The following is a 144,179-nucleotide window of genomic DNA, read 5'->3' as shown; positions in this document are numbered from 1 at the left end:
ATGTAGTGATATATTTTCTTCAGAGTGTATAGCTTCTATCAATTATATGTCCACGTCTTTTATTTACTAATGAGTCTCATATTAAAAGTGAATATATTTAGGTAACTGGTAATTATTGTAACATTTTAATATATGATATTTTAAAGACCTATGAAATCCTATACTGTCTTGTAACATTCTTATTTTGTTTTATGAATTGCTTAATAAGAACCAATATATTTGTACAATGCTACATATACTCTATAATTAAAGAAAAAGCATTGTTTTATATTTGATTTTATAGGTAGCTACATCAAGCTGGGAGGCAGGCAGATCCAAAGGATATCATGAAGTTTCCAGGGCCTTTGGAGAACCAGAGATTGTCTTTCCTGTTGGAAAAGGCAATCTCTAGGGAAGCCCAGATGTGGAAAGTGAATGTGCCGAAAATGCCTACCAATCAGGTAATGATTTTTCTCTTCACTCTAGATAGATGACTTTTAGAAATAAGTGTACTACTGTCATATAGTGGTATCCTGACACTGCATGGGAGAAATACATACCATTAAAGGATATGTGCTGTTTTTTATTTGAGAAACTTCTTGTTTCATTCTCAAACAAAACAAGAATGAACTTCTAGTTTTTGTTAGCTTGTTTTGTTATCTGAGACAGCTTTAGGAAGATATATTCTTTCTCTTTCATTGTAGTCCAATACTAACACTAATAGGCCTTTTTTAATTTCTAAGTATATAGTTAGCTATGGAAGCTGAAATTATTTTTAGTAAACAAAAAATTGTTCATTTTTTAAATTTTTTCATATTTTTAAATTTTTTTCTTAATGTTTATTTTTTTTATTTTTATTTTTTTTACAAATAGTTTATTGTCAGGTTAGTTTCCATATAACACCCAGTGCTCATACCCACAAGTGCCCTCCTCCATGCCCATCTCCCCCCTCACCCCCCACACCCATGAGTCCTCAGTTTGAATATTCATAAGGAGTTCAAGTAAGCTACCAAGGTAATGCCAGTGTTGGGTGTTTCTAGAGAGATAGCCATCTTACCACTCAAGTACTATTAGCTATGCCTTTCCTTTTAGAAATTTTTATACTTCTATCATATAATCCTATTAATGTTTTTGTTTAGTTTGTTTTTTACAAACAGCTATTCAATTTATGCACTTTCAAAGCCTGTTGTATAAGCTCTTTTTATCTTTGGTATCTTGCACTATGCTTGAGATAAAGAATAGTGGCCAAGAAATTTTTGATCTGTGTAGGTAAATGAATAGCAGATATCAAAGTTCCTCCTTTGTTGGTTTAGGTTAACCTTTGTTCATAGGTGTTTGAAATCTAAATGCATTTTCTAATTCTAACCTATTTCTGTTATTCTTTGTCACAAGCTGAAGAAAAATGTTTTGCATTTATTGTTACTTATTTGACATTTAGCAGATTAAAATTAGTTAACTTGAATGTATTATCATATTTACTATCTCATCCTTTGAAATAGGTAATAGTCCCTTTGCTCAAGACTTTAATAAGTAGTAGAGATAATTTGAACCTGAGGTAGTTCTCGTCCCAGTTGTTTTTCAGTTTTTATTTTTAGGTCCTTGTGTGATTTTTAATTTTCTTACTAAAAGTTTATTTATTTTGAGAGAGAGAGCAAAAGAGTGCAAGCTAGGAAGGGGCAAAGAGAGGGACAGACAGAATCCCAAACAGGCCCTGTGGCATTAGCACAGAGCCCTATGTGGGGCTCAGTCCCCGAAAAATGAGATCATGACCTGAGCTGAGATCAAGAGTCAGACTCTTAACCAACTGAGCCCTAGGTGCCCCATCTTGTGTGATTTTTTTTTAGATTACTTGGGAATTCAGTCATTCAGTAAATGTTCATTACGTATCTGCTACATTCTGAGCACTTCTTTTTTTTTTAATTTTTATTTTTTTATATGTTTTTATTTCTGAGAGAGAGAGAGAGAGAGAGAGAGAGAGAGAGCAGGGGAGGGTCAGAGAGAGGGAGACACAGAATCCAAAGCAGGCTCCAGGCCCTGAGCTAGCTGTCAGCACAGAGCCTGACGCGGGACTCAAACCCACGAACTGTGAGATCATGACTTGAGCCGAAGTCGGATGCTTAACCCACTGAGGCACCCAGGCACCCCTGAGCACTTCTAAGCATTGAAAATACATCAGCGAGAAAACTGAAATTCCTACCCTTATGTTCTGACATTCTGGTAAGCCTCAAAGCTTTAATACAGCTGGCTTTAGAACCATTTCTTCCTCCTTCTGCTGTCTCCTTGAGTCAGTATGGAACCAACAATAACATTCTTTTACAAAATGGTCTTTAAAGGTGATACTCTACTAAGATTATAATATATTGTTATGTTATCACTTAAACTGGCTATTTCTGTAGGTGAGTTAACAAATATTATTGAGGTAATACCAGAGAATAGAACAGTATTAAACTTCTAAGAGGGAACACTTAAGGATTTGCTTTTAGTGACATCAAGTAGAAGCCAAAGTTAATTCTAAAATGTGGGTAGGCTTACTCTGATGGAGATAGGGAATAAGATAGGGATGAGAGTAAAGAGCTGTAAGGGCTTGAGCCACTTTCTATAGTAACCCTCAGGGACACTTCTCTATTCTAGTTCTAATTTTTTTTATGTTATTCTGTCACGCTTCATGGGCTGGCTTTTTTACTTCTCTTTCCACTGTTGCTTCTAATCATGATTTCCCTTCTTGATTTCTTGCAGAAAAGAAACACAGTCTTGTTATTAAGCCATATACATACTTTGTCCAGATTTTCTAATTTTTTTTAAGTGCTGGTAAAAATGGAAAAATAAAATAGTTTACTGCTTTGCTTTGTTCCTTCAGTTTCCTTGTTTCTTTTTCTACCTAAAATTTACCTCTGTATCCCTTTCTTACAGTTCTCTTTTATATTGCAGCCCACATACATACCATATCTTCTTTATCCATTCATCAGTTGATGGACATTTGGGCTCTTTTTTATTTTGGCTGTTGATAATGCTGTTATAAACATTGGGGTGCACGTGCCCCTTCGAATCAGCACTTTTGTTTGGATAAATACCTAGTAGTGCAATTGCTAGGTTATGGGGTAGTTCTGTTTTTAATTTTTTGAGGAACCAAAGTGGCTGCACCAGTTTGTGCAGAGTGGCTGTACCAGTTTGCTTTCCAAACAGGAGTGCAAAAGTGTTCCTCTTTCTCCACATCCTTTCCTACATCTTTTGTTTCCAGAGTTGTTCATTTTAGCCATTCTGACAGGTGTGAGGTGGTATCTCATTGTGGTTTTGATTTGTATTTCCCTGATAATGAGTGATGATGAGTATCTTTTCAGGAGTCTGTTAGAATCTGGAGGTCTTCTTTGAAAAAGTATCTGTTCGTGTCTTCTTCCCATTTCTTCACTAGATTATTTGATTTTGGGTGTTAAATTTGGTTAAGTTCTTTCTGGATTTTGGATACTAACCCTTTATATCATTTGCAAATATCTTCTCCCATTCCATAGGCTGTCTTTTAGTTTTGTTGTTTTCCTTCACTATGCAGAAGTCTTCCTTGTTTTTTAACCATTTTTTGATTAAGATTTCTCTCTTACCACCCCAGGGTTTCTTTTTTGAGATATACTCTTTTTAGTGTGTTTCTTTTCTATTTATTTATTTATTTATTTATTTACTTATTTATTTATTTCTGAGAGAGAGTGGGAGCGTGAGCAGAGGAGGGTCAGAGAGAGAGGAAGACACAGAATCCGCAGCAGGCTCCAGGCTCTGAGCTAGCTGTCAGCACAGAGCCCGATGCGGGGCTCGAACCCACGAACCGTGAGATCATGACCTGAACCCAAGTCGGATGCTTAACTGACTGAGCCACCCAGGCACCCCTTTAGTGTGTTTCTTAAGTTGTGATCTTTTAGTTGTAGTCAGTAATAAGCAATGAAGTGAAAATATTACCTTACTTTATCTTGGTTTGATAATTTCATTAAACCAGCCTAAATTTTGTTTAGTTTTGTTTTGGCAGCAGTGTCATTTTGGCTTATTGAACTTGTTTTTAAAGCCTTTTTTTTTCTTTTAACATTTTTTTTAATGTTTATTTGAGAGAGAGAGAGACACATACACACAGACAGGGTGAACGGGGGTGGGGCAGAAAGAGAGGGAGAGACAGATTTCGAAGCAGGCTCCAGGCTCTGAGCTGTCAGCACAGAGGCCAGTGCGGGGTTCAAACTCATGAGTAGTCAGATCATGACCTGAGCCAAAGACTGACACTTAACCACCTGAGCCACCCAGGCGCCCCAAAGTCGTCTTGTCTGCAGTTTGAAACAAAGTGTCCTTTGTGCTAGATATACTTTTTAGTTTTTGACTTCGATGTGGTGGTATTTATTCTTACTAAATTTTAAATTGTTGATTCTGACCCATTTTTCTAGCTTTAAAAGTATGATTGTTATCTAACATAGGGATTTTCTGTCATATTTATACCATCCTTGGCTTCAGTAGATAAATCTATTTTCCCTGCAGATTAGTTTCTCTTTTTTCTTTTCCTTAAACAGCTTCTTAAAGTATAATATACAGAAAAGTTCACAGATCCTAAGTGTTCAACTGTCAGAGTTTCACTAAATTACACTTATGTAAACACTGCTTTACTGACACTGCAGAAGCCCCCTTCTGTCCTCTAATAGTTACTACCATCTATCTCCCTTGCATTGAGAAAACGCTAACCTAATTATTACAGATTAGTTTTTCTTGGTTTTGAATTTCACGCATATTTATGGAATCAGAGTGTGTACTGACCTCTTGCTCAATATATTTTGTGTAATATTCACCCATGTTACTTCATGTAGTCATAATTAATTTATTCTCCTTGCCATGTATTTTTTGAGTATATTTCTAGGGATGGAATTGCTAGAACTTAGAATATGTGTATTTCAGGTTTAGTAGATAACCACCAATTGTTCCAAAGTAGTTATACCACTATTATGTCACTTTTTTTTTTTTAACCCCTTCTAGCAGAGCATGAAAGTCCCAAGTTGCTCTGTATCCTTGTCAACCCTTGGTGTTGTCTTGTCTTTTTCAGTTTAGTTATTCTGAAAAGTATATTATAGTATCACATTGGGTTTAATTTTCTTTTCTTTAATAATTATTGAAGTTCAGCTTTTCATATGTTTATTGCCTATTAGGTTTACTTTTTTGGTGAGATGTCTATTCAGATCTTTGACCTGGATTTCTATTGAGTTGTCTGTTTTTTGTTGTTTTGTGAGAGTCCTTTCTTTTGCAGACTGTATATTACAGATGTCTTCAGCTCTCTTTGTGTTGACTTTTGATGAATAGAAGTTCTTTATTTTTAAAGACCAAATATCAAAATTTTTTTCCTTTTTGCTTGGTCCTTTTAAAGAAATGTTTGTGTTAGCCAATGTAATGAAGATGTTCTCTTGCATTTTTTTTGCAGACTTTATTGTTTTACCCTTTACATTTAGATCTGTATTCCAATTGAGATTCTTTTTGTTGTTGTTGTTTTTATTTTTGGTATGGTGTGAAGTAAGGAGTCAGTCATTTTTCTCCATAGAGAGAGGCGGGACCTTATTAAAAAGACAGTTTTTGAGGTACCTGGGTGGCTCAGTCGGTTAAGTGTCTGACTTCAGCTCAGGTCACCATCTCAAGGTTCATGAGTTTGGGCCCTGTATGAGCTCTGCAGTGTGCAGAGCCTGCGTCACATCCTCTGTTTCTCTCTCTCTCTCTCAAATAATAAATGTTAAGAAAAAAACACTTTTCTCCACTCCTCTCAGTGCACTTTTGTTATAAATCAAGTGACTCTACGTGTGAATATGTTTGTGCTTCTGTTTCTTGCCTTTTTTCTCATCATTGGCTCATTTGCCTCTCTTTATTTTTTTTACTGTTTATTTTTGAGAAAGAGAGTGCAGAGGAGAGCAGGGGAGGATCAGAGAGAGAGGGGAACAGAAGGTCCAAAGCCGGCTCTGTNGAATATTGTATCAGTCAGCTTGGGGAGAATTCTTTATAATGTGAATCTTCTATTTCATGAACATAGACTATTTTTCCATGTTCTTTAAAGTTAGTCCTCAGTTTATTTTAATAATATTTGGTAGTTGAGGTTTATTTCTAGATATTTGAGTCTTGATGAGGCTATTACAAATGGTATTTTAGATTTTTCCTTTTTTAATATGCTGTTTCTGTACACTGGTATATGGAAATAAAATAGGTTTTTATATATTGATTATATTGAATTAGCTTACAGGCTCATTTGTATTTTTTTTGTTCAAAAAAAGTTTTTAATGTTTATTTATTTTTGAGAGAGACAGAAATAGAACATGAGCTGGGGAGGGGCAGAGAGAGAGGGAGACACAGAATCCAAAGCAGGGTCTAGGCTCTGAACTGCCAGCACAGAGGCCAAGATGGGGTTCATACTCCTAAACCGCAAGATAATGACCTGAGCTGAAGTCAGACGGTTAACCAGCTGAGCCACCCAGGCACCCCAGACTCAATTTGTATTTTTGTATTTTATACATAGACATGTTTACTGTGAATAATCATGATTTTATTTCTTCCTATCCAGTTCTTAATACTTTTTATTTATTTTTCTTGTTTTTTGGAATTAGCTAGGGCCCCAGAATATAAATGATGGTACCAAGTATCTTTGTCTCAGTTTTAGTTTGAGGGGAAAGTTTTGAGTATTTAAGTACAGTATTTGTTATAGGGGCGCTTGGGTGGCTTAGTCGGTTAAGCGTCCGACTTTCGCTTGGGTCATGATCTCGCGGTTCGTGGGTTCGAGCCCCGCGTCGGGCTCTTTGCTGACTGCCAGCTCAGAGCCTGGAGCCTGTTTCAGAGTCTGTGACTCCCTCTCTCTCTGACCCTCCCCTGCTCACACTGTCTCTCTCTCTCTCCTAGAAATAAATAAAAAACATTTAAAAAAATTAAAAAAAAAAGTATAGTATTTGTTATATATTCCTTAGGTCATCTTGATCAGATTAAGAAGGTTATCTGCCTTAGTTTGTCAAGAGACTTTTTATAAATAGGTGTTAAGGTTTTTTACATCATTGGATTTTGTTAACAGTTTGCTTAGGAATTTTGCATTTTATGTTCTTGGGTGAGATTGGTTTGTAATGCCTTTTGTCAGGTTTTCATAGTAAAGTATGTTGGCTTTGTGAAATGAACTGGGAAATGTTCCTGCTTTTTTTTTTTTTTTAAATGCTCTCTCTCAATTTGTCTAGGTTGGTGTTATTTCTTTCTTAAATGTTGGTGGGTTCTACTGGGGGCCTAGAGATTTATTTGTGGGAAAGTATTAAATCATTCAATTTCTTTGGTAAATGTGAGACTAATCAGGCCTCCGTTTAAGTCTTATTTCAGTTTTGCTAAATTGTGGTTTTCAAGGAATTTATTTCATCTAAATTGTCAAATTATTTGTGTAAAGTTGTTTAATATCATTTTTCTTTTCTTTCTTTTTTTAGAGGGAGAGAGCGAGCATGCATGAGCAGGGGAGGGGCAGNCACGAACCGCGAGATCATGACCTAAGCGAAAGTCGGACGCTCAACCGACTAAGCCACCCAGGCGCCCACCCCTATAATATCTTTTTAACATTGAAAAAGTTCATACTGATGTTCCTTTTTCATTTACTTAGTGATTTGTACTTTTTCTTTCTTGATTAGTGTTTTTAGANGTTTGCTTTTTTTTTTTTTTTAAGTAGGTTTCTCACCCAGCACAGAGCCCAATATGGGGATTGAACTCATAACTATGAGATCAAGACCTGAGCTGAGATCAAGAGTTGGATGCCTGAGCCACCCAGGCACTCCATACATTTGTTTTCTTTTTAAGTTTTCCTCTTATTTTCATTACTTGCTTCTGTTATCTTTGTGTAATTTGCTGTTCTTTATGTTGAAGTAGATGCTTAAAATTTGATTTTCCATTTGTTCTTCTATTTTAATATACACAATTTAAAATTAAGGTTTCCTCAAAGTGTAGTTTTTCAACCATGTCTCATTTGCCACATATGGGGTTCTTAATTTCAGTTACTATATTTTTTTGAATTTCCTTTTTCTAGTGAGATTCTTCATTTTTTCATCTATTTTCATACTTTTCCTCTATTTTCTTAAGTCCTTTTTTCTTTTTAATGTTTTTTTGAGAGAGCATAAGCAGGGGAGGGGCAGAGAGAGACTCCCAAGCAGGCTCTGCCTATCAATGTACTATCAGTGCAGTGCCTGATGTGGGACTCAGTTCCACGAACCACAGGATCATGCTCTGAACCAAAACAAAGAGCTCTGAACAACAAAGATGTTCAGCTACCTGAGTCACCCACATGTCCCTTAACTCCTTTTCTGATAATTCAAAGATCTAGGTCTTTTTGTTGCTGTCCCTTTTTTCTCTTGGTTTTTGGTCACTTCCTTCTTTTACCATGCCTGCTTAATTTTTCTTAAGTTTTTAATTTTAATTGCAGTATAGTTAACATATAGTGTTACATTAGATTTCAGGTGTATAATATAGTGACTTAACAATTCTATTCCTTACTCAGTGCTCATCAGGATTAGTGTATTCTTAATCCCTTTCACCTATTTCACCTATACTCCCACCATTCTCCCCTCTGGTAACCATCAACTTGTTCTCTGTAGTTAAGAGTCTGTTTCTTGATTTATGTGTCTCTCTCTTTTTCTCCCCTTTTGTTCATTTGTTTTATTTCTTAAATTCCACATATGAGTGAAATCATATGGTATTTGACTTTGCTTACTTAGCATTATATAGCATACCCAATAATTTTTAATTAGATGCTGAACATTATGAAAAATTGTAAAGGTTCTAGGTGTTTTCTTGTTGCAGAAGGGTTCAGTCTTTCTTTGGTAGGCAAACTGAGTAGGAGATGAATCACTTTAACCCAGTGAGAGATGGTGCTGATTGAAGTCTGGGCTGCAGTTGGGTATGTCTNCCCCAGTATAGCCAAGGATTCCACCTGAGAACTTGGGAGGCACCGAAGGGCGTTGACCTCATTCTTGCTTTTCAGAGGTAGCTTCTTACATCTCTATCCTTCCTAACTTCACAATTTCATTCAGAAAATTTAATTCAAGGGACACCTGGGTTGCTCAGTTAAGCGTCCTGTTTTTGATTTCTGCTCAGGTAATGATCTCACAGTTCATGAGTTCAGATCCATGTCAGGCTTTGCACATGGAGAGGCTGTAGGAGCACAGGAAAGTACTTTGGGATTCTTTCTCCCTCTCTTTGCCCATCCCCGTGTGCTCTCTTACCTCTCAAAATAAATAAAATAAACTTTAAAACAAGAAAGAAAATTTTATGCCAAAATTAAGGGGGCAGTCAGCTGAGTGTCATATTCAGTTCTCTGACCCTCCCTGCCCCACTAGGTTCTTGGCCCCTGAAGTCTCCGTGTTTTGTCTCTAGGCCTATAGAAGTCTCAAAAGCTCTGTAGGTTTCCTTGCCCATCCTCAGTCTCTTGGCATACTCACAGGAGAGACAAATGCCCTGAATGAAAAGCTACTGCCGGATGTTGATTTCTCTCCTTAAAGGTTTCCCCATTTATGTGGAAACTAATTTGACAATAAACTATTTGTAAAAATAAATAAATAAATAAATAAAATAAAATAATGACTACTCATAAAAAAAAAAAAAAATTTTCCCCAGTATGTGAAAGTGAATAGAGTACTCCTGTGAAAACTTTCTTAAGCTGAAATGGTGTAATGCTAAGAAGCAATTACCGTTAATTTATAAGGAAAAGTTATTGAGTGTTCTTACACCATCTCTTTGGCTTTTCTGATACCTTAGGACACATCTTGCTAACAGATGAGCAAAATAAGTCAAGATAAAGTGCTTATGCTCATAGACACAGTTCAAAGCCATGCTGGCTTGATGCTGCGGTACTGAGTGGAGTTCTGGGGGCAGGAGATTGGCAGTACCAATCTGCTGCTCTGGGTGTGCCACTGCTGACTCTCTAATGGCTTGTTGCAAAACAAATGCTGAACGCTATTTTTACTTTTTGCCTTTTTTCATAGAGGTGAAAATTCTCTTTGGATTTCTTCGTGTACTAATGTAGACTTTCTGTAAAAGTTAAGTGACATAACATGGACTTTTGAAATTGAGGGATACCTGTACCTCCTCTCCAGAATCTTGTTCTACAGAGCTTGGTGGTCCTAGCAGTTCTGATAACTTCAAAACAGTGGTGGTGTTGGTGGTTGTTAATAGCTTTTCTAGTTCTCAGCTGGACTGTAGGTTGCTACCTACTCTGTCGTAGCGAAAAGCAGAAATGTAATTTTTTAAATGTTGAACTTTAGTGTGACAGGAGAGGCTGTGGGAGCACAGGAAAGTACTTTGCCCAACATGAGTTACTAGGAAAAGTGTAGTGAAGAGTGACCATTGAAATAGCTCTTCAAAGATAAATAATATGGCAGGTAAAAGAGAAGGGGTGTGTTCCAACCAGAGGGAACAGTATGAACAGAGGAGCAGTGATATAATAAAATAGCATGGCAGGAGCAAGGAAGGACTATAAATATACAAGTGCTATCCTTACAGTATGAATTTTTAGGCAGAAAGTGATGGAAGATGAGTGAGGCTGGAGAGGGAGATCATACGGATTTGTATGCCATGCCTGGAGATAGTACTTAATCTTTTAGATAATGGTGAGCATTTTAGAGTTTAAAGCTGAGGAGGATTTGTATTTTTATGATCAGAATAGTAGCATGTGAAATACAAAGCTCTGTGTTTTGCCAGGTTGAATCAATGCATTATAAATTCTCTTGAGGATTGGTTGTTGACCAATTTAGTGAACTCTCTTAACCCTATTTGAGGAATCCATGGAAAAAGAAAACAGATCCCTTGATCAAGAAGTACTATCTGGGGTGGGCAGGCAGTTCTTTCTTCCATCTGTCCTTCCTTCTGAATGGGATTACTTAGACACAGAACTTAAAGCTGTCCTAATAATATTTCTGTTTCGTAAGTACATGTTTGAATCGATTTGAAAAAGTGATATTAGTATGACTTTCCTAAGAGTGAGTCTTAAACTGTTACCTTTTGTCAGTTTCTTTTGTTGTTATTTTTATTAATTTTAACTAGTGATAATAATACTGGCCATACAGGAATGATTTCTTGGCCCTCTTCCCAAATTTTAATATAAGATGTAAAGTCTAAAGATACTGTTATGATCTCTTTTATAACTAGTTTCAAGGTTTAAAAATGATATGTAATATTTTGTAAATTTTTTCTGACATCATTAGAGTGTTAAGTATTTTTAGAAGTGGAAAGGACAAAACTAGTATTGAAGTGCCTTTTGCATTCTGTGTTTGTACTTTATATAAAGATGTATCATTTAGTTTTATAGCTATGGTACGGAAATCTATATAACCATGTTCCCTATGTTATATACTCTTATAGCAGATTATGTCTATCTTTTGTGGCACTTCTTACAAATATGTTTATGTTAATTTGTTTAATGTCAAAAATACCAAATAAACACACTAATACATTTTGTCAGTTAGGGATCTTTTTCTCCTCTATCCCCATTGTATAGATATCTGAGCTGAAGGTGGAATTAATGGTCTTTGTTCTTTCATTGCTACTCTAGGTCATTGTTCTTTCACCTCTGTAAAGCCTCCCCAGTTCCATCAGATTCTGTCACCATCTGTTTCCCTTTGCGTGAATGTATTTCCATGTCATTTGATTTGTTTGGATGGCTTACTTAACATTACTTTTCTCTTTGTTTTGGCATTTTAAATAAAATCTCATCTTGGTAGGAATTTAATTTCTCTTGAATGCTTAAGTCTGTCCATCTACAAGTATTGTGACTGCCTTCATTTGGCTCCCAGGGAACCCCTATTCCAGAACTAGATCTTAAAGTAGCACCTGAGGGCTCAGTGGAAAATGATACATTATCGAACCAATGACTGACTCTGCTAACAGTTCTTTGACTCCAGGCCTACCTGTCAGTCTGTGTCTGCTTCCTCTTACTTTTTTCAAGAAGCTATAGCTCCCGACGATAAAAGTTTTGTTACCATTTTGAGACTCTTTTTGCTAGAGAATTCAGCTCCTGGTTCTAATAGCCTAACTCCAGTTTCCTCTGTCATGTTAGACAGTAGTCTGTGCAAGACGTAAATTCCCTTGCTAGTCTATGCATCCAGAACCTGTCAAGCCCATAGCTTCAGTTTCACGAATTGCCTTATGTTTCTTTTTGATGAGTGGAATTATGCCACTGATTCTCAGAGTATCTGTTTCAAGCAGTCCTTTTCACCCACCTTGATTTTATTTGTAAGTCAGAAGAGCTTAACAACAGGTTATTTCCTCCAGGTTAACGTCATTCCTATGCTTCAGAGTAAGGTTCACAGGCTTATAAAAACAGCTCTTTTGCATGCCTTTAAAATGATCACATTCTTTCCTCACTTTTTAACTTTTAAGATACAGATGCGTTGTTGTTTCCTATATGAAGCTTTCATCCTACTTCCACACAGGACCAAGTTACCCTTCCAGTATGTTGCCTTAGCACCTTGTGCATACCTCTCTTTTACACTAATCTTAGCTGATGGACATTTTCTTATGTTTGCCTCACCATGAGACTTTTAAGTTTTGAAGTTTTAACAGGAAGTTTTTTTATTCATCATTGTATTCCCACGACCTATCATGATAGACACTAAATGTTTATTACTATGAACTGAATTAAATGTTTTGATTGTCAGATGTTTTCTGATTATTGTTCATAGTCTTAATACCAGTTTGGTGGTGAGGTGTTAACGTGAGAGGTTGTAAACCATTTTTATCTCCTTTTCTTGTCAGTATTTCTTGTATAATATTCTAGGGTCATTCTTTATTGACAAAAGGAATTGACCAGAAGGTGGATATGGCAGTTAACCTTCTAAAATACCAGTTAAAACTCAGGTTAGAGTTAGATGTAAAAATGATATAAGTATAGTTAATTGGTTTGACCAACACTAAGAAACATTTTACATTGTTGTGCCAAAGTGAAAAGTGACAGACGAGTTGGAAAGAAAATGAGAAATTAGCTAGCCAGTACAGTGGCAGAGATTGTAATGAGCACCAAGCTGTGTATTTCTCACAACAGTAAAGAAAGCCAAGATGGGGGAGAGAAGAAATTCCAACTTAAATATCTGTTGGAGGAGATAATGTTAAGATATACAGCCTTAACATCCTTTAATAGCTCTTAATGTATTTCTCTGTGATATTAGAATTAATTTCATAAAATTGACCCAGAGTAATCAGGAAAAAGGTTTAATCTATGACCTCTCTACTTTCTAAGGAATTAGATAAATAATGTATTTTAAAAAGTTTCCATCTAAAATGGTTACGATTATAAAGACTGCAGTGCTTTATAATTTGGGTTAAGGATTAAACCTTTACTTGTCTGGAACCCTCACTTACTAAAAATACTTTTTTCCACTAATCACAGTCATTTCTGTACTTTGTTGTGTTTACCTGGCAGAAGTAGTACTTACAGATGTTTCATTTATTATAAGTGATTATTATTACGTTTTATTTTTTTAATGGGGCCTGCAAAACTCAAGGGTAAAGTTATCTAAATCATAATTACTTTAAAGTGTATAGCATCTAAAAATTAAGCCTATAAAGCAGTTTAAAATAATCTATAGGAAGCAGTAATGTTAAATGTATAGTAATATCTCCATTGGTAAATTGATTCAGGTGAATTTCTCCTTCAGTATTCCTCTGTGATCTTTAAATTTATAATTCATCTGCTGTGCCTGGTATCTTTCATTTATTCATGTTGACTTTAGTTTTGTTTTTAATGGGTTATTATTCTATTACCTTACTCCATTTATATTTCCTAACATGGTTTTTGTGGCTATTTGCTGTCTTAGAAAGAAATTCACTATATTTTCTTATTCTTTATTTAGAATTGGGAAACTTAATTCTAAAACTACTATCAGTTGATAATAGTGATGCCTAAACTTTTAAAGTGTTATATTCCCTGAACACCTTTGTTTAAAGTATAGGTTGTGGTAAAAATGACATAATGAAGATTATTTAAGAAAGAATAAGAGAATGTTGGATATTGATAATATATGCTATGACCAGTACATAACATTTTATTTTCATTCATCTCAAGCTTGATAGATTTTGAGTAAACTTAACAACATTTTTAACATCTAAATGTATTCCATTGCATTTGCTAACCTTTTATAAGAGAGAATTCATTTTTGATGGTAACTTGGAACTTCACTTGTTCTCTTTCTTTTTCTTTCTTTTTTTTTTTTTTTTTTTTTTTTTTTTTTTTTGGTCTCTCTCTTTTAATTGTTCCCTTCTAGAATGTTTCTCCGTCCCAGAGGGATGAAGTGATTCAGTGGCTGGCCAAACTCAAGTACCAATTCAACCTTTACCCAGAAACATTTGCTTTGGCTAGCAGTCTTTTGGACAGGTTTTTAGCTACTGTAAAGGTAAATATTTTAGAATACACTTAAACACAACCTCTTGTTTGAAGGTTTATATGCTAAACCAGCAGCAATTAGTAAACATTCTAGAAAGTGAAAAAGAGTGGAAAACCTTCCTGAACATGATATATATGCCTATTAAGAAGACATGATGTTTTTTGCCATTGCTTTAAATTTTTGGAAATGTTTCTAATTGTATTTTGTAATTTTCTTTTTTCTGCAAGTATTCATAATTAACCTGTGAAATTTTTGATTTCCTGATTTTAAATACAAACCATATATCATCAGCAGAATGTCATCTTTTAACACATTGGTGTACTAGATGTGGACAGTGAACTGGACTAGAAAAGTACGAGGCTATTGGACATTTTTTCTTTATTGAATATCCATATTGTGTAGTGTTTTGAAAATATATAAATATCGTCTAGAGGCATACATTTGGAGTATAACAAGATGAACAACATCAATAATTTTGGTATCTTTTTGTTAAATGATAGCATACAAAAATACATGAAGTTTTATATTGTCCCTGTTGGTGTAATGTATCATTGGTTATATCATGTGAAATTGGGCATAGTAAGGCCCTCAATGGATTTAAATCAGAAATCCAGCATTTATTTGATGGCAAGGCATGAAAAAGTAGAAGAGTAAATCACTTGTCATTTGTATGCCTAGGAATATGTAAGCTGGGGGAACTACGAATTCAGTGCCCAGATGCTGTACATGTTGTTGTTATAAAAATTAGAAGCCAAAGAATCATGGAGTGGAAGAATTTGGATGGCCACTCAGTTACCTTTTTATGTTTCACACTTGTACTCTTAAGAGACTTAAAGTACAGACTTAATTTTTAATTATAATGATACTAATTGCCTGAAATTTAGGTAATCTGAGATGTCTACTTTTATCTCCTTATCAGTCCCCCTTCCCAGTACCCTTACAGTAGCTAACCTCCCTTACACAGAGAAAGATAGTGTCCTTCCTTGATTTTTATGTTCTTCACAAATTATTAATAACCTTATTGTAGCTTCTGTCACAGAAAAGATTCTTACCTTATTATTGAACATTTTAAACAAATTTGGGGAAATTTCTGCATCAGAGAATGTTGCCAAGTATAAACTCAGTATTTTCATGTTTCTTATTTAAGGGATCCTGTCATATTATTAGCATAAGATTCTCTTATGGTTAATCTGTATTGAAATATCTAAAATGTATTCATATTTTAAATAGAAGCAGACCATACAAGGCTGCAGCAATGAATGGAGCCTCAGTCCTAGCTGTGCAGAAGAAAATGCTATGTAGCTCTTGAAAAGTATGGACCCTGATGGGGCACTTAGCTGACTCAGTCAGAGAGTGTGCAGCTCTTGATCTTGGGGTCATGAGTTTGAAGCCCTACTTTGGGTGTAGAGATTACTTAAATAAATTTAAATTCTTTAAACAAGTATGGACCCTGAGCCCTATTTAGCTTCTGAATCTGGGTCTCTAGTTGGTGAGATCTGGATGTTTGTATTTAAAGAAACAGATGATTCTGATGTACATCTAGGAGTGAGAACTGTTTAAAAAAAAAAAAATTACCCTTGCTTTTGGGATTCTTCTTATTATAAAATTTATTGGTGCCCTTGATTTAGGGGTTGCATTACCTAACCTAAACTTGTTAGCTGTTGGGCTGTTTGTAGTGAACTCTGATTCCCTCAAGGATTTGATCTGTTGTATACTTGGGGAAATAAGGGAGCCTGGAAAATGGTCTTAGCTAAAAGATCTGCCTTTACTTCCTATAACATTTGTGTGATGTCCCTTAACTTCTGAGACAGACATGACTATATTTTTGGAAGTGCTTTCTAAGTCATAATGTTCTGATTAATATTAATGATTGCCTAAAAATATTGATGGTATTAAATCAGCTGTTATTTTTCATGTAGGCAGAGGATTAGAAGGTTCTAGACAGTATGCCACATACACTAAAGCATGTTTATTAAATAAATTTATCAGTGCTACATCAGGTCACCTGAAGGTTTCCCCAATTTCACAGGAATGTAATATTTAAGTATAAAATAAAAGTCAAAACAGGTTTTCTTTGTGTTATGTAACTTCTGTGTCATTCAGTATAATTGGACTTAATTGTTCCGGTTATTTAAAACTGGATTATTCTGATGCTGGGTTTGGCAAATTCTTATTCTACCAAAAAGGTAAAAGGTAGACCTACCTTATCATAGATCAGGAAAACAGGCAAATTCAAGTCCTCCTGTGTGTATTAAACCCTTTAGAAAGTTTTTCCCCGTACTAATTGATTGTGTATGTATTTAGGAACCTTTCATTCACATGGAACTTGGATATATATGTGGATATATATATATATGTATGTGTATATATATATGTATGTATATATATGTATGTGTGTATATATGTATATGTGTATATATATGTATATGTGTATATATATGTATATGTGTATATATATGTATATGTATATATATATGTATATGTATATATATATGTATATATATATAGACACACACACACTGGTTTTCATGGACACTTAATTAGAAAATTTCTAGTCATCTGCTAACCTATAATTTTTTAAAGCATTTGGAATATGTTTATAGTCTTTTTTTTTATTGTCTTCTTTCTCTTCAATTCTTCTAACATGTAGTATGTTAATATTACTGATACGACAGGTAAAGAGAGTAAAATTAGCTTAAAAAAACCCCACATGTACAACGAGATTGTTGATTTTTGGAATTTTATTAAATAAAAAATTATCTTATAAAATTAAATTCTTCTTTGGTGGATAGAAATTTATCTTTGGCTAATTAGCATTGGTTGAATTTTTAGCAATGCAGTATAATATTTTCATAGAATATAATACGGCTAGGGTTGTGAAGTTAAAAGTTGATCCTGGTCTTAGAAAACAGTGGGTGGGACTCAGATTAATTATTCCTTAGAATTTTGTGCATACTGTCTCACCTGCATATCTATCTAGTTTTTTTTTTTTTTGTAATTCTTACAACTTTTTGAAAAATCACTGAAGTTGCTTTTTTCCCCCCTCTTCAAAATTTTAGGCCCACCCAAAATACTTGAGTTGTATTGCAATCAGCTGTTTTTTCCTAGCTGCCAAGACTGTTGAGGAGGATGAGGTAAATATTTTCCTTTAAAGATTAGTTATGTCTCTTTCTTGAAAATTTCTCTCCATTTATTAGCTTGCTTTCTATTTACCTGAAGAAAAATTGAAAATTAGTTAATTTTTTCTGTCCTCTTCACCCTGCCCTGTTCCCTTTGCCTTGGGTAGAGAATTCCAGTACTGAAGGTGTTGGCAAGAGACAGTTTCTGTGGATGTTCTTCATCTGAAATTCTGAGGATGGAGAGAATTATTCTGGATAAGTTGAATTGGGATCTTCACACAGCTACACCATTGGATTTTCTTCACATTGTAAATATACCTGATTCTCTCAGATTTTTATTTGAATATGTAGTCTTATTTTAGTAACTTAGAAAATAGATTGCTCACTCATTTTTTTGGTTGTGATTTTTTAGGAAAAGAAAAATGACTACAGTTAACCAGGGAAAAATGAGAATTTAGCATATATGTCAAATTACATGAAGCTAAAACTACAAACTTAAGAATTGAGTAATACCTGAGGTTACATCAGTTTCTGTGCATAATTTACCTAAAACTTTAAGTAAAACTAGTATGATATTCTTCTGATTTTTTTCAGTTCCACGCCATTGCAGTGTCAGCTAGGCCTCAGTTACTTTTCAGTTTGCCCAAACTGAGCCCATCTCAACATTTGGCAGTCCTTACCAAGCAACTCCTTCACTGTATGGCCTGCAACCAACTTCTGCAATTCAAAGGATCTATGCTTGCTCTGGCCATGATTAGTTTGGAAATGGAGAAACTCATTCCTGATTGGCTTCCTCTTACAATTGAACTGCTTCAGAAAGCACAGGTAGGTGTCAATCAAATTAAGTGTTCATTTTAAGTTCATCTCTCATTGGGATAGTAGGGTTGCTAGATGACTATAAAACTAAAAGACATTTCTAATCTTATAATGGCAGACTGCTTTAAGAGGAGACAAGAGTAAAGTAATACACACTTTAAACTTACGGGCTGGGTGAACTTTTTTCTCTTGTAAAGGTTAGATAGTATTTTTTTCTTTTTTGCTTCTTTTCAAGAGCTTCTAGGTTACTTAAAATTTTTAAGAATCTTGACAAATTAATAAGATTCTCTGTAACATATTGTCCTTTAGTTTTGTATGAAGAACCTTCCTAGCTACATTTGTAGGTTTCATCATAGTACTTCTGTACTTTGCTTATTTTGTAAAAGATAAAACAAAAACATAAATGGCAAGAAGTTGTTTTTAAGACAAGCAAATAATTGATTATTGGCTAGAAAGTGAAGTATTTGTACTAGACTTTATAGCAACTAGAAGCTAACTTTCTGAAAGAGGTTTTGTCCTGGTACTTCCTATTATTGCCTAAAGATTAGTCCATCACTTCTGTCTGCAAATTGGTATAAAATTTTACAGGCCAGTTAAATTTTTTTGTCAACTATCTATATAAACTGTGAGAGTTCTAATGGAGAAAATTCTCAAATGGATAGTTAGTAATGGTGCTGTATGTTAGCAACCTCTTTGATTAATTTTACCGGTTCTATTCATGTCACCAAATAGAAGGTAAAGTTTAAATCTGCAAACCATACTCCTCTGCCTACTGAGTCCATAAAAGACTTAGGAATTTATTTTCCTTTTATATGCCCTTATTTATTCTTTTTTGGTGGTAATTATTCTGATATATTTTATTGGATTTTATTTAGAGAAAAGACTTAAATTCTGAGCTAAAGTAATTATATTTTATAATTAAAAAAACTAGTTTTAGCAAAGAGCTGCAGTTATTGAACTAATAAAACTTAGAATACTATAAAGGAAAAACAAGAGTAATACACTAATTTGGTGTTTTGTAAGATGCTTGTAATTGATCTCAGATATGAACTGTAAACGTTAGCAGACCTAGAAATACCTCAGTGCTACATTTTAGCTCTGAGAATTTTAGGCCATAGTCTGTGTGCAGAGAAGGATTGAGGATCTTTTCATAAAAGGTTGATGATCAATTCAGTATATTAGCTAGAGGCCCATTCCTCTTCTGTGTGCTTTTTTTCCAGTTCTTAGCATGGCTCAGCTTGTTCAAATCCCTGGGATAGATAGGCATATGATGTTAGTTCTGATATAGGCTGTTTCTCCTTTACTGGAAAGATACGTTGCTTTTTTCTTTCTTTTTTTTTTTTTAATGTTTGTTTATTTTTGAGAGAGACAGAGAGACAGAGCATGAGCAGGAGAGGGGCAGAGAGAGAGGGACACACAGTATCTGAAGCAGGCTCCAGGCTCTGAGCTGTCAGCACAGAGCCCAACATGGGGTTCAAACCATGGACTGTGAGATCATGACCTGAGCTGAAGTTAGATGCTTAACTGATTGAGCCACCCAGGAACTCCAAGATGTTCTTTTAATAGCACATCTTAGATTGTTATAATTGAGAAGTATTTCTTTCCATTGAAATGAATGCTAGAGTGAAAGTAGATTCTAGGAGATAGTTGCTATTTAGTGAGAATTTTTAGAAACTATCACAAACTGCCATAGAAGAGAATAGTGTGGCATGGGAAATTTACTTTGCTTATCTACTGTGTTGGAAAGTGAAGTTGAATGTTAATCATTTACATTAGACTGTGAAAGTGGGTATGGGACATTAATAGAAACCCTCTACATTTCATTTTTTATTTTTATTTTTTATTGGGACAAATGACATCTTTAAATGCTCTGACTTGATCTCTGTGCCAGTTCCCAAAGCTAGTACAGAGAAAAGCTGCTGTATGAAGTGTTACTGTCACAAAGAAAAGACGGATTTTGAAGCTTAAATAATAAGAATGTTAATAAATAGCATGTATATTCTGTCGCTTTGAGAGTTTTTAAAAAACACTGGAGAATATGCTTATTCTCTTAAGTCTTCTGGTGTTTTGTGTTAAGAAAATGTTTACTGGAACTTGTTCCTTTTTAATTGAAGGAGTATTGTAGATTTGGAATTTGAAGGAATCTTCTTAGAAATCATTTCATTCAACTCTTTTATTTTAAATCTGCAGTTCAGGGAACTTGGGACTTTGTCAGAGACTACTTAGTAAAGGACCAATGCTTTTTCCATACAAACCTTAAAGATTTAGTGCAGTGGTTTTAAGAATTTCTTTTAGAACTGGAATCCTTTCCTTGACTCCAGCAAAATCTTATAAACACACTGTCCCAGGATATAAAGTAGGAAAGTATTTCTCTGTAATGTGAATTTGGGGCAGAGACCAATTGGATGCAGAGTCTTAACGTGGCCTCTTCCCTTCTGCATGTGGTTTGGACATAGTTTGAAAACCAGTGTTTAATTCTCTTATATAAATAATTATATTCCACAAACTTTTACTGGAAAATCTGCGATCCAGGCATTGGGAATACAGTGGTTGTAAAAAAAGAAAACAAAACAAAAAAACCAAAAAAAAAACCCCCCAAAAAAAGGTCTCTGTCCCATGGAGTATTCAAATTAATGAAGAAGGTAAAAACAATGTCACAGCATTTGAGACTTTGATGCTTGGTCTTAACAGTTCTCTAAAACCAACTGGGACTCATAGCCAACATACGTGGCCGAAACCTGGTGGATCCGGATTCTTTAAGGCTCAGTGCTGTCTTTTAAGATCACTTCTGTTTAGGTAGGAATATCAGGTCTAATATCTGTGTAATTAGATGTGTGGTAAATATTCCTCCTGGATTCTTGGTTCTAGTACAGGAAATTTTTGTAGTGTAATTGTGAGATCATGCCAGAATTACTTCTGACATGGTTTCCAGTCTCCTGGTTTGAGAGGACTGCCGATTTCCTCATAGATACCTCATGCTGTGAGGGGGTCACTGGCTCTGGCTCTGTTCCATCCGGAGTTCAAAATTTCCCTGGTTTGAAAGGCAAGCTTCCCTCCTAGTTGACCACCCCTGCCTTTTAGCTCCTGTTGGTCACCATTTTGAGATGGCTAAAGCTCTTTCTCTTACCCCTTTTTTCATTGCTCTACTTTTGTAGCTGTACCCCCATCCTTCTCTCTCTGACTGATGTGGCCCACCTTGAGAATCTCAGGATGTTAACTCTGCTGAATGAGTGTGGTTGTCTCCCTAGTCCCTAGCCAAGCAGTAGTCACAGTAAGATGTTCCCTGCTGTGGTGTGGTTTAAAACAATAGTAGGTAGTTACAGGGCACCTGGGTGGTTGGTTGAGTGTCCAGCTTCAGCTTGGGTTATGATTTCATGGTTCATGGGTTTGACCCTGGTGTCAGACTCTGTGCTGACAGCTCAGGGCCTGGAGCCTGCTTCAGATTCTGTGTCTTCCTCTCTCTCTTTCTCTCTCTCAAAAATAAACATTAAAAGATTGTTTTTAAATTAGAGTAGAGAGTTAAAGAAGCAGGCCTTCTCTACCAGGGTCTCCCAGTTCTTCTTGAAAGTGCGTAAGGTCAGACTCTGCAGCAGGTAATTTCAGTTCTTCATGCTGTCCACCAAATATGGATCCATCAGAACCTATAATGTATGTGATGGTATTCGGTGCCCCCTTCCCACCAGTAACCTCTCTGGATGTCTGCCCTATAAACTTTCAGTGCTATTTGGCCCACCTTCCTTGGTGAGCTACATACAGTTGTGTTTGTTTCCCTACCAAGGGATACTTAAAAATAGTTACCATTATTTGAAATCTGGCAACATAGTCACGAAAAATAACAATAAATGTTCCTTTAATATCCTGCAATTAGAATGATTTCACTTTAACACACTTTAAAACAATTTCATTAGAGGACTTGTTGTCTGGTGTCTGAAGTTGTGTAACTCCAGTTTATGTGCTTGTTTTGTTTCCCCTACTGGATCTCAACAAGGGTCATACTTGATTGGTTTACTTAGAACAAATTCAAGTAGATTAGATTAGAAGGAATTTCTTTTGATATGTTATCCTGGAAAAAGGATTTAGTTGGATGGAAATAGAGTTCATATAGATGGTATTGGTTTGAGTAATGTCTTTCTAGCTCTGTCATTTTCTAAAATACAGTTGACTCTCGAACAGCATGGGTTTGAACTGCATGGATCCAGTTATAAATGGATTTTTTTTACAGTATGCTCTTGTAAATGTAGGACTTATGACTTCTTTAACATTTTCTCTTCTCTATCATTATTGTAAGTGTATAATAAATACACAAAATATGCGTTAATCGACTGTGTCATTGCTAAGGCTTTTTTGGTCAATAGTAGGCTGTTAATAAAGTTTTTGGGGAGTTGAAAGTTAGATGCAGATTTTCGACTGTGGGGGTTGGTGCCCCTAACCACGCCATGTTGTTCAAGGGTCAACTGTATAACTTTCTGTTAAATTCTATTACTATTTTCACAGAGAAAGATTTTAGTGGCATAGTCTTCATTTTACTTGGAATACATGTCTTTTTTCAAACCAATGTTATCTATATGTACTCCACTTCTCAGGGTTCTGCTGTGGTATTATGCCACATGACCAAGGCATTAGAATATTTGTGATACTTATAGTTCTGTAGGCCCCTGAGTATTAGTCATGTGCTAAAGAACAGTTTTATTTTAGACTATAGCCCATTTTTCACTTCCCAATTTCTGTCACCTCCTTTTTGTGGGCTTCTTGAAGTATTGACTAGGGTACCTCTCTCTTTAAAGAACTCTTAAAGCCCTGTCCCTTTTCTGTGTTTTTTGTTCCACTGTTCTTAGCGTGACTCAGCTTGTTCTGCATCCCTGAGACATGATAAGCCTTAGCCTACAGTTGTAAGCTTAATAGCTGGGGACTATCTTTAAGGGAAGAAAAGAAATTCTAAGACTAGTTAATAGTATTTTGCCCTTAAGGTGCTATCTAGTGTCTTTTAAACTAAGAAGAAATTTAGTGAACAAAATGGTAGATACTAAAAATGGTCATTTTCGTGTATTATTTCTGACAATTTTAGGCATTTTAACATTTGTATTATGATAATACCTGCTGTTCATTCTTCTTTCCACTGATACTTTCCTGGGTAACAAGTAATGAATATTCTTAGAGGTAAAAATAGTCTTGTGACCAAATATGTTTGTTATTATTGCAGATCATATTATTTTATTTTCTTGTGGTATTTCACATAGTCATGCTGTGTACTGAAGGTTATATAGGTATAAATAAAATGTGGTTAAGAAATGTCTGAAAATACTTGTAAAATACACAAGACTAGAAAGTGACTCCGATAGTCAGTAGTTTAAATAGGCTTCCTGGAGGTGGTGGCAGTTAGCCAGAGCTGGAAGGAATTGGTAATCCAGTTTTAACAGGTAGAAACAGGATGAGCAAGGATAAAGAAAGGACAACATTTACACAGAATAGAGAAAGCAGGCCTGTTTGGTACAAATGGAGAGCCTAAATTGGGATAAGCCAGGAAATAAGGCTGAAAAGGAGGGATGGGGTCAGATTGTAGAGAGCCTTTATACCAAGCTTAAAGAGGTTAGCTTATTTCTGGTAGGCATTGGGGTGCCACTGGAATATTTGAATAGGGGAAGAAATGTATGTTGCCCAGATGAAGATTATTTTAACTAGAGCTATAATTATAGGGGATGTAGGAGAGAGAGACTAATTGGACTCCTTGAAAGCCTCTTATATATAGTACCTGTGCTAGAAAAGAAACTTTGGGAATAAAAATGAATATGCTACAGTGCCTGCCTTTTGGGGGCTTCTAATCTGTAATGGAAAAGGTAAGTGGTTGAGTAGAGTATTTTAATAGAGTGGTTTGAGTATGGTGACAGGTTGAAATAGATATAGACGGCCCTGGGGTCTGGGTGTGTGGTGGCAAGGAGGAGTCAAGGGTAGCTTCAGAAAGGATACCTGGACTATCCTTCAGGATAAGGAGGAGTTAGTCAAACCCCAAATTAAAAATATTTCTTCTTAATGTTGTCAAGCCTGCTAATTTCTACAAAAATATAATGCCAAAAGTTCTCATTTGCTATTGTAAAAACAAAACAAAATACTTGTTCTAAATCCTTAGCCAGATGATCTTCCCCATCCCTTAAAATTTTTTGTGCCTCTGGTTTTTTCCTTAAATTTTTAATGAATTTTGTGTTTATCTGTACTTTGGTCTTCATCAAGAGATTAGAAGTGGCAAAGAGAGTGGAGTGAAGGGCCCTGTAGACAGTAGGAATACACTGAACAAGAGTAGACATTGGATATATACAGTGAACAAAAGCGAGTAGTTTGTTTTCATGAAGATGTTCAGCATATAATTGCAGTTACAGAATTAAAGTTCCAAAGAGACTTCCATTAGAAGTACAGATTTGGAGATAATTCCAAAGAAGATGATGGGTAGACTGGAGGAGTTGCTGGATTTCAGGTAGAAGATGTGGGAAAGAGAGAGCTGGGGAGGACAGAGGGCACAGTGAGTAAAAGTTGCCAACATATTAATTAAATGATCCACCTTTGTTTTTTTCCTTCCTGGCCCAGATGGCTAGCTCCCAGCTGATCCACTGTCGGGAGCTTGTGGCACATCACCTCTCTTCTCTGCAGTCTTCCCTGCCTCTGAATTCCGTTTATGTCTACCGTCCCCTCAAGCACACCCTGGTGACCTGTGACAAAGGAGTGTTCAGATTACATCCCTCCTCTGTCCCAGGCCCAGATTTAGATTTCTCCAAGGACAACAGCAAACCAGAAGTGCCAGTCAGAGGTGCAGCAGCCTTCTACCATCATCTCCCCGCTGCCAGTGGGTGCAAGCATACCTCTGCTAAACGCAAAGTAGAGGAAATGGAAGTGGATGACTTCTATGATGGAATCAAACGGCTCTATAATGAAGATAATGTCTCAGAAAATGTGGGTTCTGTATGTGGCACTGACCTATCAAGGCAAGAGGGACATGCTTCTCCTTGTCCACCTTTGCAGCCAGTTTCTGTCATGTAGCTTCAAGTGTTACCTTCAATTGCAAACCAAGGTAGACGACTCTGGGATAGGAACATGGAAAACCAGGAAAGGTTCTATAAAGGTATATACCTTATCAGGCCAATTTGAAGTGAGCCAGAAAAAAAAACCAGTTTACTTGTGTGGCAGATTAAATGCTTAAATAATGTTGATTATAAAGACCAAAAATTAGAAAATTCAAAAAAGATCAATTTTTTAAGTTAAATTTTTGTAGTGTTTGTCAGTTCCATCCTTTTCTCTGCTAAAATGGAATGGAGATTGACCCCGTGTCAGAAATTCAGTGTTTTAAGTTCCAAAATTCACCGCACACTCTGTCACCAGCATCCTGATTTAATTTTCCTCAGTTTTGCTTGCTTGTTTATTGAATACTTAATGAACTTTATGCATGTTGATCTGTAGCCTGACTTCCACCGGTTAGGAAATCCTCAAAATTATTTTTTAGCAATTTAGTAAGTAAATTATTTCAGTGTGACAGCCATGTTTGATCCATGATTCAAATTAATCCAAAAAGGGTACTTTAAAATTGCCCCATATGAATGAGGTGGTAATAGAAAAAGGACTGACACTACCACATTGATTTTGTGTTTCTCATTTCAATTCCTGCAGTTTGGAAACAAAATTATCATTTTTATTTTTGTTTCTCAAATTGAAGCTTAAAAGTGGCATGTAATTAAGATATGCTTAGATTTGTTGAAAGCATTTTTGACATTTGTATAAAAGAATTTGTGATAAAGTTAATGTACCCAGGTGCTCACCAAAGAAACGTGTAACAACTAAGAGTTTTTTTTTTTTTTGTAACTGATCTGTTTTCATTCATTTGTAATCAGTAGGAGAGACTGTCTAGATGTTGGGGCAGCTCTATGATTTGGGTCTGTAACATGTAATAACTGAATTCAGTACCCTAGATTTATGTTCAGCTATTAGGATTTTCTTGATGAAAGTTATTCACCCTCCCTGTATTTCTCTTAATGTCTTCTGGATTCACAGCTCCCTGTGCAGTCTGAAGAAGGTACTGCGGTCAAAACCATGTGCTGATGATAAAAGCCTCTGGTAGCAATAAAAGTTGTCCTTCACCTTTGTATCTTTAACTTTTTTTTCTGCTTGTGAAGAGGTACAAGTTTCTGATTACTTAGACACTGCCATTTCAACTATAGAAATGATAAAAATCCCAAATATATGCTCACAGGAAATAAAACATGAGGAAAAGGGGATTTAAATGTGACTGAGGAATGTAGGTTTTGACATAATTTTTTCACCCCCTCAACCTTCCAAATAGTAAATTTTTGTTTGATGCAATGGTTTGTTAGAGCAGGTTAGACCCATGTCTAGATGACATCATTTTTAGCCCGCTGGTTTCGTTCCGTTTTTGCAGAGCCAGAATATTCTTAGGTCATTAGTCTTTTTTGAAATTACTGTGCTAAGGTTGACTGCCGACCTACTTACAACCTTACAATCCATTCAAATGGGAAACTTTTACTTCCGTGTAAGTACAGGTAATGGGAGGAAAGATTAAAAGAAGAAATGAACTGTTTATGGGTGAAGATAGCTAGAGATGGGCTTTGTAGATAGATACACATTTTAAAAAACCACACTAACCCTAATTTTCATCTGGTCTGTTTCTTAATTCTCCTGCATTGTGGGAGCTCTAAGAAATTTACAAGTACACATGTTAATCATGGCACTTAATCCCCCCTACCTCCTTTTAACACATGTTCAAGTTAGGGATGAAATTGAGTCTAACATCAGAATACGTATAGTCCAGCCACTACAGATTGAATATAAGAGGACAATAAGATTTTAATTAGTTGACTGAGGTTTTCTAATCTTAGCAAAAACTAAGTTTGGAACACGATCTTGTTTTTTAAAAAATTTTTTTTAAAATTATTTTTGAGAGCAAATGAGCAGGGGAGGAGCAGAGAGAAACACACACAGAATCTCAAGCAGAGTCCAGGCTCTGAGCTGTCAGCACAGAGCCCAATGTGGGGCTTGAACTTGCGAACTGAGAGATCATGACCTTCAGCCTAAGTCAGATGCTTAACTGACTGAGCCACCCAGGTGCCCCAGAACATGGTATTGTTTTTATGGGAAACTGAGTTGGAGTGGTTGGTTTGCTACCTCTTGTGCCTCACAGCTTATTTGACCCATATCAATTAAAGGATGGTACTTAAGGGGACCAGACCTTCCTGAGCACCCTTTCAGTTCACTGTTCAGAGACCTGAGCTACCATGGGTTCTTGGCTCTGAGAACCCTGAACTCATGGATTGAGACAGAAAAAGCACAATATTCTTGAACAGCATGGAACTTTTCATTGAATATGTTCCTGCTCACTAATCTGTCTCAAGTTACTTGTCTTAAATGTTGGCATCACATCACAAATTATTTTCTTTCAATATTTGGAAACTTGAGCTTTATGGCTAATTGGTGTCTCCGGATGGTTAGAAAAACTATCATTCCATGAAGCCTCCACAAAGGCAAGGGAATAAACTTGATGGGTATAAATTGTTATTCAATCTTCCGTTTAACAGAAAAAGGAAAAATGCTCTCCCTCTTGAAGATCAGACTATAGCAAAGAAGCTAAATATCTTTCATTCAATTTGCAAGACTTCTATATAGGTTATCTGTAGAGAATATTTTTCTACAGATGATGGGTTAATGTGGGGGAGGGAGACAGCTGGGAATGGGGAGTGCTCCCAAATGCCAATAAAAAGGTAAAACCAATTTGCCAGGAGTGTTGCTGACACTGTCTTTGGCTTGAAGGAAGCTAGAGCATAGCTCTTCACTCAGTTGAGCTGGTGAAACGGGGCTTAACATTTCCACTGTTGGGGGAATTAAGACATTGGTGTCTGTCCCCCAAGTACGATTTCTTTTCCTATGTCTTAGAAACATGTGTATGTCCTCTGCACTCTACATACCTGGATTTTCAAGCTTCCTAACTTACTCTGGAGTTCTGAAGTAAGAAAGTCAGTCATGGCTGAGCATTACTGCCCGGAGCAACACTGGCCTTTCACTTAACGTGACTGCTGACGCTTGGCCAACACGGTAAGGAGCTTGTCTAAATCCTAAAGGTACATTTTCAACTGGAAAGGGGAGAGACTGCCAAATGGTCTCACAACCATCCAGAAAATTCATACCTCTGTTCTGCATTAGCAAGTTGAGGGCTAGAGAATTATCTAATGCCACAGAGCTAAGAATTTTCAATAAGGCTCAATTTCCAACTCAAACCTTTACCCTTTATATTTCATAACACGAACCTTTATCTAATGTGATGGTTACCTCCAAAATTCTTGAAATTAGTCTTTACATTGTTAGGGGAATGTCTCCTATGCCTGATATTAAATAATGGTTTGAGCTTTGGCCACTAGATGGTGCCTGGAGGAAAATAAAACATCTTTTTAAGTATGTGGGAGAAATTGAGTTCCTTGGGCTTACTGTAGGGGAGTGAGCAGTTGAACTTGTCTCTTGTTGCTAAACATTAGCATCATCTGGAGTTATAAATTCACATCACTTAAGGCACAGGAAACCTATGTATCTGGGACTGAGGGAAAATGAACAAAATCTGCCATGATGTGGAGCAGACTGTGACAAGATAGATCTACCAAAAACAAAACCAGCTTTACAAAACTAACCCTAATTTTTGTGAGTTGTCTAATCCTGCAAAATAACCTAGAAATGTGATTGAGAATAGTTGAAAGTCGCCAACTCTCCAAACCTTGCTGGATTTGAGTCCAGCAAGGCTTGAGTTGATTTGACCAAATTCAGTAAAAGAGAAAAGATGAAGTACAGGCTTAAATAGCATAGATTGTATCAAGGAATTAAAGCTTTCACCTACCATGAGTTTAGTGGTTTCTATGATGTACTAATCTGTCTTAAGACCCAGGTGTAGGACAGAGACCTCTCTCTTGCAAGCCATTTATTATTCAAAAAGTATAATAAAAGGTAACCAAGAATATCTTACCAGAGAAATTTGGGCAGAGCTGACAACTCATTTTTAGTCACCAGGAACTTCTGAGTTAAAGATGAACTGAGAAAAACCTCTCCCTTTGTCTTGACAAAGTACAATCTTCATAGGCTATCAAATGCCAGAATTGGTCTTAGTGTGTTACACAACCGTAAGGTAGTAGAAAAAAAGTACAGGCCCAGTGAACTGGTTTCTCATTTCTCAGAAACAGCGTATTTTGCTAGAAACAAGGATACTCCAGACTGAAGGGCGACCTTAAACAATCACTGAAAAGCAGTTTGGTCAAGGTGGGGGAGAGGGCTTTTGCTGGGGGAGAGGGCTTTTGCTTTTCAGAATACAATGTCTTTAAGCAATTTAGCATTGAAAGGGCTTACCTTTTCTTTTGCTCCAAAAATTTGCTGTGTTCATGAGATAGTACAGAGACAAGTGCAACTCATAGTTCTTGGCTACATCCCCAGCATCTAATGTAGGCCTGGTACAGTATAGAGAATAAAGTGTTTGGAAAGGGAGAGAGGGACAGGGTACAGAAGGTGGATGGATGGAGGTGAACAGAGGGCAGGAATGCTAGAATGGTACCTGTACGGCTCTGAAAGCATTGTTCAAAGAATGCATGGTTAAACCGAACTCTTTGAACAATGTTCTCCTGCACTACCCCATACACACTTTTTTTTTTTTTTTTTTTAATGTGGGACAGGGACCAACCTCGTTATAATAGCCTCCGAATCCTCTAACTAGGTGCTGTAATTTTGAAAAGTTTCTACATGGACCAAAATGCCATTCAACTCACAGCACTGCCAGGTAACTGATTTGAGGCAGATGTTCGATCTTCATCTGTGCTTCACACAATGTTCCACTGACAACCAAAAGATCTCATTTATGTACAGCTACTTGTCAGGTTAGGAAGGTTGGAAAGGGAGGTGAGTGGATATATAGACTCACAATTAGTCTTTCTAAAATCAACACATCAAATCCCTTCAGTAGCCAAGGGGGTTTCAGCTACTTGCTAGGGACTGATCTGAAAGCCAGAAGGTATCAGTCACAAGGACTAAATGCCATGGTCTTAAGAACTCAAATGCAAGGATCTTCAAAGAGATCCACACTGTCTCCAGGGTGGAAAGAAGACAGTCATCTGCAAAGCAAAAGGTTTTGTGTAGAAATAGCATTTAAATACAGTGAAAGTTCCATACTTAGTTTTTCAGATATCCAGAACTGTTTACTTATAAGCTGGGCCAACAGGCAAAAACCCATCAATAACTAAGAAGGAAGTTAAATTTGGTAGATACAGTTGATGGGGGGAAAGGTTTGGCCAAGCATATTGGGAAGATGAGCTCATTTTTTTCTGCTCCAGCTCAGCAAATACTGATTCAGAAGACCTCTTCATTAGACATGTGCCAATCTCAAGCACACGGACTAGACTGCGTTTGTAGCAAGCAGGAAGGCAGTCTGTATCTGCTATCAGGTAACACTTTTTAAAAGACCGAATAAAAAAATGAAAAGCCCATTACCAATGCAAATCTGTTCAGATGGCCGAGTTCTTTTCTTTTCCACAATCTAGCTTGGGATAAGAAAATATTTTTTTTTTAAATGCTTTATTTATTTCTAGGAGAGAGAGAGAGAGAGGGAGACACAGACTCTGAAACAGGCTCCAGGCTCTGAGCTGGCAGTCAGCACAGAGCCCGACGCGGGGCTGGAACCCGTGAACCGCGAGATCATGACCTAAGCGAAAGTCGGACGCTTAACCGACTAAGCCACCCAGGCGCCCCAGAAAATAATTTTTATTATTGATAATTAGCCCTGGGATGGTTTCATATCTCTTCTTTGGTCAGCCAGGAGAACTTGAGAACCTATCAGTTTTATCAACACTTGAAAAAAGGAACTACCTGAAGTAAAACTCCAATAGAGGGGACCACGCACTTGATCAGTGGCATCTGGTCAGCGTTCGCTAGATCACTGAACAGAGGCCAACCTACTTATAATAACTTGTTCCCTCACACTTCCTCTAACCTGGCCAAAATGGGAGAAAAAAGGGAATAGCAACAATAGACTATTAAAAAAAATACTGCCTGGTTTGATTTTTAAATATTGTTCAGAAAATCTCTTTACAACCAGATGCAGAATTTGTTTTTAAAATGATAAAGTTCACATTTAAAATATTAAAAATAAATCCAATCATTGTTCTTAGTACTTAAGTGGTTTCACACAATAGGGTGGTTTGTGTTTAACTTATAAAATGGGTAGGTTACACTCTGGCATCAGTTAAGGAGTTGGTACCTAACCCTTCCACCCCCAAACCACTGGTGACATCACTAGCAGATTTATATGTTTATAGATTATAATGTAATATGGAGGGGATGGCTCTTGACATTTATATTTTGACCATTTAATGGCTCAGATGAATCTGACTTTATTGCATTTAATTACAGTATCTTTCTAAGAAAGCCTCTCTCACCAAGGTGCTCAGCCAATTGCTCTAAATAACCTCCTTCCAAGAAGCAAATGATTCAAATGACTCAGGAAGTAGGGACTGTTGTTTCGTTTCACCTTGCCACAGAAGCATGTGTTACCATTCTTAAATAGAGAACATTCCCAAGTGCAACCCGTGCCACCAACAGTATTTTCATGGTCCTCCTAATAATGGGGCTGAAGTGATGGAAATAAGCAAAGACTAGATAGGCAAGTAAGGAAATTATAAGGTAACTTAAAATGTATGTTCATGCTCTAAAACAGAAATCAATTTGAAAGTTGTCCCTTGATTAGGAAAACTGCCCCTAATACGTGATTGCTAATAAAGTAATCTAGCCCTTGCATCTCTGTAGACCCTCAAAATTGGGTCAGCATTGGAAACCACAGCCTCAATTGGCAGAAGTGTGTGTTTGTACGGTGGGTGTACTTTGAGTGAATTCTAGCCAAGTTTTCCCCATAGATGGTAGAGCAAGCCACCTGGGTAACTGAGAAGACAATGTAGATCAGAACCACTGTAGCAAAGTGATTGTCTGGGACAGCTTTATACTTTGTTGGGGGTTGTTCCCATGGTCTGGGACACAAGAAACTCTGGAAACCAGGAAAAGCAGAGCTCCACAGTACACAAAAAGGGAGGGACGGGCCAGAAAGTTATTTTAAGGTACCTTTAAGTATAATTGAGTCCCAGAGGCAGAAAAGTCCTCTGCCCAATACTGGCACATTAAAAACAAGATTAAGACTTGTAGGTCACAACCCCAGTGACAGCAGAGGGATTTTTTTGGTTGAATCTGAGATGACAGATTCTTAAACAGAATTCTGTGACTTAAACTTCACTTAAATTTCCCCTTGAACTTAAAACTGGCATAATTTTGATACCAAACTATGTTTGAATAACCAATACATAAAACAGACTGGCTAACTGGAATTTTTTTTTTTTTTCCAAAACAGAATCCCAAACCCAAAACAACTCTTATAAGGGATGCAGGTAACAGAAAAAGAGTTAAATAAAACAACAATGGTTCCTGAATTTAAAGGAAGGATGCCCACTTCTCTCTCTCAAGAGGCAGATGGTCAGCTGAAAAATAAAAACATTGCATCAATAGAACACTCTGAATAAAAAAATTGTAGCCATCTCTGTTCATGCAATATCAAAGGTTAAAAAAAAAAAAAACCACCCCAACTCCAAAACAACCCATAAAACTAACAAAAGGAAGCAGAATGTTGCCCGGATCTTATGACCTGATTGATGGTTGAGGGTCCTGATGGGGCAGTTCAGAATGTTGCTCATGGGACAGAGAGGTCTGGAGTTAACATGAGATCAAGTTTGTGGACCCTGGAGGTGGTGACCAGCTAAGGGTAGGGTACAAGCTGTGTCTTCAGTCCGTGAGTTCTCAGATCAGCAGCTTCAAGAATGTGACAGCTAAGCAAGAGGGTCCCAACACATGGCTATCTTGGGTCTTGGCCCAAGTTCTTTTTTTCACTCAATTTCCTCTTAAGTACTATTAAGTATTACTGTTTTGGGTAGTGATGAGTCACTTTAGTAACCACTATGGGCAGTGGTTTGTAAACAGACATTGACAAATACAAACAGCAATGCAATATTTGACCCAGACTTTAAAAGAATAGGAGGCGATGGTGGAAATGAGGTAACTCTTCCCCAACACGTGTGAACAGACAGCTCCTGCTCTTCTAATGCTCTATGTCCATTAGGAGAGAGTAGGGCTTGTCAACAGGATGGTTACATAAAGAAGAAGCTACAGAAGAGAAAAAAGAAAGATTCAGATTCAAATTTGGTTCTTAAAGTTTTAAAAAATAAAAAGGGGCTTTTCTACAACTGCGAAAGAACAGCAGTGTGTCAGTTACAGGGACGACTTCCTGGGGCACAGCTGGAGGCGAGCAGCCCAGCAACGGTGGCACCAGAGGCCAGGGAAGAAGAGGAGACCTCTGCTGGGGCTGGAGGTGGCGGGGTGCCAGGGACACTGATCAGGACAGAAGGGGGTGGGAATGGGGGAGAAAGGGTAGCAGAGACCATATGTGAAATACAGGATACCACATGGCAAGTATCTCGGAGAAGCTGGAGCTTGTGCAGATGGTCGCATCTGAAATCCACCAGACAAGGCAGGAAAGCATGAGACTCTTTCATCCCTACTTCTTTTATCCGACATAATAACCATGTGTCCATATGCATACCAAATACTGACTAAAAAGAACTCACAAAAGGGCACACATTGTTTGGGTAAAAATATATTTTCCCCCACTTTTATGTCTTGGCACTAGTGATATATGCATAGGTTACCTGTCCACCACTCTCCTACCTTAACAGACACCAAATTACTGAGCATGTTTGCTAAGTGATTACTTTCTTACTTGAAAAAATGATATACTTCATATGGATACAATTATTTTAGGTTTTAAAAAAGACGAGTGTCTAACATGCAGCTTACATATATGACAAATCTGCATTAACACTGAAAGTAGATTACACAACACTTTTTTTTTTTAGAAACACATGGGTTATTTTCAAACAGCAAAATGACAATGTTCTACAACTACAGTTTAAGGCATATCAGCATATTTTAAAATTAAGAAATAGACAAAGTTCTAATGCTGTTCACAGCTTTTCAATTTATTTAAAAAATTCCCTTCATACCTACATACAATCTAGATTTTGTAGGTCATAATTTCCGCTAAAGACTGATCACATGTGTGTCCTGTCAATGGAACCAAGACTTCAGGAAGCTGAGACTTGACGATTTCAGACACTTGCAAATGGCAGAGCAAAGGGGTCTGAAAGGAGGGTTTGGAAGGAGCACACGGAGACAGGACGACGCGGGGTGAGAACAGCTGAAACCCAGAGTCAACAGTCTATATGGGACACACGAATGGATAGGGCAAGAGAGTGCAGAAACCCTGTCCGTTCGCTTGGAGCGCACAAGATATGAAGACTAAGTGTTATTGCTGGTGAGATTCCAAAGCAGAGAAGGAAGACAATAAGGAACCTGTGCTCAGTGTGCTGTTAAATGTTCCCCTGGTTGAGATGTCCTTTCTGGACGAAACTTTGACCAGTTATGAAGGAGCCTAGGTTGGGAAAACATAGTCTCTAACTGCTAGTAAATTCCCAAAATGCTTTTCCGTCACATTTTACTGCACGTACAACTATTATGAGTATCTAAAGTCCAGAAGCAGTGGTCATGATGGTTGAACAAAAGATATGGGGAGAGGCCAGCTAGATCTGTCTGGCAAAAACAAAAAAAACAGGTGTGTTCACTGCCAGCAGTTAGCATGGGGGAAGACCATTAAACCAAGATCATCAAAAAATTAAGCAGTCAGAAAAGCAGCTTAGCATAAAAAATATTTTCCTCTTGATTTTCTCCAATGGAAGGTAGTAGTTTCTTATTCTAGCTTTATTTACATAGTCAGAACTAAGGACCATCTAATATCCAGTGATGTCCACATTGCTGTGTAGAACACAGCTGGGAACAATAATTTCTGACTTCTATATCGGTATCAAAAAGCTGAATTTATATTTCTTGTGGAAAAGGTACAAATGTGGTTATTTAAATATATTTAGGGGTTTTTTTTTGTAAGCAAAGGCTACTCAAACCATTACCTCCCTATACCTCCCTCCAAAAAAGGAAAAGAAAAAATCCACCTATCCCATTTGTTTCTCTAATTTTAAAAAGTCAGAAAGATCTCAAAGTTTTCTTACTACTGTACTTACATGCAAAGGCGAAAGCACATCCAATTAGATTTGAGGGTATCATTTATTCCGTGCAGAGCCAAGGACTACTGTGAAAAAAGGCACAGATACAGAAAGAAGAAAAGGGCAGCAATAACAAACCAAACAGGGCCAGGGAGCAGGAGTAGAAGAGAGTTCAGAAGCAACATATTTAAAAAAAAAAAAAAAAAAAGAGCTTCTAGAACTTTCTTTTGACTTTTTATTCCCTGACTCTCCATAGGATTCATTTTGTCATGAAAATTTTCATGGGAGGAAAAAAAAAATCAACAATCTTGGAATCAAAAAGTCAGCTGGATGTCTTTCACAGTTAGGCTCACTGTTGAAAAGGTTTCAGTGATGTATTAAAAATGGTAATTTTAAGATGACCATTTTTGGAATTTACAGGTATATTTTCTGTTACAAGGCACAAAAATGCTCACACAAGCAGCGGTTGGAACAAGCATACAACACAAGTATTCAAGCTGTCAGGTGCACGGCGTATGAGCAAATTTAGCCATGGTTAGAATCAGCATGCCATCTAGTATTTGGCCGCTCCACAACTAGCTTTGGACTAGAATCATGAAAGAAAACAAAACAAAAAACTAAAACTAAAACATTAGTCCAGTAGCCCCTAAATCAGCCTTTATACCACCCTTGTTGATTCAAGTTTGCAGTTTCTAGCCCAGCTTAGTTTGGGCTTCAGTGAAACTGAATTTTTACCTTGCCTACTTAAGCCCAACTCAGTTCATGGAAGACCATAACTTCTTTCCCCTATAAGTATGATTGAGAATGAAGAGAAGGGGAAAAAAAGAAAACTTTTTTGGAATCAACTAGAGACTTACTGAAAAAAAAAAAGAAAAAAGAGTGGTGTGTGTGTGTGTTTAGGGGAGTGCCTTCTATCCTATTTACCTAAAGTCTGACTAGTGAAGGCCGGAAGGAAGCACAGAGCTGGAGCATCAGGTTCGTGAGAAAGAGTACTCTTTCAAGTAAGGAACGGTAGATGAGTTAGAAGTTGGGAAGATCTTGTTAGTGGAGGGGGGGAAACATCAAGAAGATGAAGGGATAAGCCTCATAAAGGAACAGAAACAAATCTGGTATGTGGTCTCTGTTGTGGCCTGTGGGTTGGCCCTGATTCTCGTTGATGGGGTGATGGGCTGGGACACAGAGAGCAGGCGGAGATAGTCATAGTGAGGAAAAGGTGAGGAAACTCCTTCAAGACAACTGGATTGGAAAGACCAGCTGCTCTAGTTCTCCTTCCTGTTATCGCCAAATATGGAAAGGAGACGTTGCACAGAAGCTAGATGTGCAGGTGAATTTCTACCTTCTTCACTCATGGCTTTGTGTCACATTCCTTCCCATTTCTTTTTTTTTTATGTTTATTTTTTCTTTGAGAAAGAAAAGAGAGAGTGTATGTGCGAGCAGAGGGAAGGGCAGAGAGAAAAGGAGACAGAGGATCTGAAGTGGACTCTGTGGTGACAGCCCAATGCAGGGCTCGAACCCATGAACTGTGAGACTGACCTGAGCCAAAGTCGGATGCTTGACCCACTGAGCCTCCCAGGAGTCCCCTTCCCATTTCTACCTTAAACTGATGAGGTCCCTTCATAATTTGTGCTGCAGATGATGCAGTTTATAACAAATTTCCTATCTGAAGTTATTTCTGAAAATTTTCTCCTCATGATTATTGAAAAGTATTATTAGAAGTACAGATATCCTAGAATTGGTCATTGGCCACGGAAAACATGAAAGAGTGCTCATTGTAAGCAGAAGGGAGGTCGTGGGAAGCCCATCATCCTTAGTGGAGGATTCTTCTACCAGGCAACGTTATACGACCTGACCTTGGAGATCACTAACTTCGAGAGGATCAGGTTGTGCTGATAAGAGAGACATCAGCAGTTTTCTCATTAGAGTCCAACTTGTCCAGGATTCGAAAGATAGAGGTTCAGAGATATTTTTAAAGCTGTAAGAGGGGACGGTATGAAGAGACCCACAACATGGGTCAAATAAAATTATAATAATGAATATCCATGCAAACGTAGAAGTCCTAAAATGCTGACCCACCGGTCTGCCTATGTACGAAGCTACCTTGGTTGGGGCATGTGTGGAGAAGAGGCAGAGTGAGTTCAGGGCTTCTGCCATCATGGAGATGAGAAATCAAGAAAACCCAAGTTGTTGCCATGGCTATTCAAGGTTATGATTCAGCGGCTGAGGCGTTGAGAAGTTCTCCTGACAGACGTACATGGCACCATTGACCCTTCGTCCCTCGGTTCAAAGCAACATACAAGCAACATGCTTCCTGCTGCCGCTCTGAACAGGCATAAAAGGCAAATCATTTACTTTCCAAAAACAAAGTCCAGCTGCACATAGCTTTCGGTGTTATTCTCTTGTTCTATCATTTTCCACTACCCAACAATATTCAGCAAAATGAGTTAATAGTTACTGGTGTCTGGGGAAGGGTAAAAAAATAAAATAAAATAAAACAAAAGGACACAGATGGCAGAGATACAATATTACTGCAAAAGCAGGTGAATGCGGGACCATCCTTGGCTTGCCAGGCTTTATGTGAAGCTTGCACTGCAAGTTAAAAAACAAAACAAAAAAGTTAGAAATAATAATAAATAAAAAAAGAAAGGAAAATTAGGAGCGCCAGCACCAGCATTCGGTGATGGTGAATGCTCATGCAATGATTATGGAATCGACAGAAATTAAAACCACAAATTTGAGTAAGCTATTCTACACGACAAGCAAAAGCAAAATTTTAATCTGAATTAACACATGGTTAGTTTCCATTTGCATGTAATTTATGAGTGACTTCTTGAAACCACTACATGTCAGAGTGGAAGGATTTGCTATTTGATTTTCATTTTCTCAAATAACATAAAACATGATCTGGTAGGTTTGGTCATCACATCGGTACTGAACAGGAGCAACACCTTCCCATTTCTGAGCGGCTGGAGTCAGAGAATAAATCTACAGTAATGTCTTCAACTGACGAACTTGGGGGCTGGGATGCAGGGAGTGGAGGGCATGCTATTATTAATCTGCTCGGGAAGGGACAACAGGACAAGCACCGTGCGGCCACAGCTGCAGCAGGTGCCAGGAGCCTTCCCCCGCACTGAGGTGCAACGCCAAACCCGAGATCCGCACGCCTACGTTTAGGCAAGTCCAAAACATGCGACTTCACTCCTTAGCAAGAATTAAAAAAAAAAAAAAAGTGTGTTTTTTTCTTTTCTTTTAAAAGATGAGTGGATGACTGTATAAACCGTGGTTATCAGATGCCAGGTACAGTTTTAAAATGATGGATTTTAAAACTTCCTTTTGGGATGGATGAGATGTCACCACCGATGGCCACTGGCGACTGTGCAAAGTTTTCGGCCAAGAACGCTGTTCACTGAACAACTTACCCTCGGGTACTCACACCACTGCGGCGTAGCCGCAAGCAAGGGAAGTGCCTTGGTGGCCAGAGAGGGCAGGAGGTGGGGTCCGGCTAATGGCAGTGCCAGGGTTAGCGCTACTTTGTCTGTAATCTTAGGAAAGGTTATATGCTCTCAGGCCACTACAGCTCAAGGAGAAGCACAAAGCCTTACCTATGTTAAAAAGGGAGCGTGTCATTAGAATAGAAAAAACAGAACTTAAAACTATTAGAAAAGCTAAGTTAATTTCTGAAGGGGAAGCACAGCAGGTGAATAAATAAGCATCTCTTTCATAAAAATGTTCTCCCTGAAACAAAACCAGCCCCAAAGTGGCACGTATGGTGACTCCAGCTGCATGAGGAGACAAGAGTCTCCCATTTCCAAAGAGCTGCTCTGGTTACCCTGGTCACTGTCTTTCTGTGGTCCTCTCTAACCACACTCTCTCCCCTGGCTGGCAGGGGTGGGGGTGGGGGGGCTTAACTTGTAAACTTCAGGCCTCCAACTTGCAGTTGCTTTCTGTGTTCAAATAGGAAAGTTGTAGAAAAGGTTAAGAACCTACCAAAAAATATGTGCCATCGTCATATACAAAACCTGGTCACTACTGCACACCAAATTAAGTCTAATTCTATTAATGATACGCGAGAATGTATAAATAAGGCTAAAATAGAATCTATACATATTTCATGTAAACTTGAAAAGCATTATACATCGCTAAGGCCCAAGGTTGGGGTGAAAATAACCTAAAATGATCAAAAGGGCAAGGAAAAACCTCCCTACAACTAGGAAGTCTGTTACTGGATAAACTCGTTTTTAATGGAGGCACAGTATGGATCTGCTCGTGGAACGTGTATTGTTTAGAAGCACGTCCGGCATACGTGAAATATCCTTGGACCATTGCTGGTCTTCTATAAACATGTTTAGTTCCGAAACATGTACCTTTATGCACACTAGTGCTTAAGGGTAGGAAAAACTTGACTTTGGGTTTCCTAAGCTGTGAGTCAGCAGCTTTTTGTTTCATCCATGCCTATTGATGTGGGCACTTACACACACACACACACACACACACACACACACACACACACACACACTCTCACACCCTTATTTTTATCTTGGGGTAGTTAGGATCAACAAGCGTATAGTGCTAAATGACTTTCATTTCACCTCTGAATATCTGCATGGGGAATGTCACCATGAGTGACTGATATTCTCTCAAAAAGCACAGCAGAAGGCGCTTTCTTGTACTGGATTATAATCTAGCTAATTGTTACTCTAGAAATTATCCAGCATAACTAAAGTTTCAGCCCTTGGGAGGCCTTGAAAACTTGGGTCAGTACCAACCCCATAGAAATCACACCACATCGACACCAACTACTTTCTCTTGCTTAGAAAACGTGCTTACTTCTTTGCTCTCTTGACACATTTTCTGCTGCCTCAGAGCTTGGAAAGTCAGAGTCTGTAAGGTATAATTTAAAACTCTGTGTGTCACTGTAGTAGTCCACCGTGCTTCTGCCACAGGCAGTGTAATGAGGTTCCTCAGGGGCGAGTCTGCATGGTCACCAAGACTCAGAGGACACCAGCACTGTGCTCGGTCCCCTATGATGGGTCTCAATTACTGTGCAGATTCAATCCCATCTGCTCTATTTGTTACGATTTAATTCCTTGCCTACTCAAGTACCAACATTGTTATCGTTTACTTAATTGTCCTTTTTTCCCCTAGAATCTTGGCATCAAAGGTAAAGAGCAAGAACCCTGAAACACATCCTGAGCTGCCTTATTGCTGCCCTAAGAGCACCGCGTGTTAAACAGACCAAGGAGGGCAGTGTCTGTGGGGTGGCCATCTAGCCGCCACAGAAGTGTTCCTAGAAGGTATCGTAGTGACCACTGTGCTTACTGTCAATCCAGTAGCAATTGTCATAAAAGTACACTCTCTAGTCGTTAAGGTGCTTTGATGTAGAGCTTCAAATCATGACAGCGTTTCAAGGCAGGCCCACGTCTCCCACTGGATTCAGGCAGCCGCTACTGGAGTATTATAGGAAGTGACTACTTTAAGAACAGCATCTGACCCTTTGGCACAATAAATCAAGGCCATATTTTTAAAAAATTTGGGGGGGGGGTCTGGAGATAGGTGTGTTTTGAGGATTAATGAGGGTGTCTGAACTGGAAGGATATTTTGATCCCATTTCCACAATAAAACAATTCACCATCTTATTGAATTTAAGGGAAAACTCGTGGCCACAAGCAGTTTGTCCCAATCTTCCATTTCGGAAACAAGACTTTAAGTGACTGGCTTATCAAGCCTCACGACACAAAATAGAAAAATTTTAACAATCGTCATTTTAGGATGCCCTTTATCAAGAGTCATGAGGATTGTCTCCAGGGAGCAGTGAAGAGAAACAGACTGTCTTCTCAAGAGTCCTAGTGTTGGTGCAGAAGACGCCACCGGAGACAGCAGGCTCCTCCAGCCCTGATTGCTTGGTCATGTGGTCAAGTTTTATAAATTAATATTCGTGTACCCTTTACAAATACTTTAAAAACCTGTGTCATCTTCCCTGCACTGTAGAGAAAAGACTTGCATTTATCTTTCTGGTAACAGACCAGCTTCCAGTCTGTAAATGGGAAAAGTAGAAACATGCAAGAGGAATCAATGGTTAGAGGGCCCCGATGGATGGGGGGGACACCCGCTTACTTTTTCTTATCCTTGTCTTTCTTGGTTTGCTGGGCCCCAGACTGCTGTGCCTGGGACTGCAGGAGCTGAGCCGCTGCCTTCTTCTTCTGGAAATTGTTCACCTCTTCCTCCAGCTCCTTCTTCTTGTCTTCCACTTTCTTCTTCTCTTCTTGGTGTGTCCGCTTCAGGAGGTCAAACTTCTCATGGAGCTGGAGGGGAATAGGGGAGGCCAAGCTTGGTGAGCGGAGTGGCAAGTTACTGAAGAGCTTCTGGATCCGTTCAAGCCCCAAACGTGCCCTGTGCTGCTGCACGTGCTTTAATCCCACGAGGGAGGCACCTTCCCGCGCTCCTGGAGGAGCCAGGCCGAGAGGGGCAAGGTTACCCCTCGGAGTCCTAGGAGACTTTGAGATGTGGTCCCCGTGGCACTCACTAAAGGGAATTCTGTTCATTTTTACTGATAATAAAATACATATTCATTGTAAAAAAACATAAGGAAGAAAATAAAAATTATCCGTGCTCCTAACAGAAATTCACCCAAGTGGTAATAAGGGTAGTTCGTTATTTCTGATCCTCTCTCAAATATATAATATACATTTACTTAGAGGCATACACAGCGACCACAGTTGACATATGCTGTTCAAATAATAAGAATATGTTGGGAGATTTCTGGCAAATTTCTTGACAAATCAAATTTGGAAAATTATCACAAGGCAAGTACAAAAGCAGAGAGGAAGGAATGGAGGGAGGAAGGAAAGAAAGAATGAAGGAAATAACTCTAGATTTCTATCCAAATAACTAGATTTCTATCCAACATCCACTNAGCAACATGTTTAAAAAAAAAAAAAAAAAAAGAGCTTCTAGAACTTTCTTTTGACTTTTTATTCCCTGACTCTCCATAGGATTCATTTTGTCATGAAAATTTTCATGGGAGGAAAAAAAAAATCAACAATCTTGGAATCAAAAAGTCAGCTGGATGTCTTTCACAGTTAGGCTCACTGTTGAAAAGGTTTCAGTGATGTATTAAAAATGGTAATTTTAAGATGACCATTTTTGGAATTTACAGGTATATTTTCTGTTACAAGGCACAAAAATGCTCACACAAGCAGCGGTTGGAACAAGCATACAACACAAGTATTCAAGCTGTCAGGTGCACGGCGTATGAGCAAATTTAGCCATGGTTAGAATCAGCATGCCATCTAGTATTTGGCCGCTCCACAACTAGCTTTGGACTAGAATCATGAAAGAAAACAAAACAAAAAACTAAAACTAAAACATTAGTCCAGTAGCCCCTAAATCAGCCTTTATACCACCCTTGTTGATTCAAGTTTGCAGTTTCTAGCCCAGCTTAGTTTGGGCTTCAGTGAAACTGAATTTTTACCTTGCCTACTTAAGCCCAACTCAGTTCATGGAAGACCATAACTTCTTTCCCCTATAAGTATGATTGAGAATGAAGAGAAGGGGAAAAAAAGAAAACTTTTTTGGAATCAACTAGAGACTTACTGAAAAAAAAAAAGAAAAAAGAGTGGTGTGTGTGTGTGTTTAGGGGAGTGCCTTCTATCCTATTTACCTAAAGTCTGACTAGTGAAGGCCGGAAGGAAGCACAGAGCTGGAGCATCAGGTTCGTGAGAAAGAGTACTCTTTCAAGTAAGGAACGGTAGATGAGTTAGAAGTTGGGAAGATCTTGTTAGTGGAGGGGGGGAAACATCAAGAAGATGAAGGGATAAGCCTCATAAAGGAACAGAAACAAATCTGGTATGTGGTCTCTGTTGTGGCCTGTGGGTTGGCCCTGATTCTCGTTGATGGGGTGATGGGCTGGGACACAGAGAGCAGGCGGAGATAGTCATAGTGAGGAAAAGGTGAGGAAACTCCTTCAAGACAACTGGATTGGAAAGACCAGCTGCTCTAGTTCTCCTTCCTGTTATCGCCAAATATGGAAAGGAGACGTTGCACAGAAGCTAGATGTGCAGGTGAATTTCTACCTTCTTCACTCATGGCTTTGTGTCACATTCCTTCCCATTTCTTTTTTTTTTATGTTTATTTTTTCTTTGAGAAAGAAAAGAGAGAGTGTATGTGCGAGCAGAGGGAAGGGCAGAGAGAAAAGGAGACAGAGGATCTGAAGTGGACTCTGTGGTGACAGCCCAATGCAGGGCTCGAACCCATGAACTGTGAGACTGACCTGAGCCAAAGTCGGATGCTTGACCCACTGAGCCTCCCAGGAGTCCCCTTCCCATTTCTACCTTAAACTGATGAGGTCCCTTCATAATTTGTGCTGCAGATGATGCAGTTTATAACAAATTTCCTATCTGAAGTTATTTCTGAAAATTTTCTCCTCATGATTATTGAAAAGTATTATTAGAAGTACAGATATCCTAGAATTGGTCATTGGCCACGGAAAACATGAAAGAGTGCTCATTGTAAGCAGAAGGGAGGTCGTGGGAAGCCCATCATCCTTAGTGGAGGATTCTTCTACCAGGCAACGTTATACGACCTGACCTTGGAGATCACTAACTTCGAGAGGATCAGGTTGTGCTGATAAGAGAGACATCAGCAGTTTTCTCATTAGAGTCCAACTTGTCCAGGATTCGAAAGATAGAGGTTCAGAGATATTTTTAAAGCTGTAAGAGGGGACGGTATGAAGAGACCCACAACATGGGTCAAATAAAATTATAATAATGAATATCCATGCAAACGTAGAAGTCCTAAAATGCTGACCCACCGGTCTGCCTATGTACGAAGCTACCTTGGTTGGGGCATGTGTGGAGAAGAGGCAGAGTGAGTTCAGGGCTTCTGCCATCATGGAGATGAGAAATCAAGAAAACCCAAGTTGTTGCCATGGCTATTCAAGGTTATGATTCAGCGGCTGAGGCGTTGAGAAGTTCTCCTGACAGACGTACATGGCACCATTGACCCTTCGTCCCTCGGTTCAAAGCAACATACAAGCAACATGCTTCCTGCTGCCGCTCTGAACAGGCATAAAAGGCAAATCATTTACTTTCCAAAAACAAAGTCCAGCTGCACATAGCTTTCGGTGTTATTCTCTTGTTCTATCATTTTCCACTACCCAACAATATTCAGCAAAATGAGTTAATAGTTACTGGTGTCTGGGGAAGGGTAAAAAAATAAAATAAAATAAAACAAAAGGACACAGATGGCAGAGATACAATATTACTGCAAAAGCAGGTGAATGCGGGACCATCCTTGGCTTGCCAGGCTTTATGTGAAGCTTGCACTGCAAGTTAAAAAACAAAACAAAAAAGTTAGAAATAATAATAAATAAAAAAAGAAAGGAAAATTAGGAGCGCCAGCACCAGCATTCGGTGATGGTGAATGCTCATGCAATGATTATGGAATCGACAGAAATTAAAACCACAAATTTGAGTAAGCTATTCTACACGACAAGCAAAAGCAAAATTTTAATCTGAATTAACACATGGTTAGTTTCCATTTGCATGTAATTTATGAGTGACTTCTTGAAACCACTACATGTCAGAGTGGAAGGATTTGCTATTTGATTTTCATTTTCTCAAATAACATAAAACATGATCTGGTAGGTTTGGTCATCACATCGGTACTGAACAGGAGCAACACCTTCCCATTTCTGAGCGGCTGGAGTCAGAGAATAAATCTACAGTAATGTCTTCAACTGACGAACTTGGGGGCTGGGATGCAGGGAGTGGAGGGCATGCTATTATTAATCTGCTCGGGAAGGGACAACAGGACAAGCACCGTGCGGCCACAGCTGCAGCAGGTGCCAGGAGCCTTCCCCCGCACTGAGGTGCAACGCCAAACCCGAGATCCGCACGCCTACGTTTAGGCAAGTCCAAAACATGCGACTTCACTCCTTAGCAAGAATTAAAAAAAAAAAAAAAGTGTGTTTTTTTCTTTTCTTTTAAAAGATGAGTGGATGACTGTATAAACCGTGGTTATCAGATGCCAGGTACAGTTTTAAAATGATGGATTTTAAAACTTCCTTTTGGGATGGATGAGATGTCACCACCGATGGCCACTGGCGACTGTGCAAAGTTTTCGGCCAAGAACGCTGTTCACTGAACAACTTACCCTCGGGTACTCACACCACTGCGGCGTAGCCGCAAGCAAGGGAAGTGCCTTGGTGGCCAGAGAGGGCAGGAGGTGGGGTCCGGCTAATGGCAGTGCCAGGGTTAGCGCTACTTTGTCTGTAATCTTAGGAAAGGTTATATGCTCTCAGGCCACTACAGCTCAAGGAGAAGCACAAAGCCTTACCTATGTTAAAAAGGGAGCGTGTCATTAGAATAGAAAAAACAGAACTTAAAACTATTAGAAAAGCTAAGTTAATTTCTGAAGGGGAAGCACAGCAGGTGAATAAATAAGCATCTCTTTCATAAAAATGTTCTCCCTGAAACAAAACCAGCCCCAAAGTGGCACGTATGGTGACTCCAGCTGCATGAGGAGACAAGAGTCTCCCATTTCCAAAGAGCTGCTCTGGTTACCCTGGTCACTGTCTTTCTGTGGTCCTCTCTAACCACACTCTCTCCCCTGGCTGGCAGGGGTGGGGGTGGGGGGGCTTAACTTGTAAACTTCAGGCCTCCAACTTGCAGTTGCTTTCTGTGTTCAAATAGGAAAGTTGTAGAAAAGGTTAAGAACCTACCAAAAAATATGTGCCATCGTCATATACAAAACCTGGTCACTACTGCACACCAAATTAAGTCTAATTCTATTAATGATACGCGAGAATGTATAAATAAGGCTAAAATAGAATCTATACATATTTCATGTAAACTTGAAAAGCATTATACATCGCTAAGGCCCAAGGTTGGGGTGAAAATAACCTAAAATGATCAAAAGGGCAAGGAAAAACCTCCCTACAACTAGGAAGTCTGTTACTGGATAAACTCGTTTTTAATGGAGGCACAGTATGGATCTGCTCGTGGAACGTGTATTGTTTAGAAGCACGTCCGGCATACGTGAAATATCCTTGGACCATTGCTGGTCTTCTATAAACATGTTTAGTTCCGAAACATGTACCTTTATGCACACTAGTGCTTAAGGGTAGGAAAAACTTGACTTTGGGTTTCCTAAGCTGTGAGTCAGCAGCTTTTTGTTTCATCCATGCCTATTGATGTGGGCACTTACACACACACACACACACACACACACACACACACACACACACACACTCTCACACCCTTATTTTTATCTTGGGGTAGTTAGGATCAACAAGCGTATAGTGCTAAATGACTTTCATTTCACCTCTGAATATCTGCATGGGGAATGTCACCATGAGTGACTGATATTCTCTCAAAAAGCACAGCAGAAGGCGCTTTCTTGTACTGGATTATAATCTAGCTAATTGTTACTCTAGAAATTATCCAGCATAACTAAAGTTTCAGCCCTTGGGAGGCCTTGAAAACTTGGGTCAGTACCAACCCCATAGAAATCACACCACATCGACACCAACTACTTTCTCTTGCTTAGAAAACGTGCTTACTTCTTTGCTCTCTTGACACATTTTCTGCTGCCTCAGAGCTTGGAAAGTCAGAGTCTGTAAGGTATAATTTAAAACTCTGTGTGTCACTGTAGTAGTCCACCGTGCTTCTGCCACAGGCAGTGTAATGAGGTTCCTCAGGGGCGAGTCTGCATGGTCACCAAGACTCAGAGGACACCAGCACTGTGCTCGGTCCCCTATGATGGGTCTCAATTACTGTGCAGATTCAATCCCATCTGCTCTATTTGTTACGATTTAATTCCTTGCCTACTCAAGTACCAACATTGTTATCGTTTACTTAATTGTCCTTTTTTCCCCTAGAATCTTGGCATCAAAGGTAAAGAGCAAGAACCCTGAAACACATCCTGAGCTGCCTTATTGCTGCCCTAAGAGCACCGCGTGTTAAACAGACCAAGGAGGGCAGTGTCTGTGGGGTGGCCATCTAGCCGCCACAGAAGTGTTCCTAGAAGGTATCGTAGTGACCACTGTGCTTACTGTCAATCCAGTAGCAATTGTCATAAAAGTGCACTCTCTAGTCGTTAAGGTGCTTTGATGTAGAGCTTCAAATCATGACAGCGTTTCAAGGCAGGCCCACGTCTCCCACTGGATTCAGGCAGCCGCTACTGGAGTATTATAGGAAGTGACTACTTTAAGAACAGCATCTGACCCTTTGGCACAATAAATCAAGGCCATATTTTTAAAAAATTTGGGGGGGGGGTCTGGAGATAGGTGTGTTTTGAGGATTAATGAGGGTGTCTGAACTGGAAGGATATTTTGATCCCATTTCCACAATAAAACAATTCACCATCTTATTGAATTTAAGGGAAAACTCGTGGCCACAAGCAGTTTGTCCCAATCTTCCATTTCGGAAACAAGACTTTAAGTGACTGGCTTATCAAGCCTCACGACACAAAATAGAAAAATTTTAACAATCGTCATTTTAGGATGCCCTTTATCAAGAGTCATGAGGATTGTCTCCAGGGAGCAGTGAAGAGAAACAGACTGTCTTCTCAAGAGTCCTAGTGTTGGTGCAGAAGACGCCACCGGAGACAGCAGGCTCCTCCAGCCCTGATTGCTTGGTCATGTGGTCAAGTTTTATAAATTAATATTCGTGTACCCTTTACAAATACTTTAAAAACCTGTGTCATCTTCCCTGCACTGTAGAGAAAAGACTTGCATTTATCTTTCTGGTAACAGACCAGCTTCCAGTCTGTAAATGGGAAAAGTAGAAACATGCAAGAGGAATCAATGGTTAGAGGGCCCCGATGGATGGGGGGGACACCCGCTTACTTTTTCTTATCCTTGTCTTTCTTGGTTTGCTGGGCCCCAGACTGCTGTGCCTGGGACTGCAGGAGCTGAGCCGCTGCCTTCTTCTTCTGGAAATTGTTCACCTCTTCCTCCAGCTCCTTCTTCTTGTCTTCCACTTTCTTCTTCTCTTCTTGGTGTGTCCGCTTCAGGAGGTCAAACTTCTCATGGAGCTGGAGGGGAATAGGGGAGGCCAAGCTTGGTGAGCGGAGTGGCAAGTTACTGAAGAGCTTCTGGATCCGTTCAAGCCCCAAACGTGCCCTGTGCTGCTGCACGTGCTTTAATCCCACGAGGGAGGCACCTTCCCGCGCTCCTGGAGGAGCCAGGCCGAGAGGGGCAAGGTTACCCCTCGGAGTCCTAGGAGACTTTGAGATGTGGTCCCCGTGGCACTCACTAAAGGGAATTCTGTTCATTTTTACTGATAATAAAATACATATTCATTGTAAAAAAACATAAGGAAGAAAATAAAAATTATCCGTGCTCCTAACAGAAATTCACCCAAGTGGTAATAAGGGTAGTTCGTTATTTCTGATCCTCTCTCAAATATATAATATACATTTACTTAGAGGCATACACAGCGACCACAGTTGACATATGCTGTTCAAATAATAAGAATATGTTGGGAGATTTCTGGCAAATTTCTTGACAAATCAAATTTGGAAAATTATCACAAGGCAAGTACAAAAGCAGAGAGGAAGGAATGGAGGGAGGAAGGAAAGAAAGAATGAAGGAAATAACTCTAGATTTCTATCCAAATAACTAGATTTCTATCCAACATCCACTTGGTATTTATAACCAACAACAAATAAGACTCAACTTCTCTTTCTCTGCAGCAAAAATATACTGAGTGCTTAGCTATTTAAATAACCTCTAAATTTCAGTGGGCTTTATAAAGATAAATTAAAAGAAAATGAAGAAGTTGTTTTTAGACAATTTGGAAATGAATACAGCTATAGGTTCAGCACTTGAGATACTCTTTCATTATCTACCATCAAGAGACAAACAGATTATTCGCTCCCCCTCGCTCTCTCACCCTCTTTCTCCCCCATAGAATGAGTGTTATGCAGAAATTCATGCTACCTTCTAGGAAGCAGTTAATCTGACCTGGTCATGGGCAATGACATGGAGTCACAGGACAATGGAGCAGGGAGGGCAGGCCCACAAAGGAAGAAGACGTACATGTAGATATGGTGTATGAAGACCACTACCCATCAGGTTGTGCCCAGGGGCCTGTCCACTGTTTAGCTCACTGAGTTGGCTCACAGGCTAACACGATAATAGTAATAATAGTCCCAGAATCCCAAATTTTATGTTGCAAGACTTACAAATTAAGGAGATATTGAGCTACAGAGAATATGAGACCATGCCTGAAGACCTAAGGTCTAATTTTGGTTTCAGCTCTGCTACTTACGAAGTATGTGACTGCATAACCCATTTAACCTTTATGGCTCTCAGTTTTATCATCTGTAAAATGGGAATAATGCGTGACCTGCTGCTCTCACCATTTTAGCTGCTCATGTGATAAAATATACGTAGAAAGTACCTAGGAGAACATGAGGTTCCACACAATGTGAAGTATTAATAACACACCTTACTTATTTTTCTCTCACTTGAAGGAGGACAGATGGCTTACCTCTTTCTCTGCCTCTTTAAGTTCAGCTTCTTTCTCCTTCACTCTCATAACAAACATTTGCCTCATTTCTTCTTCTTTTTTCTGAAGTTCTCCCAGAAATTCATTTCTCTTTGCTTCGTACGTCTCCTGGAGACTATTTAAAAGTCACAAACCAAAAACAGTGTTGTGAAGTTTAATGGGAAACTTCAGCTCATATAATTTCTACTCATTGCTTCCAAAAAATAGGTAAGGCTGCCACTTACCATATCAAAGGACACATAAAATGGCACATCATCTTCTTTTGAGTTATGCAGTGACCAGAAAGACAAGCACATCAAGAACCAGAGATGACTCAATAAGCACAATTTGGCACCACAGGGATGTCTTACTGGCCAAGTGTATCCTATCTCTATTCACACAGGGAAAGCCTGGGTTGGACTGGCTAGTATCTTCCAAATCAGCAAACAAGTAGACACCAAGAAGAGAATTAGAATTTTAGAAGATGAAGGAGAGAATGCAAAGGCACTGGAGCCACACACACCAGGTTTGGATTCTGGCCACAGCAACATACTGACTGATCTTGGGACGGGCACAGATCCTATGCCTCTGTGTTCTCTGAGTAAAATACAGCTACACCAGCACTTACCTTCTAGGGATAGGACTATGGGGATTAAATGGGGACAAAGTGAGTAAAGCATTCGATATACCATCAGTGCTTGGCAAATATTACCCTTCCCTCACTCATCTCCCTACAGTCCCCAATTCAGAAAACAGACTCTGAACCATCCGCAGACAATAGTATATCTAAAGATATTAGAGAAAATTGCTACTTTTCAAGTTATATTACCAATTGAAAGTGGAGCAGGGAGGAGTTTTATTTTTATCTTAAATCCCATCCTACTCCTGACTCTCTACAGAACTTTGAGCCCAATATTTTACATTGAATGCCAGACTCGGCTTTATCTCTATGTCAGAACACATATACTAGCAGAAAAATTGCTTTTGGTAACACAACTTAAGAAAACACACCCCCGTACCTACACCTACACAAAGAGAGACACATATTTGTGTCTGATATTTGATAAGGTGCAATTTCTTGTTCTCCCCTGCAGTTTCCCCAGAACAAGACCTGTTACAGTGACACGAGTCTGCAGATTATCCACCTCTACCCGTGGGTTGAATTCATCCAAAGTGCTGACTCCAAATTGGACAGCACCTGTGGATGACCCCAGGCACTGTGCAGAGCCACCTCCCAGCATCCACATTGGTCCTTTAAGCGGGAGAGAAGGGACATTCAGGTGGTAGGAGCACACATGCGTGTAGTAAAACAATTAGAATGTGTCTTCATCAGAACTGCTTATACTTCTGTAATCCACACTTTTTTTTTTTTGAGTTTCCAGAAGTATATTTACCTTTCACTTATGAAACAAAAACAATTTGGTCCAATGTTGACAGTGGTTAACATTAATAGCAATATTTGGACTTGAGATTTAAGATATATAGCCAGAGATATAGAACTGTATTCACAGAACTAATTCATTAATTTGATTTTGCTTGTTAGCATCTAATAAACTCTTCATTAACAGTGTTTAGATCAGAACTGTTGAAGGCAGAAGATGACTCACTCCCTATTATAAAATTTGGAGGGAATCTCTGTTTTTTATTTTATGATAATGAATAGATCTCCCTTTCAAAGGGAAAGGAGAATGAGTACAGGTACTTCAGTTCAGACTTCATTCTGGTAATTCACACAGCATAATTCTCTCTCTGTTACAATCTTCTGGAACTGCCTAGTGAAGTGTATGCTGGAGAATAACACATGACCAGTGCTATGAAGCAATTTACACACAAGAATTCACTAATCCTTACAGACCCCCAATAAGGTAGGAATACTATCTACCTCCCACTTCATAGATGAAGAAACTTGGATACAAGTGTTTAGTAATCTGTCCAGGTCACACAATAAAGAAGTAACAGAGCTGGATTTGCGCCCAGGCCACGAAGCTCAGACAGGAACTGTACCCACTGCACTGCACAGAGGTCTGCATGTTCCCCCAAACAAATGGGTCTCGTGGACCTGACAACTTTGTGATACTCTTGAGAGAACCGTGGTAATTAAACCCTTTCTGTGACCTGACAGAGTCAGGGAAAGGGGGCACTCTGAGATAAGGAATGGGCAATTTGGACAGGGACTATTGGGGAAAGGGCAAAGGAGCCTCAGGAGAAAAGAATCAGGAACAAGATCAGTCCAGTCCCCATTGTGTCCTACATCCTCTTCCCTCTTCTCCAGATGCCAGCCGGAAAGGGGCTGAGGTCTGAGGGAGGGAGGCCTGGGTCCAGAGAAGGCACGCTGCTCTGGCTGGGCTGAAGACTGCAGGGCAGCAGGTGGGAAGATGGGCACAGGAGAAAGCAAGCTGACACCTGGATAGGTAGGTAGACAGCCAGATACCCAGATTCTGCCACAGGACGACAAAGACACAACTCTAAAGTGAGACAGGTTAAGGACACCACCAAGGACACACTCAGTTAGCTACACTGGCTCCGATGTACTGCCAAGGCTTTCATACAGCCTGTTATTGTGCTCGTCCAGCCCCTGGTTTTATTTCGTGCTGTACGATACATTCAGGTGATGGCTGCCCCTTACTAGCCTTGACTTAGAGATTACTCTGTGCTTTATAAACACAAGAGGAGCTTGGAGGACAAAGAGGGGACACTGGATGCTCAAAGGAAGGATGGACCTCACTGTACACCCACAAAGAAATCCTCTGAGAATATACTTATACTCCTCCCAGCTCACCCAAAATTCATATGGAAAAAAAAAATTTCACAGCATCTGGGACTGATGACTTTCAAGACGAAATTTTGGGAAACCACTCAAATCAGCTGCAGCTTTTGCTTCTCCTTAATTGTGGCATCCTTCATGCAGGGTCCCCTCACTGAACCCCTTCAGTGTGGTCCCAGGCTCCTAGAAGAGCTGGGGGCGCTGGAAATGCCTCAGAGGGAAGGTTTGAGACATCTACATAATGTTGCTACTGCCAACATCAGAGAGACTGCCTGTCTCTTCCAGGAGTTTCATGGTTTCAGGACTCATATTTGGGCCTTTCATCCATTTTGAGTTTATTTTTATGTATGGTATGAAAAAGTGGTCCAGTTTCATTCTTTTGCATGTAGCTGCCTAGTTTTCCCCACACCATTTATTGAAGAGACAGTCTTTTCCCCATTGTATATTCTTGCCTCCTTTGTCATAGATTCTGACCACAGACAGGTGAGTTTATTTCTAGGATCTCTAACTGTTCCACTGATCTATGGCTCTATCATTATGCCAGTACCACACTGTTTCAATTACTAAAGCTTTGTAGTATATCTTGCAATCTGGGATTAGGATACCTCCAGTTTTGTTCTTTCTAGATGTGTTTCCTCAGGCAAGGGAAACAAAAGCAAAAATAAACTATTTGGACTACATCAAAAATAAAAAACTTTTGCATAGCAAAGGAAATCAACAAAATGACAAGGTAACCTACTGAATGGGAGAAAATATGTGCAAATGAAATAGCTGATAAGGAGTTAACATCCAAAATATATGAAGAGCTTATACAACTCAACACCAAAAAAAAAAAAAAAAATCCAATTGAAAAGGGGCAGAGGACCTGTATAGACATTTTCCCAAAGAAGACATACAGATGGCCAACAGACACATGAAAAGATGCTCAACATCACTAATCATCAGGGAAATACTAATCAAAACCACAATGAGATATCACCTTATGCTTTTCAAAATGGCTAGTATCAAAAAGACAAAAAATAACAACCAGTGGTGAGGACGTAGAGAAAAAGGGAACCCTCACACACTTTTGGTGGGGATGTAAATTGGTGCAGCCACTGTGGTGAACAGTATGGAGGCTCCTCAGACAATTAAAAACAGAAATACCATATAATCTAGCAATTCTACCATTGTTTCTCCAATGAAAATAAAAATATTACTTTGAAAAAATTTATGTACCTTATGTTTACTGCATTATTTACAATAGCCAAGATATGGAAGGGACCTAAGTGCCCATCGATAAATGAGTGGGTAAAGAAAATGTGGCATGTATACACAATGGAATATTACTCAGCTATAAAAAAAATAATGAGATTGTTATTTGTAACGACATGGATGGACCCAGAGGATCCATCTTACGTTAAGTGAAATATGTTGAGCAGAGACAAATACCATATGATTTCACTTATATGTGGAATCTAAAAAACAAAATAAATGAACAAAGTAACAAACAAACAAAAATCAGATTCTTAAGTATGAAGAACAGACTGGTGGTTGCCAGAGGGGCAATGGGTCAGAGGAATGGGTGTAAGAGGTAAAGAGGATTCAGAGGTACAAACTCCCAGTTATACAATAAGTCAGTCATGGAGAGGAAAAGTACAGCACAAGGAATATAGTCAATGATATTGTAATAAAGTTGTCTGGTGACAGACAGTGACCAATGAGGAATGTATAGAATTACTGAATCACGGTGTTGTACATTTGAAACTAATATTATACTGTATGTTAATTACACCTCAATAAAAAAATAAATATAGTGAGATGTAAAAACAAAACAAAGGGAAACCTTAAGCCAGAAGAAATGGAACCAAATGGGACATGGAAGATGTATGAATAAAGCATATTCTCTACAAGTCAAAAGGAGGACATCTGCTACCATCCTAAAGTCCCTGAAGTGAGAGAGGCCACGGCAGTAGGCTGGACCCAGCTCGGCCAGGCCTTCAAGAGCCTGCTGGACCCACCCAGCAACACCTCCTCCTGGTGCGCTGTTACCCTGGGCTTGCAGGAGGTATTTTAATTTAAATGCCAAAAACAGGGGTGCCTGGGTGGCTTAGTCGGTTAAGCGTCCGACTTTCGCTTAGGTCATGATCTCGCGGTTCGTGGGTTCGAGCCCCGCGTCGGGCTCTGTGCTGACTGCTAGCTCAGAGCCTGGAGCCTGTTTCAATCTGTGAAATCTGTGACTCCCTCTCTCTCTGACCCTCCCCTGCTCATGCTGTCTCTCTCTCTCTCTCCTAGAAATTAAAAACAAAACAAAACAAAAAAAACATTAAATGCCAAAAACAGAGACAGCAGAGGAGAAAACCGTCTTTGCCCAGGAACTGCAGCCTCTAATTGTGCCCAGACACACCTCACATCACCTCAACTGAAATCTCCATTAAGACCCAGCGTGGGCCCAGTCTGGACAACGCAATCCTCTCCTGGGCCCACAGGTGGCAAATTTGGCCTCGCGGCCCTGCCTTCCGTCACTGCTCTGTGGCCAAGGTACTCAGCCCCTGCCGCCCATCTACCACGCCTAGGTTCTAACAGCAACTGGGCCTTTGCTGGGCCACTAATTCTGCATTAATTCTCCCCTTCACATTTTGCCACTTCATCTCTATCCATTGATGATGTGGAAAAACACAAGAAACTTTCTAAAAGTTACTCCCTTTCTTCCTCATTAGTTGTGAGCATTGTACTGAAACACGGAGAGCTAGTAAGAGCCCTGGGAAGGGAAACCTGGCTGGCAACCATGAACGGAGCAAACTGTACTGAGCAGCCTGGACCACGTTAAATGCCTGGACCAGGTTCTGTGCCTCTGTGAGTGTAATGATTAAGAGCAGGGGTTCAAAACTCACCCCATCACTTCCTACTTGTAGGACTTTGGGTCGGTTGTTTACACTTTCAGTGCCTTAGTTTCCTCATCTGTAAAATGAGGATAATAATGTCATCAACTACATGGCTTAGTTGAGAGAATACCAATAAAGGGGTTATCACAATGCCCGGCAATTATGCTTACTAACGTGTCCCCACCAGGTCACTCCATCACTGCTATCTCAATCCAACAAGCATTTTAGTGATGCACCAGCATACCATTCAAGCCACTGTCTGGGAAACAGCTGATTGCCAGGTGCCTCATACCTGAAGGGCTTGCTGTCAGGGTCTGTGTCCTTGAACCCCATCTCCTCAAGTTTACAGCGCCGATACAATTCATAATGGCGGGTGTGAGTCTGTTCTCGCAAATCTTCCATGTTCACGCGGATCAGCATCTCCCGAAGTTTCACAAAATCACAGTGGTTTTCATTCTCAACTGCAAGACATGGGAAGGTGGGAGCAGCTATCAGCAATGACATCCCTGAAAATCTGAAGGGACACTTTCAAGAAGTTATCACCATTGCTCCTAAAATCTCAAAGCCGTGTGAAGACCCTTCACTGGATTCGCCTTACATTCCCAATGAGGACAAGATTTTCGATAATGCGGACCATAGTAGTGATGACAACAGTGATTACAGAGTGCCTGCTCAGGGCAGGGCATTGCGGGAGGAACTTTATAAATACTGTCTTTATCCTTCAGAACAATTCTCCCAAGTAGACATTGTGACTCTTGCCTTGTAGATGCAGAAGCAAGGCTTTGATAAGGAAGCTGACTTCCTGAGTACGGGGAGCAGAATCTACATTCAAACACAACATCTGGCTGCAAAGCCAGGTCTATTTCCACTACTCCATGCCCCCCGGAAGTGCACAAGGCAGGTTTTACATACCACTTCCTTTTATTTCATTAGCACTATGAACAAAGCTTTAGTAGAGAGAACTAGGTAAGATTCATAAAAATTGTAACTTTCTTAGAGATCTGAAAGGTACAATTTCTTCTCTCTTCTCACAGATTTACTGCCTTTATTCAAAACAAAAGAAAAGGAGGACTGACAGATCTTAAACTACCAAACTTTCTACAGCCATCCTACTTAACCTATACTATTGGACATGCTCCCTCAAAACATACGAAGGCAGGTGATAGGGTCCTCGCCCATCAAAGTGACACGTGGGAAGCTTCTTCAGGCCAGAGACGGAGATCATGTCCCCCAGCACCAAATAGGTCATAATTCTCAGATAGTCATTGAGGTAACACTTAATTGGAAGACAAATTTTCCAGAGATAACAGAGAAACAAGTATCTTCTTGTTTACAAGAAACCTTTTGCAGCTTTCTTATACTTTTCTGATGAAACTGGTATGAAAGTGGTTGAAACTTCTAGGGAAGAGCTCTTTTCTACCAGGAAATTATACTCAATTTGCCACACTAGCCAACATTCTCAAGGGGCTGTCTCACTGGCCGTAGGGCCCTCGGCTACTTCTCCCCACCGTCTACCTACCTGGTCACAGGGTTTTGCTTCCTCACATCACAACTGTCATGTGTTCTACCCTCCCCTTGTCCTAGGGTTGAGGACCTCCCCCAAAACCTCCCCAAACAGAGCAGAAGGAAGAAGCGGGGCCAGTCACCACAGGTGTTAAATGCAGGGAACCCCCTTCCCCCTAGTGTGTACATACCCTGCACCACACCCCAGGGGTACTGCCTGGCCTTGGCCATCTTGTTGCCGATCTTCACTTCTTCAGTGCTGCCAACCACGGCAAATGGGAGATGGACCTGAGGGGCAACACAAGGACAGAGTGGTTACCTTCTCCAGGTCCTGTCCAGCCCGGTTCTGTCCAACCCGCCTAGGCTCCACCCCTTCCGCCAGCCTCACTTAGTTGGGGGAGACAAAGGGGAGGGCAGGTAGAAGAGGGAGGAAATTCTGCAGGCCAATGGGGGTGGGCTTCGTGTACCCCACCCCTCCCGCGACCACATACCAATTATGTGGCATGAGCTAGATTCAAAGGAAACCATAGGTGTCTTTGTAACCACACAGGAAGCTGCAGACACATGTTGTCCAACTGTAGCCACTAATATATGTGGCCACTGAGCACTTGAAATGGGGCTTGTGAGATCAAGAAACTGAATTTTTAGTTTTTACTTACTTGTTTCTTTTTTGTTCAAGTAGAGTTATTATTTTTTTTTTTTTTCTTGAGAGGGAGAGGGAATCCCAAGCAGGCCCTGCACTGACAGCACAGAGCCCAATGTGGGGCTCAAACTCTCAAACCGTGAGATCATGACCTAAGTTGAAATTAAGAGTTGGAGGTTTAACCAACTGAGCTATGCAGATGCCCCAATTTTATTTAATTTTAATTAATTTACATTTAGATTTAAAAATAAAACATAAAATATTTTTCCATTAAATAAAACTGTATTGTTTTTGGACTGTCCTTCATTTTGCTTTAAACTTAAATCTTCTAAGAAAAACCTAGTTTGCTCAATGCAGATGCAAACATTAGAGGAAAATTATCTTTTTGGTACTTACTTCCTATTGAAAATTTTTCAAGTGTTTTAGGACTAATTTGGGTATGCTTCCAAACTGGGATGTGCTTTAGCTGTAAAATATACATTGGATGTCAAAGACTTACGATGAAAATATCTCATTAATTTTTATATTGATTGCATATTGAAATGACATGATTTTAAATATATTCAGTTAAATAAGTTTTTTAATTAATTTCACATTTCTTTTTACCTTTTTTTAATGTGACTACTGGGAAGTATTAAAATTGTTTGTGTGGTTCTTATTATATTTCTATTAAATTGCATTACTTTACAGTTGACCACTGCACAAAATTCAAGTCAGAACTACACTTCAGCCCAAATTATTGGCCCAAACCTTGCAACCCAGACTCTCAAACAGAGGTGGTCTTCAAGACAACTATTTCACATTGGTTTATTTGGTAGCTATGCCTATATTCTGGGAGTGGGGGTGGTAGGGACAGTAATTCCATCTTTTTTCTATGAGGATATAAGAATAAGATCTGAAGTGGTTGTTCTGAGAATTATTATCTCAGTTCCTCAATCCACTGCTCCCCTACTGCAGGTAAGGTGAGAAAGACAAGAATGTTTTATAAGCAAATCCTACAGAGGACATAACCATCACCCCAAGCTGCCCAGGTGGTATTTCATCTGATGCTCAAGATATTTGAATTTTCTGCTTCCTCTCACACTCTGTAGGAAGGAAAGAAAGCATATTCCTTTCACAGACTCCAAGTCTGGAACTGTAATGTGTTCCCTGAAATTGAGGAGCCACAGTACCCATCTGGCCAACCTTCTGCTGTAATGACAAAGGAAAGAGTTTTCTCCACTCCCACTGAGTGACAAAAGCAACTGCCAATGAACTCTGTTTTCCACCTATCATATGGAATTTCATCACCAGGAACTGTCGGCAAGGAAGAGACTTAAGCAGGCTCCAAGCTCCAAGCTGTCAGCAAAGAGCCTGATGTGGGACTCAAACCCATGAACTACAAGATCACGACCTGAGCCAAAGTCAGATGCCTAACTGACTGAGCCACCCAGGCATCCCCATGGGTATTTTCTTTCCAATATATTTAACACAAATTTAGCTGCATGACCACCCAAAATGATTTAAAATGATGGGGAGAGATATAAAGAGAAAATTAGACAATATTCACTCCTGTTATTTTTTGAATCCTACGTTGACACCCCAAACTGCAGTTCTAACAGCAGAATGAAATAGTGCTATCTCAGCCGGGGCTCTGACGACGCTATAGAACAGGCACACTGCTCTGCTGGCACTGGAAGAGTGCCAGCACTCTTTTAGACATGGAAGAGACCTCACATGTTATCCATTTGGATCCTACTTCTACAGTCTCTAATATGGAATCTGTTGTCCACCCCCCTGTGATAGGAACTTGCTCCTTCCACAGGGTGCTTGCTGTGCTGCGGTGGCACTGATGGCCAAACATTTTGCTGGGCCTAAACCCCTCGCTACCCCTCAGTTCTGCCTTTTGAATGAGAACAGTTAACCTCCCTCATGACAACCTTCCTTTCGTACCCCTCATGCCATCTTCCCAGGAAGAATCTGCTCTCCAGTTTCCAGAAATTCCAGAGTCTTCACTATCCTGAACACAGGAGTAAGACAATCAGAGTAGGTCATACATCTCTGAGTGTGAGCTGACTAGAGCAGAGTGGAGACGGATGATTTCTGCTCTAATGGGCTCCTCTATTTTGAATTCATACCAAGAGCCCCAGACAGGGGAGAAGTTACATTTGCTTCCAAAGTCCTAGTCATATTGGGAATTTAAGGAAGAAATTCCTCTATAAATGATAACAGTGCTTTATAGAAAAGTCCATATGCCGAACTGAAGAAACAATTTTGTAAAATATCTCTGTTCTCCTAAATTATGATCGCACACAACGCAAAACTGGGACCAGGGTTGAAATTTCAGTGCTTTGAGCAAGCCATTTAATTCTCTAGATGACCTTCAGTCTGAGTCCCTTAACATGAAATGTCCAGAAAAGGCAAAACTATAGAGACAAGAAAGTAGAGGAGTGGTTGCCTAGGGTTGGAATGGTTAGAGGGTTGACAGCTAAAAGGTACACGATTTCTTTTTCGGGTGATGAAAAGGCTCTAAAATTAATGGTGGCAATGGTTGCACAACTCTGTGAATATACTAAATACCACTGAACTGTATGCTTTAAATGGGTAAATTGTGCAGTTCATCAATTATATCTCAATAAGGCTGTTAAAAAACAAAGAGTATCTTTAGGGCATTTAATAATGACTTCATTAGACACTTTACATGATCAGATCTAAGGAAAGTAGAACACAGCTCAACCTACCACAATTTAAAACTCTAGACTGACTTCTGCTGCCGCCAGCATGCTTCTGAATCAATTTTTAGCATGTATTTGGGGGAAGGCAACTTATTTAATAGCTTCTAATTATATTTCACAGAAGCTAACCTACAATTTTAAGAATTCCAAGTCATCAACCATCTAACATGTGGAAAGGATGCTAGTTTTACACAAGTTACTCATTCCCAAATGAAAAAAAAAAGTGTATAGGAACTGTGATCCAGAGTTGAGCCATGGCTGTGAGGTACACAAAGAGGCAGAGGGAAATATTGGGGTATGAGTAGGCAGCATGGAGGACACGGACATCACACCACAGGGGCACTTAGAATTGCTGAAGCTTTACTCAGTTGTCTCGTGACCATCCCGCCTGTGATGTGGAGAAATTATACCCTCAACTGCCAGTTAACCTAATGATTCAGGAAACAGTACGGGAAACAGAATAGAGGGAAAGGCAGGAACCCATCCCAGAAGCAAAAGTAAGGCGGGTGGAGATATTTCTGCCAACAACGGCAGAAACAAGTAGAGCTCTAGTTCCTTTAAGCTGCTTTGTGTGAGATGGTCCTGGGCTGGCATTCCCCTCCCAAGAGATCTGCTGTAAAAATCCTGCCTGTTGGAGCGGGAAGGAAACTAAACATGGGCTTGTCTAACTTTCCCATTTGATGGATGGAGACACTGAGGAGCGGGGTGGTTAAATGGCTTGCCACGTGGCAGAGCTGGGCACCACTAAAGAATCCAATTCCTGGTCCAGTTCCCAGTCACTCTACAATGTTGCTACCAAGAAAAGCTTTCCGGACAATTTCTGGTAGGTTCTTCCTAATTTTAGGACTTACACTCATTGTTGCATTAATCTCTGCCACTGTTTCTTCATCTGTGGGGAACTGATATATCTGGACTCCATTGCTGACTAGTTCACTCATGATTTTACTCTTGAATTTGTGCAATTCATTTTTGGCAATCGTGTCAGCTTTTGCAATTATTGGAATGATGTTCACCTATAAAACAAACACATCCATTTTATATACAATTCCAATAGAAGAAAAATAAGACAAACGAGGGAAACAACAAATAACAAAAGTTTTAAAACTTCACGTAAAAAATAGATATTGAAAATAAGGCTTTCTGCCCAGAGGCAAAATTAAGAAGATATGGGATAATCTTTTTGCTCCATCTGTGAACACTTTTACTTCCTCCCATCCGGCACTGAGAGCATACTTGTAATTTCCTCTTCTGTGCTACCTCATTTTTTTTTTTTTTTTTAAACAGACTAGAAGGAAGTGTTACTCTATGACAAATAGCGATAACAAAGAAGCCTATTCTTTGAATAACCAACCACTCCTTTGAGACCCCTCCCAGCTACTTTAGAAGCTTGATTTTTGCGTGTTCCTCACAGTGCAATAGCAAAGATTGTGTTAGAACAGTGGAATATTCATCTCTATGCAGGATAATATCCTTTCTTTTTTTTCTAATGACTACTAGGAGTAGAGAACCTATGTATTATCCCAGAACAAAAACAGCTGCACCTACTTTTAAAATTTTCAAAATCACACCCACTAATTCTTTTGACACACCAGCTTCTATCGCATTACTTCATGTCAGAATGGGATCTAGCGTCAAAGGCTCGTTTTCAGAGCACTGGCTACAAAGACCAGGGAGAAGGCAGAGTTTGACAACAGTGGCAGAAAGCCCAGCGTTAGAGCTGAGGACACCCTTAAGCTCAAGCCTCAAACCCCAAAGTGGGTCATTCTCCCAACTTTGGCCAGCACTGCCCACACAGCACATTTTTAAAAAATCATTAACTTTCTTCTACTCCCTGGTAGCCACAGAGCGATTTCAGTAAGACACTACTGACATCCGATACCTGGGGCCATGCTCTCCACCCAGCTCAGGGGAAAGGGGGACAGACTCAGTGAGAAGGCCACACTAGCAAGAGAAGAGGCAGTCTTTAGGGAGGTTTTCTTCATCATGTCTGCACTCCTTTGTTTCTTTTATTCCAAGAGCCAAATCTCTGATACAATGAGAAGACATGTGGATAAAATAACCTATTCTTCACCTATTCCTCCACCCACTCCCACCTCATCATGCTTGGGCTCATCCAGCAAGAGAAACACTAATGGTGGGGATATGTCTGGGTCAGGGCCTGAGGAACAAAACACTTTCCCATTGTTCTTGCTGGTTCTTCTGGACACACTTAGTATTCAGTGAATATTACATGGACAGAATAGCAGAGGTTCATACTTTCTTGGCCAAGTTGTTCAGAGTAGATAGACGCACCAAGCAATTTAGATTTAAAACTTCTTCCTCAGTGGCAGGTGCTTGGAAATCATTTCTGAAATTATCATATGCTTATAATATATATACTTAAGCGCCTTAACTCTTCACTTGTATAAACAACTCTTTGCAAATACCATTTTAAGATGCTATCCAGCAGTATCGGTTCTTTAAAAGCAGTTTAACCTGTTTTCAGGGACTTTTTTTTCCCAGCTGTGTTTATTTGCCTTATTTTCTTTCCCTTTTTTAAAGCAACTCTACTAAGCATAACCCTATTGTTGAATATTTGCAGGCTTGGTCTACAAACGTGGCCTCAGTTAGGACACCACCTCCATCTCTGCCCCACTCCAGCCCTGTTCTAAGGACACGGCAGCACGGGAAGCCCCAGTGCCCGCCCGTGGCTCGCTGTTGCTGAAACAAAGGCAAGGAAAAGGATTCTATTTATTCTCCCGAGAGTCCTCCAGCTGCAATAGTCCCTTCCCACCACTAGACCATTTTTCTGTAAACCAAGGTGTCTGTGCATTCTGGAAGCCCAAGGAACCTGGCTCTGTGTCAGCCACTACAGCCCATTCGGTGGCCAGTTCAGAGAGAGGCCTTGGGGACATCTGGTCATCTGACTGGCCTCCATTATGTTCCTCTGGAGAGAAAGCATCTTTTAAACAGCATTGTTTGGACAAAACATAACACCCAACAAAACCCTCTAAAGAGGATACAACTTTTTATTGAACTCCAAAGGCGGTTAAAAAAATACCACAGCTTCCTTTTCTGGTTGTTTTCCTGGTCATTTGCTTCTTCGTTTCAGAATATACTGCCTTGCATTTATTCCAAAATGAAAAATCAAATTAATTGTAAAGTAGATCACTTAATGTTATCAAATTTATCAGTAGCTTTCCTCAAAAGTTGTAAAAGGGAGAGGGTATTAATGTGAAAAGCCCAGGTGTCAAACTGAAACCAGTTTTTATTTAAAAAATTTTTTTAGTATTTATTTATTTTTGAGAGACAGAGACAGAGCATGTGAGGGGGAGGGGCAGAGAGAGGAGAAGACACAGAATCTGAAGCAGGCTCCAGGCTCTGAGCTGTCAGCAGAGAGCCCGATACGGGGCTCAAACCCACGAGCCATGAGATCATGACCTGAGCTGAAGTCGGATGCTTAACTGACTGAGCCACCCAGACGCCCCTGAAACCACTTTTTAAAAAGATATGGGTGCAATTTAGTTTTAAATCTAAGAAGCTGGACTGTCCTTATGACATAAGGAAAAAAATTAACACCTTTATTTTCCCTCCACTCAAAATGTCATATTAAAGCCAACCCTTTAAAAACCTTTAAAACAAATCTAGAGAAGCTTTTAAGAGAGTAAACAAACTGTGACTTTACATCTCAATCTCCCTAAATTTAACCCTTCCTATGACCATTTAGATGTCTCCACTATATAATTCTCCAACCTTCATGAGAGCATCCGCTGTTGCTAATTTAAGAACTGAAAATACTTGGTAAAGAGCTCCATGGTTTTATTTGTTTGTTTTATTTTGTTTAGCCTAACATCCAGAGGTTTTGAAGCATTTTTCTCACATTGCTAAACCCTATTGTTCTGTAAACCAGAAAAGACAATTATGGGGTTGGAGGAAGGGGGAGGGATGAATAGGCAAGAGCAGAGAGGAGTTTTGGGGCAGGAAAACTGCTCTGTATGCTACCATGATACAGGCCTTTGTAGGGCTGTCTGAGCCCATGGGCTGTACAGCACTAACAGGCAACCCTAGTGTAAATAATGGACTTTGGGTGATTATGATATGTCAACACAGATGCGTTGACTGTAACAACCCATCAATGGGACCCATCAGGTGGGGGTGTTGGTGTCGGGGCAGGAGTATAAAGGAATATCTGTACTTTCCCCTTAATTTTGCTGTGAACCTAAAACTGTAATGATGAACAGTCTTGTAAAACAAAACAACCCTAATTATGTTAAAAGAAGAAAATCAATCAGGGCCTTCATATAAAGGTGATCCGAAAGGCGAGTGGATAGTCACCAGAGTGGCAGGGAGTACCTTGCTGTCCAGCTTTTTCATGGTGACTAGGTCCAGAGACTTCAGGGAGTGACCAGTAGGGGCGATGAAGTAGAGGCAGGCGTGGATCCTGGTGTCGTGGTAGTTGAAGAGAGAACGTTTGATCTTCAATTCCTCTTGCAAGTAGGCCTCAAATTGAGCATCAATATACTCCACTATTGGCTTATAGCTAGAAGGCATAAGAATGTTTTTTTAAAACACATCTTCAAATCCACATATTTCTAGTCTTAACCTCTTGTGCAGTTCCATGCAGGCAGTCAGGTCTTCAGTGGTTCCCTCTCCTAAGACTGAAGTCCCAGTTCCTTAGCTGGGCATCCCCATTATCTGGTCCCTGAATATCTCTCTAGCTCCTCTCTTCCACTCTCTCCCTGGCTCACCGTTTCTGTCCTGGTCACACACAGCTACATGTAGCAGCCTCAGAGATGGAGCTTTCATCTGCCTCCATGTCCCGGTTCATGCTAGCCCCCCTACCCGGAACAGTCTCCTTCCTAGTATTCTCCTGGCTAACCTTCATCCTTTAAAACAGAGATTATAAATATGTGAACCATGCTGTCACTTCCCATGGAAGACATTACTAAGAGACTGTGGCATTCTTTCCTGCTGGGCCAAATTGGGAGTCTCAAAATCTGTCTAAATGATTTTGACAGCTACTACCAAATGACTGGCTTTGGTGCATGAAAGGAAAGTGGTTTTTGATTTCAAGGTATGGCATCACCTAATGGGATCTCTTCCCCGGTCCTCTGTCCCATTCCTCCAGAGATGAGGGACTCTGTGTTCTCATCTAGCCCTGTGCTCCTGGGTCATTACAGCTTCAGGATTATTTCCAACTCTAAACTTTTATGATTTGAAGGTAAACTTTGTAACCCTTTCTTCTCACCAAATCATAATTCAAATTGGTTTTGAATAATTATGTAGGATTCTATTAATGGACCATCATCATTAATAACATATTGGGAATATGCATTCAATAAGCCATATGTTCTCTAAGGACTAAGCAGTACATTAGGTAGGTCGCTGTGGAAAAGCTATAAACTTTCAGGTCTCCAGGGGACTGCTCAGGAGAAGCCAGTGTTAGCAGCAGTGAGACTGGGTTACTAGGAACACAATGGGTTAATTCTCCCCAAGCTTATTATGTGCTGAGGAATGACTTATGCTTTAAGAAAAATAAAAACCTTTCAACACTCTACTCCCCCAACTCCTATGTTAAACTGAAACCCTTAAAGGGAACAAATAAGATGACAGCACATACCCTAAGAGAAAAAAAAAACCACACAAAACAAAAAACACATTTGTAACCAAAAACCAAAAGCACTCAGAAAAAGTTTTTTGATATTTTTCCTTGGTGATTCATCACAATCCACTGATTAAATCTGAGCAGACAAAATCTCTAGTGGTTTAAAGAAAAAGTAGGATACGCCTCAGTAAGTAAAGTTCTAAACAGAACAAAAGAAATGCCAATACATTCCATAGAAAGAATGAACAGTGATCAGTTTCTTCTATGCTTTCCACTTTCAAAACACAGGCAGGTATTATAAATAATAGTAATAATATTATAGGATAGTGGTTAGAAGCATGGATTCAAGAGAGATGGACTCCAACCCCACAACTTACAAGATATGTGACTTTGGGCGAGTTCCTAAACTTCTCTGTCTCAATTTCCTCACAGGTGACTCAAGGATAAAAAAGTACCTGTATCAGAGAGCTATTATGACAGGCACAAAAGTACCTGTATAAGAGAGCATATGTAAAGGACTAGCACATAAAAGTAAGATATAACTATTTCACAGTAACATATTAAAAAAAAAAAAAAAGAACAACAACAACAAACAAGAGAAAAGCAAGCCTGGCTTTTGAGAAAGTTGCAGGGGTGGGGGGTGGGGGTAACCTTACACTCACTGGGTCCCATGGTAACCATCCCGGCATCCTACTGTGCTCATGCCCTGTAGGGAAGTGGACCGGGGCACTTCACCAAGGTCCACCCATGTCACAGCCCAGGGCCTGATCTTCCAGTCTCCTGACACTGAGGCATAAGTTTGGGGAACCAGCCTCTCTCTCCAGCACCCTCTTAGGAAAGGATAGGAAAGGAAAAGCAGCTCACAAGCAATTGTTCCTTCCTGCCTCACTAGTTCCTGAATTTTAGCTTCTCAGCACCTCCTCCCCAGCAGTGGTCCACATAGGTTTCTGCTTTCTATCAATTCCCCTCTTGCCTCTGGTGTTGACGGTGATCCTCCAAGATTATGGAGGCATAACATCTCCATAATGTCTTCTGCCCTGGATTCAATATATCCAAAGAAAACTTTTTTTCTCTTACACCTCAAGCTTCCTTCTGCCTTCCCCTATCAGGGAGTTCTAGACAACCTTCCAATCTCCTTTTTTCCCCTTTATGTGATCTCCCTGGAAAATCCATTTATCCCTGTGTTTTTACTTACCGTCTAAGCGTTGATAAATCACAAATCTCTGCTTGTAGCCCAGATCATCCACCCATGTTTCACAGCCCCATCCATCGAACTGCTTACAAGGTTATCTGCATTGGCTCTTCTAAGTGTGTCCAGGGTGGGACTCTTCATCTTGCCCCCAAACCATCTCCCTGTTTTCCTTTGCTTGGCGAAGGGTACCTCCACCTGTAACACCCAGGGTCTCCTCTTCTACCTTCTCCACACAATCCAGCATGAAATTCCACCAATTTTACCTTCCAACTATTATGAACAAATTAAAGAAATGTATTTCAGAACTACTTACCAAAATCATTATTCCCTGTGTTTAAGTCAGCCAGTGGTTTTGTAATCCCCTTCACAATCCTTTAAACAAATTGCCTACCCCTCTTCTCCTACTCCTTTCTACTTCTTAGCTACAGTCAGTCATAAAGATAAGCAGGTTTAATGCCAATTTCGCTTTTTGCTTTTCCATTCTTATAGAAAGGATACCCATTTGTTTTTTGTTTGGCCAATTCCAACTTCTCTGGGTTGCAGCCATACAAAGTAGGGGAAAGTGAAGGAAGGCAAATCAAATCTAATCCTTACATTCCTCACATTTCCTTTTCAGCCATGGGGATGGCCCTTTTTACCCACAACTCATTTCTTTTCATATACCTCCAGCCACAGAATTCACAACAAAATACAAACGTTGACCCTAAAACTGATGGGAGAAATATTTTATGCTATGTTTTCTATCCACCCAAGTTATCCACTGATCATTCTCCCAAAAGAACCAATGGCATTGTTCAGGGACGGACTCTCCATTTTATATACGGCCAGATACCTACCATGCATATATTTGTCTCTATCTTGCTGTTAGTTAGTTTTCCTTATCTCTCAACTCTCTCCATCAGAAAGCATGGTAAAAAAAGAAATTAAAGACCAAATGGTCCACACTTCACTATCATTTTATGACTCTGATATAAAGATTTGGTGAGTTTGAGGATTTTAATTATTCACGCTTTTCAGGGCTAATTATCATTATAGTTAGCAATATGCCATTGACATTCTAGCTCCCATCTTCCAAATGTGGGATAAATGAATTATTCTACTTCCAGTTCTATGACAAAAGTTGGTTTACCTTCTCCAGACCTCTTTCCTTCTTCACTGAAGAGTACAGACAGCAAAAACAAGGAAGCCCTTAAACCATGAAGAGTTAATCATGCTCCTAAACATAACAGGAAACCTTACCAGATCTCTCTTCCTGCCCCCTTCTAGCCAGCCCAGTCCCAGGCAGATACTCATGCAGGAATGCTAACATGACTGAAGTCCATATAAACAAGCTGGGACATTCTTGAAGTCCTGCATTCACGGCAGAAAAGCTTGCCTCGTCCCCAAAGCAGTAAAAATAATCATGGGTTTAGAGAAACGGTACATTGCTTCCCATATCGTTACATATCAATGCAAAAATGCATACTTTACTTCCAATTCTTTTATGGAAGCAGATTGTCTGAAAAAAGTTTTTTTTTAAACAATAGTCACTTGGGTTTGGAGTCAACAGGGTCAACAATGCCTTCTGGGGCACAGAGTTCTAAATGCCATTTAAAGAGGTTATGCAACAGCTGTCAAGAAATTTCAGAAGAAAAAAAAATTATTTGGTATCTAGGTTAGGTTAATATCACACTTCCTCTCTTCTGAATCTCCTTGGAAACTATTATTTGACCCAAATGAGTCAGATAATTTCTTAAAGGGACCTCCAGCTGCAAATATGATAATTGGTATTGTAGTAGCCACTTGCTGTTCAGTGCTGGCCAGTGAAAATCCTTCACCAGGCTGAAGGAAAATCCTCACACAGGGAACAGGCAATTCAGTGGCAGCACTGAGGCAATGACTCCGAGCCGGAAGAGCACATGGAATCTTAGTGGCAAGATGCTGGAAGACGGTTCTCATTCCTGTAGAAAGGGACCCTGAAAAGGTCCAGTTACTGCCTTCCAACTGGAGTGCACAAACATAACATTCTCTAACCCCAAAGAGAAATCTGTGTGGGTTGGAGAGATGGAAGTATGTCTTGCTCTGAGTACACTCTGACTGCCCGATGACCAGGAACCCCTGGCTCTCTCCCCGGCTCCCACAATGCACCTGTGCTCTTTTTCTTGTTGCCAAGGCTTTCCCTTCATCTATTTCACTTGGCATTACAATCAGCCTTCAGGCAGTAACCTCTCCATCATTCCTTGGCATTGAGATCATAAATGAAGAGCAACAGCCCAGCTGCAGGGTCTGAGCTTAGCTGTCCCCACCCCACACAATGTACAGATAGTTCACTTTGACCAGATGCAAAATAAAATCCTTCTCACTACATCTAACAATTGCTCCTGTTATTACAGACAATGTTTATTGAGGAGCATTTAAATTGCTCTATAGATAAAATGGAGCTCAGTGCTCAGCTAGAGAATGAATTAAATATTTCTTCCTAATTACTATGGTGCTCATATACATCAGGGATAGTTAAAATATCTCTTGGCAAATACACATTCTAGATAAAAAATAGTTCAAGTTCCTCTTTACAAAACACACACATATAATACACACTATTTTGAAGAAAAAAAATTTTTTAAAGAAAGAAAAAATCCCTGGTACTAACAAAATTTCTGAGCCCTAAGCAAACATAACTTATTGATGTGGTGCTTTATTCCCATAATGTTGTCACTGCACAAAAATGTATCTGGAAGCCTCCTTCTAGAATCATCTTTGAGCCTGGGAAAATTTTAACTTTCCCTAACTTCTTTTGAGAATGAATACAGTTGTTTAAAATAGTCCTAAGACATTTGATGTTGAGAATGATGAACAGGATGGATCATCTCAAGGAGCATGAACAATATTTTGGGACTGAGGCTAAAACCTATGGGTTGAGCACCAGGAAGTTTTAAGATTAACAGCTTCCCTCAAATAAAGGCATACAGCAACCCAGAGAGAAGAGCAAAACTTACTTGGCTTTATAAATTGAGTATGTGTTTTTCTGAAAATAAAAATAAAACCTTATTGTATTATATCTTCAAGTTTATGTGAACCAGTTTTAATGAATGAATACATAAGGTAGTAGCCTCTATCTACATACAAACTATTGGAATAAAATTCTTAGGAAATATTTTATTTCTTAAGCAGCTGAAACACATCTTTTCTTTCACATATATGGATTATTGTATATATTACTTTATAAGCTTAACAAGCCCCACTGGATAGAAAGGCAAAGTTTAATCCAGTTGACCTCAATTCCCCATTGGGCTTGACTGAATCCACAATCATTACTCAGATTTGATTTGGCAATTCTGCACCAGGAATGCTGCCCACCCCTTTAGCAGCCTACAGGAAGACCAGACACTTCACAGAAGACTCACAGTGCCTCACACCAAGCACTAACATCAATAGCAAGATCCTGTGCCAGCTGGAAATCAAGATTTTTTCCAACAGATCTTCCATAAAAATACTTTCTTCACTCTGAGGTTTTAGGAGCTGCTACCACTTTGACCAAAGACCTCAAAACACAGGCTGACCCCCCTATTATTACCATACCTCTCTTCCAGGCCTTGCTTTTCACAGTGTCCTTCCTTAGGCCTTGAGGCCTAAGGATAGGACTGTATACAGGATCACACTGGAAGAGACGTCAGATTTCATCTAGTGACATTCCCTTAAAGTGAGATAAATCCCCAAGGTCCCACAGCTTGTCAACGGCAGAATCCAGGCTCTCACCCAGGTCACTAAATCCTGAGCTGTGGCTTCTTTTGCAGAATCTCATCAGCTCTCAGTTTTCATTAAAAATCTGTGAGAATCTGGGGGTTCAGTCAAATATCCCAATGTGCCTCGGGGACTAGGAAAGTCTGGCAGCTGCTCATTCTAAAATCCCTGGACTCTTTAATGACTTCTTATTTTGCAGAGTTGCAAAATACAAACAAACAAAGCAAACACAACACATTGCGCACATCCTTGCAGCTAGTATTCTAGATGTGGTTTAGTTTCTACCATGCGGATGCAGCCATACAAGACCCGGAAGCAGGGAGTGAGCAACACCCAGCAGAGGCCTTGCAAGGGACGGTGAAGACAACGAACGTCGTCCTGTAACACTGTTCCGACTCTGGGACAGAACTGGCGGAGGTTCCAGATGCCTCCCCCCAGCATCACGGGGACCAAATTGTATAAGGTGACCAGCGGCAGGGGTTTCTGCTAACTGTTCTGTTGGGTCATTGGGTGTTTCTCTAGATTGCTTTTGCTACTGGGAAAGGCCCCAAATCTAGTTCCGCGACCCTCCTGGAAAAATGCCATTAAGCTAGGATATCCCTCCTAAGAAATTTCTTTTTTCCTTACACTAGCTGGAATCCACTGTGCTATCTGATTCTGACCTCAGGGAAGAACATTCTAAAATTTCTCAGAGGAAAAGAATGTCTTATCTTGTAGACAACGGAAAACCAGCCCCACAATTAGTGAACGCTTTTAGCCTTTGAATTTACCCAGGACAGATCCTGCTATCTCCTGATCCATTTATATCCCCCACATAATTCCAAGCTGTACCTGTCATCTTTATTTATCTGGTCTCCAAATCCCACAGTGTCAACGATGGTTAACTTCAGCCGTACATTGCTTTCCTGAAGCTCATAACTTCTGGCTTTTAACCGGACACCTGGTTCATTGTGAGTAGCTGGGTCACTTTCAAATTTGGTGTTGAATAAAGTGTCCATTAACGTGGATTTGCCAATGCCGGTCTCACCTACGTGGCCACAAGGGAGACATCAAAGAATGTGCCTGTCAGTGCCTCTCAGACATCAGTTCAATTCATTAGGAATTTCTTATAATTATATTTGTAAAAAAGTTTTTAGAAGTCAGTAATCACCAGAAATCCCACTATGAAAAGATAGTTCTTTACCTGTGTGATCCATCAAATATCTCCCTAGAAAAGCCTTAATGAATTCCAGAAGCCATTTAGCATAAAAGATCTTGTACTTACAGATCAAGATGCTCTTCTGAACCTCTGGATAGAGAAAAAGAACCTGTGGGCTTGTCTGTGGTCAGTTTGTACATTACAAAGACATAAATCTCTTTGTATCTCTTCCACTCCTAAGTGTTGAAGTATGAAGTTATATTACTTTAAAAAATACTGTATTGCTTATTTCTGATATCAGGTTAAAAAGACTGATCTCATTTATATTATCTGATGTCATCAAATTATCTGATACCATCTAATGTTGAAAAGAATTGCATTTTTCAAAACAACACTCTTGACAATTATAGCAATAATAACAAATCCAGCCAAAGTTACTGAGGGCTTACTTTGTGCCAGGCCCTGTAGCAGGAGCTTCCAACGCATTATTGCATTTAAATACTATTACTGCCCTCCATGAAATACCTACTATTGTTTCCTTCATTTTACAGATGGGGCAGTAAGCCCTAGCTAAGGTAAAGGAAGTTGTCTAAAGTCACATGGCTATATGGCAGAGCCAGGGTTCAACCCCAAATTTGTGCAGTTTTAACACCTACACTCAACCAACTCAGCATCCTAACTTTACTATTATAGAAAAACCGACAGCCTGATATTTTCCAATTATAGTTAAGCATCTGTGTGAATCCCCCCTATTATTTCCATTTTTCTCTTTCTATTCAACTAGAATCCAGATGGGAAACACTTATTACATAGTTTTCCCAGTTTCAGGGGGATATCTGTGACAATGAGACTATATGCAGTTGAATATAGTCCAACAACGGCCTTGTTAATTCACATTGATAATTAAATCAGTAAGTGTTTCCTGCAGCTCTAACACGTGCAAAGAAGAGTGGCTGGGGCCAGTACCACTACTCGAATCAAAATGATGAGACCCAAATGTGGAGGGAGCAATGAAGNGGGGGGGAGGGGCAGAGAGGAAAGGAGACAGGATCCGAAGCGGAGTCTGTGCGGACAGCAGAAAGCTGGATGTGGGGCTCAGAGTCCCAAACCACGAGATTATGACCTGAGCCAAAGTCAGATGCTTACCTGACTGAGCCACCCTGTCAAAATTCTCTCTTCATCACAATTATTATGTTGAGTCAAAAACAGCTGGCAATAAGAAAGCACCTACCTTGTCATTGGTGGTAGTGGTGATTGTGTGTGATCGTGGAAAGAGGGAGGTAGAAATCAGGAAACATTATCCATAAGAATGCCTTTGTTTTCCAAATCTGGAAAATTTCCCAATTATACTTCCCATTCAATTTAAACATACCCATATGCTGCAGCTCTTTCAACAAATCCAAATCCCATGATGTTCTTCTCTAAAGGATTACTATAAAGACTTTGAGGATGGTGACAATTCTATGGGAAAAGGAAGAGTTCTGGGATTTGTAGTCTTAAAGTAATAGTCCCACTGTAATGACAAATCCACTTCTTAATGAGAAGTTCTGTAATAATACTCATGGCTTTCAAACACAATGAAAAAGTGAAGATGGAGTCTTTTTATTTTTTTTTATTATTATTTTTTTTAAATGTTTTATTTATTTCTAGGAGAGAGATAGAGACAGCATGAGCAGGGGAGGGTCAGAGAGAGAGGGAATCACAGACTCTGAAACAGGCTCCAGGCTCTGAGCTGGCTGTCAGCACAGAGCCCGACGCGGGGCTCGAACCCACGAACCGCGAGATCATGACCCAAGCGAAAGTCGGACGCTTAACCAACTAAGCCACCCAGGCGCCCCTTGATGGAGTCTTTTTAGATTTGAGTTTTCTCTTAGAAGCTTTATGTTTTACCACTCTAAATAACCATTCACTTATAGGATAAAAACTGTTGAAGTACATCTGCCTTACTCTTTAACCTTTCCCATTGGGCCCTTATACATCTAAGATCAAAGAATGTCCTCCTCCTTCATCAGGCTTCATTTAGCCAGTACTTTTTCCAGTGCCTACTTTGTGCAGAGCTCTGTGCCAAGTTCATGACAATGAACTTGCTTGATACAATGTTCTCCCATTTCTTAGAATCTGACCTGGAACATGACTGAATAGCGGTCAGACTCTAGATTATCATTACAGAATGATATTCTAAATGTCTGCCATAACTACATTCTTCTTATGAGCAAGACCATACCTTGTGATCTCACTAGTAACCACAGGTAGCTGGACCAGGACTAGGCCCCTGACCAAAGGCACCTAGAGCAGCCTGATCATTATGCTCTAAGAAAGTGCTTCATACTGGACAGTGACTTGTCCATCCAATTAGAACTTCTGTCTTCTGGGGTTTGAATGAGAGATACACAATCCACACAGAAAGCCACAACATGGAAAAGAAAAGAAACCTTGAGGCAGAAAAGGCTGTAAGTAAATAGAAGATGTGTTGTTGACAGACAACTAGCTGGGCATACAGCAGAGAGCAGATAGATACAGCAGAGTTTAGTATCCAAAATTCATTCCTCAATGATATTTGAGTACTATGTGACAAGCATAGATGCTAAGAAAGAAACAGGGAATACAACTGACATTGACCAAACTTCTATAATATCCTGAATGTCATATCAGATCTCCATGAAGTCTGGTAACAGTTGAAGACTGTTTCCTGTCTTCCTTACTTTCCTGAATATTCTTACAAAAAAGAATTTATTATAAATTTTATTCTTCAATAAAACTTATCTAAGGGCACCTGTCTGACTCCGGCTCAGGACATGATCTCGCAGCTCATGAGTTCCAGCCCCACATCCGGCTCTGTGCTGACAGCTTGGGGCCTGGAGCCTGCTGCAGATTCTGTGTCTCCCTTTCTCTGCCCCTCTCCTGCTCACACTCTGTCTCTCTCAAAAGTAAATAAACATTAAAAAAAAATTTTTTTTTTAAGTTATCTAAACTAGTTTCTGCTCCCTAATGTGATAGAGCTCAATACACTCAGATCCACGTTTCACGGCTTAACAAAATAACTTTGAGTAAAACAAAGTTACTGTGTGATGGATACAGAAACAAACAGAGCTCTCACTCTTAGATACTTAGAATCTGGTAGGCAAGTTGATACTGAAGGCCCTGGAGTCATTTTAAGTACCTGCCTCATGTGTAACTTTCTCAAGTAGAGCCAACTTCCTTCCAGGATTTACCCCATTTTCAGAACTTGGACAAAGGAACAAGAACAAAACTATCTTATAAAGTCTCTCTAGAAGTTTAAAGTTTCTGTCAGTACAAAGTGACCCATTTAATTTTCATTGCTTTCCCCAAGAACAGCAATCAAGACTTCAATTTACATGGTAAGGATTCTCACTTACTTAGGACTGGAATTACCATACCATTTTACTAGGTTGAGAATTAGTTAAGCACGTGTGAATCAGGAACATTGTGCTTTTTCTTTCTTTCTTTTTCTTAAAGACAAGGTAATTTTAATTATCATGTATATTAAGGTGGAAATTATGAACAATTAGCATTCCAGGCACTACTTATAGCACAGGGTTAATCAATGGGTTGGAAAAACCACGGTTCCTCTAAATTTCAGAGTGCTTTGCTTTCCATTTCTATGTTTCGAGCTTTTAAGGGCAGTAATTAGACGCAACTACTCTAGCAGCAGTGTGATTCACCAAAAGCAGTTGAGAAGGAAATGACAGATTTTGGAATAAAAGGAAGTATAGAACTAGGGGAGTTTTTGAGTGCATTAGCTTGTGGGGCCTCTCTCTATCCTCGGAAAGTAGGGCATCCTCTATAATTCTGAGATACCCAAAAGAGCAAAAAGGCTTCATTCTAATTGAGTCACTGAAAGCCTACTGGGTAAAGGCTTGGATTCAAACCCGACAACCATAACAATATTTTGAGAAAATAAATGACTAACACCAATTTTGAAGCATTTCAGAACTCCCTAGCAGAGTATCTGGCACAGAACAGGCATTTATTAAAAGATAATTGAGGGGGGAAATGATCATAGTGATAATTTATACTGGGATTTGCCATTTTGGTAGATTTTTTTCAGAGTTTGTTGCATATTCTTTTATAAATACATCTGCCTAAACATTCGGTTGTTGCAGCAGAGGCTTGCTCTTAAAGTGCTATCTGTGGCTTCTGTTTTTCTTGCTCTTGCCAATGCTGGTGAACAAGACACCCACATCACAGTGGGAAGACGTGCTACCTTCCATTCTATTCTCAGGCTTCTTTAAACCACAAGCCCTAAGCTGGACACTGAGAGAGACAGAGAGAGAGAGAGAGAGAGAGAGAGAGAGAGAGAGAGAGAGAGAGACCCAGAAGGATTGTATTATTAATTAGAAGGTAATTGTAGATTGATCAAAGAGTTGATCGATGATTCAGCATTTTTACCAATTGCCACATCTGGCAACATGTATAATTATCCAAGTAATTGTGCATGAAGGTCTGCCTGCCTTCTCTAAATATTCCAGATTTTATTCTTGGATTGGGCCAGATAATCAGAGAGCTATGTACCTAAGCTGTGTTGTTTTCACTCCTTTGATGAAACGCTTTGGCTAATACCACCAGCCTGCATGAGGGACTTGAAAGAACAGCGTAGGACACTTGGCATTGCTTGGATTAACTACACGGATCCAGGGAATACTCAGGAACATAGACCTAGCTGTGGTTACACGCACCAGATCTCTGCTGAAAATCCATGGGGAGATTTTTCTAGGTGAAACCATTTCATCTGGAGCAACTACTTAGTTTTTACTTTACAAACACTATAAATCTGTCACTGTTGAACTTGTAACTTGTGTTTGGCACATAATATGTGCTCAGTGAGTATCTTTTGGATGAATGGATTCGCTCCATGCTCTGACCACTGGCTGAGAGACAAATGTATCCCTGAAAGAATTAACTGAAACAGATTAACTTGAGAGCTTTGAGTTCTGACTCTATCCTTGGCTTCATTATATTTTCTGGGATTAATTTTATCTTTATTCATTTATTCATTATTTCACCCTATAAACCATTTCATATCCTTTCCTAGCAAAGCAAAATGGGATAAAAAATGTACACCTGAAACAAAAGTAACATTGTGTCAACTATACCCAAATAAAAAATGTTTAATAAAAACACTTGAGAAAAAAAATTGAGGTGTATAATTCCACAGTTTATGCTGATACTAGTCTTGGCTAAAATGATCTTGAACTTGTGGGTTTTCCATTCCTCTTCTATCATCCTCTCAAAACAACTATGGTTGGATTATGAGAAAGATTTTTATTTTCAAGACATATTATTAATTTACTTTGACCTACTACTGAACCGGTTGCTCTTCAAAAGCATCGATATTATAGTATTTTATCCATCTTTGTATATACACAAAGAACATACTTATGGATTGATGTTGAAGATTCTCATAGATCAAATGCCATTTTTGAAAATGAATAAGATATGCAAATTTAAAATTGTGAAGAAAGGCTGAATAATTTGATTCTCTGGAGAAATACAGCATGGATAAGAAAGAAAAGGCTTTATTTAAATGCAAGTGCAGCATTGGGGGTGATTTCGTGTGTTGTAAGCAAGATGCAGGGCAGGGACAGAGACTATGAACTCCTGGGTGTTCTGTGGCCCAATTTAGCATCAAGAATTTTCCTCTCTGCTAATTGGGATACTACCCTCCTCTTTATTACATTTCTTTCCGGGACTCAACAGAGTGGGTTCTAATACCAGACATTTAATTCATTCCCTCTAAAACTATACTACACTCACAACAAGATTAATTTCTACCCCACTTTGTTTCCTCTCTTTGCAACGTAAAAGCTCTTGCCATGAAATAAAATTAGATTCTAAGACCTTTTTGATAAACATGATCAGTTTCCTTTCTGGGATTGCAATTCTTTTTTTAAAAATTCTCAATCCCCTCCCATATTTATCACGTGAAAACAATGCTATAAATATCACACATGTGCATAATGTGTTAAAATACATAGGGCAGCTGGGTGGCTCAGTCGGTTGAGTAGTTAAACCTCCTACTCCTGATTTCAGCTCAGCTCACAGTTCATGGGTTTGAGCCCCGAGCTCATAGCAGGGCTATAAGGGATTCTGTCTCCCTCTCTCTCTGCCCCTCCCCCATCACATACTCTTTCTCTCTCTCTCTCAACAAATAACTTTAAAAAAAAGGGACATTAGGTGACCAGGTGAAAATAAAGTACCATGGATACACTTAAATTAAATGACACCTACTCCTCTAAGTGGCTGTCAAAATATTTTGATCAACTAGATACTTTTTCAAAGACTCTTATTTTAAAAATGGACGGACCACTAATTGGCAGTGAGAATTGTTTTCACGTGCAGATATTTTGCTGTAAAATATTTGTGGCAAAGGGATTTGATGTGTTCTACCCTCTGTGGATAAGTATGCTTAATACTTAATCCTGACACTCCAGTGTCCCAAACAGCTAATGCTGGCTCCAGCCAAATGGCTCCTAAGAGGCATGGAAGAGAACCTGGATAGCTAGGTACACTGGCATGGACTAACAGCCAGGGTTTACTGTGGAGTGGGGAAAAAAAAAAAAAGAAGGTGGTAAAGAATATGAACAGCATGATCTATTTGTATAAAACCAAAAACTAAAAGTACTTATGTAATTGTGAGAGAGCTGTTTACATCTGTCCATGGCCAACCTCCTTTCTGATCATGTCTTCTCTCTCCCAGGGAACCTCTTGTACTTTGCGGTGGACTAACTCCTGATCCCACCCTGAGTGGGATATGATTCAGGCCTGGTCAATCAGAGACCTCCTGTGACTGTTCAGCGAGACTTGTCAGAACAGCTAGTTCTTTCCTCTGGGGTTGCTAAGCCGGCCAAGACTGCTGGAAGCCATACTATCCCCATGAAGACAAAGCCTGAACATAAAGCCAAGAAGAAGCAAGCAGGATCTAGAACCAGAGACACAGTGTTGAAAACACTCTGCGGATCCCTCGAGCCAGCTGTTGTTAATTACATGATTCAATAGATTACCGTTTTAGCGTGTTTTGGAGTTGCAGAGGACTCTTAACTGAGTTTAAACTAGATTTCTGGAATGCTCTGTGGAAATTTTCCTAATACAAAAACAATCAAAGAGACATGCAACACTGCTGGCTTTGAAGATGGGAGTAAAGGGCCCACAAGCCAAGGGTTCAGGTAGCCTCTAGAAGCTGGCAATGGTAAGAAAATGTATGATCATCCAGAGGGTCTGGAAAAAATACACCCCTAGGGATGCCTTAATTCTAGTCTGGTGAGATACATGTGGGACTTCCAGAGAATGGTAAGATAATAAACTGGTGTAATTTTAAGCCACCAAAAATAATTTTTAAGTATAGAAAATTTCTAGAAGGATTCCACAGTGCTACCTCTACAGAATGGAAGTGAGGATAGGAGGGGAAAGGGGCTGAGGGAGATCTTTTAATTTTTTAAAGAACAAATATATATTATTTTAGTTAGGTTAAAAACTAATTTTAAAAATGTTTAAGAATGAGGGGTGCCTGGGTGGCTCAGTCGGTTAAGCACCTGACTTCAGCTCAGGTCATGATCTTGTGGTCGGTCTGTGGGTTGCTGACAGCATGGAACTTGCTTCAGATTCTGTGTCTCCCTCTCTTTCTGCCCCTCCCCCACACACTCACTCACACACGTTCTTTCCCTCAAAAATAAATAAACATTAAAAAAAATTTTTTTTAAATGTTTAAGAATGAGCCCAGGGCTGCCTGGATGGCTCAGTTGGATGAACATCTGCCTCTTGATCTCTGCTTAGCTTAGGTCACCATCTCACAGTTGTGAGATGGAGGCCCAAGTCAGGCTGGACACGAAGCCTGCTTGGGATCCTCTCTCCCCCTTTGCCCAACCCCTAATTGCACTGTCTCTCTCCCTCTCTCCAAGAAAGAAAGAAAAGAAAGAAAAGGAAGGAAGGAGGGGGGGGGAGAGAGAAAGAAAGAGAGAAAGAAAGAAAGAAAGAAAGGAAGAAAGAAAGAAAGAAAGGAAGGAAGGAAGGAAGGAAGGAAGGAAGGAAGGAAGGAAGGAAGGAAGGAAGAAAGAAAGAAAGAAAGAAAGAAAGAAAGAAAGAAAGAAAGAAAGAAAGAAAGAAAGAAAGAAAGAACACAAAAAGAATAAGCTCAGAGTAAGGATCTAAGAACCATAGGCATGGTCACCCACCCAGGAGAGTCAGAACAGCAGCTGCTTTACAGATCCATCAGAGAAGCAAGGATGTGCCTGTGATGAATTCCAACCAGCATCCTAATTGTGCTATTTAGCATACAGGGTCAGCCAATGAGCCAATACACCCCACTGCACACCACACTGGGTCAGGACAGGTCCTTGCAACAAGGCTTTACCCTACTTGCAGGGGCTGGGACAGAACTCTCACATGTATTCTTGAAGCTGATTTTGGAGACAAGGTGGAGGGAAACGGGGAACAGAAGCCAGAATAGTAATTGGCCTACAATTTAGCACACTTTTCAATAGAAAAATCAACAAATTGCCAACAAATTGCTACGCTAATGAAGAATTGCCCTGCTCTGCAATGAGCATTTATCCTAAGAGAAAAGACAACTCATTTATGCCACTCTGTAGAACTAGCTGCCATTCAGGAGCTCCCCTGCTGAATTTTAAACAGCTTCATGTAGGGAAAAGGGGAATGCATGAGAGCTGGCTGCTTTGGTCATGTTTCTCTCCAGTTATTCTCTTATCCAGCACTTAAGACATAAGGCCAGAGTGCAGGCTCATCTAGTGTGCAATCAGTTGTGGCTCTCTACAAACGAACACCCAGTACAGGGGCTACATTTAATGTGTTCAAGCAGTTCTTTTTTTTCTAAGTTTATTTATTTGGGAGAGAGAGAGAAATCACATGCATGCACAAGGGGGACGGCGGGGGCCGGGGGGTAGAGAGATAAGGAGTGAGATAATCCAAGCAGGCTCCATACTGTCAACACAAAGTAGATCAGGGCTCGATCTCATAAACTGTGAGATCATGATCTGAGCAGAGATCAAGAGTCAGACCCTTAACCAACTGAGCCAGCGAGGTGGCCCCAAGAAGTTTCAGAAAAAGAAAATATCTGCCCCTTCTCCCAACAACCAAGAGATCTAAAAAATAGTGGTTCTTATGTTCAATGCATACCTTTTCTAAATTCACTTCATTTTACTTGGACAAGAGAAATAAGTCTGGTGCCTTCTGACAAGTTTAGGGGAAGGATGGTCCACTGGGCTACATATGTAATTTCTTCCTATCCATCTCAGAGTGAGGTCTCAGTAGTACACACCCGGAAGACAATGGCAACAAAACAATGCAGTCCAAACCACTTTACTGCTGTGTAGCCTGGCCATTCATCGGGAGTGACAGTGAAGGAAAGGCCATTATCTGTTCCAGGGACATTTCTGCTTCAAACCAACAGATTTATATTTCTATTTTCCTCTTTTTTTCCCACCTTCATTTCTAACTTTCCTTCTCTTACTTTAAAAAGGATATTTCTAAGAGAGGAGAAAAATACCAAGGCCAGAGGCCTAGGCTAATGTACAGCATTTATAGGTTATATATCATACTGAGGAGGTGGGGCACCTTGGTGGCTCAGTTGGTTAAGCGTCTGACTCTTGATTTTGGCTCAGGTCATGATCTCACAATGGTTGTGAAACCAAGCCCCACACTGACCCCAGGTCAGGCTCCATGCTGGGAATGGAGCTTGCTTGAGATTCTCTTTCTCCCTCTCAGTCTGCCCCTCCCCCAGTGCCACACACTCTCCCAAAAAAAAAAAAAAAAAAAAATTAAAACAACAATAACAACGTATTGAGGAAGCAGATAAATCAGGTCTCTTGAGTTTTTCTTTTTCCATTTAACTACCAGTAATAAACTAAGATCAATTTTGGATTCCAATTTAAAGACAAAAGTTTAGGGGTACCTGGGTGGCTCAGTCAGTTAAGCGCTCGACTTTGGCTCAGGTCGTGATCTCGCATTTGCAAGTTCGAGCCCTATGTCAGGCTCTGTGCTGAAAGCTCAGAGCCTGGAGCCTGTTTCAGATTCTGGGTCTCCCTCTCTCTCTCTCTCTCTGCCCCTCCCCTGCTTGCACTCTGTCTCTGTCTTTCAAAAAAATAAATAAATAAACATTTAAAAAATTAAAAAAAAAGAATTTGTTAACAACAAAAGTTTAACTTGACAATTTAGGCAGAAAATTTATTTCAAATATAAAATAGAATTTTAAATTCTTTTGCTCTAAAAACAAAAAAATTAAACATTATGTTTATTAAGGTACTTATAAGTAATTTCAGATTTTACTGATGTTAGGTAGTATATCTTTAAAAAGACTTCAATGGTGGTAACTATTACAGTGTAGTCAGAGACCCTAGAAATAAACTCTAAAAATGCTTCTGAATGACCTTACAATGTGTGTACATATCAGATCCTTCTTTCAACTTCCTATAGTCAAGTTATGATCTAAATCATCCCCCCCCACTAAAAAAATAAGTTAAAATACATATTTTAATAATAATATTGAATGACCACTTGATGGTGTGACACAAATAAAAATAACAATTTGAGTAACATCACATAGCTTACAAAACATTTACCAAATACAAGTCTCAATCTCTGTAACTGTGTGACATATATAGAGTGGGTATTATTGTCCTACTTTACTGATTGAAAAAAAGAGTAAAAATATCCTTCCCCTCTTTCCCTGAAATGTGCCACTCTCACAGTCACCTTCCAACACCTAGGGTCAGACTCCTTGATCAGCAGTAAGAGATGAGTCACTTACCAACACACAGGATGTTGAAACAGAATCCTTGAGAAGTAGACTTGTTGACCAGCTGGTCAGGGAGACTGTCAAATCCAACATGGCCAGAAAGGGACAAGTTTCGAAGCTCTTCATTCTAGAATTTCAGAGGGGAAATATTTGAGAATTCTTCAAGTATGCCACCTGGGTATCCCATGATGTGGACTGTACCCTTTCCCTTCCTCTCTTCTTGACAGGCATGGAAGAAGGAGATTCCCTCTGTACCCACACCCTCCTTCGCTCCAACACAGCTGATGGGACCAAAAACTACAAAGCCATGCTCTTCCCACAAAAATCACACTGACTCCCAAAGCAGATTCTATTCCAAGGCATCTCACTTCCTATTCAAAGTATACTGGTCCAAGGAAATAGGAGCTTCCAAAGGCAGTTACTTCAGATATGCATTAAGTGACATAAAAAACAATCATGTTGATGGCTTCAAGAATTCAAGAAAAACTTTCAATTTACTTTCAACCCAGAGTGAAAAATAAGAAACACTCTTCAAGATACAGGAAGGAATTTTGAGACCCTCAGAGTGGAGGATACATACTTGTTACAATTACAAAAATTCTGTAACCACTATAAATGCAACATACTTGAAACTATTCAGCACTTGATCCTGTCTCCACCATCTGCTGTACAGATGTTTGGGGCATCTCTGCTTTCCCCTTCACAGCACCTAGCACAGGCTCTGTACTCACTGGGCCTCCTCAGAATTTACTGAAGAAGACTGGGATAAGGTAGTTATCATACATTTAAAAAGCCAGGTGACTTAAGTTGTTTTATAGTGTGCTGACTGCCTCCATGACTTTGAATGCATTTCATATGTGTTGCAGGTAATCTGTGAAAACTTTCTTTCCAGGAAAAGAGAGGTCAGCTATGGTCCTTCAATTACAACATCATGGTTATGGTTTGGGATTCCAGAAACTAGATACTGAAAGCCTCCTTGAAAACAAGACTCCCGGTATTCTGGCTCTGTTACCAACAATCTTTATATTCAAAATACTAGGGCACCTGGCTTGCTCAGTCAGTAGAGCATACTACTCTTGATCCTGGGGTCATGAGTTCAAGTCCCCCATGTTAGGTGTGGAGATCATTTAAATAAATATAGACAGACAGATAAATTCAAAATACTGAAGTTTGAGAAAATGACCCTCAAAATTCTATTTTTTTAATAAAAAAGAAAAAGCTTTGCGCAAGACCATTTAATCAGTATTTTTAAAAAGATTGGTTTTCATTATTCTTCTGTTTGTTACACAATGATGAGAGTGATTTCTTTTAATAATCAAGGACTGTGACTCCATTTTCACATCACTATGGTCACTATATAGGCAGGGAAATGTGACTCTCTATAGCGATTTTAACGGAATGTTTTAGGAACATTATAATGCCTAGGGTCCTTGCCACTCTAAAATTCTAATTCTGTTAAATAAAACTAAAAACCAGCAGACTGCCTGAATACCATGATGGCAGCTGCAGGTTTGAGGTCAATGGGACAGAGAACAGATGCCTGGTCTATGAATAGAGTCCTTGAAACCTGCCAACAGTGAATATGAGACTCGAGTGTAGGCACTTCTCCTTGAACAGGATGGCATGGTCGACAGCTCTCGAGCAGCTTTGGTAGCGGGCACCCCTGTGCAGCAGGCCCGGGCGCTGGCCAGGCCTCCCAGTACTACTACAGGGTCCCAATTCTACCACCTGCGCCTTCCTCTTCAACACCTCAAAGGTTCAGACATCAGGTATTTTTAGGGTGTTTACCACATCCGCCAAGACTTGGGGGAGGAGGATTTCAAATGAGTCTGGGTTATATTTAGAGCTCTTTCCACCACAGCTGCACAGTGACTGTCGTGCACCAGGCCTGGGAGACACCATCACACCAGCCTTCATTTTAGTTGCATCACTGACCTGAGCAGTCAGTGAAGAATGGCCTAAAAAGAGGCAAAGCAAGGAAGAACCATCATCCCACACTCCCTCCCTTCCCCACCACAACAATTCTTTTCATTTCCGGTGGGGGTGGGGGTGAGGAAAGAGTGGTTTATTACTGTGGATTTTGCATTGTTGGGTTTTTAGATTCAGATAGTTATCCACCCATGAGCCAATCCTGGGAAAGAATCAGAGTTAGTAATTATAGCTCTCATCCCAGAACCCAATGCACAGCATCTCATATTCTCACCATTTCCAAAACACAAGAAACCACCCACACACCCACTGAGTATTTTTATACCCACTGAAAACCACATACAAAATGAAGGGTTATAAAACAGTTTGGTCTTAAAATTTTTTTAAACTTAAACGTATTTCTTCAGAGTCTGTCTTCTAACTTGGTAATATGAAATAAGTAAATACTATATTGTCATTTTAAAATTCCATAATTTGAGCTTAATTCTCTGCCCAGTATTAAAGGATTCTGAGGGCTACTGCCCATCAGTATGTGACTGGGAAAAGGCAAGTAGGAAGCTCCTCCAGTGGTTCACGAGCCAGCTGAAAAACTGGAAGGTGGTGTAGGAAAAGCAAAGAGGCTCTAAGTACCACACAGCAGCTGAATTGAATTCCTGCACTCCAGCATTTTAGTTACCCTGTTTACTGCTTCTTGCCTTAGCTGTCTCTCCCCAAAAAGTATGGGATCTCTTTTGAGTCTATGGATGCTTTCTTAGGGAATTTCATATACACTAAAACCTTGATTTGTAAGCATAATTCATTCTGGAAACATGCTTGTAATCGAAAGCACTTGTACATCAAGTAAATTTCAAGAACCATTGGCTCAGTTGTGATCATGTGACATCTGGCATCACGTATAACTCGCATTACAAGACATGACTTGTTTATCAAGTTAAAGTTTATTAGAAGTGTTTGCTCATCTTGTGGAACACTTGCAGAAAAAGTTACTCGCAATCCAAGGTTTTACTGTATTTTCATATCCTTACCACTGCCACACATCTGGAAAGGACTCTCAGCATTTCCTCTCTAATACTGACTGAACTTTTTGCCTGAGTTCCAGTTCTAACTTTCTGGGATTGTTCTCTTGGGTTGTCCCACCTGTACCTCAAACTGATGTTCATGAAACTGTTATTTCTCTATCCCAAACCCATCCCTACTCCAGAGTTCTCTATTTCTGTTAATGGCACTGACCTATGCTTGAGACCCTCCTCCCCCTTGCATAAATTCCAAAGAGTTACCAAGACCACATCCTCCTCTTTATTCCTACCTACTCAACCGCCTTCCAACTGGTCTCCTTGCCTCCACCCCACTCCCTCTAGTCTTTCCTTTTTGTAGCTGCAAAAGGATCTAGGAATGCAAAGACCCACAATCCAAACTCCTTGGCCTGACATTTCAGGGCCTCCATGGGCTAACCCCCAATCCCTTACCTAATCTCCCACTTTTCCCCACCTAGCACCTTCCACTGCAGCTAACCTGAATTACTTACTGTTCCTCAGACAACACCGTGTTTCTCCTCAACAGAGTTTATTCACACCATTTCCTCTACCTGGAAGGACCTTATAGCCAATGTTTACATATCCAAGTCTTCCAGATACTGCTGAAATTTGATCTCCAGTATTATCCTTATTATTAAATCTCAGAATTTCAGTCAATATTCTCTCATAGCCAAGACAGGAAAATAATGATTAAATAAAGATAGGTCAGGCTATTTGGTATTCCATGATCATCATAACAGCTAATATTTACTGACCACTTCCAATGTTCCAGAAAAGCCTTAATAATGAGTGAACTGGTTAATTTAATAACTCTATAAGGTAGTAACTATTACCCAACCTCAACTTCCAATGAGAAAACAGAGGCACAGAAATTTAGTAACTTGCTCAAGGTCACTCAGATAGTAAGTTGAGGAGCTGAAATCTGAGCCCAGAGTCAGGTTCTAGAATCCAGAGACCTTGCACTTAGTCACCTGCATCACAGGATGATCTGCTAAATTCTCAGGTAGCCCCAGACAATACAATGGTTTCGGCTGCTATCAAAATCTGTTATGTTACAGTAGAAAAAAAAAGTCCCTAAAATTATAATTCTTTTGCAACCAGGAGAGATGGAAGTTGAGAATGAGAATTGGCAAAATAGCTCTAAATATATTTTCACTGGTCCTGGCAATGCCAAGACCAGACTGATTTATGCACCCATGGCACATGAAGCCCATAATATAAGGCTTAGTTCTGACCATTCTTTAAATGAAAGTGCCAACATGGAGCCACTAAGTAAGTAACTATAAGACCTTAATTGACTTAGTCCTCCATTTGCTAATCTATCCATGGAGGGTTTGTGCTTACATGATTTCTTTGCCCACTCCATTTTGAAATGAGTTGTGACTGAATTCTACGGTATAAAGTAATTTAATAGCCTCATTTTTCTCTTTTTAGGTCATTTCCACATGAACACAATTACGTATTTGTTCACTCAAAAATACTCACTGCTCAGGGGCACCTGGGTGGCTTAGTTGGTTAAGCATCTGACTTACTCAGTTCACGATCTCACAGTTCGGGAGTTTGGGCCCCGCATCAGGATCAGAGTCTGTAGCCTGCTTTGGATTCTGTGTCTCCCCCTCTCTCCGCCCTTCCCCTGCTCTCTTTCTCCCTCAAAAATAAATTAACATTAAAAAAAATACTGCTCAAAGCACTAAGAGAGCAGATATTATTTTTGATATTGACTGATAAAACACTCTTCCTGCCCTTAAGAGGTTTACCATGTAGCAGGATATAATTTAATGTGATACTACTAAGGATAAAAGTGATACACACCATGACTTTATGGTTGATATAGGGGGAGAAGTAGCTTTTGGCTAGGAAATTTCAAAACACCTTTTGGAGGCCAGAGCTCCCCAATTCTACAAGGGGAACAGAAGTCCAGATTGCAGAAACCTTCTAGATAAATGCTGTCTTTGCCCAAAGGATCACTTTACTACAAATATATACATACTCTGAAGTTTATAACTGACAAGTTTTTTCAAAGATGGCTGACTTCATTACTGAAATAATTATAAAATAAATGATCTAAGAATGTGTGCAAACACCTACATTCTGAGTGCTACTTTAAAATAAGTTCCACAGCTCCAAATCTTGCTTAACCAGGAGCAGGGTAGCAAAGGGCCTGGAGTCAGCCAACCATGGATTTGAATGCCAGCTTTGCTTCCTACTTTTTTCTCAGTCTGATGGAGCACTTGGCAGGGGGGTTGGGAGTGAAGGAGTCAGCAAGTATGAGAGTGCCTAGCACTTAACAGGTCCTCAGGAAACCTGGGTTTCCTTTCCCTAAATGGGGTGGGAGGAAGAGAGGGCTGTGAGTTTAAAATCAGAAGTGAATGAGCTCAGCTAGCACTGTTGGGCCCGCCAGGAGAAGATGCTGATCAGCAAAACCCTCAGACTCACCGAGAAAGAAAGATCACAAAAGGAAGAACAGAAAGAACAAATAGGAAGTGAAGGAGAGAAAGAGGATTCTAGCAGGAAGGAAATTCACCCTAAATAGGAAAGTCATTTACAAAGCTGGGGGAAAGCCACAGAATCACATTCCTGTTTGGAGGCATCAACATCTTCCACAGCTGGAAACCATTCTGGATTCCAACCGCCTCACTCTTCCCTGTATTTTAATCCAGCCCAGAGCCTCCTGAGATGAACAAACTGGATGTGCCCAGATGGGTTCTATTCACCATATTCAAAGTGAAAGAATATCCCCTTTCTTTACATTTAAAACTGAAGACTTCAGTGGGTGTGGTTAGGTAATCTATGGCTGCAGATCCTTATCAGCCAACAGAAACAAGAGAGCCTGTTAACCAAGGTGACATGTTTTAATGTACAATCCAAACAATTAGACTTAAGTTTTACTTTTAAAAATAGATATTAGAATTTAAGTTCAGAAAGATTTCACCTCTTTAAAATTATACGTATTTTAAAAAATTTAAGCAATAACTTTTATGCATTTAGAAAGCTGAAGACTTTGTTGACAAGAAGTGGAAATTACATTATTCTTAAAGTCTCATTTTATAGATAATAAATTATACTGATCCAAGTCAAACCCCGAGCTTATGTTTCCTCATCTGTAAATGAGAAGGTTTAACCAAAAAGCCTCTAAGTCAAGTCTTTGGTTCTAATGCTAATTCTATGGGTTAAAAAAAACTTTTTTTTTTAATGTTTATTATTTTTGAGAGAGACAGAGTGTAAGAGGGGGAGGGACAGAGAGAATTTGAAGCAGGCTCCAGGCTCTGAGCTGTCAGAACAGAGTCTGATGCAGAGCTCAAACTCATGATCCAGGAGTCCATTACCTGATCATTACCAAAGTCCGAGACTTAACCTACTGAGCCACACAGGCGCCCCCTATGATTTCTTGAGTCTGAAAGTCACAGACACATAAATCCAATAGAAATCTGTGTGTATACCTCTGATTTCCAGCTTAAAAATGCAAAAATGTGAAGTTAACTATAATTATGAGTTAGGTTTTTTTTAAATGTTATAAATCCACTCTTTACAACTGCCCTGCTTAGAAACATTTTTTCCCTTCAGCTGTAACTGCTGACTTCCACAAGTTTTTGAAAAGTGGATTTGTGGCCTCAAAACAAAACAAAAAATAACTCTTCTGTGTAAGTTAATCATCTGTGCTCAAGAAAAAAAGTAAATCTTTATTCATGCTTTTATTCCTTTAACAAATATTTACTGCATGCCACCATGTGCTAGACGCGCAAAATGCTAAAGAGGTGACAGTGAGGAAACAAAGCGTCCTTAACTCATGAACCATATAGTCTAGTGGGGCACATCAAGATTAATCAAGTAGTCACTAATATATAATCATCAACTATCCAAAGTACAGGATGTGGTGCAACCTTATAACTCATGCAATTAGCTAGTCATTCTTGCAGTGAATCCACCTGCCTGGAGTATGTAAAAACAGTGTTAGCCTGCAGCACTGTCAGATATTCATTTAGTAGATAGCCCCTATGTACAGCTGATGTGCAAGTTTCATGTATTCAGATGAAAAGAGAGTCTATTTGACCAGTACTGCCTGATGGGTGGAGGTAGAAGTCATTAAGATTCAAGTCTTAACAAAGCAAATGTCCAATTTTAAGTAAAGCTGAGATGGAATCAGGGGACATACTCCCTTTGCTCTCTGTCTTATCCCCATGAAGATGATGCCCACTAGGAGAAAAGAGGAGGTGCATGTCCCTTCTTCATCTTAGGTAGTGCCTTGTTAAGAGGTCCTGTTTCAATGGTATGGATACCACCCAGATGAAGACGGGCAGAGAAGAAAATGCTAGGCCTTACATGAAACCCTTGACCAAACACCATCCAGCGTTTGGAGAAATCCTGACCTCACAAACTTCCCAGGAAGTAAGTTATACCCAAGTGCCTGATCGATCACTTTCACAAATACACATTCTTATCGAAACTACATTTTAGAGAATATTGAACTGGTTTCACATTCTCTTTTAAAGAAAAGCAAAGTTGGTGGGAAGATGGGAAACGCCCTTAGTTCCCATGCAAAGGGGAAAACACTGGAATGTAAAGTATCTCAAACCACAACTATGAAGTCTGCAGAGGGATGTTTTTAAGGCCAGGCATTGCTGGGGTAATTTCCATAATGTAAAACGTCTGAAGCATCTCATTACCAGTGAGGATCGCGTTCTTTAAGAATGACTTGGAAAACATTCGCTATGCTGCTTGTCATCTATACCATGAAATCCCAAGGTTGGAGCCAAGAAAACCCCCAAGGAAATTGTATCACACAAGCAGTAGAATAGACATTGCCAGGAAGAAGGAACACTCAGGAGGAAAACCATAAGAGGCAAAAACTCCAGTGCAGCCCAGTTGGAAGCAGGAACTAAGGAGCATCCCCAGGGGCCAGCTCCCAACTCTGAAAGCTAGGTAGATCAGCTCTAACCGGCAAACCCAAGGAGCCACCCTTGAAAACACCACCAAATAACCAGAAAAGATTTTGATAAGTATTGAGTAACTGTCCCAATTTCAAATGTCCTTTCTAAGTTAAGTCTCTACAAAAAACTCCCAGAGGAGTTTTCTACTTCAAATTTTTCTTTGCCAGATCCTTGCAAAAATAATGTGGTGTAGGGGTTTTCTTTGGGAATGACAGGACTACAGGGAAATTTTACTTTCTAATTGTGATGTTTCTGTAATATTTGAATTATTACAAATACCTCACACCTTTTAAATGGAAAAGAAATAAAAGATCTTAAACATCAGGAAATGCTAAAATAACAAATAAATCATAAAAATCTTTCTAAAGGAAGTAAGCCTGCAATTTTTTTTTTTTACAAATAGTTTATTGTCAAATTGGTTTCCATATAACACCCAGTGTTCATCCCCACAAGTGCCCTCCTCCATACCCATCTCCCTCCTCCCCCCCACATCCATCAGTCCTCAGTTTGTTTCTCAGCATTCAAGAGTCTCTCATGGTTTGCCTCTCTCCCTTTCCCCCACCATTTCCNGTGAGGTGGTATCTCAGATCTCAGTGTGGTTTTGATTTGTATTTCCCTGATGAGGAGGATGCCCATTTCATGTGTCTGTTGGCCATCTGGATGTCCTCTTTGGAGAAGTGTCTGTTCATATCTTCTGCCCATTTCTTCACTGGGTTGTTTGTTTTTCGGGTGTGGAGTTTGGGGAGTTCCTTATAGATTTTGGATATTAACCCTTTATCTGATATGTCATTTGCAACTATCTTTTCCCATTCCGTCAGTTGCCTATTAGTTTTGTGGGTTGTTTCCTTTGCTGTGCAGAAGCCTGCAATTTTTATTGCAGCTAATTAATGGGTAACGGGATAAAATATGCAAGTATTTTTTTTTCTAAAAAACAGAACCTAGTCCCGTTGAAAGTGATAAAAGTGAGCAGAAAAGTAGAACAGTGCAGTGGAAAGTGCTTGACATGTGAAGTCAGAGGGCTCAAGGGCAACTTTGGTATTATTTAGTTGTGCGACCTATGATAAGTCACTTAACTCTCAGCCTCAATTCTGTCAACTTCAAGATAAAGGACTTCATGGGGCTATTGCAGGAATTAACATAATTCTCTATCCTCACCTCATTTTACACATTTTTCTCAGATGACCTCTTATCCTAGCCCGCCACTTGAGTGACCTTCCGGAGGCTAATGACTGCCTAGGCATAACCCGCAGCCCCTCTCCCTCTTGGGCCTCCCTGGTGCAGGCATCACTAAGCCAATATCTCCCAAATGGAACTCATCCTATCCCCCATTCTCAACTTAAATCGGTCCTTCCTCACCTTTACTTATGTCAAATGGCAACATCTACTTCAAGGTATCAGTGAGTCCCCTAAAATAACATTGATTAGCATGCATATTATTAACCCTGATAAAAATCTGCATAAATTTATAGGCTTCCACCCTCTTGCAGGGAAAAAAAAAGTCCAGTGCATAATCATTTTAAACCCCCTGCTAGCCTCTGAATTCAACAGTGAAGACTTCTCTTTCAAAAAATTTTTTTAATGTTTATTTATTTTTGAGAGACAGAGAGAGTAAGTGGGTGTGTGAGCGGAGGAAGGGCAGAGAGAGAGGGAGACACAGAATCGGAAGCAGGCTCCAGGCTGTCAGCACAGAGCCCCATGCAGGGTTTGAACCTACGAAGTGAGAGATCATGAACTGAGCCAAAGTCGGATGCTTAACCAACTGAGACACCCCGGAGCTCCAACAGTGAAGACTTCTTGAGGACATCCCTACTAAGATGGCTTTTCTCCTCTGTGCCCAGATGTAACAACCACCCACCACACCGTATCTGGCCAAACCTTTCCCAACCAACCCTTCAAGTGACTGAATCCAGTCAATCAGCTGTTTTCATGACTTGGATATTACTCTTTTCCTCACACTAGCCCCATTAGATTTCACCAAAATTTGTATCTGTGTAATGTTTCACACGGTCATATTCTCCACCTCCTCATTTCCTGATAAGTAGGCAAGTACAACCCTCGACTCATTTTCCCTATAAACTGGGCCAGGTGGAGAGACAAGCCCACAGTGAACACCTAGCACCCTGGTGCCTGGTCTGCCCTTCTCTCCATCACACTTGGCCTGGCTCTGAAGGGAAGGATTCACAGTGGCTGCTGAGTGAAGCCTGATCCCAAAGCCCTGGAAACACAGTGCTGGCTTGGTTCTTTGTCACTGGTGCCCCCCAAGCTCCTTTCTGTCTTCTCTACATCCTACCTCACATCACACAGCAATGGCCCACACTTCCTCCAAGACCTGGCTGGCTTGTCTGTGATTAGAGTCCCACCTCTGATCCATCGGAAATTAGATCTCTTGGGGTGGCTGGGTGGTTCAGTCGGTTAAGCATCTGACTTTGGCTCAGGTCATGATCTCAGGGTTCATGGGTTCAAGCCTCGCATTAGGCTCTGTGCTGACAGCCAGCTCAGAGTCTGGAGCCTGTTTCAGATTCTGTGTCTCCCTCTATCTCTGACCCTCCCCTGCTCATGCTGTCTCTCTCTCTCTCAGAAGAAAAAAAAAAATTAAAAAAGTTTAAAAATAAATAAAATAACTTAAAAAAATAAATTAGATCTCTCACATAATTAGGAAAAATGTCATTTAAAACCAGTCCCCAGGGTGCCTGGGTGGTTCAGTCGGTTAAGCGTCTGACTTTGGCTCAGGTCATGGTCTCACAGTTCATGGGTTCGAGCCCCACGTCGGGCTCTGTGCTGACAGCTAGCTCAGAGCCTGGAGCCTGCTTTGGATTCTGTGTCTCCCTCTCTCTCTGACCCTCTCCTGCTCAGGCTGTCTCTCTCTCTCAGAAATAAATGAAAACATTAATAAATAAATAAGTAAGTAAATAAATAAAAGCAGTCCCCAGCAATGGGTATGTGAAGCGAACAGAACCCCAGCTGCCTGGGTTACGACTTTGGATCCTGAGGAAGTGGGGGAGGGGATAAGGGAGGTAGTGTTGAATTATTAGTAAAACAGATTTTCAGAAAATAGCCACTGAGTGTGACGATCCAAAAATTGTAAAAAGTAGGAGCACGTTTTCCTTACAGACAGAATGTGTTTCAAAAAGTCTGTGTAAACTGAGAGAGGTTAAATCTGCGTGTCAAGAATTAACAACAACAAAAAATACATTTTCTTAAGTTTCCTAAGACAGACTTTCTTTCTGACTCAAAGTGACTTATGCCTGTAACAGCCTAACGTTACAAAGTGCTGATCAGCAGAAAGTCTCATGTTTGGGAATGACAAGGCCCACATGTGCATTCCAGAGACTCTTACAAATTTTGCAGTACTTAGAAGAAGACGAGGTGGGAGGGAAGCAATGTGACAAACAGTCAAGAAGTATTTATAAAGGCACGATCCAATTAGAAACAGATGCTACAGCTGTTCTATCGCACAGCTCCATACCACAGAGATGATGAGAAGCCCTTCTCATGGCTAGCCACCTAGGAAAGTTAATGAGAAAACCATGGAGGAGGGCCATAATCATTTTAAAACCCTCTGGCTCTGCAGTGGGATTCCAAATAACTGGATTTCATTTCAAACATATCACCTATCTTGCAGAGGAGAAAACCACCCAAATGTCTCAGAGTTGTTCATGTGGGTCATTTTTGTCCCTCTGCCTGCCTTTATGGTGTGGTATAGCTTCCACGTAAACTTTTTCAAAACAGTGATAAATAGGAGGTCAAAGATGATTAAGGACCCTTATCAGTTGCAAGGTTCTTCCTCAACTTCTCATGTACAGTTTCACTCCTCATATTCACACATCAATTCCTCAGTGCTTCCTTTCTGAGAAATATTGTGGCTCAGTTCATGTATTTCTATTCACTGAATGCATTAATCAGCATTTAATGAAATATGGATGGGACACTTCCTTCCCTATGCCACCAATTCTATCACCGGATATAAATTAGCCACTTCCTTTTTGAAAGATATCATTTATTCCTGTCCCTTTCTGATAATGGAAGGGGATTTCATTTATGGCAATGACCATGTAATGGTAGTCTCTGAAAAGGAGACCAAAAAGAAATCCATACCAGCTGTAAGGCAGTCAGAAACAAAAGCACCAGGGATGTTTTGGTCTCAACCTCACTAATAAAAGTAGCCATATTCAGGGCATATTCAGTTCCTAAAGCAGGCTAGTCTAGAACATCTTGGAGTGCAGCGATACATTTCTAGCACCTGAAAATTGAGGAGCTATACCAAAAATGACCAATGCCGTGGTTAATACACTCTCAAGAAATAAATATACAAGTTAACACTTGATATCACTCTGCAAATATTATTAAACGATCCTGGCCAAAATTCTTAAGCCTTCCTAAGAGTTCTACTGCATCTTAATCTCATTCCTGGATAAAACACTATCAGGGTAGAATGGAGGTCATTTACATACATTTGGGACATGTCTTAATCTCCTATTGCCATGTAACAAATTACCACAAACCTGGGGCTTAAAACAGGCCCATTTATTAGCTCTTGGTTGTAAAGGTCAGAAGTCTGGGTGTGGCATGGCTGGGTTCTCCGCTCAGGATATTACAAGGCTGAAATCAAGGTGGTGGCCAAGCTGAGTTCTGATCTGGAAGCTATGGGGGGAAATTCCACTTCCAAGCTCATTTGAGTTACTATCAGAATTCAACTCCTTTCAGCTGTAGGACTGAGGTCCTCCTCTCCATGCCAGCTATCAACCAGCGACTGACACAAAAGGTCACCTACAGTTACTAGCCCTGTGGCCACCACCTCTTCACAGCCAACAGGAAATCCCTCATGTCCCTCTTCACATTTCAAAGAAGTGTCTTTCAAGAAGAGTCTAGTTCCATTCAAGGGATTGAATGGAAGAAGAGTCTAGTTCCATTTAAGGGGCTGAGTAGCTATTGTCTAGCCAGGATGATCTTCCTATCTTAAAGTCAGCTGTGCCACAACATAACTCAATCATGGGAGTGACTATCCCATCATATTCCCAAATTCTGGGGGTTATACAGGTGTGTTGACCAGGTCACTGGGATTTGGGGGCCATCTTATGATTCTGTTATAATATGCCTATATTCTCCCATGTAACTTTAGGATAGGATAATATTAGCACTTATCTAACTCAAAACAAAACAGCTAAATCTCCAGGAAAAAAAGACAAATTAGTAAAAACATAGTGAATGAGATCTCTCTCAAATTATCAAGGCAAATTACCATTAACTAGAGTGTCACTTTGTCTTTCCTTCCAATAGTGGAAGTAAACTTTGAAATATTTAAGTGCCTCTACACAGTAAGAATTCTAGGAAATGCAAAAGCTTTTAAGGAACTTAAGCCTTATTAGGGGAGAAAGTCACTGAGCTAAAACAGAAGACAAATACAAAATGTCTGGTGATGAAATACAGCACAAAGTTTATCAAGATTAGACAATGGAGATTGACATGGGCCACAGCAAGAAAGTAAGGTTTTCTTAGAGGAAGACGGATCTGACCTAGGTCATAATAAGATTAAATAAGATTCAGAGTGTTGTGGAGAAGGAATGGAGATGGGAGAAGAGAAAGAAGTAGTCCGTCAAGGGAAGCAGCAAGAAAACAAAGAGACCCACAGGGCAAGGAATCAATGAACTGGAAAAACTGAAGAATAATTAAGAATAGAGAATATAAGACTTTAAAACTGGTTCACATTTCAATTTACTGGAAAATATTCCTTAAAGTGAAGTATAATAAAGATACATATAAGCAACATATAACCAAATCCTTGCCCAGGCTGTGTCGCTGAGTGTTCCGGTGTTGAGTGAGGGATGGGAATTAGGAACAATCACTGAGCAGTCATCGTGAAAGATTTTTTGTCTCCTACCAACCAGTGCACTTAGGAACATCTTCTCACCAGAGCAGCAGACCAAGGGATCCTGAGTACAGAACTGCCTTCTAGCCAAGGTTTTAACCCAGATTAGGAGCCTGGGCAACCATCCAAATGGTAAACTATTTCATGCAAACTTCCTTTAGAGCATTAAAAAAAAAAGGGGGGGGGGATGCGTATCTTGCAGAGAACCTAATAAATTGACTTCATTAGTTATGGCTATAATTTCTGCCATTCTAATCAAGCTAAAGTTTTCTTCTTTCTCACTCTGTTCTCCTCAAAAAATAGAACCAATTAACCCCTAAAAAGATAAATACTTCCACCAGCAGAATAGACAGCTCTTAGCCTTAAAGAAGTTAACTTCTTATTACAGAAGCATCCATTCAGCTGTAAAATAAAGTTGGTTTAGGGGTTTTCTCACACATATTGGTGTGCTTCAGAAAGCAGACCCAAGGGACTACATTATAATTTTCCTCTATTCTCAAATGTTTGCTATTGATGGATGGTTTTGGATGCTGGTTTCCTTGTCTTGATCAGCTAATGCAAAACAAACCTTCTTTTCATATGCTGCCACAGAAGAATGTTCCCACAGTCCCCTTCACCCCCTCCATTGTCTCTTAAAGAGGCATTTTCATTATCATTATTATCATGGTATTTCTGAATAATCAAGTAGGACCCAAGGAGGATGGTGGAAACCTCTGCTACACCCAACATTGTTATAAAATCCCATTAGCTCTCAAAAATAGATGATAAAATATGTGCAGCAAATAGCAGAGTTTACAATTTCATGCACGTTGTTCCCACAGAGCACAAAGGGGCTGGGTCAGCAGCCCAGACTTCTCACTGAGATGGGGTCCGGTTCCACCCCAATGCTCCTAGATTAACAGATTAAGAATTAGGGGATATGTGAATGGGAATATGTTTCTGACAGTCTTTGATAGCACGATTACAGGGAGGCATTAAACTGAAATCAAAACTTGAAAAATTACAGCTTGGCAAGAGATCCTTGCTGTAATTCATATATTCTGTACGAAGGAGAAACTGAGAAAGTTAAATGAGAGCCAGTGTGAAACAAAGTCTTAGGCACTGATCCAAGGAGCTGCCTTTAAACTCTTTCAAAGCCTAATGGTTCATTAGAATAATTATTATTCACATAGTGAAAATGAAAGGCAGGCAGGGGGGGAAACATGGTAATTACACTGGCAAAAAGAAGAAAAGCAACTTTGGACATTTAGATTTGAGAAAATTCCAAGCCTCAAATCCCTCCCACATAAAGAGGGTCAGACCATATATCTTACTATAATCATGGCTACACAGAGTTAAACCCCTTTTGCCACAATTGCACCAACTGTGCATAGTGAGGTTGGTTATTACCAGGAGTGGGTTTTGTGCACTGTGGTAGCTGCAACCACCAATGTAGGGAAACTTGGCATCTGGCTCCCCAGGACTCCTGCTCAAGCCAACTTCCTACACACTCTTTAGCCCAGATATTAATAATTCAGAAGACAGTGTGACAGCCACAAGTCATCTGGCTGGCTACTCACATGCACAAAACACTAGGGAATAATCACTAATTACTAGTGAAGCTTTAGTCCTTACAGAGAGTAAAGCACTAATAAATGTACTTTGTACTCTGGGATCAGGGTGGAAAAGTATTGGTACCTTTTAAAGGTATCAGTTCAAAGTTGCCTGGAGTACCTGAACAATGAAAGTTAATATATTCAGAGTAGTGAAAAGAGGGAACAGGCTCTACCACTTTTTTAGCCAGAGAACTAAAAAACAGGGTGGTGGGGGGTGATATTTCCCTTGATCAATCAGCCAAAAAGCAGTAACTGAAGATTTATGTAAAGACTACAAAGCTAAGTGTGGCTTAGCAAAAACAGACAAGATAACAAGATACTCCAAGATGACCATGGGTGGTCTCTTCAAGTATTTCAATATTTCCCTCCTTTCACCACAACTGTCACCTAAATAATGGTTTACTGGATACTTTTTTTTTTTTTTTTGCCACATATACTACCTGGACCTTTATAAAAAATCTTTCTGCTTAATCCTTATAACCCTGTGAAACAGATGTTATTAGCTCCATTTTACAGATGAGGAAACAAACCAAAGCTCAATTAAACGGCAGAACCAGTTTTGCCAGATTCCAAATCCATTACCACCAATACCTTAGACTGTACAGTTAATTGACTCTTTTTGAAGGAACCCATCTCTGCACAGAAAATGCCTCCATCCTAAACTCTACCTGAGAAATCCTACTCATCTTAAAATTCCAGGCAAAATCCCATCTTCTTCATTAAGCTTTCCCTGGTTCCTTGAATTACACACCATTGCTCTCTGTTTTATAAACATTCACTGTATTGGGGTCACTCATCACATCTAGTATCTAGCAATACATTTATTTATTTATTTTTTTTTTTTTTACTTTCATAGACTTCTCTTTTTACTCTGATACTANCCGTTGGTTGCCTATTAATTTTCTGTGTTGTTTCCTTGGCTGTGCAGAAGCTACAATACATTTATTTAGATTTCCACTGGTCAGGCCCTCAGAAGAATGTGGATTTCCTAAGGACAGGAAACCTGTCTTACTCCCCTTCCTCTGTACCTTACCACAAGGTCACCTGTGCCAGTGCTGCAGAGATGCAGTTCTCACAGAGTTAATGGTCTTCCTCTGCCTCCCCCAACAAAAAAGGACTGCCATGCAAGAGTGGCATTCGTTATGGGCTAAAATGCCCAAGGTGTGTTTGATGGAGGAGATGAGATTTAAGAGGGTCATTGGAAAATGGAGATGAGAGATTAATGCTTCAGCATGGTCTCTTCTCAACACTTAAAGGCAAGCAATTGTGCCTAGCGTGAAGTCCAACATCATAGGGGCTCTTGCTCTCAGGAAAGAATCATTCTGCTAAAGTTAAAGTTAACACAAAGCGCTTATGTGCACTCTCTCTATATATTTATATGCATACTCCAGGTACCATCCTGGGTACTTTACATTGATCTCACTTACCTCTTACCATCACTTATGAGGTAGGTACTGTTATTATTCCCATTTTATAGTTGAAGCTCAGAGACTGAGCTGCTCAAGGTTATACAGCAAGTTAAGTGGTGGTTCAAAGCCAGGCAGACTGGCTCCAAAGCGACTGCTACTATGTTAATAAGGCCTGGCCAACCTTTTAAATGCCACAAAGTGATATGTGTTTCTTGGCCATCAGGGCACATCCACAGCTTCACACAAGTGTATTGCACTACCGAGGTCCCTATCCCCAGGGTCAGAAATAAAAGAAGAGTAGCCCTGCCACACCACAGGTCCTAAGCACCATGTGGGAACACATAAGGAAAGTGGAAGCTAAGGAGCATGGGGAAAGCAGGAAGCAAGAGAAGTAAGAATCTGAGAAGAGATGCATTTCCACAACTGCCCAAACTGATTTATTCCACATACAGAAGGAATGAGTCTAAACTAAAGATTGTAGATTAAAGCTGAGCAGCCTACAGCAATCTCTCGCTCATCTAAAAAGCAAAAATTAGCAAGCCTCCTTTCTTATTTCTCTCTGGCAAAGCTATAAACACCAGTCAAAGAAAATCAACCAAAACTCATATAGAAAATGCAAAGAACATGCATCAGAGATAGGGTAAGAAATGCAGTTAGCCACCCTGATTAATAAAAACCTGACTAATGCCTCAAATTCCTCACTTCCACCTTGGCTACTCACAGACCACTGAGGAGCAAAGACAAAGACGGTTATATTTCCCCCTTAAAACTTCCAGGAGTAAGGGCTACAGAAGAAGAAACATTTTCTGTATCCCTGCCTACTGTGTGCAAGGAACTGGCAAGCCATTTTATCAACTTAATTCTCCTTAAAATAGATGCCCCTTTTGGGATGAGAGGACATCTCCAGATTCATTACCTCATCCAGTCTAGAGGAGATTAAAGAGGCTTATCACCTACATATTTAAGACTAAAGAGAAAATAAATATCTGTTGATGTACTGATGGAACATCAATTTCCACTTTTTCTGAGTTTATATTTAAAAAAAAAAAAAAACAACCTTTTGTCCTTCTCTGCCTGACTTTGCACATATAGGAGGATTAGGAGGAACTTAACGGAGGACCATGGGGGAGGAAAAGGGGGGAAAATAGTGGGGGAGAGGGAGGGAGACAAACTATGAGAGACTGTTGAATGCCGAGAACAAACTGAGGGCAGATGGGGGTGAGGGCGAGGGGAAGGGGGGTGATGGGCATGGAGGAGGGCACTTGTAGGGATGAGCACTGGGTGTTATATGGAAACCAACTTGACAATAAACTATTTTAAAAAAAAATCAACCTTTTAGGGATGCCTGCCTGGCTTAGTCGGTAGAGCATGAGATTCTTGATCTCAGGGTTGTAAGTTTGAGCACTATGCAGGGTATACAGATTACTTAAAAATGAAATCTTAAAAAAAAAATAAAAATAAACTTTTTACAACTAGTAATATTTTCACCCTCAGGGTTACTAACATTCATAATTCTAAAGCTCATCCTGATCTAGGCATTAGTTGGTAATTTCTCTTATGTTATTTCACTTAATGTAATATTTACTCAGACTCCCATCTCTGAAGGCATTTTACTTGCAATCACATTCCTTTACATGCACTTCTCTGCAGCTTACAATTTGGAACAAATGTTCAAACTGCCAGTCACTGTGGCACCAACACAAAATACCCATTTTGTTTTGTTTTGTTTAACAATCTGTGAGGTAATTACAAATAGTTTACTCAAGCCCAAGGAAACCATAGTCAGATTTCATCTACTGAGGCAATGATATTTCTGCATGGGCAACAAATGGCAAAATATTCTAAAGTCAAATTTTAATAAATCTAAAGTTACATATTATTGCATACCATGGACTTCCCTTCTAATAAAAACTGGTAGTTGCTTTTTGAGATTTTTCCAATGGTCTAAATTTCTCTCTCACCAAATATGTTTCCTTCGGAATACTCTCCTCCCCACCTCATGCCATATTATATTGTGTAACTGGACAAATCCAACTTAAAGCAAGTAAGTTCACACATATATAAAACTACTTCAGCCATTATGTTCCAAAGCTAAATGCCCTTGAAGGCTTCCAGCCTTATTCCAGGTAGGGTCTACTTTAAATGACACACGCTACCATTTCTCTGGGTCTCAGTTTCATCATCTACCACACAGATGAGAGGAGAGGGGTTGGTGAGCAAGGGCGCATGAATGATGACTACATCTTAAATTATGGGATTCTATCACTCACAGGGGGTAAGAGAAGAAACACTGCCAGAGCCTGCATTAGAGTAGCTATCAGGCTTCAAATCAAATCTTACTACAAGTATTCAGTCATCAAAACGAAAGTATAAAATACTGAGGCCAAATATGAAGAAACAACAGAAGGATGGATCCTAATGCAAGTCAAATAGTCAGTTGCCCTGTCCAAGAAGCACAAGCTTTAGTTCAGTTTTGAAACCACAAAAACAGCCTATTTTCCAGCAGAAAGCAAAACAACTAACTAGCCTTTGCAGGCCTCTCTCAATGAGACACAGAAGGCTTGAAGCAGTGGGAAGCCGTTGTCATTAGACCATTCCAACACCAAGAGAGCTCATGATCCTAGCCCCATATTTCAGTTTGAAAGTCTCTAATTTATTTACTCATACAACAGTGAAGGAATCCTAAGCCTTAGATCTCGTGTTAACCCAAGTACAGGAAGTGAAAAGTGACTCTGATAGATATAATTCATGTATCTAAACAGGTGTGTTTTAAACCTAGAAAGATTCAAGAGATCTATGCCAAAAAAGCAGAAAGGATTGACTGAGGAAAAGAACAGATTCATTGTTTCCCCCAGTACTAGAAACATCCAGCCCAAGTAACTGAACTTACCGAAAGCTTTGATGCCCCAGTAGATTACATGATGGCACCCGTCTCTCATAGCCACCAGTAGATGCAAACTCTATCCTGGACTTGCATAAAATAATTTTCTTGTTTTTCTTTATAGTGCTATCTTATACACCACCTTCAGCATAATCACTAAGAGTCCTAACTTCAAAATAATATAAGTGCCTACTTCCTTCCTCATACAACCTATCAGGAAATCCAGTGCTCTTCCCTGGAGGGGAATGAATGCAGATACAGAGACTAGGAAAGTTACTTTAAAGGAGTAGTTCTCAAAGTGTGGTCCAAAATTCCCTGGGGCCTCTCCAGGAACTTTCTGGGGGTATATAAGTTCTTCCTTTTCTAACCATATTTCTGTGCAGCTAGACCTTTTTCATGTCCTTCAACCACAACAATATGTTGCATTAGAGTAAATGAAAAGCAGATCTGAAGACCAGCTGTCTTCTATTAAGTCAGACATTAAAAAGATTTGCAAAAATATAAAACAATGCATCTCATCAATTTTTTGGTTTGAAAAATTGATTATATTGCATAAAACGGTTACTTATGTTAATATAGAATGTGGTTAATATTTTTAATAAATATTTTTAAAACTTAAAAAAAAACTGGATTGATGTTGCAACAAAAACTTTTGGGAATGGCTATGGGACATACTTTGTTTTGTAAACTATGCCAAATAACCAAAAATGTCCCAAACTGACATTGTCTCGGTACATGCTTTGGGATGGCACAGAGAGTTTCAAATGGTGCTCTGTGTTATCTGTAAGCCATTGGTTACTCTTTAGTCCACAGGCTAGAGCAGCACACAGCAATAGTAGCCCAAGCTGTGTTACATAACACTTTTACAAGGGCTCACATTTTTACAAAGCGTGCTTCACCATAAATGTCCAAGTGCATTGAGGACCTAAGTTAAACTTGATTCATATCATCTACAGTCCAGCTCTGAAACCATTAAGATACTTTGCATCATAAACTAGTGGGTGACCAGTGTCCTAAACATGAAGTAAGAGCCTGGAAGGGGAATTTAGGTTTTCTCCACTGGGCAACTAGAAACCACCAAAGAATCTGCTGACAAACTACCTATCTAGAATGCCTCAGTTCAACTGTCCTTGGATTTGTAGTATAAGCAAAAGTCAGGGGATTTGGCTCCAGTTCTGAGTCTGGGAGCCTAAAGCAGGTCACTTACTCTCCTGGGTCTTGGCTTCCTTCTCTGTCAAATGAAAGAGTTGGATGAGATTATTTCTTTAAAAATCCTCCCTGCTCAAACACTCTGTGAAAGCCCAAGCAACAAAAACCCGAAGGCAAAGGCTAATTTTGCCTCCATGGCATCGAGGACAGGGTGTGGCAGAATATTAGGGATCAACATGGGTTACTGAGCTGTAAACAGTTGACAAGCACCATGGATAAGGGGTAATTTTAAGGAGGAAGATGGCAACAGGAAGAGGAAGTAGGGAGCATCAACAGGGACATCCAGGATGTTTTTTTAAATAAATTTTTTTAATGTTTATTCTTGAGAAAGAGAGATACAGAGACAGAGAGTGAACAGGGGAGGGGCAGAGAGAGAGAGAGGGAGACACAGAATCTGAAGCAGGCTCCAGGCTCTGAGCTGTCAGCACAGACACCGAAGTGGGGCTCGAACTCAAACTGTGAGATCATGACCTGAGCTGAAGTTGGATGCTTAACCAACCGAGCCACCCAGTGGCCCACAGTATGGTTTGATCCAGATTTCAGCTGCTGGGTAAAATGTATGACCACCACTAACACTGAAGGGGAGAGAAGCCAATTCTTTAGGCTTAAACGGGGGGACTATATTTGAGGGATCAAAAGAGCATGGCCATGGTGAAAAAGGAGAGACCCAAAGCCAGAGGAAGTATTCTTGTGACTCAAATAAACCCTACTTCTCTAGAGACCTTAAGAAATGCCTTCATCACAGGCGGGGGTGGGGTGAGGGTAAAAGTGCTACCAATTCACCCAACTGTCAGAGATAAGAATATAAAGATGTCCATGAAGTGTACTGAAATAGTACAAGGACCCCCACTCCAGAAACAGTGGCATATTGCTTTAAATCTATAAAACATGCTAACATTCATATGGTTCTATTTATATCCTAGGCACTAATCCAAGTACTTAATATGCATTAAAGTATGCATCCTCACAACTCTGTAAGATACATACGATTATTGGCATTATACAGATGTGGAAATTAAGTCACAGAGATATAAAGAAACTTGCCCAAGGTCTCAGAGCAAGCAAGTAACAAGGCCAGAATTTTTAACCTGCTCCAACACTATGAAATTATATCAGTGATTCACCTCTGCATTTCTTCCATATAAATTTTAGTTTCTGTCCTGTTTGCTTGACACATGTCACATTGCCACTGAAGCGGAAGGTTAGGTTTAGGGTAGTCTGACAAAATGCATGCTAAGCTGGGGAGCTCCCTGGTGCATGCTGTGTGTGGCTGCCTCACACGCATGCGTGTGTCTCATCAAGACATGCAAACAAGGTCCATCCAACACCCTTGCACTACAGCAACATGGAGTTTTGCCTGTGACCTGAGTGAAGGGTGCTAGAGAGCCAGGTCATAGCTTAGGAGAAACTGGCCCGTTCTTCACCCAGGCAGATGGTAGCAAAGACAAGGTAGAAAAGATGGACCCTCTCAAGGAAAGGGCTTTGGTTTGTTTTTTTTAAAAGTTTCAAGCAATACAGTCCTGCAAAAACTTCTTGCTTCCACTAAGGGCAACGAACTCCAGGTATGCCAAAAGATGCTTGATAGAACTTCTTTTCAAGTAGAACAGGCACAATCATCAACTCCAGGGACTCATTACTTAGTATCTTCACAAATACTTTTTATTTTAAAAAATGTGTACCAATCACATTTGGATGGCACAGAGTTCAGAAAGGAATTGAATTCAAATCCTGATACCACTTACTTACCAGCTGTGTGAACTGGGCAAGTTATCTAACCTCCTAGAGTCTGCTCATCTGTAAAATGGGAAGTTTGACTAAATGAGATGATGCATATAAATTGCTCAGGCATAGTGCCTGCCGCACACAGAGTATCCAGTATTATTACTTATTGTTAGTACTAAGAGATCTTTATAAACCTGGAAATAACTCACTTGGAATATTAAAAGGGGATTTCTCCCCCACCTCCAAACTGCTAACTTAAAGCCGCTATCACTAACCCAAGCTTCCTTGCTTGTTCTCCATCTAGCTCAGTGTGAACTCAGCTGCTAATTACAAGTTAGGTGTTAATTAGCTCATCAGAATCTCTTCAAATCACAGAGTACTGAATGTCTGCATCCCTCTAAAAGGGCTGGATTCTTGAGCTCTGTTACTTTTCACGTCTTGGGTTCTAAGCTCTTTCCTTTCTGTCTCCTCTTTGAGTTGTTTCTAATTTATTATTTCAGGACATCTCTCACTGGATGAATGGACTCTGTTTCTTAACAGTTGCCACATTCTTGTCCCCTCTAAACCACTGAGCAAAAGACAAAACAGTTGTTAACCATAATTAAATGAACTTCAGTAAAGAGTGAACTAGATTTCCAAAACAAGACTCAAAATACAAACCAAAAAGAAGACGGCACATTTAAAGCTTCTGTACAACAAGACACCAAAAACAAAGGTAAAGATACATGGCAGCCTGGGAGAAGATTATTTGCACATATAAAAGGATGAACGTCAGCAAGATAGAAAGAAATAGCCCAGCTGGGGGTTGGGGGCTGGGGGGATATGAATAGGTTATTCACAAGAAATAAATACAAATGGCCCATGACCACATGAAAAGATGTCCAACCTCACTATAATCCTGATAGTTAGATAGCCTAATCACCTAAAGATTGTTGTATCTTGCAGAGCCACTGACCATCTTGACTTAAGAATTACTTAGGAAAGTAATTTACATTCCTAGATTTTAAAAGGCCTATTTTTTTTAAAGGACTATGTAAAGCTGGAGAGAAAAGAGGCGCTGAAACTACCACCTGGTGTTTCATACCCAGATCTTCACTGGCTCATTCTGATATTCTTTTAAAATGAGCAATGTATCACCGAATATCCCCACAGTCATGTCCATGTTAAGGTGGCTCTCTCTCCCACATTTTCCCAAGCAAATACTACCCCTTCTAAGCTCATAAGTCTTGGTAAATTCAAAAGTGTTGTGCTACACTCAGACAAGATTCAATGATCATAATTAAGAAATATTTAGCTAAAATAACCAAGTTCAATATTCTGTTCCAGAATAATGCATAAAATGTTTTAAGTTTTAAAAATAATTTAAGTTTTAAAATTAGAAATAATTTAGGTTCTAAAAATAATATATTTCAGGCAAGTGTGCATGAAGTCTCTGGTGCCATTTTTAGATTTAATATTTATATGTCAATATCTTAAGTGATAGGCTTGAAAAAAAACTCTGAAACTAATATAAAACATAAAGAAGTATGGAACAGTGTTATAAGCATCAGCTGTAAGTCAGTCACGAGTAAAAACCCCAGCTCTACAACTTTTGAGACAGGTTACTTCTAAGTCTCTTTTTCTTTAATTATAAATTAGGGATAGTATCGATGTACGTTTGCTATAGTTTCAACTGACATAATATAAAGCCCCTAGTACAGTCTTGTCCACTTTAAGCAATTGCATAATAGACAATATTTAAAATGTTTTTCCTCTATCAATTTAATGTCAATTTCGCTAGCCATTGAATACATTTATATGATATATACATATAGATATCATACACAAACTTTAAAAAATGTGAAGATTTATTCTTCCTAGGAATCCTGTAACCTCACTTCTACGGGACAATACATCTATAAAAAACCACTTCTCACACTATAATCTCTAGCATTTTCACCAAGCATGTTGACGGTTCTCAGGAAGGTAATAAGTAATAAAAACACTGAAAGCAGCGCACTAATTGCTATGCAGAATAGCTTCAGGGGTTGTTGCCATACATATAATTTCAATAATTAGGAAAAATAAACCCAGGGAAGACCCTGAACGCAGCATCAAAGAGAACTACAAAGAGAACAACCTTTACCATTTCCCGAGGCTGCCTCACCCAGTCACTCCACAATATTTTCTGATGAACTGGAGCAAATTATCTTATGCTCTGTCAACTCCAATTTTTATGGTCTGAGCAACCCCAGGCTGAGAGAGATTGAGCTGAAACAAGCCCTGGGCTGAGAAACTGGGCTGAGACAAGAAAACCAGTGAAATGAAATCTTCAGCCCATTGCATTTGTGTTCATTTCTTAGCCCTCCAAAGCTCCCTCTGTCAACCATTAAATAATGCTGAGAATTCCTGGGGAAATTTAGCAGATCGTTGAATTCTTTGTTCTGTAATCTCCTTCCAGGATGTTATGCCAGTTATTTTTCCTGATTAAGTCCTCTATACAGGCAGAAACCTGGGCCTGTTACTGCACAGTAATTTTTGATGCATTTACTGAGGAATTCCTTTTGCCAGGCCCTATTCTTTGCTGAATGTATGATACAAAAATGAATCGGGCATGAAAACTCTTATGGCACACCATGCCTGCTTATTACAAGAACCTAAGATAAATGGGAATTCAGAAAGCTAGTTTTCCAAACTCTGCCTGAGCAAAGGGAAAACAGAGGGGTCTGGAGAGTCTTGAAGAAGGAGTAGCTATAGAGGGTGGAAGAGGCTAGAAGAAAGGCATTTACATGAGGTGAAAGACAGAGTGAAAAAAGTGTGGTGCCCAGGACCCTGCAAGGAGCTGACTGATGATGATGAAAAGACAGGCATCAAATCATGGAAAGACCAGCAAACCATCCTGGGGAAGTGAGACTTCATCCTGAAGGCAACAGTACGGAAGGGTATATATTTTTTTCTTTGACAGTTTACTGTCAAGTTGGTTTCCACATAACACTCAGTGCTCATCCCAATAAGTGCCCTCCTTCACGCCCATCACCCGCCTTCCCCTCTCCTCCACCCTCAGTTTGTTCTCCGTATTCAAGAGTCTCTCATAATTTGCCTCCCTCCCTCTCCCCAACTGTTTTTCTCCCTCCCCTCCCCCATGGTCCTCTGTTAAGTTTCTCCTGGTCCACTTATAACTGAAAACATATGGTATCTATCCTTCTCTGCCTGATGTATTTCACTTAGCATGACAACCTCCAGCTCCATCCACATTGCTACAAATGACCAGATTTCATTCTTTCTCATTGCCATGTAGTATTCCATTGTATAGATAAGCCACATCTTCTTGTCCATTCATCAGTTGATGGTCATTCAGGCTCTTTCCATGATTTGGCTATTGTTGAAAGTGCTGCTGTGAACATTGGGGTATATGTGCCCCTATGCATCAGCACTCCTGTATTAGGGAAGGGTGTTTTTACAGAAACGATTTAAGAGGAGGGAAAACAAATTCAGCCTGTCCGGAACTTTTTTCCTTCGGAAAACCTTTTTCCCCCCCCCCCCCAAAAAAAACCCTTTAGTTCTAAAGTTTAGTTTCATAGTACTTTTTAAGAACTAGAGTAAAGCACTCAAATTTTAAAGTCATAGGCAAAAGGGGCCTGAAAGGTCAGAAGTGAATTTCTAACTAACTCTCCAGTTCAAAGTAGTACAGAAAATTGCATTTCCAAGTTGCTGTTTGTGATGGCTCCTTAGCTATATTTATTCAGCTGTGGTGCACACTAAGATCTTTACGAACCATGAATTTTGTAGAGTTTGGCTTTCTCCAACTGACTGGACTTGGGTTGGATTTCTGTTTTCTAATTTCTTAAGAAAAATGAGCATATATTTAATATTAATTCCCTTGATGCCTAAAGTCAAAAGATGTATTTCATTTGATTCAGAGGTCATAACATCCTTCAAATAAATTTTTCCCTGTCAGAGTTGAGCACCATGTCTCTTATTTTATGCTTAGTTTTGTAATCCCCAAAATGCTAAAATGCCACATCGTTTACAAAAGTTGTTTTGACAAAGCCAATATTCAGCGGATTCAATTCAGAGAACTAGTAGAAGAAAAGGTCTAAAGTTTATGACATTTCTTTCTGTGAGCCCGTTTGCTTCCCCCACCCCTCCACCAACAAATCACAATTAGGCTTCAATTAGAGTAACAGGGCAATGTTTTCAAGAGTCTCTGATCCCCCAATCAGGGTGTAATATTAATATAACTGCATATCAAAGTATTGCGCTCTTGACCAAGACAAAATGAAAATCACTCCCATTCCAACTAGCTTCTGTTGGCCTGAAAAATCAGAAACAAATCCAGCATCTGACTTTAGCTTGGCCATCTTTTCTTCAAGGCAAGGGAGGCTTTTCAAGCCAAACATAGCACGTGGAAGGAAGACTGTTCCACGTGTGCACATGGAGCTTTCAATTCCACATTTCTCAGTAAAAAACCAAACCAAACCAAACCAAAACAAAACCTCTGGTATAATAGTATAACAATGTTTGAGCAGGATAACACAAGACAGGCTGAATGGTCAATGACAATGTAAAATGTCAACAATGCCTTTAGAAGAATAGGAATCTACCCCAATGTTCATCATCCTCTTGCTCAAGCTACTGTCTTGAAGCATATGAAAGTACCATTTTTGTAGCTGAAACATCTGAAATGAACAATTTCATATGGTTCAACCCACCACTAGGAAACTCTGCAGAAAGGTAATAAATTGCCACATTTTCCTGTTGCATATCTAAGTGGCTTTTTGCTTTCTGAAAATAGTATGGAAGGGTAGGCTTTTGGAAAGAAGCATTCGAAAACTCATATAAAAACGGCACCAGAAATTTTAACAGTAAAAATGTTTTGGGGTGCCTGGGTGGCTCAGGCAGTTAAGCATCTGACTCTTGATTTTGGCTCGGTCATGATCTCACAGTTTGAGAGATCAAGTCCCATGTCTGGCGTCTGTCAGTGCAGAGCCTGCTTGGGATTCTCTCTCTCCCTCTTTCTGCCCCTCAACTCACACACACTCAGTGTTTCTCTCTCTTAAAAAAAAAAAATTATGACAAAGACAAACTAAATCAACTGCCTAGGAAGATCTTTTCTAAATATTCTGTTTCCTAAACAACTGACTTCTTTGTTTTTTGAAAGACCTGTCCAATTGCCACAAATAAATCCTGGAAGACACATTTTCCTTTAGGCAGGAAGAAGAAGAGAAAAAAAAATGAGAGGAGAGGGCTGGGTTCCTACTGGACAGGGAAGTATTAATGAGAACTTTCAGCCTCAGCCCAAGTCCCCAGGCTTCAGTGTCCTCATCTCAAAAGAAGGTCCCGGATTGGGTGACTGCTGAAGTCTGTCCTGGCTCCAGCACTAACAATTTATTAGGATTTGGTAACAGACCCTATTCTACCTATCTCCACTTGCATTTCACATCATCCTACTGCCAAACTCATAAATAATTTCACAGCCTGTAAGGAACAGTCATTAACTGTCATTGGACCTAAACCAAAAAGAAAAAAAATCCAACCCTGTTCACTATATATAGCACATGTTTTTGCAGAGGGATGTTGGCACTGGACACCATACGCTGGAGAGTCCCTCCTGCTCTCTCTGCTGTGGGCCCTAGACACACGGCACAGGTCCAGCTCCTCCCAGTTTGATCTCCTACAGCTCAAACCTGTTAGGAGATACCCTGCTAAGGAAACCATTTTAAAGGTTTGATACTGCCCTCAAACAATCTAGACACTTTCACATCAGAGTTCAGGTAATTGCTTCACTTCGGTTTTAAAAACAAGCACATTTTCTACAAAAAGCACTTTACTTTTCAAATGTGAAAACATTTAAAAAGACATCCCTCCTCCCAAAAGTTAATGGTTTCTTTATTTAAATACAAGAAAATATAAATGAATTATTTTCAATGGAAATCAGATTGCTGACTGGCAGTCTCAACCCACGAACATGTTTATGTGGCCCACACAGTATTTTAAAAATATTTGACTTAACTGCCAACATTTTCAGATGGGGGAACAGCATCTCAAACTCTAAATGTCCATGTTCTCTCGAAAAACTGAAACTGGCACCACTGAGGTCCTCATTTAGCCAGGCAGAGCTACTAGGTGGCACATGCTGGCCCGTTTACAGCATTTACCTGAAGAAATCTGAGAGTTGTCCTTTTTGGTACTTTCTTCCCTCCGATAAATAAGCCAAATAATGAAGCTCCCCCTGGTCAAAGATGGTTTATTTATATCTCTCCCTTACTGTTTTACCATGCCATAAATAATTCAATCCAGAACCAAACTGAGGCCTATCAAAGCTGTGATAAACCACTGATCATTAACTATTTTAAAGAGAATACATAAACTTCTATTTCTTAGTAATGCGATAGCTACATCAAGTTCAGCACTTTTCTAACTGTAATTAAGTGTAAGCATAAATTGAGACCTAGCTTACAAGAATGGATTTTCTTTTTCGAGATATGTTATTGCTGGATTTAAATGTGGGTTTTTTCTAAATCTGTGAGCTTAATATAATAAGAAAAACCTGCTACTCATACTAATATTTCATCCTCTTTGTTGAAAATAGTTGCTATATTTTCCTAATCAGGTCACAGTTATTTTACAATCCTTAGTAGTTTCTTGTCTCTACCTTGCATGAAAAGGACAGTGCATGTGATTTGACAAAACATCTCCCTAAGTCGTGTTCTTAGCCCTAACGTGGATTCAAATATTTCTTGTCAAGTGGAGATAAGAAAGCTCATTTCACTCAAGTATTATTTGCAAAAAATGGCATAAATCCTGAGTCACAGTAACATTAACATGTAAGGTATTAACCAACTATTCACTTTCTCCAAGAGCTGTGCAATAAAAGCAAATTGGACGAAGTTGCAGTGTAGATGATAGATTAGACATAGTTCTTCCCTCTCCCAGGAATGTGGCTAACAGAAGTTCAGGGAACTCTTGGAGAGCTGACCAGGGAAGAGGAATGGCATCCTGTTGCAACAGTAGCTTGCAGTTGTTCAGAATGTTGCTGAAATTTTTAATAGCTCTTACTCTAAAGCATATCGTCTTTTTCCATCAATAAAACAGCTGAGCCAAGGCCTGGGCACATTTCTGATGATACAAGATCCTTTTACCATCACAAATTCTTCCTCTTAAATCCTAAGTTCCAAATTTAGAATATACATATTCTGCACTTTATGATAAGGAAGAAAATCATTATTAGCTCCTAAATTCAACTACAAAAGCACAGTAACAATTCTTGCTTTATGTTGTGAAGGGAAAAAAGCACTTTTAAATATCAATGATGCAAGCATTATTTCCTTCAATGTGTCTACATGATCAAAATGTGCTTGCTACAAGAGTTTCTTTTATAAACAGAAATAACAGAAAATAAACAGGCGTTTTCTATAATAATATTCACCAGTAACAGGCATAAAGTCTCAGCCCACAAGAGAAAATTTTATGTTATTTAAAAAACATTTCTCTCCAAAAAAAGAGTATCTATATTACCTCAAATGGACTTAGAAAAAACATGTCTGCTCTAAAAGAGGTTCTAAGAGTCTGTGTTTTAAAAAGTAGGTAGGAGGGGCACCTGGGTAGCTCAGTCGGTTAAGCGTCCGACTTCGGCTCAGGTCATGACCTCACGGTTCGTGGGTTCGAGCCCCACGTCGGGCTCTGTGCCGACAGCTCAGAGCCAGGAGCCTGTTTTGGATTCTGTGTCTCCCTCTCTCTCCTTCCCTCCCCTGTTCATGCTGTCTCTATCTCTCTCTCAAAAATAAATAAAACATTAAAAGAAATTAAAAAAAAAAAAAGTAGGTGGGAGTGACTTAGTTCTACAGGTTTTAACTCAGCCAGTCAGCTGATCTGGCAAGAGTGGAAGACAAAGTGCTGGGCCACTCAAAGGGAACTCAACACAAGCTACTCTCTAGAAATGAGGAGACTGTGAGATTGGGCGAAAACCATATGATCCTCAGCTTGCTTTCTACCTTTAAAAATCCTATGATTCTATAGCACTGTTGGAATTCAACAAGGTTCAATGATAAATACTACACATGAATGTTTAAATTTTTAAATTATCCATGAACCCAAAGTTGAATAAAAGCACATGTAACCGAGCTTGGGACAGTAACTGTTCCATCTATGGGCTCATGCTTGGCCTTTCATTATAATGATGGTGATGATGAAATATCTCAACCACACAAATATCACTCATCTATATACTCATTACCTATCTTTGTCAAACCATAACTTTCAGCATGAAGATTTTTAGTTTTTTGGTTTTAAATCACAAATTCACTTTGAAGATCCCTGAATACCTCTTCCTAATGCCATGTTCCTCCTGCCTCCAGGTCACCAGCATAGCTCTTAAAACAAAATGAGATCAGGCTGAGCCTGGGATTTACTTCAAAATAACTCAGGCAGGGGGAGACAGGGAGGGTGGCTGACTGGCTAGAGCAGTTGGAAGAGCATGTGACTCCTGACCTCAGAGTTATAAATTTGAGCTCCATGTTAGGTGTAGAGATTACAAAATAATAATAATAATAATTGTTAAAAAAAACAAACTTGGGGTGCCTGGCTGGCTCAGTTGGTAGAGCATGTAACTCTTGATCTCAAGGTTGTTATGTTCAAGTCCCACGTTGGGTGTAGAAATTACTTAAAAAATAAAACCTTAAAAAACAAACAGGGGCGCCTGGGTGGCTCAGTCAGTTAAGCAGACTCTTGATTTTGGCTCAGGTCATGATTTTGCGGTTTGTGAGATCCAGCCTCGCATCAAGCTCTGTGCTGACAGTGTGGAGCCTGCTTGGGATTCTCTGCCTTCCCCTGCTCTCGCTCTCTCTTTCTCTCAAAATAAACTTAAATAATTTGGGGGGTTGGGATGAGGAGAGAGGTAGTTAGAGAGAAGGGGAAAGAGAGGACATAAGATTGGCGTAGGTGATAGAAGGGTTAATTATATCCTCTCTTGTGTAATGTTTGGAATTTTTCTTAATGAAGTTTTCTAAAATATAAGGAAGAAATATCAGATTATAAATACTTCTAGACCATATTCCTTTTTTAAAATTTTATTTTAATTTTTAATTTTTTTAATGTTTGTTTATTTTGGAGAGGGAGAGAGACAGAGACAGAGCACAAGCAGGGGAAGGGCATAGAGAACAGGAGACACAGAATCCGAAGCAGGCTCCAGGCTCTGAGCTGTCACCACATAGCCCAACGTGGGACTCAAATCCATGAACTGCGACATCAGGACCTGAGCCAAAGTCAAACGCTTAACAGACTGAGTCACCCAGATGCCTCTAGACCATACTCCTAAAGCTCACTATTCAATATGGTAACCACTAGTCACATGTGGCTATTTAAATTTAAATGCCAATTAATTATAATTAAACAAGATTAAAAAAATCCAATTCTGTGGTTATACCAGCCCCATTTCAAGTGTCTGATAGTCACATATAGCTATTGACTACATACTGGGCATTTCAGTCATAGAACATTTCCATCATCGCTGTAAGTTCTGAGAGCATTATTCTGCAGACTAGAGTGGTATCCCCATTTGGAAAGAAGAATGTATAACCAACAGTTAGAAGACTTTACCTTATTTATTTTTTTTTATTTTTATTTAAAAAAAATTTTTTTAATGGTTTTTTTTATTTATCTCTAGGAGAGAGAGAGAGAGAGACAGCGTGAGCAGGGGAGGGTCAGAGAGAGAGGGAGTCACAGACTGAAACAGGCTCCAGGGTCTGAGCTGGCAGTCAGGCCAGGGCCCGACGCGGGGCTCAAACCCATGAACCGCGAGATCATGACCTAAGCGAAAGTCAGTCGCTTAACCGACTAAGCCACCCAGACGCCCCGACTTTACCTTACTTATTGTGGCAAGTCTGAGTCCTGATCTGTCAAACAGGAGCTGAAGAGGTTGGGTTCAAGAACAATATCTAATCAAACTACCTCACAAGAAAACTGTGAAGATCAATATTCACTCAATGAAATCTAATTGCCAAGAAAAATGCAAGGAATTGCACAATTTCAATTAGGACACCACTGCAATGAGTTCAATGGCAAAGACAATGTGCAAATTAGCAACAACATTCCAAATGTGTATTTAATGACAAAAAAAAAAAAGAAAGAAACGTGAAAAATAATTCCAGTTTTAGTTTGAGGAATCACACATTTAAGTACCCAATTTAAGTTTTCTCTTCCCACTCTCTTTATTTTGGAATAAAAAACAAAGAAAGGATTGGAAAAGGCTTTGAAAACAAAGAGGTATGTAATAAACAATCAAATCATTCCAAAAGGCAGAGGTACAGACCTATATCGCCCATTCCCAAAAACGTCAAATCAAACCTCAGAGTGAGAGTAAAAGTAAGAAATTTGGGGGAAACTGGAGAATGAATCTGTTTGGTTTCCGATATTTCCAAGGATGTCTCCTACATTATCAGAAACTGCCTATGGGATAGGCTCAAAATGAAGGGATGATTTGAACAACTCTGATAAACTGAAGAACTTTCAGGCAGATATTTAAGTTAATCTGGGCCCTTAAAACTGCTCAACATTAGCTCACTAGAAGTTGCTTCAAAAATTTTTACCTCATTCTTCCTATCTATAGAGTATAAACCACAAAATTTCTTTTTCAAAAACAGTTTTAAGCTTTGACCCAAGTTCACAGTTCATGTATCAAAAACATTTTTTCTCTCATACACTGTTTCTAGATTATAAAATATGCAATTGACTTGAAATGGGTATATTAAAGAAGTTACAGAACAAAGTAGGCACTATACACTTAAAGATAAGCACTCCCACCTTGAAAGAGTGTGGGTTCCACTCCAAGGAGGTAGAAAGGAAAATTATTGAAAAGATTAGATGATGTGTCCAGTTTTCTTCTTTTCTAAGCCTAGCTCTTAACGGTTTGAAGTCTTCCCTCCAATAAGTAGTAAAACCCTGATTAAAGAAAGATCAGTTTGTTCTCAGCATATTTTTTTTAACTCCAGAGTAATCTGTTATGTTACAAAGTAACATTCATGCTCCCTCATTTGCATAAGGTACAAGAACCCCAAACCAGGTAACACGGTGTTTTCGTCAAAATGCAGAGGCCTGAGACTAGGGCTTGCATGCATACAGCTCTTTGGGGAAGTGATCCAAAGGAACAAGAGTGGGGACCCAGAAGGATGAAACAGAGGAGGAGGCCCAGCCATCCTAAATGTATGTATATGGAGCTAATCACCCTGTGGGCTGGGGCCCATGTGGGACCCTCTGAGGAGCCATATTTATTGTGCCTCAGAACTGTCCAAAGTTAATGACAAAAGAGAGAAGTGTTTGCTCACCCATCCCGCATCAGGCAGGTGTTGGCCTATGGGATGGAAACACCCTTGGACATCCAGACGTGTACATAGGTCAAAATAGGTAAGCAGAGCCCAGGTGGCTACAACAGAGAAGCCTGGAGCAGAAAGCTGTAGATATGAGGTTTACACCTTCCTGAAACACACACAGCAACAGCGTGAATTAAATAAAAGGTGGACTGAGAGGAAGCAGGCCGGCACAAATCTTATCCAAAAGGATCAATTTTTGCTCACTCAGTCACATGTTTATTAATGGGGGGTCCACAACGCAGCCTCTCCCCTTACATCTGGCAGTAAGGCTAAGAATACATGAACGTGGTCAAGACTAGCAGAACATATGCTTGTGGTAATGAGAGATTTTTTAATTAAAAAAATGTTTTTTAACATTCATTTATTGAGAGACAAGAGTGCGAATGGGGGGGGGGGGCAAAAAGACAGGAAGCCACAGAATCTGAAGCAGGCTCTAGGCTCTGAGATGACAGCACAGAGCCCCGTGTGGGGCTCGAACCCACCAACCGGGAGATCATGACCTGAGCTGAAGTCAGACGCTCCACCAACTGAGCCACCCAGGTGCCCCTAAGATTCTTTTAAAAAGCATTCACAACTATATTTGATCATTCCTATTTATTTATTTTGATGTTTGTTTATTTTTGAGAGAAAGAGAATGCAACCAGGGAAGAAGCAGAGAGAGAGGGAGACACAGAATCCAAAACAGACTCCAGGCTCTGAGCTGTCAGCACAGAGACAGACGCAGGGCCCAAACCCATGAACCGTGAGATCATGACCTGAGCTGAAGTCAGATGCCCAACTGACCGAGCTACCCAGGCACCTCATTCCTGTTTATTTTAAATAGGATCTTGAAGAAAGGAGGGGTGGGGGTGGTGTGGAGACTCCAGAACACTATAAAGGTGACACACAAGTGTTGCAGATAGTCACTGCTGCAGGAATTCAGACAGAAAAATTACCAAAACTTGGATAGCAGGTCAAGGCTTCAAGGAGACAGCATATCGGGGTCTATGCCTCAGAGGTATGCTCTGATTAGAAAAAGGGAAGACTGCATTTCAGGTGTGTGAGAGGAAGGGGCAAATGGTCACTTCCTGCTGGGGTGGGGTGGGTGGGTTAGCAGTTCTGGCTGGAGCCCAGTCTTTGGTATAAAGTCATTATTTCCATATTCATTTCCTTTTTATTGAGGATGAATGTTTCATGCAGCACTGCAAGCACTTTGTGTGTCTTAACTTATTTAATCCTATAAATCTTTGAGGAAGGTACCATTATTATTTTATAGCTGATGCAGGAGATGTATGCAAGGTAAGTAACTTGCCTAAGGTCACAAAGGTGGTTAAATGGCAGAGCTGATACCCTAGAACCCAAAAAGTCTGGCTGTAGAGCCTACGTTCATAACCCAAATGTGATATAGTACTCCTCCCTCTCAGTGAGAGAAAACAAAGCAAGGAAAAGAAGGGTGCCATCTGATGCATCTGCATTTAGGAACAGATGGGCTGGGAAAGGACAGATTTGGAAACATCCCAAGGGAAATAATTCTGTCAAGCAGCTGGAAGTCCTAATGGCCTCAAAACCATTTCCCAGAGTGTACAGTCCCAGAGTCGGGGCCACCAGAGAACAGCACAGAAGGTCTTTCAGAAGGTCACCACCCATCCCTTACTTAGGATGCTACTCCAAGATCATTGTGAGTGAACAATAGGAATAATCACATCCTCTGCCTTCAATTCATTCTGGCTGCTTAACACACACACAGTTTCTCAGCATTCTACCACGTCCACCTAGAATCAGAACAGGACAAAGAGTGGGAAAACTCATTACAGACTGGGAAAGAATTTTTAAAAATAATGAGGGACCTTGGCTCCATAGTAGATTCCCTCACTAGGACAATATGGTGAACTCCTACCATTCGAAATAATTCCCCACAGGATGGGGAAGTAAATCCTCATCCCATGGCCCTCAAGCTTGGTCAAGTGACTGGCAGAGTCACTCTTTGCAAAAGGATTATCCATCTCCATCTTGCTGAATTTAGGAGTGACGATTTACTTTGGCTAATGAAGTTTGTGTAGAAGTGATCCACGTTAAGAGCTTGATAGTTCAGGGTTCAGCAGATCTTTTTCCTCTGCTACCAGACTAGCAAGGTCCAGAGGACCTGCGTCCTGGAGTCAGTACAGCATGGAGATTTCAGAAACTGAATCAAAGACTATGGGTAAGAAATAAACCTTTGTTGTATGTCACCAAAATTTGGAACCAATGTGTTACCTCAGCATAAGTTAGTCTAACAGACTGACACAATTGGTAGGTCTATATATATATATATTGGTCTAAGAGCCTTGGTTCTAAATCTAGCACTCCCAGTAACTGGCTGTACACATTAGGTAAGTGTTAGTTTCTTTATTCCTCAGTTTCCTTGTCTATGTTACTTCTTGGGAATTTTGTAAGGATAAAGTGAGATAATTATCTTGACAATAATTTAAATAAAATTTAAAAATCAAGATGCTAAGAAGGCTTGCTGTGCAGAGGTTTTTGCTGTTTTTTAACTCAATTATAGTTCATATACAATGCTACATTAGTTTCAGGTGCACGTGATTCAACAACTCCATACATTAAGCTATACTCACCATAAATGCAATTACCATCTGTCACCACACAACACCATTTCAATATTACTGGCTATATTCCCATGTTGAAGGTCTCGTCTCTGTGCCCCATCCACTCCATAACTGGAAGCTTGTATCTCTTCATCTCCTTCATCTATTTTGCCCTTGCCCTGTATCCTCTCCCCTTTGGCAGCCACCAGTTTGTTCTCTGTATTTATGATTCTGTTTGGTTTCTTGTTTGTTCATTCATCTTGCTTTTTTAGATTCCACCTAAGTGAAATCATACAGTATTTGCCTTTCTCTGATTTATTTCACTTAGCAGAATACCCTCTAGATCTATCCATGTTGTCACAAATAGCAAGATCTTTCTTTTCTATGGCTGAGTAATACTCGTGTGTGTGTGTGTGTACATACAGATGCTGAATGGTCAAAGCTGTTACCAGGAGTGGGGTGCTGTACAATTGTAATTGGTGCTTATGTGATGATGCTACATGTACTGTAACACCCCCATCCCTTACTCCTTAAAAACCCTGTATAGGGGCGCCTGGGTGGCTTAGTCGGTTAAGCGTCCGACTTTCGCTTAGGTCATGATCTCGCGGTTCGTGGGTTCGAGCCCCGCGTCGGGCTCTGTGCTGGCTGCCAGCTCAGAGCCTGGAGCCTGTTTCAGAGTCTGTGTCTCCCTCTCTCTCTGACCCTCCCCTGCTCACGCTGTCTCTCTCTCTCTCCTAGAAATAAAAACATTTAAAAAAAAAAAACACAACAACCCTATATATATATATATATACACACACACACACACACACACACACACACACACAGAGCACAACTTCTTTATCCATTTATCAATGGATATACTGTTTCCATATGTTGGCTGCTGCAATTACATAGAGGTGCATATATCTTTTTGAAGTACTGTCTTTATTTTCTTTGGGTAAATACCCAATAGTGGAATTACAGGATCATACAGTATTTCTATTTTTAATTTTTTGAGGAACCTCCATACTGCTTTCCACAGTGTCTGCACCAATTACATTCCCACCAACAGTGCATGAAGGTTCCCTTTTCTCTACATCCTTGCTAACACTTGTTATTTCTTGTTGTTTGACACTGACAGGTGTAAGGTGGTATCTCATTGCGGCTTTGATTTGCATTTTCCTATGATTAGTGATGTTAGGCATATTTTCATATGTCTGTCGGCCATCTATAGGTCTTCTTTGGAAAAATACCTATTCAGGTCCTCTTCTCATTTTGTAATTGATTTCTTCGGCGGGTGGGTGTTGAGTTGTGGAAGTTCTTTATATATTTTGGATATTAACCCCTTATTAACTATTTCATTTGCAAATATCTTCTGCCATTCAGTAGGATGCCTTCTAGTTTTGTTGATGGTTTTCTTTGTTGTGCAAAAGCTTTTAATTTTGGTATAGTCCCAATAGTTTACTTTTGCTTTAGTTTTCTTTGTCTCAAGAGACATATCCAGAAAAATGCTCCTAAGGCCAATGTCCAAGAGATTACTGTTTCCTTTAAAGAGTTTTATGGTTTCAGGTCTCACATTTATGTCCTTAATCCATTTTGAATTTGTTTTTGTGTATGGTATAAGAAAATGGTCCAGTTTCATTCTTTTGCCTATAGCTGTTTGGTTTTCCCAACACCATTTACTGAGGAAACTTTCTTTATCCATTGTATATTCTCGCCTCCTTTGTAATAGATTACTTGGCCACATAAGTGTGGGTTTATTTCTGGGCTCTCTATCCTGTTCCATAGACCTATCTGTCTTTGTGTCAGTACCTTACTATCTTAATTACCATAACTTTGAAGTATATCTTGAAATCTGAGATTGTGATACCTCCAGCTTTGTAGTTTCTCAAGATTGCAATGGCTATTCGAGGTCTTTTGTGATTCCATACAACTTTTAGAATTATTTGTTCTAGTGCCGTGAAAAATACTATTGGCATTTTCAATAGGGATTGCACTGAATCTCTAGATTGCTTTGGGTAGTATGGACATTTTCACAATATTAATTCTTCCAATCCATGAGCATGGTATATCTTTCCATTTGTGTCATCAATTTCTTTCATCTTTAAAACAAATTAAAAATCAAGATGCTGAACAGCTTCCTGTGCACAGATGGTTTTGGTTAAACCTTTTTCTTTCAACAGTAGGCCTGAGTAAACGTAATGGGCACCCTTGATGAGAATCACAAAATTTATATTGACATGAAAACAATACACAAAGGGATAAAGTGAAGGAAAAGGTGTTAAGTCTTAAGAAAACCATGGCTTTTTAATAGACTTTACTCCTACTTTCTTAGAATTCTATGGCTTTTTAACATTCTTCATGGAGTATACTGTTGGACACTTGTAGTCCAAGACAGAAGGAGTCCTACCATTCTCCCACCCTTTAGGACTCAGTTGCTTCGACGTTTAAGAAAACAAGACTCTGTAGTTCTACATCTCGAGGAAGGCCTCAATACAGAAGACTAAACAAAGGAAGACCTATGCTGGGGATGTGGTCACTGGATCCCTCCTCCTCTTTGTGTGTTTCCTCAGTCTTCACTTCCTCTATTCTTATGGGTACTATTTGGTCATGAAAGGAACAACTCTGTCCTTTCTCATCTGCCCTCTATCCCACTGAATCCTGAAGAATTCATACTCTGCAGACTTTCAAGGTCTTTTATCAACCGATTCCAACAATCTGAGATAGGCACAGGATATAAAATATCTTTAAAACTGTGTAGAAAATATGCATGTGTCTTAAAGAATGCACTGTATTATCTGGTCTCCTCCCACCTGCCTAGACTCACATCTGTCCACTTTCTCTACCCAACCCTTAACACTGATGTCATAGGTGGATTTCCTTAAAAGGCTCAGTCTCACACCCAGAGCTTTGCACATGCTATTTCCTTGGCTTAGTACATCTTTCCACCTCATTTTCCTTACTCATCCTTTTGCTTCCTTATTCATCCTTCAGAGAAATTTATATATATATATGTAATATATATATATTGTAGACATAATTCCCTTACAGTTAATACTTGCTAGAAAATGGAGTTTGGCATTACTTACAATTATATCAATATTCACAGAGGCTGAACATCATAGGCATATGGGGGAACTGTCACTACACGATGTCTTCTCAAGTTGTTTCAAATTATAGCGATGAAGATCAGTTTACTAGAGCCAAACTTGTTCTTAACAAGTAGAATTTTTTTATCCATTCAATCAAAGACTCACATCTTTCTGGGCGTATTCATTTACAGGTAGGAGTAGATATTGTAACTGGGTTCCTCATATCATGCATTCACATGTGATGCCCATCTTCATATGCTTTCCAATTTCTTTAGGAGAAAAGATGTGACTTGCAGCAGGGCCACATAGATGAGGAAGTCCCATATGGAGGAGATCACAACCTTGAACATCTTCCCTTTCATCTCCTCGGGGTCCAGCTTTGGCACAAGTCCCTCAATCAGGAACATCTCCGCTTTGCCTCTCCAGCCTCCACCTGCCACACTCTACTCTTCAGAGGCTTATGCTTTATGCTGTGTATATTTTCATCACAATTTTTAAAAAGCAAAAAAAGGAAGGGAGCATGAACAAAGCTTTTGCTTGTTGGATAGCAAAGACATTCTTTTTGGAGCATGAAGCCTGTCCCCTCCATTAACATATCACACTCAGTCCCACACAGGCACAGTTCAGCAGGTGGACAGAATGCAACCACAAAGGTCAACTTCCTGCATCCTTTGACTTGAGCAAGACACTCACACTCGGTGGCATGGATCCTTAAAAAGAGGGTTCTAATGCCTTGGTTCTGGCACATGAGGGTACAGGCCTGATTTCTACCTCAAACCAGGCCTGGGAGGATGCAAATTTGATTTCATATCACCCAGCAAATTATTTTTAGAAGCCTGTCTCTATCACCTCAGCCCAAGTATTGTTTTCATGTTCTACAGTGGTTCCATTGATGGGTTGCCAGCAGGCCTGAGTGGGTCAGAGGCAGTACTGTTTAGTTGGAAGGGAGTTTTCTGTCAATCTGGATTTAAACAACAACGACGACAAAGCGGGTATCAATTATATTGTAAAGTAGGTCTCCTTGGGGAACACTATAGAAGCTTTGGATCTGCTGGGTCTTTGTTTAAAAAACGGTTCACTTCACTGATCCCAGCTGAGACAGGTTTAGCTAGCACCAAGAAAGACAGGTTTCAATAAATTATAAAATCCAAGAGCAGCCTATACCCACCCCACCCCATCAAGTTTAAGGTCTTATAAAGAGACACACTGGCTTAAGAAAACTCTATAGCCTGCCCCACAGGAAGTCTAAACCCGAAGATCATTATCAGCTGTGGCATCATCAGTGGCTGTAAACACTAGGTCTTCTGACAATCAATCAAAGTAGGACATCCAAATCATTCACTCCTTTGTCTGGACACAGAGGGTGGCCCCTTTGAAAGCACTAAGCATCTGCGTCCATTATATGGGTGTCCAAATAGACAGGGCCTACCAGACACACAGTTTGGTTTCTAAGTTGCAGATTATAGGAGATGGGTTATACTTACTTGTGTAAATCTCACAAAGTTAATGAAAACATGCCAACAATCTAAAAGCTCTTATATCAGGATGGTGGGATACGGGTAGTTTTTTTTTTTTTTTTTAACGGTTTATTTTTTATTTACTTATGAGAGAGAGAGAGAGAGACAGCATGAACAGGGGAGGGTCAGAGAGAGAGGGAGACACAGAATCTGAAGCAGGCTCCAGGCTCTGAGCTAGCTGTCAGCACAGAGCTTGATGCGGGGTTCGAACCCACGAACCATGAGAGATCATGACCTGAGCTGAAGTTGGACACTTAACCGACTGAGCCACGCAGGCACCCCTGTAGTTTTGTTCTTTTAATCAATTCTGCGGGTCTGTTTTTCATTGCAACGTAAACAATTTTTAATGAAAATATTTTAAAACAAAACAACAAAAACTATAGCTTTCAAATTATTTAAAAAGACAGATTACTGTACCTCAAACACTTCCAGCATTCCTTAATAATTGCTTATAGAGTCTCAATGTGTATAATTTACACCACTGACTAAAGAGTTTTAATTTTTAAAGACCTCCCCCTAGATGACAGTCCCTTTATCATTTAAAGAGCCATCCCCTGGACCTTTTTCAGCTTCATTAATCTTTTGCCAGGTACAAAAGAGCCAAAATCCTTCATGCAAGGGCCACAGCAGACAGTCTTAGAAATGGCAATTTTGGGGGCGCCTGGGTGGCTCAGTAGGTTAAACATCCGACTTTGGCTCAGGTCATGATCTCGCGGTTCGTGGGTTCGAGCCCAGTGTCAGGCTGTGTGCTGACAGTTAAGCTCAGAGCCTGGAGCCTGCTTCAGATTCTGGGTCTCCCTCTCTCTGACCCTCCCGTGCTCACGCTGTCTCTCTCACCCTCCCGTGCTCACGCTGTCTCTCTCTCTCTCTCTCTCAGAAATAAATAAAACATTAAAAAAAATGGCAATTTTGTAACAAGGGAAAATAACATTTCACTGTCAGTCCTCACCCTCCTCCTGCTGAAAACAGACCATATTTTCAGGAACTGTCTCTAATGATTCCCGGACAAGATCCTTACCTGCACTGTAAGTGCTGACTCAGCAATAGGCACATAATTTCTTTTCTCCCTAAATGGCTTACATACTCCATACTCACTGAAGTTCACCTCACTACACATGGACACTCAGAAATAAAAGCTCCAGGTAAAAAGAGTGTGTCTGTCTTGTCCACCGATGGAACCCTGGCTCCTAGAACAGTACCTGGCACACAGGAGGAACTCAGTAAATAGTTTTAAATGAGTGAATACATGAACTTGGTTTTTCCATTTCTTTTGGCTCCACAGATAAAAGAATAATTAAATATGACTCTTGAAGGATATCATGGGAAATCTCTACCACTGGAAAAGTTTAAATACATACCATCTGTTAGGGATAAAGTAAGAAATATCTTTGCGTTGGGAAGAAGGCTGAACTGGATAATCTCTGAAAGTTCCTTTCAACTCCTAGTCTCCATAACTTGAACACCACACCTTAAGAGAGAGTGGATCAGCTACATAAAGCCTGATTCTCAGGTAGAGTAAATTACCATGTTCTGTTGAAAAGAAAGATAATAGCTGTCCTGAGACTTGGATGCAAAAGTACTAACTCATCCAAAATGTGGACACGTCCCTAGGGGAGAAATGTTCTTGCTAATCGTTAGTTATATTCTGAAACAGATGTATCTTAGGATCTTCTCAGAGCCAAGCACCAACAGCATCCAAGAGAAAATGGAGAAGCTAGGGGTCGAAATTAGAACAAAAATAAACAATATCACACTAAACTGAAGCTTTTCTTTTCCAGCCAACAAATCCACTTAAGAAACATCTTAGTTCAGCCTTAAGGTTTAAATGGTTATAACTGAATATAAGACAGAAAATACTGCATCTGACATACAAGGATTTTTCTCCAGTAAAATCTCATATTTACTTAGGATATCACGCTAAGACATTCAAGTTTAAGAATCCCTAAAATTGAGAGCAAGTTATTCTAACTGAACTTTCCTTCAATCTGGAAGAGAGAGGCAGTTTTTAGGGAAAGGAGATCTGTTCATGTTTTCCTAAACAACTTTTTTAAAAAGTCTAATTCTAAAGGGGTAACTAGGGGAACTCCATTCATACATAAATCAACTTTGGAGTGGTTCTTTTCTCTCAACACACCCTTCCTTTCATTTGTTCAAGTCAGAAAATAGATAAAAGAGCAGGAGGGGCAGAGAATTCTAAGATGAAGGATGTAGTGTTGATCCCTTGGAGCTGGGTTGGGATAAATCTACATTCACAATTATTGAAGATATAACTACAGGCACCACACTTAAGAACTGAATGAACAAAGTAAAACAATTCAACAATTCTTTGGAAATGTATGAAAAGACTTTTCAACTTTGTAGTCAACTCTTGATCACCCATATTACAACTCAGTCCAAAAAAAGTCTTCTGTTCTTAAACTGCAATTTAATCTTAATTCAATGACAACAGGGAATGTGCAGAGAAAGCAGTTACCTCCTCTATACACATACACTTTTTAGAATCTCCCCTATTATTTGAATAAGAAGTCTCAGAGAAGAATTCTGTGGGATTAAGCTCACATCTGGTTGGCAGACCTGGTGTTGGATATGATTACGGCCACACAACTAAATCTTAAATCCACATACTGTTCCTATTTAACTGGCATATATGAACTAACTAATTTATAGAAAATGTGCAGCAAATTATTTCTTCTACCTCCCCCAAGCCTCAAGAATGAACCAGCAATAGGTATTACTGAACACCCCCCCCAAATTTGCATTCCTAGACACTATCCAATTATCTCAAGCAGATATCAGTTATTTTAGTTATGGAAATATGTGCCCTGGAAATACATAGTGTGGGACAGTGAGAGAGGAGGGAGTACGTTAACCAGATAAACTTGATCTCTTTGTGCCTCAATTTCCCCCGCCAGAAAAATAAAGGGATTAGCACAGAGACTCGGTAAATTCCCTCAGTAACAATAATCCACGACCACTAATTATCAAGGACACAACTTGTGTGCAAGAGGAAACCTGAATTCTTAAGTGTTTTAGGTCTTTAAATATTAGAGTGTAAAATGCCCCAAAAACCCAGTTACGCTTCAGTAGGACCACAGCACACTTTGACAGTGGAGAACGTCTCGGAAAACACCCCTGCGGCCAAACCAGCAAACCGAGTTAGAGCACGCAGAAGAACCCCGCGAACTTCCCGGGGCCGGGTGGGGGCGGGGGCAGCAAAAGGCGCGTGTATCTGGAGAGGAGTTCCAGAAAGAGCTGGGAGTCCGAGCACAGCCTTGCATCCCTGGGGCTTCAGACCTTCCAGGATGTCTGTAAATCTTTCACGTGGAACTACAAGGCATCTCCAGCCACCACCTGCGGCCACACAGATGGAGGCAGATGAGAAAAGGAAAAGGAAGGAGGTGGTAGAGCGGGAAAAACCTCGCTCCAGGCGCGCCCCAAAACCGGCGGTGCGAAAGTGGACTTCGAACATCGACAAAGAAACGGGGAAAGACAAGGAAGGACGACTCCGCCTTTCCCACCGGGCTCTGCTCCTTCCAATGAAAAAGGAAGGGCCGCCGCCGCCCCTTCCTCCCTCCTGCCGTCCACCCGGAGACGCGGAGCACCAACCGAGACCGCACCCTCAAAGTCGGGCTCTGAACCGCGAGCCTGCCTTGCGCCCCACGAGGCGCTGCCTCTGCCCGGCTGGCGAATTCGGGGAGGGAGCGCACCCTCGGTCCTTCCCTCGCTCCGGGCACCGAGTTCTCCACTCACCCGCCCTAACCTTCCTCTTCCTCGCGTCCCTGCCTCCTCGGTTCGCCGCCCCCGGTCTTCCAACCTCGAAGTATTTTAATACTTCCACCCACCACGACAAGGGGGCCTTGTGAAAACTTTGTGTGTGCGTGTGTGTATCTAGGGCTTTTGTCCACATCCTGGGCAGGGCCAGGTCAGCCGGGTGCGTGCCTGGGGGTGTCCCGGATCTCACAATGGGGAAGCCACCCCGGAAATCCCACCCTTCCATTTCTGACCCGCTTCTACAGCTGGGTGACAGCGCGCTTCGGGGCACAATTCCCATGCCCCGGTCGCCCCCTCGGCCACGGGGAGCCAGGAGGAAACCCCCGCACTCGATGCCTCTCTCGACTGTCACGAGAGAAAAGGTGTGCACGCCGAGAGGGAGGCGGCCGAGAAGCACCGTGGCTAAAAGAAACCCTTTAAAGGGAAAAGAGGGAAGGGGTCCTTTCTCTCCCACATCTCCGCAATCCGGGCCCGAGGAGGCGATACCCTGTTGCATCACGTAGTAGCCCGGCCTCTGGTCGCCTAGCCCTCCCCTCAGCTCCAGACGCGCGCCCAATCTCATGCACACACCCACAGCCGCCACCATCCGGAGCCCCCGCCCCGGCATTCCCCGCCCGCACCCGCCTGAACGCGGGGACCACCCCGGCGCCACAAGAGCGGCGGGCGAGGGTGGTGAGGCCCCAGCACTCACAGACGGTCTTCCCACTGCCACGGCCATCGCGGCTGCGGCTCCGACTCCGGCTGCGCCCGGGTGCTCTCCGCCAACACGGGCTTTTGCTTGCGCTCCGGCTCCGGCTCCGGCTCCGGCTCGCCTCCCCCGCGCCTCCCTCGCGGCTGCGCTCTGCGAGCACTCAGCTCCCGCTCGCGGCCAGCGGCATCTGCTCCCCCCACGCCGCCGCCCCTCCCGCTTTATTAGAGCAACATGGCCACCCGCCTGGAAGAGACCATTCGCTTCCCCAGGAAGGGGTGTGAGTCTGCGTGCACGGGCTGAGACGGTGGGAGGGGGTTGGCGCGCGGGCCTGCAGCCGGGGTCAGCGGGCTCCGGCGGCAGGACTCGCGCTCAGCGAAGGTAGCCGTGGGCCCCGAAACGACCCTCTCCGGTGCCACCGAGACTACCCCAGCCTGTACTCTGGCCGCCATCCCCCGCTCCACCACGTACTGGAGTCCGAGTAAAATCCTGGGCGCGGAGGTCCCAGCCTCGGCTTCGGCCACGCGCTTCACCGAGGAGGAGAGGCTGCGGAGAAGGTGAAGGGACACTGGGGCAAGACGGGCCCGTGGGGACAGCGTCTCGCGGAAAGGTGGCCCAGGGCAAGCACGCTCCACCCGGAGGAACCGGCTTGGAAGGGCTGCGGGCCAAGCGGGCAGAGAGAGCTCGGTGGGCGACCGAGGTGGGCCTGGGCCGACCCCCACGAGGGAAGCGTTGCCCCTCCACCATTCTTTTCGTGAGGGAGGGTATAAAAGGCAGGCAGCTAGAAGCTGTCACGAAAGCGCGCGGCTGGGTAGGGGATCACCGTGGAGAGGAAGAGGCCCTAGCACTTGCTGCGGACGACCCAACCACGGCCTGCTGGAGAGGAAGAAAAGAACGCCCCCGCTGGAGAATTAACGCAGCTGTTGGCCTTCCCCGGGTGTAACGGGAGCTCGTTGGTCACCCGTGGGGGCTCAGCCGACCGCATTCGCTTGCTGGAGACAGACCCGACGACGCGGAGGCGCGCGGGCTGGCTTGCGGCTGGGGAGGGACGCGGCGACAGCGCCAGGCGCCACTCCGTCCGCGTGGGGCTGGAAGACTCGGCTGTGGGGAAAGGCTTGTGCAGCAGGTGTCGGGGCGTTACTGCGTGTCTGTGTGGCGGACGGAGTGGCAGGGTTCCGGCGCGCGCTGGGTGGCGAGGTGTGCCAAAGGTGCTGTGGGTTACCGCGGCCCCCCGTGGAGCCGGAGGGGCGGCGCACGAGGCCAAGGTGATTGGGGAGAGCAGCCTGCCTGCGGCGGGATTGGAGAGTGGGGGGAAGTGTGGTGCGGAGATGAGAGGCGGTGATAAGCCCACGCGATCGCGCCCTCCGGGAAAACCTGGGCCTATTGAATAAGGTGAAAGACAAACCGCCTGTTTAGACTGAGGCGTCTCAGAGTCTGACCTAAGCGCCCAGGTTTCTCTGGGCCGTGCGTCGGCCTCTGTCCCACTGTGGGCCGCAGGATTCGAACGCGCCCGCCTTTGGCTAAGGATGAGTGGGGCTTCGGGCGTGGGTCCAGCTGCTGTGAAGCAGACGCTGGGTGGCCTTGGGAAGGGCTGCGGGGCTCGGTGCTGAATTCCACCCGCAGTAATGAGAGTACCTATGAAAGAAAGATGAGGATCTCTGAATGGAGACCTGGTGTGGTGGGCGGGCCCAGACTAACAGAGAACGAAAGGAGTCAGTTTGACCAAGATCTGCCTTTTGAGGACAAGGGCCAACATTTATGTCATGCATACAGTAGGCCCTCTCTAAGTGTTGAATTAATATTCCCATGTGGATGGGTGATGTGCAAAGGGAAGGGGAAAAGAGAAATACTTTGATCTGCTCTCTGTATATAGCCATTTTTTCTTTCTCCCTTAGGGAGGATTAGACAGTGGCACTGCCCACAGACCAAAGGTGTCACGTAAACCCCACGAAAACATCCCTCCTCACCTTGCCAACCAGATGTAAGGGCAATTGGAAACCAGCTCTCCATTTTGTGTTATGTTGACCAGACCAGATGGCAGGATTTAATGAGTTGTTTTTATTTTTATTTACTTCTTCAGTTTGTAAGAGTTTATGTTGAAAACCTCTGATTAGATTCTAAGAGTATGAACTCCCTGCCTTGGTGGGTGGGTTAGTTTATTCTCATCACAACAGCTTAAAGACATTTATTTCAACAGCTCCATTGTTAGAGGAAACCCTTTTAGGACAAAATCATCACAATTTGCCCCACTTCTGCCTCAGTTTTTTCACTGACAAGGAGGACTGCCTTAAATTCCTCCCACCCAGTTTTTTGTTTGTTTTGGCAGGTAGGCATAAATATATTTAATAAAAATACAATTTAATTACTTTGGGCCAAGAAGGCTATTTCAGAATGTCATTTCTCATTGTGAAGTTATTTAAATAATCATTCTATAACCTAGGTTCAAAAATCCTGGCTTTACCACTTGATAACTGTGTGACCTTGGGCAAATTATTTAACCTTTCAGCACTTCTATTTTATCATATTAAAATCTGTTTAATAATAGTTCCTCCCTAATAGAGTTGCTAAGGGATTAGATTACCTTTTTAGATTATACTGTGGTAGGAAGTAAAAAATTTTAAATGCAGCTGCCTCTCTGACTCTTAACCAGTGTGCAGTCTGCTGAGAGATGTTTAAACAATTCTGATAGAAAAGACAAATCCCAGAAAAGATATATGAATTATGGGATTTTAAAGTATAGTAAAAGGAACTATTACTCTGCCTGTCAGAACAGGAAAGGGTTCACCAAGGAGGTGGAACAGGAGAGAGAGCAAGGAAGACATTCTACTTTGTTCCTTTAGCTTTAGGAGTACTAATGGCTTCTTAATGTTCCTAGTTTTGGGATGCCTTGCCATCTCTTATTTGTCCTTCTAACTTTGCCTACTTCAGTGCTTCTCAAATATTAGTACCTGTGAATCATTTAGGGATCCTAAATGATTTTATTTTTTTAAATTAATTTATTTATTTTGAGGGAGAGAGACAGCAAGCACAACTCAGGGAGGGGCAGAGAGAAGGAGAGACAGAATCCCAAATAGTCTTTGCACCATCAGTGCAGAGCCCAATGCGGGCCTTGAACTCATGAACTGTGAGATCATGACCTGAGCTGAGATCAAGAGGCTTAACCAACTCCACCACCCAGGTGCCCCTTAGGGATCCTTTTTAAATGCAGATTCTAATTTACTAGGTCTGGTGGGGCCTGAGAGTCTCCAGTTCCCTCTGGCTCCCAGGTGATGTTGATACTGCTGTTCTGGTAGTCAATCATACTAGACTACTAAGGGTTTACAGTTGTGAAGCAGTTCCTTTAAGTTTCTTTATTTGAAAAATCTGAGATAAGTTCTTTTTTCCACGAAGAACTTGATATAGATGAAAACAAAAGACTGAAATTGACATTCATGAGTTCAATCTTTTTCCCTATTGTGAAAACATTTGTTAAAAAATTCATTTTGGGGTCACCCCGCTGGCTCAGTGGGTAGACCGTCTCTCTGACTCTTGATTTCGAGGTTTATAAGTTTGAGGCCCATACTGGGTGTAGAGATTACTTTAAAAAAAAAACAACAACCCACCATTCTAAACATTGTGAATTTACCAGTAATTCTCAAACTTTCTCTTGCTTTTTATGCTCTTTTAAAATCAGGACAATATTTGCCCCACTTTAATCTTCTGGCATTTCTTACTTTTCTCTGGCTTTCCAAAGCTGACTGGTATTGATTCCACAATCACTTATGCAAAGTATTTCATGGATAATTCATTTAGGCCTGGAAAGTTTAACTCACTTAAAACAATTGGTTGCTCATTTACCACATGGGATTTTAGTAGCCTCTTAATCATTAAAATGAATTTTTTTTCATTAAAAAATTACTGTCTTTGAGAGAGGAGACAAAAATCGAGGGGTCTTGCCCCCTGTCCTTTTTTTTTTTTGTCCTTTGATAGCATTATATCCTCAGAACCCAAAAAGTGGGTTTCATCCTTTCTTGTTCACCCTCTTGTGGCAAACATTACTTGAAAAAAAAAATCTGGAAATTCCTTGGTATTCTTTTTTAAAAGAAAAAATTATCCAGGATAAGCCTACAGGAAAGTATCCATCCTTGTAGGCTTGTGCCACTCTTTAATATATGCTCACTCTTTAATATATGCTCTTTTAAAATCTGATCTTGTTAAGAATCACCCTGTGAAATGACATGCTCCCTGGAATATGAGGACTTGGACTCTAGTCGCTCTCTTTGGCAGCCAGCCCTGGAGTAGGGTCAGTTACCCTGGTGCTGGCACCCATAATTTATCAGAGAATTCCTTTCTCCCTGAGGCCAGCGTTGCCATGTCAATTTTTGGGGTTTTTTTTTCCGCCTCTATGAGCCTAAAAAAATATGTAGTTGGAAGTCCCTCTGACTGCTAGATATTGCTACTGAGAAGAGAATCCTGTACATACACCTGTATATTCTGGCAGCAGTATCACTTCTATATTCTCACCTTTTGTCTCAACCTATTCATTCACCAGCTACCATCCTGCCATTATCAGTTTCTACCAGCGGAATAATTCTATTGCATGGGGTTACTCTGCACCTACATTTCTTATCTTGCAGGTTTGATCCTTTTGAATGAGGTAATACTTCCTTATTTCAGTCATAAGTTCCTTGCTATTTCATCTACCAATATCTGTTCGATTGTGTTCCTTTCCTTCTGTTACTTTTTCCAAGTTCCGTATGCTTTGCCATTAATTCTCCCTTTCCAACCTGAGATTTCAAAAATCACCAGCACTTTATTCCAAGTTTCTTCTGTTTTCATTTAGTCTACCTAGATCAACATAAGTAGATACTGGTTGGTTGTTATGATAAATTTTAGCAGATTATGCTTCGCGCCTCACCATTATACTCTTTAGGGGGATAATAGAATCAGCCACTGTAAGGCTACCTCCATAGTGAAAAACATGGGCTTGGGAATCAGAACAATTGGGTTCATGTTCCTGCACTGCCAAATACCATATGCTTTGCAATTTTTTAAATTGATAATATTGGTTTGAGTATAGGCTATTTCTATAATAGAAACACCCCAGGGATGCTGGGTGGCTCCGTCCATTAAATGACCAACTCTTGATTTTTGTTCAGGTCATGATCTCACAGTTGGTGAGTTCCAAGCCCTTTGTCAGGCTCCACGCTGACTCTCTCTGCCCTTCCCATTCTCTTTCTCTCAGTAAGTAAAATTTTAAAAAAATTATTAAAGAAAAGANGTAAATATTAAAAAAATAAAAATAAATAAAAAAATAAAATAAAATAAAATAAAATAAAAAAAAAATTATTAAAGAAAAGAAACACCCCAAAACTCTGTGACCCTAAAAAGATAAATGTGTTGTCTCAGGAAAAGTTCAGGAGGTGGTGAGCAGTCCAGAGGCCTGGCAGCTGTGCTTCTTGAGGCCATCCAGAAGTCCACGTGCCATCCAGAAGTCCACGTTCCTATAGGCAATCTTGTTGCTCCATCGAGTTCTGATTATTACCTTGTATACTCTGATCAAAGCTGGTTCACCAACACTGTATCCATAGTCTAGCCCATGGGAAAGATGAAAAACTGAAGAGGCAATGGAAGGGAAGCAATTTCCTTTTAAGGAAGTGACCTGAGCATAGCACACATCACCTCTGCTCACAATCCATTGCAAAAACCCAGTCACACAAATGTACGCGGCTANCAGATGTAATATATTTACATAGTTTAAATTTTGTTTTAATGTTTATTTTTGAGAGAGACAGTGTGAGTGGGAGAGGGGCAGAGAGATGGAGACGCAAATTGAAGCAGGCTCCAGGCTCTGAGCTGTCAGCAGATAGTTAAAAAAAATAATATAAAATTGTATGGAATGAAGTCTCCCACTCCATATATCATCTGTCCAGTCCCCATTCCCTTCTCTGACAAATAATTTATTAGTGTCTGGTATAGCTTTCCAGAGTTTTCTTAAAGCAACTTGAAGCAAATATAAGTATATTCTTATTTCCTGCCCTATCCCAAGTTTTACATAGAGAAAAACCATGCAGATCATTCTGTACCTTATTTTGTTTATTTAACACTATTTTGCACATCCTTTTATATGACTGGTGTTATCTTCCTTATTCTTTTATACTGCTGCCTAGTACTTTTAAAGCTGTATCATCATCTATTTAATAGTCCCATTGATAAATTCAGGGTTGTTTCTAATCTTTTGCCATTACAAATGATGTCATTACAAATGATGCTGAAATAATAACCTTGTGTTTGTAACTTTCAACATGAGAAAGCATATATGTAAGATACATTTCCAGAAATAAGATTAGCCAATCCTATGATATTGAACCAGTCTCTTGATCTCGTTAAGCCCCATTTTCTTTACTTATAAAATGAAGTTCATATTTACCTCATAGATAGGGTCATTATGATACTAAAATAAAGTTATTGTAGGACAGTATCAAAATCATAAGATAGAGATACATTTATCAAAATCTGCACAAGATTTGTACTCTAAAAATTACATAACACTGCTGAAAGGAAACCTAATTGAGAAATACACCATGTTCATGGATTAGAAGACACAGTATTTTTAACATGTAATTCTCCCCAAATCAGTCTATGGATTCAGTGTAATCCCAGTTGAAATCTCAGGCAGCTTTTATAATAGAAATTGACAGCCTGATTCTAAAATTGAATGCAGAAACGAAAGACCTAGGATAACTAAAATAATTTTGAAAAAATACAAAGTAGCAAAGTTGGAGAATTTAAACTGCTTAATTTCAAGGCTTACTAAAAAGCTAAAATAATCAAGACATTGTTGAATTGGCCAAGGTATAGTCACACAGTTTTTGAATGATTCAGAGAATCCAAATATAGACCTACACATGTATGGTCAATTGATTTTTGACAAAGATGCCAAGGCAATTCAGTGGGAAAAGATAGTTCGCTTTTAAAGAAATCCTACTAGAACCATTACATATCCATATCGATAAAAATAACCTCAACCCTTATTTTACTTATATACAAAGATTAAATACAAATGGATCATAAACCTAAATGTAAACACTAAAACTAACATCTCGGGGTGCCTGGATGGCTCAGTCAGTGGAGCATGCAACTCTTGATCTTAGAGTCATGAGTTTGAGCCCCATGTTGGGCATAGAGATTACTTAAAAAAAAAAAAAGTAACACTTCTAGAAGAAATCATAGGAAAATTTTAATGACTTTGGATTAGGCAATGATTTCTTAGGACACAAAAGCACTAACCAACTGGACAGCATCAAAATTCAAACTTTGGCTTCTCCAAAGACACTAATAAGAAAATGAAAAGGCAAGCCACAGTCAGGAAAAAAATTATGTAATACTTGCAAAGACGTTTTCTTAATGGGCAAAACATGTGAAAGTACACCATCATAAAAGAAAATACAGGTTTGGCCAAATGTGCATGAAATGACACTCAGCATCATTATCTTTAGGGAAATGAAAATTAGACTATAGGTGATATATATATATATACACACACACATACATATATATAGTCATACTCTGTCTCAAACATTAAAAAAAAATTTAAACTATATAAATATATTACATCTGAGACTGATTTCCCTCAGTATCTGTTTTTCTTTTCTTCCTTTTATAAACAGGGTCCTCTACCTAAGTTTTACATGGCACTTGGTGCCAGGTAAGAGATCACATATCCTAGCCTCCCCTGTAGCTGAGTACATTTGTGTGATTGGGTTTTTGCAATGGATTGTGAGCAGAGGTGATGTGTGCCATGCTCAGGTCACTTCCTTAAAAGGAAATTGCTTCCCTTCCATTGCCTCTTCATCTTTTTCATCTGTCCCAGTGGGCTGGACTATGGATATGGTGTTGATGAACCAGCTTTGAGATATATATATATATATATATAAAATACACATATATACTATATATCATATATATATTATATATTTATATTCTATGTATAATATATATTATATATGTCACATAGTAGAATACTGATAATCAGAAAACCTGGCAATACTAATTGTTAGGGAGAATATGGAGTACCTGAAATTCTGATGCATCATTTGAATGTAAAATATACAACCACTTTGGAAACAGCTTGGCATTTTCTTAAGAAGTTAAACATCTATCTACCGTGTAACTCAACAGTTCCTGTCAGAGGTATTTACACAAGTAAAATGACAACATGTATCCACAAAATGAGTGTTTATAGCAGCTTTATTTATAATAGCTAAAGAATGGAAAGGATCCAAGAGTCTCAACTGGTTAGTTGATAAATTGGAATATAACTACACAATCGGACACTACTCAACAATAAAATATACATACATGCAAAATGTGGATAAATCTAAAAAATAGACTGAGTGATAGGGAGGCTGGGTGGCTCAGTCGGCTCAGTTGGTTAAGCATCCGACTTTGGCTCAGGTCATGATCTCGCGGTTTGTGAGTTTGAGCCCTGCATTGGGCTCTGTGCTGCCAGCTTGAAGCCTGGAGCCTGCTTTAGATTCTGTGCCTCCCTCTCTCTTTGCCCCTCCCCTGCTCATGCTCTCTCTCAAAAATAAATTAATAAAAAATTTTTTTAAATGCTTTATTTCTAGGAGAGAGAGAGAGACAGCATGAGCAGGGGTGGGTCAGAGAGAGAGGGAGTCACAGACTGAAACAGGCTCCAGGCTCTGAGCTGGCAGTCAGCACAGAGCCTGACGCGGGGCTCGAACCCACGAACCGCGAGATCATGACCTAAGCGAAAGTCGGACGCTTAACCGACTAAGCCACCCAGGCGCCCCATTAATAAAATTTTTAAAATAGGGTAAGAGAAAGAAACCAGACAAAGTATATACAATGTGATTCCATTTATATGAAATTCTAAAAACAAACCTATAGTTATAGAAAGCAAAATAGTGGTGACTCGGGGTCTCAAGCAGGGAGGATTGACTTAAAAAGGGCACAAGAGAAATTTTGGGGGTAATGAAAATGTTTTGTAATTATAGTGATTATATGAGTAAATTAATTTGTCAAAGCTTATTGATATACTTAAAATGGGTATGTATTATTGTATATTATCTGTCAATAAAATTTATTTGTAAACTCACTGTACCAATGTAATTGCGTTTATAATAAAAAACTCTAGGATAGGTCTGTTTCTTTAGAAGTCACCACATACCATCAAACTTCTGTTTAGACTTACTGAATGCTTACTCTGTCAGGCACCATGGAAAGTATTTTGTATGCCTATCTCATTTAGCCTCACAAGAGCTCTCTGATATCTCCCTTCTTTACAGATGAGGATAGTGAAGCACAGAGACATTAAGAAAATTGTCCAGCATCCAATCATCATAGTGACACTAGTAAGAGGCAGAGCCAGGATTGAAATTCAGGTTTGTTAGACTTCATCATCCACATCCTTCATCATCATGCTGTGTCCCTCAGCACTTGCATCTTTTTTAATGGAGCTTTTGGGAGTTTTACTTACCAAGAATAAGCTGCATTATTAAAACACTAACACAAGCTTTAGCATTTTTTTTATGTTTTATTTATTTTTGAGAGAGATAGAGACAGCGTGAGCAGGGGAGGGTCAGAGAGAGAGGGAGACACAGAATCCGAAGACAGGCTCCAGGCTATGAGCTAGCTGCCAGCACAGAGCCTGACGCAGGGCTCAAACCCACGAACCATGATATCATGACCCGAGCTGAAGTTGGACGCTTAACCGACTGAGCCACCCAGGCGCCCCAAGCTTTAGCATTTGAAGGAAAATCTTTAGATGGGAACACACAGCTGACCAAGGGAGACCTAATCTGATTCTTCCTAAGTATATGTTTCACACAACATGGAACATAGGAGGAACTCAATATACATTTGGTATTACTGTTGTTGTTCTATTATTTTATCTAACCCTTAGGATTCTCTTATTCCCTGCTGCCACTACTGTACAGTCAACGTCCACTGATCCCATTTAACACTCTGGCTTCAATCTAGACAAAAACTACTCCCTATTTGCCCCTTAGCCCAATAGAAATTGGCTAGAACTTTAAACAAGACTTTAATGCTAATGAAGTACAAAAGATAAACAAGCAAAGTGAGTAACTAGGATAAAAACCATCTGGCGTACAGGGCACCTGGGTGGCTCAGTGAGTTAAGCATCCAACTCTTGACTGAGGCTCAGGTCACAATCTCACAATTTGTGGGATTGAGTTCCATGTCGGACTCTGTGCTAATAGCACAGAACCTGCTTGGGATTCTCTCTCTCCCTCTCTTTCTGTTCCTAACCCACTTGCACGCGTGCACACACACACTCTCTAAATTAATTAATTTAAAAATTTTTAAAAACCATCTGCCTTACAAAATATGTAGTACCATTTATTAAACATTTACCAATAATGTACTATGCAAAAAAGCAAAATGTAAGACAATGAGTACTGTGCTACCATTTCTCTAAAAAGAGGCTAAAAAGAGAAGAGCTAAAATGAGCATGTATGGAATATCTTTAGAAGGATGCACAGGAAACTGGCAATAGTTTTGCGTCTGTGAAAGGGCATATGGGGCAGGTGTGAGCCAAGGTAATAAACACTGGGTGACTCAATCATATCCGTTTTGTTCAAATGCATTTGGAAAACTGACTTTTTCTCCAGGGATGGCTCTGAATAGTATAAATATGGTTCCATTCCCTTGACAATGACCTGTTATGGGTGACCCAATTCTGTTTAATGAAATAAGAGGAGAGGTTTGCTGGAAGCTTCTCAGATTTATGCTTTCTCACTCTTAAGTTCACAAGAGGTCAGCTTTTCTCTGTCTTGTTGGATGCAAACAAGGAAGCATGAGGCCCAAGTGTTTCCATCTTTGAAGTATAAAAGAAATTCAGCCTTAGGCTAAAGCCCATGGACTAGACAGCAGGGTAAAAAGACAGACAAAATCTGGGTCCTTAACAATACTGTCAAGCTGCTATATCAACTAACTCTGAACCCTATCCTTCATCTCTCCAATAAGTGAACTAATAATACTTCCCTATCATCTAAGCCAGTTTTAGTCAGCTGACAAGTTTCTATGACTTGCATCTGAAAACAATGAATGCAGATAGACATTTCTTCCCTTTTATATACCTCTTATATTTTTATTTTTTTAATCATGTGCATGCACATCTATTTAAAATGATTTTAACAGTTCATTGTGTTCTAGGCATTGGGAAATAGAAAGTATTCAACAAAAAAATCCCTTTAATCTTAAGATTTTTTTTCTCAAGGTGTAATTTCTTGAGAATTGCTTCTTCCCCCTAATGAGCTCAACTATCTCAACTCCTTTATAAGGAACCTGTGCAGTTACCCTTTACAGAGTTATATAGGTTGAATTATATGAAATTGACATATTTATATGTCAAAATGGTCAAATACTGGCAATTTTAATGTTTATTTATTTTTGAGAGAGAGAGAGCATGAGGGAGGGGCAGAGAGAGAGGAAGACACAGAATCCATGAAGCAGGCTCCAGGCTCTGAGCTGTCAGCACAAAGCCCAACATGGGGTTTGAACTCACAGAGATCATGACCTAAACTGAAGTTGGATGCTTAACCAACTGAGCCACCCAGGTGTCCCAAATATTGGCAATTTTATAGTATAAATTACTAACCCTAGTGTTCACATAAAAGAAATTATACCCATGTTAGTACCAAGGGCATCAGTCCTCTTGTGCCAATGCCCTGAGTATTCTAGACCTCGATGAACTTGGACTTTCCTCAGTTGCTGGCTATTTTCATCATTTTTATTCCTACACCACAGAATTGATGGAGGGAGAAAGATAAGAGCCCTGTAAATCAAATCACTATACATTTGTACTGTCTATACCTGTTTTTTTGTTTTCTCTACTGCCTGACATTTCCTCTAGTAGCTATTCTATGCTTCTTACTTAAAGAGAAAACCAAGTATTTCCAGGAGAGGTCCCCTTATTATATACCCTCAAGTACAAGTTGGCGCATGTGTCCATAGCCCTCAGCATCCTTTCTCTTTTCCAAAAATGCTACCCTCAAACACCGCCCTCTTGACTGACTAATGTTGGAGCAGAAGAAAAATAGAATATATATTATGATATTGAATATTGGTTAGCTGTTACTGTATAACAAATTACCCCAAAATGTAGTGACTTAATAAATGGTGATTACCTAACAGTTTCTGTGGGTAGGGAAATCAGACGCAGCTTATGTAAGTGATTCTGGGTTCAGGGTCTTTTAATGACATCTCAGTCACAATGTTGAGGCTATAGCCATCTGAAGGCTTGGCAGAGGTAAAGGATCTGCTTCCAAGGTGACTCAGTCAGATGCCTGCAAATTGGCATTGGTTGTTGGTGAAAGGACTCAGTTCCTCACATGCAGACTTCACCACCGGGCCGGTTGAGTGTCCTTATGACATACGTAGCAGCTGACCTTCCCAGAATGAAGTGATCCAAAACAGAGAAAAGAGCAAAAACTGGAGAGTCAGCCAAACCAGTGAGGACTTCTAGAGCAAATGCTGCCCATCAGAGTCGTCCGTCTTTGGGCAGAGATGGCCAGTCCTTTACCCCCACTCTGCTCAGTCACTAGATGCTAGCTTCTGGAAGCTGTGACCTTGAGGGACCTTTCTCTACAGCTGAGGCATACTCTGAAGAAGCTGATAGTTGAGGCTGTTTGCTAACTGAACTCCCAGTGGCTGGAAAGCAAACCCTTCCTTGAAGGGGATCTGTGTTATGTATTTGTTTGTTTACTACAAGCCACTGGTCCTTTAAAGTTTTTCCCAGTTTCAAAGCTATTTATTTTTTCATTGGCTATCATTTTTTAATGAACACTCTATTAAAAATGTTTTTATAGGGGTGTCTGGGTGGCCTAGTCGGTTAAGCGTCCGACTTTCGCTTAGGTCATGATCTCGCGGTTTGTGGGTTCGAGCCCCGCGTCAGGCTCTGTACTGACTGCCAGCTCAGAGCCTGGAGCCTGTTTCAGTCTGTGACTCCCTCTCTCTCTGACCCTCCCCTGCTCACGCTGTCTCTCTCTCTCTCCTAGAAATAAATAAAACATTAAAAAAAATTTAAAAAAAAGCAAAAATAAAAATGTTTTTATGTTTTTAGAAAAGTTATAAAAATGGAATACTTCATATCACTCATACTCAGTCTCCCCTATTACTAACATCTTATATTTGTATGGTACACTTGTTAGAATTAATGAAGTTATATTGTTACATTATTATTAGCTTAAATCCATAATTTATTCATATTCCCTTCATTAGATAATTTAGATTACTTAATGTCCTTTTCCTTTTCTAGCATATTTAGTTGTCCTTGTGCTCCTCATGGCTGGACAGTTTCTCAAGCTTTCTTTGCTTTTGATGACCTTGACAGTTTTGAGGAGTACTGCTCAAGTGTTTGGTAGAAGGTTTTTCAACTTGGATTCGTCCGATATTTTCCTCAAGCTTAGACTGAGGTTATGAGTGTGGCAGGAGGATGAAAGAGGTAAAGTGCCATTCTAATTACATCATACAGTGTAGATGACAAACACTACCTCAGCCTGATGATTAAGTCAATATCAACAATGAGTCATGTTGATAGTATAGTATCCGTGATATGATGTAATGAGAATAGCAGTGGGAGCTATTTCAATTGGCTACTGTGTCCCTTTAACATACCTCCTTTATTTTATTTTTGTTTTGGGGTGTGGTTTTTTTGTTTTTTGGGTTATGTTTGGTTTGGTGTTTTGTTTTGTTTTGCTTTGTTTTTCAGCACTTTCTTATGTTGTGGCACTACAAAATGCTTCAGGCTTATCTTGCATATTCCCTGCTCCAGTCCTAGAATCTGTCGCTTCTCTAATGGGGTTTGGTTCCTTTCACTGGAGGATGGCATTAGAAACTGAGATCTGGGTGCTAGGGGTGCTCATTGCTAATTGGGATGTGGTTGCTTCTAGGTCCTCTTAGCTGTCAGAGTAAGGAAATATGTGTGTATACTTACCTGTGTATTTGCATATATCTACACATATTTTTATACGTAGTAATTTATATCTATATGAAGATGAACATGAGACCATACTGATGTCTCCAGCTCAAATCCATTAGTCCATAGAACATTCTAGCCTTCTTCCTTGTTTGTAACTTCCTGCTTCAGCAATGAGAAATCTGGCTCAAATCATCCACCATTCATTTACTGATTGTTCAATCTTAGTGTACCTGTGTAGTAGTTTCAGAATTGTTAACATATACCCTACAAGAAGCAACTGTGTCAATCAGCCCAGTGTTTATTATGTGTTCTACTCTGTGTACAGTTTCTTTTGACTTTAATCTACAGACTCCACTCATTTCCAGAGTTGCTCAGGTCAACACCCTTCCCTTCCCACCACTTCAGTGAGGGCTTTTCATGCATCTGTAATACAGTTAGATTCCTTTGTCACACTCTGTGTTCCATCCTAGGATCCCCAACCTCCTAAATGATTTTTTTTTTAGTCTGCATTCATTAAGTTTCCTTCTTTATGCTGTAAAGTTATGTGGGTTGTGACAAATGCATAATGTCACGGTTTCATTCCATATATGATTCATTCAGCATCGTGCAGAACAATTTCACCACCCTAATGCATCTTCAGTATTATACCTATTCAACCTTTCCTGACTCCCTTATAACCACAGACCTGTTTACAGAGATTATAGTTTTGCCTTTCCCAGAATGTCACAGAAATGCAGTCATACATTACATGGGCTTTGCAGACTGACCTTTATCAGATAGATAGCAATATGCCCATACTTTGTTTTGATCTTTCATTCAATACCTAACTACTATTGGGTAAAAACAAGTTCCTACAAAGAAAATCTTAAGAAGTCTTAATTAGGCTATGATTTTTTTTTTTTTTTTTTTGCACATTTTGAAGCTTTTGATCTATATTGATGTTTTACAGGAAGGCCCTCTACACTCTTGGCATCATTGGGCATCACTTTTTTTTAATGTTTTTATTTAAATTTCAGTTAGTTAACATACAGTATTATATTAGTTTCAGGTGTACCATATAGCAATTCAATACTTCCATACGTCATCACTAGGTATCACTATTAAAAATCTTTGCCATTTCCATAGTAACAAATAACAGTTTGTCATTTTTTAAATTTAGATTTCTATGACAATTAGTGATTGAATTTTTAAAATATTTTTATTAGCCATTATTTTCTTTTTGCAAATTTTCTACTTCTATCATTTGCCTATTATTTCCATAAGGAGTATTTAACTTTTTTCTTGAGTTATAGAAGTTGTTATACATGAAAGAGATCAACCATTGTTATAGATATATAAAATCATCTTTCTGGCTCAAAATCAGTCCATTGTATGAGTGCATCAACATTTTGTAACCATTCCCTGATTATTAAATGTTAGGTTGTTTCCATGTTTCTTTTCTTTTCTATCCTTCCTTCATCTCTCCCTCCTTCCTTTCTTCTTTTCTTCCTACTATCCTTCTTTCCTTTTATTCTTCCTTCCTGCTATTATAAAAAACACAATAAACATCTTAGCACACATGTGTCTAAATCTGTAATTATTTCCTTAAGAGATGTTCCTGGAAGTGAAATTACTGGATTTAAGAGTATGAATATTTAAAAAATTTTTTTGATACATAGTTATTTTTCAGAAAGAACCAACCAACTTATATTCCCGTATTGGGGTCCTCAAGCCAAGACACATTCATAAAGACAAATGCTTCCTTAAAAACAGAACAACCATATGTTCCAACAATTTCACTCCTGGGTATGTATCCAAAGGAAATGAAAACAGGATATTAAAGAGATATCTGCACACACACACACACACACACACACCATTTATTAC

At 40.0% G+C, this 144,179-nt stretch overlaps 2 protein-coding genes, 1 long non-coding RNA gene and 1 pseudogene across 7 annotated transcripts in view; 1 reads left to right on the top strand and 3 right to left on the bottom strand.

The window, feature by feature from the left end:
- CCNI (cyclin I) overlaps positions 1-26,415 on the top strand; it is a 34,836-nt gene extending 8,421 nt beyond the window's left edge. For 2 of the 3 annotated variants that reach the window (XM_077750568.1, XM_077750560.1), the window contains exons 2-7: positions 284-440; positions 14,238-14,366; positions 17,417-17,491; positions 17,644-17,784; positions 18,071-18,301; positions 24,869-26,415. In XM_077750568.1, coding sequence (XP_077606694.1) covers positions 327-440; positions 14,238-14,366; positions 17,417-17,491; positions 17,644-17,784; positions 18,071-18,301; positions 24,869-25,318 — 1,140 coding nt within the window. In that variant the 5' untranslated portion in view covers positions 284-326 and the 3' untranslated portion in view covers positions 25,319-26,415. The remainder of the gene's footprint in view (positions 1-283; positions 441-14,237; positions 14,367-17,416; positions 17,492-17,643; positions 17,785-18,070; positions 18,302-24,868) is intronic. The other variant, XM_077750577.1, reaches the window with a different exon arrangement.
- Positions 26,416-32,675: 6,260 nt separating this feature from the next.
- On the bottom strand, positions 32,676-41,752 carry LOC144220373 (uncharacterized). Of its 2 annotated transcripts, none has more exons than XR_013331717.1 (3): positions 41,569-41,752; positions 35,476-38,043; positions 32,676-32,829 (listed from the first exon to the last, which is right to left on the bottom strand). It is a non-coding gene; the product is annotated as an uncharacterized LOC144220373 (long non-coding RNA). The 2 variants fall into 2 exon arrangements; XR_013331718.1 differs by having other exon boundaries at positions 35,476-35,543.
- Positions 41,753-42,405: 653 nt separating this feature from the next.
- Positions 42,406-128,543, bottom strand: SEPTIN11 (septin 11). 2 transcript variants are annotated; one of them, XM_077750547.1, is made up of 10 exons: positions 128,369-128,543; positions 82,849-82,963; positions 71,762-71,957; positions 64,767-64,953; positions 61,286-61,447; positions 57,269-57,365; positions 55,867-56,035; positions 49,950-50,082; positions 48,302-48,489; positions 42,406-44,776 (listed from the first exon to the last, which is right to left on the bottom strand). In XM_077750547.1, the coding sequence occupies exons 1-10, from the start codon at positions 128,393-128,395 to the stop codon at positions 44,761-44,763; spliced, it is 1,290 nt and encodes a 429-aa protein (XP_077606673.1). In that variant the 5' UTR covers positions 128,396-128,543; the 3' UTR covers positions 42,406-44,760. The 2 variants fall into 2 exon arrangements, with proteins under 2 accessions (XP_077606673.1, XP_077606678.1); XM_077750552.1 differs by lacking the exons at positions 71,762-71,957; positions 82,849-82,963; positions 128,369-128,543 and adding an exon at positions 66,396-66,416.
- LOC144221006 (mitochondrial import receptor subunit TOM5 homolog pseudogene) lies at positions 122,641-122,796 on the bottom strand (annotated as a pseudogene).
- Positions 128,544-144,179: the final 15,636 nt, after the last annotated feature.

This window comes from Crocuta crocuta, unplaced genomic scaffold (assembly GCF_008692635.1).
Source record: "Crocuta crocuta isolate KB4526 unplaced genomic scaffold, BGI_CrCroc_1.0 scaffold1, whole genome shotgun sequence".
In the NCBI taxonomy this organism is placed as follows: domain Eukaryota; kingdom Metazoa; phylum Chordata; class Mammalia; order Carnivora; family Hyaenidae; genus Crocuta; species Crocuta crocuta.
The sequence above is the reverse complement of the archived record's forward strand: the minus strand, read 5'-3'. Positions and strand labels throughout refer to the sequence as shown.

What these genes read in the sequence shown, in the direction of transcription:
- SEPTIN11 (XM_077750547.1), bottom strand. Translation starts at nt 128,395, where the DNA reads ATGGCCGTGGCAGTGGGAAGACCGTCT. An exon ending in CAGATAAATAAAGATGACAG is followed by an intron (nt 64,954 to 71,761) that starts GTACAGCTTGGA and finishes TATGCCTTCTAG; the next exon opens with CTATAAGCCAATAGTGGAGT. An exon ending in CCTGACAGCAAGCCCTTCAG is followed by an intron (nt 50,083 to 55,866) that starts GTATGAGGCACC and finishes ACTTTTAAATAG; the next exon opens with TCTCCAGGAGACGTACGAAG.